The sequence below is a fragment of the Salmo trutta genome, chromosome 7, assembly GCF_901001165.1.
Source record: "Salmo trutta chromosome 7, fSalTru1.1, whole genome shotgun sequence".
Lineage (NCBI taxonomy): Eukaryota > Metazoa > Chordata > Actinopteri > Salmoniformes > Salmonidae > Salmo > Salmo trutta.
The window spans coordinates 1,247,070-1,391,248 of record NC_042963.1 but is presented as its reverse complement, the minus strand read 5'-3'; the positions used below and the strand labels follow the sequence as shown (position 1 = coordinate 1,391,248).

Here is a 144,179-nt window from a genome sequence, read left to right as displayed (position 1 = left end):
AGTTCCACCGGTGTGCACACTAACGTGTGGCAATAAATTAGTAAAACCAATAGCTTACCTTGACTTGAGTTCCAGTGTTGTGTTGGATAGTCATAACCAGCTAGCTAACATAGCTGTTTGAGCCAGGTGCTTGAGTAGGCTAAACCTAGCTAGCTGCATTTGTTAGCTAATACAAAAAATATATGAAATATAGCTATCTTTCTCTCTCTCTCTCTCTCTCTCTCTCGCGCTTCTCCTTCATTTTTGATCAAAACTGTTCAACTACTGTCTGTCTCTCTCTTTGAGTCAACTACTCACCACATGTTATGCATTGCAGTGCTAGCTAGCTGTAGCTTATGCTTTCAGTACTAGATTCATTCTTTGATCCTTTGATTGGGTGGACAACATGTCAGTTCATGCTGCAAGAGCTCTGATAGGTTGGAGGACGTCCTCCGGAAGTTCTCATAATTATTGTTCAAGTCTATGGAAAGGGTTGAGAATGATGAGCCTCCTAGGTTTTGTATTGAAGGCAATGTACTCTGAGGAGGATGGAAACTAGCTGTCCTCTGGCTACACCATGGTGCTACCCTACAGAGTTCTATTGAGGCTACTGTAGACCTTCATTGTAAAACAGAGTGTTTTAATCAATTATTTGGTGACGTGAATATATTAGAAAGGATCACTTTTGAAATATTTCACTATTTTTATGAAATCCACTGAGGAGGATGGTCCTCCCCTTCCTCCTCTGAGGAGCCTCTACTGATGCATACAGTATGTAGTGAGATGGCTAATTAGCATCACACAATGAAATTGCCTTCCTGAGACCAAATGCCTTGTTCTTAATAGTGCTTTGTGGATGGAGTATGTACACAAGTTCAAATCCTGAGTAAGCCGTGAGAGGAATGGACTGTGTTACATGTGTCTGTTGAGTTCCTGTATGTCTCCTAGTAGACTCTGTGTGGATGAGGAACCTGTGGATGGCCATTATAAATGTACTGACCTTCTAACAGCGTTTCAGTCCTTGCTTTCAATTTCACACTCAATAGCTTCCATGTGCTGGAGCATAATTGGATCGCAGCATGAGGGAGTGTGTTTGTGTGTGTGTGTGTGTGTGTGCAAGTGTGTGTGGGACCCTGCTGCTTCACTGTCAATGAGACACTTAATAAAACCCAGTAATGCCTTCAGCGTCAGTTTGTTAAGAACAGCACTGTACTTCACCCTCTTAAACACACACTTCACCCTCTTAAACGCACACTTCACCCTCTTAAACGCACACTTCACCCTCTTAAACGCACACATCACCCTCTTAAACGCACACTTCACCATCTTAAACGCACACTTCACCCTCTTAAACACACACACTTCACCCTCTTAAACGCACACTTCACCCTCTTAAACGCACACTTCACCCTCTTAAACGCACACTTCACCCTCTTAAACGCACACTTCACCCTCTTAAACACACAACTCACCCTCTTAAACGCACACTTCACCCTCTTAAACGCACACTTCACCCTCTTAAACACACACTTCACCCTCTTAAACGCACACTTCACCCTCTTAAACGCACACTTCACCCTCTTAAAAACACACTTCACCCTCTTAAAAACACACTTCACCCTCTTAAACACACACTTCACCCTCTTAAACGCACACCTCACCCTCTTAAAAACACACTTCACCCTCTTAAACGCACACTTCACCCTCTTAAACGCACACTGCACCCTCTTAAACGCACACTTCACCCTCTTAAAAACACACTTCACCCTCTTAAACGCACACTTCACCCTCTTAAACGCACACTGCACCCTCTTAAACGCACACTGCACCCTCTTAAACGCACACTGCACCCTCTTAAACGCACACTTCACCCTCTTAAACGCACACTGCACCCTCTTAAACGCACACTTCACCCTCTTAAACGCACACATCACCCTCTTAAACGCACACTTCACCATCTTAAACGCACACTTCACCCTCTTAAACACACACACTTCACCCTCTTAAACGCACACTTCACCCTCTTAAACGCACACTTCACCCTCTTAAACGCACACTTCACCCTCTTAAACGCACACTTCACCCTCTTAAACACACAACTCACCCTCTTAAACGCACACTTCACCCTCTTAAACGCACACTTCACCCTCTTAAAACACACACTTCACCCTCTTAAACGCACACTTCACCCTCTTAAACGCACACTTCACCCTCTTAAAAACACACTTCACCCTCTTAAAAACACACTTCACCCTCTTAAACACACACTTCACCCTCTTAAACGCACACCTCACCCTCTTAAAAACACACTTCACCCTCTTAAACGCACACTTCACCCTCTTAAACGCACACTGCACCCTCTTAAACGCACACTTCACCCCTCTTAAAAACACACTTCACCCTCTTAAACGCACACTTCACCCTCTTAAACGCACACTGCACCCTCTTAAACGCACACTTCACCCTCTTAAAAACACACTTCACCCTCTTAAACGCACACTTCACCCTCTTAGACGCACACTGCACCCTCTTAAACGCACACTGCACCCTCTTAAACGCACACTGCACCCTCTTAAACGCACACTTCACCCTCTTAAACGCACACTTCACCCTCTTAAACGCACACTTCACCCTCTTAAATGCACACTTCACCCTCTTAAACACACACTTCACCCTCTTAAATGCACACTTCATCCTCTTAAACGCACACTTCACCCTCTTAAACGCACACTTCACCCTCTTAAACGCACACTTCACCCTCTTAAACGCACACTGCACCCTCTTAAACGCACACTTCACCCTCTTAAACGCACACTTCACCCTCTTAAACGCACACTTCACCCTCTTAAACGCACACTTCACCCTCTTAAAAACACACTTCACCCTCTTAAAAACACACTTCACCCTCTTAAACGCACACTTCACCCTCTTAAACGCACACTTCACCCTCTTAAACACACACTTCACCCTCTTAAACACACACTTCACCCTCTTAAACGCACACTTCACCCTCTTAAACGCACACTTCACCCTCTTAAATGCACACTTCACCCTCTTAAACACACACTTCACCCTCTTAAATGCACACTTCACCCTCTTAAACGCACACTTCACCCTCTTAAATGCACACTTCACCGCACACTTCACCCTCTTAAACGCACACCTCACCCTCTTAAAAACACACTTCACCCTCTTAAACGCACACTTCACCCTCTTAAACGCACACTGCACCCTCTTAAACGCACACTGCACCCTCTTAAACGCACACTGCACCCTCTTAAACGCACACTTCACCCTCTTAAACGCACACTTCACCCTCTTAAACGCACACTTCACCCTCTTAAATGCACACTTCACCCTCTTAAACACACACTTCACCCTCTTAAATGCACACTTCATCCTCTTAAACGCACACTTCACCCTCTTAAACGCACACTTCACCCTCTTAAACGCACACTTCACCCTCTTAAACGCACACTGCACCCTCTTAAACGCACACTTCACCCTCTTAAACGCACACTTCACCCTCTTAAACGCACACTTCACCCTCTTAAACGCACACTTCACCCTCTTAAAAACACACTTCACCCTCTTAAAAACACACTTCACCCTCTTAAACGCACACTTCACCCTCTTAAACGCACACTTCACCCTCTTAAACACACACTTCACCCTCTTAAACACACACTTCACCCTCTTAAACGCACACTTCACCCTCTTAAACGCACACTTCACCCTCTTAAATGCACACTTCACCCTCTTAAACACACACTTCACCCTCTTAAATGCACACTTCACCCTCTTAAACGCACACTTCACCCTCTTAAATGCACACTTCACCGCACACTTCACCCTCTTAAACGCACACTTCACCCTCTTAAATGCACACTTCACCCTCTTAAATAAACGCACACTTCACCCTCTTAAACGCACACTTCACCCTCTTAAATGCACACTTCACCCTCTTAAACGCACACTTCACCCTCTTAAACACACACTTCACCCTCTTAAACACACACTTCACCCTCTTAAATACACACTTCACCCTCTTAAACTCACACTTCACCTTCACAGCTTTGTATCATCTCCTAAAACAAATCTGACTTGAATAGCAGAAACCGCAGCACAGAGACAATTGAATTTCAAAACAACATCAGAACACTGTCAAGGCTGTGGTTTCGTCATTGAGTTATTGCTCCGATTAATTAATAAAAAAATAACCTCTGTTTTTTATAGATATGTAGTTTGCAGGCCTGATGCAATTCGGGCCTGTCTTTTACACCTACATATGCCCGACAGTCCCCACACAGTAGCGCACCCATAGCTGACATTCTCAAGACAAATTGGTCCTAATTGCCTACAGGTGTGTGAATGAGTGAGTGAGTGGGCATTGTAGAGTGTTTGAGAGACAATTGTGCCTTGGGTTCGAGAGAAGTAACAAACTGTGCTGTGGTTGTGAGTGGAGCTCTGCAGTTCAGAAGCCGGATAGTAGGGACTGGGGAAAGGGAGCCAGTCCAGGTGCATGTAACTGACGAAGCTTAGAAAGAGCTTGTACCAATCACTGCTCCCTCTACGATTTTTGTACTGTAGACATTTAGCCAATACCGTTTACGTGTATTAACAGTGCTTCCCAGATTGGAGTGCCAACCAAATAATTCCATTAGTCAGACCTCTTGTTCCTCTGCTTTAATCTTGTGGAAATGTCTGTGTCTCCCCCTCTAGTCGGCCACCGCCGCAGTTGATCCGGCACGCACTGTGTCCTGGGTGGGACTTCCCGCATTCCATTCACTGCTCCCATTTCGGTGTTCTGGTGGGGGCCATTTTCTCACCAGGTGTTTCTTTTGTGATATAATTTTGGACCACTCACTTTGGGCAAAATCTGATCTGAGTGTTTAGACAGAGGTCAAATATGGAGGATTGGATTCATATCCACATACGGAGGTGGTATAAATCGGAAGTCAAAAGTTCCATGTGTTTTTTTTTTCTGTTTACACATTAGGGAATTGATCTGAATGGTTTCAGATATACAGAAATTTAGCAAAATATCTGATCCTCTTGACTATATAGGTCACACAATACTGTCAGTCTCCCTCAATCAGTGGCAGAGAGCAACATCTCTGTCTCTGCCCATAAACAACTGGACTCACTCATATCTTTGGACTTGTGGGATGGTGTGCAGGCCCAAAATGAGTGGTCCTTCGAGCTGGATTTTTGACTTTGCTGACAGTATGGCGGCCCACGCCTGCCTACTATGCAGCATGGACACTATGGCCCCTCTCCTCCACCTTTGGGATCCTACTCAGAACCAGGTGTGGCTGCAGTAACACTTCAATGTGTGGACTGCCAGGGAGTCACAGTGCTGCATCCATCGTATGGGTTTCCCTTTTTCAGTGGAGTACAGGAAGCACGTATGGCTCATATGAAGCAGAATATAGAGTTTTCATCTTGAAACGGCAGATCAGATCCCCGGCTTCCTCCAGTCAGGGGAGCCCTCTCTGACAGGTTGCAGTGGAAGACAAGGGACAGTAGCATTGAGTTCACATGCTGTGGAGTCTGGGGGAACCCTCTCCTATGTCTTTGTAGTGAGACTATGTTGCTGAATGGTATTGATGGTGCTTTGCAGTGTCATTGTGATGTGGGGTTTTGTCACTGGTCGGCTGTTGTAGGTATGGAGATGTGGAGTGTTGTAGGATTTGGAATTATGTCTCTTTCCCAAGGATGGAAGTTATTCTAATATTATCCTTACAGGCCAGCTTGATGTGCTCTGAGTGGGTGATGAGGTGATGAGGTCACCACTTGTGATGTCCTTAAAGGCCGCACGGCAGAACACTCACGAAAGCACGGACACATACTCAACCTCATACGGCTGCTTTGATCTCTGTTTCAGAGTGACTGATATTTACATTTGCATTAATGAAAGCTGGGGACGTGAGGAACATGTTTAAATATACACACGCAATAGAGATGTAATATACACACAAACTGGGAGGATATAGTCTATGAAGAGGGGTTGCCAGGTGTCCAGGATTATAGAGAGAGAGAGTGCATAAACATTCAAGAATAACAGCTATGTATGGTGGAGCATCACAGAAGACTAAAACACTGTGTGCATGTGTTTTGTGTCACTCACTCTCACATCTAGTGATTGATCACCTCCCCACGGCATGCATTATCTCTCTCTCTCTCTCTCTCTCTCTCTCTCTCTCTCCCTCTTTCTCTCGACTTACCCTCTTTTTAATGTCATGCATCCTGTGAAGAGTGGTGTGATTAACACTGGGCCGAAGTCATCAGTTAACTGACTGTACTTCTAACAGACCAGACTGAAGTCTCCTGAGGCCACAGGTGGTCAGCGCCCGGGGGAGAGGCTGGGGGACAGAGATTGTGTTAGAGGGGACTGGGGGACAGAGATTGGGGAGAGAGAGGGATGTCTGGGGGAGCGAGATTGGGGTAGAGATGGAGAGGGCTGGGGGACAGAGGACTAGGGCACAGAGATTGGGGGAAAAGACTGGGGCACAAGAGATTGTGTCACGCCCTGACCATAGAGAGCCATTGTTTTTCTATGGTGAAGTAGGTCAGGGTGTGACTGGGGGGTATTCTAGTTTATTATTTCTATGTGGGGTTCTAGGCTATTATTTCTATGTTGGTAATTTATATGATTCCCAATTAGAGGCAGCTGGTAATCGTTGTCTCTAATTGGGGATCATATTTAAGCAGTTATTTTTCCCACCTGTGTTTGTGGGATCTTGTTTTGTGTAGGTGCCTATTTGCACTTCACTGCCTTCACGGTTCGTTTGTTCATTTATTGTTTTTGTATTTTGCTAAGTTTCACATTATAATAAAGATGTGGAACGCTACTCACGCTGCGCCTTGGTCCAATTATTACGACGATCGTGACAGATTGGGGTACACAGTGGGAGATGGCTGCTGGAGGAGAGGCAGACATTGTAAAACAGTCTAAGAATCCCAGACATAATGTAACATAAATATACAGATCCTGATCTAACGTAAATATATTGATTCTGAAGATACATATATTGATTATAATCTAAGACAAATATATTGATCCTTATTGGCCTCTAGGGATTCTCAGATGTCAGACATTGGAGGCTATTTCCCTTTTAAATAAACAAACATTGAAAATCTCCCTCTCTCCCTCTCTCTCTCTCTCTCTCTCTCTCTCTCTCTCTGTGTGCAATCAATAATTGGGGTTCTCCTGTTCTAACTACCATCTGGTATTAGTTTCTGTTTCACCCTAAACGCTGATCTAATTAACCATCCCAAGGAAAAATACTTTTAGATTTACATCAAGCTGCACAAATGAATGTAATGAATGAGATGGTGAAGCGTAGACTGAACCGTGTGAGTCTACGAGAGTCTACGAACCTCACACAGACACAACTAATGACCAGCCAAGGAAAATAAAGAGCAGAGACTGGATTTCATTTATCCAACTTTACTGTTGTCTCTCACTCTCTCTCTCTTTCTTTCTTTCTTTCTTTCTTTCTTTCTTTCTTTCTTTCTTTCTCTCTCTCACAGGTTAACCTGTGTGGTTATGTGTGTCAGAGAGTCAAGCTACAGACTGACCCAGACTCCCTAGGTGTCCAGAGCCATAGCCGTTAATAAGACATGTGTTCACAACCGTTGATAATAATAGATTACTGCATTCACCACCGGAGTGGATATGAAACATACAAACTTGACCACATGCAGGGATTACTCCATAACACTATAAAAATCTCTATTGTCCTCACATGTACCTCTCTGTACACCTGTATTCTTCTGAATAATCAGGCAGATCATGGTTTAGTATTGCTTTCCTTAGGCCTTGCTTTACAATATTATAGTTGTTTTGATGCACATAACCATTAGTGATTGCTGTTATGTACTGTAGCTACATTATCCAGTTAAAATGTCAGTTAATAAGTCATTGTTTTAGTCAAAGTATGATATATTTGGGCTTGAAGTGACAAATCCGAACTGCCCACTTCGTGCAAATCCGTGTGAATGCTGTGTCTTTTCCTATCATATACAATTTTGTTTCAGGGCTGGGTTTTATTTGAATGTTACCACCCACCAGCATGGCATTGTTTATTAATCAGAAAGAGCTGCAAATGTATCCTCTTCGTAACTGAGCCAAACAGCCTTGTGTCCATTTGACCACCTGAGCCATGGAGCAATTTTGTTTTACCAAAATGGTTTTGACCACTAAAGTTTTGCTTCACTACCCACTCCACTGCTTTGGTTGGTGAAATGTTAGGTACAAACTACAAGTGTCTATCCAGATAATGAAAAGGCAACCGCTAAAGAAAATTCAAGGAACTTTTAATTACATGTCATTTGCAGCGTGTATGATCCTGAGCAAAGTCATTGTAGCCTATCATTTCCCTTCCCCTGTGAGAACCGTGTGTCTTTAATGAGACACGTGATAATTGATCAAGTAAGTGCCAGGAAGAAACGAATACCAGCAGGACTGTTGAAGTTAAGTGAACACATTTACAACGAACAGTTGCGCAATACTGCTGTAATCAGTATTTTTTTATCAGTGATGTAATGACTCATTAGTGATCTTTACCACAGGCCCTCAGCAATTCAGAGGAAAAAGAGAAGTAGATATGGAGCTCGATAAAAAAGGTGGATCCCGAGCAGGTCTAGTTGTAGAATCTTATCTTAGGTTGTTTTTGCTGCACAGACCAAAAGTAATCTGTAATGAACATAAAAAATAGGTAGGTTCACACTCTTTGCAGTGAAATAAAGAAACAATTATTCCATATTTAATTAAAACCCGTAAGGTCTAAAGGGCCTGGGTTTATACTAAGCTAACATATGGAATTGTTTTATGATGGTCATATCAAGGATCATTTATCTATTTTATTTTACATTTTAGGACCCCTGTAGGTATAAAAAATATGTTAAGCAATTATTTGATGAAACATTGAATTTGGCCTTACTGCTATTAGCCCATAGTAATGCACTGAATTACAGATTCATACATAGGAAAACAGTTAGTCCAAAAATAAATCACAAGGAAGTATGTTTTGAAGTGTCTGTCCTTTAACTGAGAGATATAAGAAAGCTCAGAAAGACCTTTGAGTTGGAAAGGCCCCATTCACTTCCATAAATGTTTGGTTACCTTCAGATGAGTCCCATGACACTGGCGGGGATGGTAGAGTCAAATGGAGAACAGCATCGTGTTTGTGAGTCTCATCTTTCTATAGAGGTCATATTAGCAACTTGCTCTCACAGTCTCACGTCAGAATTAGACGTTCGTCCATGTTTCTCAAACGTCAAATTTCGAAGTTGTTGCAAAAGTCTAATTTTGAAGTATTTAAGGTTAAGTTTAGGCATAACTCCAAATATTTAATGTTAGCCTTAGGTTTAGGCATGTACTCCGAATTCTTAAGTTTAGGCATTAACTCTGAATGGTTGAGGTAAGGGATAGGCTTGGGACAAAAATATAAGAAACAACTTTCTATCGCTGGATTCAAACTTAAAATCTTTGGAATCAAATGGCATACATTTTCCTTCATTCATCTTTTTTCTATTCACAGATCATGCAAACAGAGGCAGCTGTTTGTCTGTGTGTGTTATGCTTTTTCTCCGAGTTGTAAAAACAAGCAGAGAAGAAACTGGCTACTCTTTAGTTGGCTGATGTAGCTGGCATGGTAACAGCTGTTTGACTTGACTGAAAAAATATATATAATTCCCAGTGCAGAGCTAGTAGTGTAACGGACATGTAATGTTAGTGAATGTTTCATCCCCTCTCAACTGAAGTTCTGTCTGATGTGAACTAGCTAGCTAGCTAGTAGCTACCACAGCCAGATCAGCTCTAGCCTCTAGCTATCTGTCAGGTAGCAGTATCTAACAGCTGGTGTGTGTATGTAAATGTTTTGTAGCCTTTGTTTTGTCTCGTTTTAACAGAAGTAAATTCACTTGGGTAGTTTTCGCCAGTTGATGTACCATAGAGCTAACCAAAAGTTGGCTAATATTAGATATTATTTTTTTTACTTAAATCACAGTCAGTAAAGCAATGTAACGTTATTGATTTGTCGGTTTCCCTAGCTAATTCCCTACTTTTCACACTGACACGGTACAAACAGCTCTACAGGCTTTACTGTCATGGTGTACAGTCAGTACACAACACTATGCAGCTGAGGTGTGGGAACATTGCCTGGTGCCGTCAGTGGCCTGCAGCTCCACTGTAGTCAGCCAGTTAGCTCTCTGGAAGAGGGAAGGAACACACAAGGGAAATTGGATAAATGGGATGCGATTAACGCTAGCTGGATCACACAGGAGGACCTCAGGTAAGTGGCATGTGAAAACAAACAGTAAATGACACTCACGCCAATAAAGAACTACAGAAAGAATTGTGGGCAAACTGGGATAGGGAGCGTGGGTTTGTCAGTATTGGATTTGGATTGGGTAAGAATCAGCAGTGGCAGCAGCGTTTCTTCGGAACTGAAACACACAGGAGGACCTCAGGTAAGTGGCTTGTGAACACTGCGACGTCCTGCCAATGCAGATAGATATCAGCCAATTCCAGGCCGCCAGGTGGGTAGTGCTGCCGCAATGCTACCGAGTCAGGACACCTGAATATAGCAAAACATAACAGCACACCCAGTGGATCACAGTAACAGTAACTCTGGAGCAGTATTCATTAACTCAGTAAAAAAGAAACGTCCTCTCACTGTCAACTACGTTTATTTTCAGCAAACTTAACATGTCTAAATATTTGTGGGGGGGACAAAATCAAAAGCAACAATCAGTATCTGTTGTGGCCACCAGCTGCATTAAGTACTGCAGTAAATCTCTTCCTCATGGACTGTACCAGATTTGCCAATTCTTGCTGTGAGATGTTACCCCACTCTTCCACCAAGGCACCTGCAAGTTCCCAGACATTTCTGGGGGGAATGGCCCTAGCCCTCTCCCTCCGATCCAACAGGTCCCAGACCTGCTCAATGGGATTGCGATCCGGGCTCTTCGCTGGCCATGGCAGAACACTGACATTCCTGTCTTGCTGGAAATCACGCACAGAACGAGCAGTATGGCTGGTGGAATTGTCATGCTGGAGGGTCATGTCAGGATGAGCCTGCAGGAAGGGTACCACATGAGGGAGGAGGACGTCTTCCCTGTAACGCACAGCGTTGAGATTGTCTGCAATGACAACAAGCTCAGTCCGATGATGCTGTGACACTCCACCTCCAAATCGATCCCGCTCCAGAGTACAGGCCTCGGTGTAACGCTCATTCCTTCAATGATAAACGCAAATCCGACCATCACCCCTGGTAAGACAAAACCGTGACTCGTCAGAGAAGGGCACTTTTTGCCAGTCCTGTCTGGTCCTGCGAGGTGGGTTTGTGCCCATGGCGACGTTGTTGCCGGCGATGTCTGGTGAGGACCTGCCTTACAACAGGCCTACAAGCCCTCAGTCCAGCCTCTCTCAGCCTATTGAGGACAGTCTGAGCACTGATGGAGCGATTGTGCATTCCTGGTGTAACTCGGGCAGTTGTTGTTGCCATCCTGTACCTGTCCCTCAGCTGTGATGTTCGGATGTACCGATCCTGTGCAGGTGTTGTTACACGTAGTCTCCCACTGCGAGGATGATCAGCTGTCTGTCCTGTCTCCCTGTAGCGCTGTCTTAGGCGTCTCACAGTACGGACATTGCAATTTATTGCCCTGGCCACATCTGCAGTCCTCATGCCTTCTTGCAGCATGCCTAAAGCACGTTCACGCAGATGAGCAGGGACCCTGGGCAGCTTTATTTTGGTGTTTTTCAGAGTCAGTAGAAAGGCCTCTTTAGTGTCCTAAGTTTTCATAACTGTAAGCTGTTAGCATCTTAACGACCGTTCCACAGGTGCATGTTCATTAATTGTTTATGGTTCACTGAACAATCATGGGAAACTGTGTTTAAACCCTTTACAATGAAGATCTGTGAAGTTATTTGGATTTTTACAAATTATCATTGAAAGGCAGGGTCCTTAAAAATGGACATTTCTTTTTTTGCTGAGTTTAGTTCAATGTTCGTAGTTCAATTCACAGTCATTGTCCAATAACAGTTATAATAATAGTTAGGTTGCAGCTGTGACAGCCAAAGCACCTGGATCCATAAAAGTCCTGCAGAAGGAAGAGAGGAAGGGTACACACACACACCAGTGGCGACTCCTAGAAAGCTCATGGTTCTCACCCCCTTCCATAGACTTACACAGTAATTATGGTACCTTCTGGAGGACGTCCTCCAACCTATCAGAGCTCTTGTAGCATGAACATGTTATCCACCCAATCAAAGAATCAGAGAATGAATCTAGTACTGAAAGCATAAGCTACAGCTAGCTAGCATTGCAGTGCATAACATGTGGTGAGTAGTTGACTCAAAGAGAGAGAAAGACAATAATTGAATAGTTTTGAACAAATTAATATCTTACAAAATTAAGGAGAAGCATCAGAAAGAGAGAAAGCGAGAGAGAGATCCAGCTATATTTATTTTTATGATTTTCACTTTCACTTTCACTTACTAAGCTAGCTAATGCAGCTAGCTAAAAGCCTAGTCAAACGTCTGGCTCAAACAGAGAGGAATGTTGTTTATGTTAGCTAGCTGGCTAAGGCTACCCACTACTGGAACTCTTCCAAATCAATGTAATCTTTCGGTTTTATAAATGTATTGCCAGTGGGGCCCGCCGGTGTAACTGCTAAACTGCTAGTTGTACACTGTACTGCGTGATTGTAGCGGGTTTACTAACGCATTAGTTCTACTAGCTATATTAACTATGAGGTTAGCTGATATTTTGACAATGATGTAGGCTGTGCATAGCGGTTAGCGGTTATGGTATGAAGAATTGGCTTGGAGAGGTTATTTTGCCTGGTCACAGACAGCTGGTGTGTTGTGCACTGAAGTACACAAGTGAAGGGAAAAGCTGAGAGGAGGAGAGCGCATAGATGCGAGAAGGAATTATACAACAAGGAAAGTGATGATGCTGTTTGTATGTGGCTGCTATGAAAGTGAACTGTGTGTGCGGGTGATCAGGGGGTATTCATTCTGCCGATTCTGCTGAAAAACTTTTCTTAAACGGAAGCAAACGGAACAGAATGGGGATAGACCTTTTTGAATTTGTCTAATGGAAACTCTTGTTTGGACTAATGATTACATCCTAGATCAGCTAGATGCAGGCAAGCGTGTGCAACGCTGTATTGAATGTGTCACTATCTGTCATCTTGATTTTTCCAATTTGTCTCTACATGTGCACCTACGTTGTAAACTGTCATTCATAGGCTAGGTTGTAGCAACATAACCCCATGTAATAGCATAAACCTATCAATGTTACATTGAGTTGGGTGAATAGGATATGAATGACAGTCATCCAATATGCTGTAATAAAATTAAGGCCATGCTCATAAAAATAAAAATGTGTCACCGACTACCACTGACAAACACAGATGGTTTTCTGAATGGCCTGTCTTGGTTTTGTCACGACTCCTACCAAAGGTAGCTCCCCTTCCTGCTCGGGTGGTGCTCGGCGGTCGTTGTCACCGGCCTACTAGCTGCCACTAATTCCTTTTCCCCCTTTCTGTTTATTGGTCTCACCTGTTTTGCTGATTAGTTGGGTTATTTTAGCCAGTAGGCCCGCCTGCTCTGTGTGCGGGATTATTTGTGTGTGGCTACTATGCACGCTTGTGTTTTTCGTGTGTTCGGTCATGGGCTTTTCTCCGGACTGTTTTAGTCCCCAGTGTTTGGGGCATTTGTTTTGTGTGCCTATTAAAGCACTACCTGGTACTCTCTGCTTCCTGCGCCTGACTTCGCACCCACTACACCCAGAGCCTTACAGGTTTAAAGCCCACTCACCACTTCAAGGTACAGGCCACGAGTGGGATGTTAATATGACAATACAAAGACGACATTAGTTAAGAGCATATTCACACTGAAAGCAAGCAGACAAACATCCTAGACGAGACAAGTCAAATAACAATGATGTAATAAAGGAGGAAAAAACTGCACCTCTACGTGTTAATTTTTACAGTTGTTGTTAAAGACAAAGGCTGTTTGTTTAGAAGCGTATTTACACTGAAATCACACACACACACACACACACACACACACACACACGCATACACACACCAAAGAAAACAATAATATAATTACAACAATGGTAGGACATTTTGTGAAAACCTGAACACGTGCTTAAACTCAAGTAGAAGATACACTATATAAACAAAAGTATGTGGACACCCCTTCATATTAGTGGATTCAGCTATTTCAGCCATACCCGTTGCTGACAGGTGTATAAAATCAAGCACACCGCCATGCAATCTCCATAGACAAACTTTGGCAGTAGAATGGCCTACTGAAGAGCTCAGTGACTTTCAACATGGCACCGTCATAGGATGCCACCTTTTCAACAAGTCAGTTTGTCAAATTTCTGCCCTGCTAGAGCTGCCCAGGTCAACTGTAAGTGTTATTATTGTGAAGTGGAAATGTCTAGGAGCAACAACGGCTCAGCCACGAAGTGGTAGGCCACACAAGCTCACAGAATAGATCATCATGCTCAGTGCCAAGTGTCGGCTGGAGTAGTGTGAAGCTCGCTGCAATTGGACTCTGGAGCAGTGAAATCACGTCCATCTGGCGGTCATACGGACAAATCTTGATTTGGCGGATGCCAGGAGAACACTTCCTGCCGAATGCATAGTGCCAACTGTAAAGTTTGGTGGAGGAGGAATAATGATAATGGTCTGGGGCTGTTTTTCATGGTTTGGGCTTCTTAATTAACGCTACAGCATACAATGCCATTCTAGACGATTCTGTGCTTCCAACTTTGTGGCAACAGTTTGCGGAAGACGCTTTCCTGTTTCATCATGACAATGCCCCCGTGCACAAAGCGAGGGCCATACAGAAATGGTTTGTCGACATTGGTGTGGAAGAACTTGAAGGCCTGTGCAGAGCCCTGACGTCAACCCCATCAAACACCTTTGGGATGAATTGGAACGCCGACTGCGAGCCAGTCCTAATCGCCCAACATCAGTGCCCAACCTCACTAATGCTCTTGTGGCTGAATGGAAGCAAGTCCCCGCAGCAACATCTAGCGGAAAAGCCTTCCCAGAAGAGTGGAGGCTGTTGTAGCAGCAAAGAGGGGGACCAACTCCATATTAATGTCCATGATTTTGGAATGAGAAGTTCGACGAGCAGGTGTCCACATACTTTAGGTCATGTAGTGCACCTTTTTACATAAAATTGGACCCTGGTTTGTCATAATCCAATTTTTAGTCAGTGACGTCTTGACACACCTTTACCATTGCACTCTACTTTCTCTACTCTGACACGTCAGACCCTCAGAGATTCACAGAAAACAGAGATGAGTAGATATGGAGCTGAACATCACAAGGCCATCATCATTGCAACATTGAGCTGTAAAATAAATGAGAGAGAACAGATATGACGCCAGTAGTTGAAATGTGTTACAACTAACACAAAAGCAGAGACCGAATTTGACCCACCAGCGGACAGAGATCTTGGATCTTCAATTCAATGGCTTTAGTCATAAAACTGAGCATTCTACTGGCTCTTCTAACACAGCTTACCAATGTAACAGGGTTATATTGGTGATTCCCCTTGCCACTTTATTGTTAAGCCAATGGGTTTTTGGTTCTATTTTTGCCTTGCCGTCACCTACTCAACATGGCATCTTATTGGCTGGTTTGCGTAGCTTGCTTACGAGGGAGGATGTTTCAGTTAGAATCGTCCCAGTGAACAAGCACCAAACCAGCGGTAGGTTGTTGGTTGCAAAGCACTGTACGTCAAAAGTGATTTTTATACTCCCAAGTGATGATTTAAATGTACAATTTATATCAATTTGTTTGTAAATGTTATTCGAACATCACACATGAGATGCAGCGTTTTTTGGTGAATATTTGTTGTCCATTTTGTTGTAGAGAATTCCAGCTAATACTAGCTAGCAACTTACTGTGTCTGGTGAGCCGTGCATTGCATGACGTGCAATTTTGTGCTGTTCCTATCAGAATAAAGCTCCACGACTGGTGTTACAAGTTGGAGTTCGTGTCGATGATTGATTGTACACAACGCAAGAAGAGTACTGTTACACCAACAATATGGCAATATTCTAACAGAAGGACTACTGTTTGATCTTCAGATCTGAAGCTGAAGAGAGCCTGCTGCTTTGGAGCACTTCTAACCTATCTCCTGAGAATTTCACACTGACTGCAAGCTTAAGGGATCGACTAAATGAGGGATCAACTTTTAAGGGATTGACTTTCCGGATCCTCAATGTCACTCAGTCAGACTCTGGGTGGTAAACGGTAAAGTTCTGGACGGCACTTGTTGAAATAGTATTTGTACTTTGATACTGTAATAGGCCTACTGTATGAGACAAAAAAAACACAATAGAGACCTGCAAGACCTGTAAGATACACAGTTGGATATAGTTTGATATACTCTTTTAGTTTATTCAACTTTTATTTCCAATAGTGCTGATTGCTCTGATTGTCCAACTTCTCTCTCTCTCTTTGTTTCTTTCTCTCCCTCTCTCTCCCTCCATCGCCCTCTCTTCTTGACTGACTGCAATTAAAATATACAACCATTAGGGCCGACACAGGAAACAATGATTAAAAGTGATTCATTTGGGGAATGTAGAAACGGACACACAATCTCCTTCTCCACTCTCCTTTCTCCTCTCCCTCTCCCGTTCTCCCCTCTCCCTCTCCCGTTCTCCCCTCTCCCTCTCTTCTTCTCTTCTCCACTCTCCTTCTCCACTCTCATTTCTCCTCTCCCTCTCCCGTTCTCCCCTCTCCCTCTCTTCTTCTCTTCTCCACTCTCCTTCTCCCCTCTCCTTTCTCCTCTCCCTCTCCCGTTCTCCCCTCTCCCTCTCTTCTTCTCTTCTCTTCTCCACTCTACCTCTACCCTCTCCTTTCTCCTCTCCCTCTCCCGTTCTCCCCTCTCCCTCTCTTCTTCTCTTCTCCACTCTACTTCTACCCTCTCCTTTCTCCTCTCCCTCTCCCGTTCTCCTCTCTCCCTCTCTTCTTCTCTTCTCCACTCTACTTCTACCCTCTCCTTTCTCCTCTCCCTCTCCCGTTCTCCCCTCTCCCTCTCTTCTTCTCTTCTCCACTCTACTTCTACCCTCTCCTTTCTCCTCTCCCTCTCCCGTTCTCCTCTCTCCCTCTCTTCTTCTCTTCTCCACTCTACTTCTACCCTCTCCTTTCTCCTCTGCCTCTCCCGTTCTCCCCTCTCCCTCTCTTCTTCTCTTCTCCACTCAACTTCTTGCCAGTCCATCTCCTTATCCCTCTCCTTCCCTCTCTGTAAGTTACTGGAGATGGTTGATAAGCTATGAGAAATACGCAGTGAGTTTAGTATGGTGAGGTCTAGGGACCACAGGCAGCGCTCCACAACCAGCTACACTAATGTATCTAGAGGGGAAACTCTGCCCCATAGCAGGGCTGATACAGATCAGAATGTCGACACTTACAAAGTATATTGGGGAGGATAGAGATAGAGGATGTGAGAGAGAGAAATATAAAGATGAAACATTAGTGAAATCTGATCTGTGTTTAGAGTGACGGAACCTTTCAGAGTACGATCTGAAAAGTCGACATATGCAACTTTAACCCTCCTTGGATAGAATCAGATGACGCTATACAGTGCATTCAGAAAGTATTCAGACCAGATTTTCCTCATTTTATGTTACAGCCTTATTGTAAAATGTAGTACATTGTTTTTCCCCTCATGAATCTACACACAATACCCCATAATGACAAAGCAAAAACAGGTTTTGAGAAATTTTAGCTAATTTATATATATTTTTTAATCTGAAATGTTGCATTTACATAAGTATTCAGACCCTTTACTCAGTACTTTGTTGAAGCACCATTGGCAGCAACTACAGTCTCGAGTATTCTTGGATATGGCACCACAAGCTGGGCAAACCTGCATTGTGGGAGTTTCCCCATTCTTCTCTGCAGATCCTATTTTCAGGTCTCTCCAGCGATCAGGTTCAAGTCCGGGCTCTGGCTGGGCCACTCAAGGACATTCAGAGACTTTCCAAAGCCACTCCTGCATTGTCTTGGCTGTGTGCTTTGCTTAGGGTCATTGTCCTGTTGGAAGGTGAACCTTCGCCCCAGTCTGAGGTCCTGAGCACTCTGGAGCAGGTTTTCATCAAGGATCTTTCTGTACTCTGCTCCATTTATCTTTCCCTCGATCCTGACTAGTCTCCCAGTTCCTGCCGCTGAAAAACATCCCCACAGAATGGTGCTGCCACCACCATGCTTCACCATAGGGATGGGGCCAGGTTTACTCCAGATATGACACATGGCATTCAGGCCAAAGAGTTCAATCTTGGTTTCATCAGACCAGAGAATATTGTTTCTCATGGTCTGAGAGTCCTTTAGGTGCCTTTTGGCAAACTCCAAGTGGGCTGTCATGTGACTTTTACTGAGGAGTGGCTTCCGTCTGGACACTCTACCCTAAAGCCCTGATTGGTGGAGTGCTGCAGAGATGGTTTTCCTTCTGGAATGTTTTCTTATCTCCACAGAGGAACTTTTGAGTGACCATCGGGTTCTTGGTCACCTCCCTGACCAAGGCCCTTCTCCCCCAATTGCTCAGTTTGGCCGGGCGGCCAGCTCTAGGAAGAGTTTTGGTGGTTCCAAACTTCTTCCATTTAAGAATGATGGAGGCCACTGCGTTCTTGGGGACCTTCAACGCTGCAGAAATGTGTTGGTACCCTTCCCCAGATCTGTGCCTCGACACAATCCTGTCTCAGAGCTCTACGGACAATTCCTTCGACCTCATGACTTGGTTTTTGCTCTGACATGCACTGTCAACTTTGGGACCTTATATAGACAGGTGTGTGCCTTCCCAAATCATGTCCAATCAATTACATTTTTCACAAGTAGACTCCAATAAAGTTGTGGAAACATCTCAAGGATGATCAATGGAAACAGGATGCACCTGAGCTAAATTTTGAGTCTCATAGCGTCTCAATTTTGAGTCCTCTCTGCCTCTAGACACTGTGCTGTAGGCTGTGGCAGTCCTCTCTGCCCCTAGGCACTGTGCTGTAGGCCAATCCAAGATGGCGTAGCAGTCAGACGTCTTTTGTCCTCGTCTTGTCATGTCCCGTGTATATATCTTTTCTGTATTTTTCTTCGCATATCTTAAAAAAATATTTTTCTTCTTAAAACTCTACTTCGAAACACTCTCCTGCAACCCGCCTCACCCAATGTGGTGCGGATCTGTTTTTTTCTGAAGTATTATTCACCTCGAATCCGAAATCACCAACAGAAGTTAGCCAGCTCACTAGCCACTAGCTAACATTAGTATTCCGCTAACGGACATCAGCTATCCTTTAGCTCGGAAAGCTCTCGCCAGTTTTGTACAACGCAACTCAAACCAGAGCATACCGGACCTATTTTCTCTCCATATCCCCGGATTCCTACCTCAATCTCTGGACATTTTCACCTGGATCTTGCAGCTAGCTAGCTACTATCCGAGTGACTATAGGCTAACGTCGGTCCCGGAGCAAGCACAAATTAGCCGGAGCTAGACCATGCTAGGCCCTTTCTCCTGGCTAGCTAAAGAGGCCCATCAGCCACTCCTGGGCTACAATACCTGGACCCCTTCTACTGCCGGTATGGGGCACGGAACCCCGCTGATCCATCAAGACTGGACTACGACATCCCCGAATTATTCCCACCGCAAGCTCTGTGCCTTTTCGCCTGGATCAGCGAGCTTGCTGCAATCCGAGTGTCTACTCCTGGCTAACATCTCTGCCCGAAGCTAGCACCAATTAGCCCGGAGCCAGCCCATGTTAGGCTGATTTTCCGGGCAAGCTGAAGAATTCCATCAGCCACTCCTGGGCTACAATCACCTATCCGGACCCGTTTTACTGCTGGTGCGGAGCCCCACCGGGCCTTCACGACTGGACTACCGACATTATCTGCCCGAGGGGGTATACAACTGGCCCCTCCATCGCGACGTAACCTGAACACCCATCTGCTAACTGCGGCCCGCTGTAAAAGAGGCTAGAGCATATTGGCTGCTAGCTGAATAGGTCCATCGGACAATTTTCTTGGGCCACCATAACTATAACTATTTTGCCAATTGGATTGGTCCCCCTCTACCACACGGAACCCCACTAATCTACCAACGGAAACGCACGAGGAGGCTATAAACAGACCTCCTCCGTTTTCTGCTAGCTTGCTACCCCTGGCCCGGGTAGCTGTCTGAATCACCATGTCCCCAACCAACCTCACTACTCACTGGACCCTTATGATCACTCGGCTAAGCATGCCTCTCCTTAATGTCAATATGCCTTGTCCACTGCTGGTCTGGTTAGTGTTTATTGTCTTATTTCACTGTAGAGCCTCTAGCCCTGCTCAATATACCTTATCCAACCCTTCAGTTCCACCACCCACACATGCGATGACATCACCTGGTTTCAATGATGTTTCTAGAGACAATATCTCTCTCATCATCACTCAATGCCTAGGTTTACCTCCACTGTATTCACATCTTACCATACCTTTGTCTGTACATTATGCCTTGAATCTATTTTATCGCCCCCAGAAACCTGCTCCTTTTACTCTCTGTTCCGGATGTCCTAGACTACCAGCACTTATAGCTTTTAGCCGTACCCTTATCCTACTCCTCCTCTGTTCCTCTGGCGATGTAGAGGTTAATCCAGGCCCTGCAGTGCCTAGCTCCACTCCTATTCCCCAGGCGCTCTCTTTTGATGACTTCTGTAACTGTAAAAGCCTTGGATTCATGCATGTTAATATTAGAAGCCCCCTCCCTAAGTGTGTTTTATTCACTGCTTTAGCACACTCCGCCAACCCGATGTCCTTGCTGTGTCTGAATCCTGGCTTAGGAAGACCATCAAAAACCCTGAAATCTCCATCCCTAACTACAACATTTTCAGAAAAGATAGAACGGCAAAAGGGGACGGTGTTGCAATAAACTGCAGAGATAGCCTGCAGAGTTCTGTTCTACTATCCAGGTCTGTACCCAAACAATTTGAACTTCTACTTTTAAAAATCCACCTTTCTAGAAACAAGTCTTTCACCGTTGTCGCTTGCTATAGACCCCCCTGCCTCATTGCTTGCATCCGTAATGGGTCTGTGGTCAAACGACCTCCCCTCATCACTGTCAAATGCTCCCTGAAACACTTCAGCAAGCAGGCCTTTCTAATCGACCTTGCCCGGGTATCCTGGAAGGATATTGACCTCATCCCGTCAGTAGAGGATGCCTGGTTATTCTTTAAAAATGCCTTCCTCACCATCTTAAATAAGCATGCCCCATTCAAAAAATGTAGAACCAAGAACAGATATAGCCCTTGGTTCTCTCCAGACCTGACTGCCCTTGACCAGCACAAAAATATTCTGTGCCATTCTGCATTAGCATCGAACAGCCCCCGTGATATGCAACTTTTCAGGGAAGTTAGGAACCATTATGCACAGGCAGTTAGAAAAGCCAAGGCTAGCTTTTTCAAACAGAAATTTGCTTCCTGCAACACAAACTCAAAAACTTCTGGGACACTGTAAAGTCCATGGAGAATAAGAACACCTCCTCCCAGCTGCCCACTGCACTGAGGATAGGAAACTCTGTCACCACCAATAAATCCACTATAATTGAGAATTTCAATAAGCATTTTTCTACGGCTGGCCATGCTTTCCACCTGGCTACCCCTACCCCGAGCAACAGCCCTGCACCCCCCACAGCAACTCGCCCAAGACTCCCCCATTTCTCCTTCTCCCAAATCCAGATAGCTGATGTTCTGAAAGAGCTGAAAAATCTGGACCCCTACAAATCAGCCGGGCAAGACAATCTGGACCCTTTCTAAAATGATCTGCCAAAATTGTTGCAACCCCTATTTACTAGCCTGTTCAACCTCTCTTTCGTGTCGTCTGAGATTCCCAAAGATTGGAAAGCAGCTGCGGTCATCCCCCTCTTCAAAGGGGAGGACACTTGACCCAAACTGCTTCAGTCCTATATCTATCCTACCCTGCCTTTCTTCGAAAGCTAAGTTAACAAACCATTTCGAATCCCACCGTACCTTCTCCGCTATGCAATCTGGTTTCAGAGTTGGTCACGGGTGCACCTCAGCCACGCTCAAAGTCCTAAACGATATCATAACCGCCATCAAACAATACTTTGCAGCCGTTTTCATCGACCTGGCTAAGGCTTTCGACTCTGTCAATCACCACATCCTTATCGGCAGACTCAACAGCCTTGGTTTCTCAAATGATTGCCTCGCCTGGTTCACCAACTACTTCTCCGATAGAGTTCAGTGTGTCAAATCGGAGGGCCTGTTGTCCGGGCCTCTGGCAGTCTCTATGGGGGTGCCACAGGGTTCAGATTTTGGGCCGACTCTCTTCTCTGTATACATCAATGATGTCGCTCTTGCTGCTGGTGAGTCTCTGATCCACCTCTACGCAGACGACACCATTCTGTATACCTCTGGCCCTTCTTTGGACACCCTCCAGACGAGCTTCAATGCCATACAACTCTCCTTCCGTGGCCTCCAACTGCTCTTAAATACAAGTAAAACTAAATTCATACTCTTCAACAGATCGCTGCCCGCACCTGCCCACCCGTCCAGCATCACTACTCTGGACGGTTCTGACTTAGAATATGTGGACAACTACAAATACCTACTTGTCTGGTTAGACTGTAAACTCTCCTTCCAGACTCACATCAAACATCTCTAATCCAAAAGTAAATCTAGAATTGGCTTCCTATTTCGCAAACAAAGCATCCTTCACTCATGCTGCCAAATATACCTTCGTAAAACTGACCATCCTGATCCTCGACTTCGGCGATGTCATTTACAAAATAGCCTCCAACACTCTACTCAACAAATTGGATTCAGTCTATTACAGTCCCATCCGTTTTGTCACCAAAGCCCCATATACTACCCACCACTGCGACCTGTACGCTCTCGTTGGCTGGCCCTCGCTTTATACTCGTCGCCAAACCCACTGGCTTCAGGTCATCTACAAGACCCTGCTAGGTAAAGCCCCACCTTATCTCAGCTCGCTGGTCACCATAGCAGCACCCACCCGTAGAACGCTCTCCAGCAGGTTTATCTCACTGGTCACCCCCAAAGCAAATTCCTACTTTGGCCGCCTCTCCTTCCAGTTCTCTGCTGCCAATGACAGGAACAAACTACAAAAATCACTGAAACTGGAGACACTTATCTCCCTCACTAGCTTTAAGCACCAGCTGTCAGAGCAGCTCACAGATCATTGCACCTGTACATAGCCCATATGTAAATAGCCCAAACAACTACCTCATCCCATACTGTATTTATTTATTTATCTTGCCCCTTTGCACCCCAGTATTTCTACTTTGCTCATTCATCTACTGCACATCTACCATTCCAGTGTTTAATTGCTATATTGTATTTACTTCGCCACCATGGCCTATTTATTGCCTTACCTCCCTTATCCCACCTCATTTGCACACATTGTATATAGACTTGTTTTTCTACTGTATTATTGACTGTATGTTTGTTTACTCCATGTGTAACTCTGTGGTGTTGTATGTGCCGAACTGCTTTGCTTTATCTTGGTCAGGTCGCAGTTGTAAATGCAAACTTGTTCTCAACTTGCCTACCTGGTTAAATAAAGGAGGTGCTTTTATTCTCCATGGACTTTACAGTGTCCCAACACATTTTGGACTTAGAGCTACAGGATGCAAATTTCTGTTTGAAAAGGATAGTCTTTTGACCGCGGACCCATAGCGAATGCAGGCAATGAGGCAGTGATCGCTGAGATCCTGATTTAAACCAGCAGAGGTGTATTTGGTGGGCAAGTTGGTCAGGATAATATCTATGAGGGTGCCCATGTTTACGGATTTAGGGTTGTATTTGGTGGGTTCCTTGATAATTTGTGTGAGATTGAGGGCATCTAGCATAGATTGAAGGACTGCCGAGGTGTTAAGCATATCCCAGTTTAGGTCACCTGACGGAACGAACTCTGAAGATAGATTGGGACCATCAATTCACATATGGTATTTAGGGCACAGCTGGGAGCTGAAGGGGGTCTATAACAGGCGGCAACAGTGAGAGACTTATTTCCGGAGAGATTCATTTTTAAAATTAGAAGCTCGAACTGTTTGGGCATAGACCTGGAAAGTGTGACAGAACTTTGCAGGCTATCTCTGGAGTAGATTGCAACTCCTCCCCCTTTGGCAGTTCTATCTCGACGGAAAATGTTCTAGTTGGGTATGGAAATCTCAGAATTTTGGTGGCCTTCCTAAGCCAGGATTCAGACACAGCAAGGACATCAGGGTTGGTGGAGTGTGCTTAAGCAGTGAGTAAAACAAACTTAGAGAGGAGGCTTCTGATGCCAACATGCATGAAACCAAGGCTTTTTCTGTTACAGAAGTCAACAAATGAGAGTGCCTGGGGACACGCAGGGCCTGGGTTAACCTCCACATCACCCAAGGAACAGAGGAGGAGTAGGATGAGAGTACGGCTAAAGGCTATCAAAACTGGTTGCCGAGTACGTTGGGGACAGAGAATAAAAGGAGCAGATTTCTGGGCGTGGTAGAGTAGATTCAGGGCATAATGAACAGACAGGGGTATGGTGGGGTGCGGGTACAGTGGAGGTAAACCCAGGCACTGAGTGATGATAAGAGAGGTTGCACCTCTGGACGTGCTAGTTATGCTGGGTGAGGTCAAGGCATGTGTGGGAGGTGGGACAAAGGAGGTATCTGAGGCATGTTGAGTGGGACTAGGGGCTCCGCAGTAAACTAAAACAGTGATAACTATCCTAAACAACAGTATACAAGGCATATTGACATTTGAGAGAGACATAAAGCATTTGAGAGAGACAAAGTAAATAAGGTATTTCTGTTTTTTTATTTCTAATAAATTTGCTAAAATGTCTATAAACCTGTTTTGACATTGCCATTTGGGGGTATTGTGTGTAGATTGATCAGGATTTTATTTTTATTTTATCAATTTTAGGATAAGTCTGTAACGTAACAAAATGTGGGAAAGGGGAACAGAGTGGGATAGCGGTGCAAGGAAAAAGAAGAAGAGAAGGCAGAGAAAAGAGAGAGAAAGAGAGAGACATGGAGACTGTGGGAGAGGATGAAAGAGCATCTAGATGTCTAGATGTATTGTGCATTCGTCACAGTGTGGTACACTCACCACAGTGCTCTTTTGAGGGACATGGGCTGAGGGATGGTTTTAAGTTTATTTATATACTGAACAAAAATATATACACAACATGCAACAATTTCAGAGATTTATACTTAGTTATAGTTTATATAAGGAAATCAGTCAATTGAAATAAATTCATTAGGCCCTAATCTATGGATTTCACATGAATGGGCAAGGACACAGCCATGGGTAGGCCTGGGAGGGCATAGGCCCACCACTTGGGAGCCAGGCCCACCCACTGGGGAGCCAGGCCCTGCCATTCAGATTTAGTTTTTCCACAGAAAAAGGGCTTTATTACAGACAGAAATACTCCTCAGCACCACCTCATACGATCCTACAGTTGAAGAAGCCGGATCCCGCAGGTGAAGAAGCCGGATTCTCTGTCAACAGCTCTGGTGGACATTCCTGCAGTCAGCATGCCAATTCAAATCAAATCACATTTATTTGTCACATACACATGTTTAGCAGATGTTATTGCGGGTGTAGCGAAATGCTTGTTTCTAGCTACAACAGCACAGTAATATCTAAGAATTCACAGCAATACACACAATACACACGACCTAAAAGTAAAATAATTGAATTAAGGAATATATAAATATTAGGATGAGCAATGTCGGAGTGGTATAGACTAAATACAGTAGAATAGAATACAGTATACATATGAGATGAGAAAAGCCAATTTAAACATTATTAAGCAAATGTAAACCTTATTATTAAGCCGCCTGGTGATGGCCATTTAACAGTCTGACGGCCTTAAGACAGAAGCAGTTTTTCAGTCTCTCGGTCGCAGCTTTGATGCACCTGTACTGACCTCGCCTTCTGGATGATAGCGGGGTGAACAGGCAGTGGCATGGGTGGTTGTTGTCCTTGATGATCTTTTTAGTTGTTCTGTGACATCGGGTGCTGTATGAGTCCTGGAGGGCAGGTAGTTTGCCCCTGATGATGTCCTGGGCAGACCGCACCAACCTCTGGAGAGTCCTGCGGTTGCGGGTGGTGCAGTTGCATGCTCCCTCAAAACTTGAGACATCTGTGGCGTTGTGTTGTGTGACAAAACTGAACATTTTAGATTGGCCTTTTGATCATGCTGTTTAATCAGTTTATTGATATGCCACACCTGTCAGGTGGGTGGATTATCTTCGCAAAGGAGAAATTCTTACTAACAGTGATGTAAAAAAATGTGAGCACAATATTTGAGAGAAATAAGCTTTTTGTGCATATGGAACATTTCTGGGGTCGTTTATTTAATCTCATGAAACATGGAGCCAACATTTACATGTTGTGTTTATATTTTTGTTCAGTATAGATTATTGCTGATAGAGAACTGGAGTCAAATGCAAAAATACTTTCCATCTTTAACGCTAGAAGTCTTGAATCAGTTTATCAATGCTATGTTTTTCGTCTTAGGTTGATCTTTATGTAGTGTTGTCTCTCTTATCGTGATGTGTGTTTTGTCCTATATTTTTTTTCTTATATTTTTTTTCTTATCCCAGCCCCCATCTCCGCAGGAGGCCTTCTGCCTTTTGGTAGACCGTCATTGTAAATAAGAATTTGTTCTTAACTGACTTGCCTAGTTAAATAAATGTTAAATAAAAATCAAGGGAGGATAGATCTTTGTGATAACCTACTGTGGCAGCTGTGTCTTAACACGCATGCAGGCACACACACACACACACACACACACACACACACACACACACACACACACACACACACACACACACACACACACACACACACACACAAACACTCACACACACAGGGAGTGGGAGAGGATGTTCTTCTTAATTAGAGTTGAGTGTAACGCTAAACTGATTCCCTCCTTCATGGTTTTATCTTCCTCCTAGTAAAAGAATGAGAGAGAGAAAGACAGAGAGAGAGAGAGACAGATAACAATTGGATAATCAGATCATTTCAACAGATGTTTATGTCATTATGCAGTAATGTAACATTCATCAGGATTTGAAACAGAAGCAATGCCATAGAGTCCAGACTGTAAGAAAGAAATGCAAAGCATTTACAGTATGTGATTAAATGATATCAGACGTGAAGCTTCCATATGACTAAATTAATACTTGATTTGATTATGAAATGAGGAAACAGGACAGGAGGTTTTCTGGAGGATGGAAAGCCTGAGGACTGGCACCAGACTACTGCCAGCTGGATGACAAGACTCTTCAGACAGAAAGATTCTACTGAAACTATTTCCTAACATCTTCAACAGGTCAGGGCTACTGTAGATAATACTCATCCATTTCCCAGGACAGATACTCCCTTCCTTTCTCCCTCTCTCAGGCCCTTCCATTACTTTCTCCCTCAATCACCCTCTCCCTAATCATGCTCTTCCTCTCACTTGATCCCTCTTTTCCCCTCCCCTTCTGTCTTCTCCAATTCTATCTCTCTTCTCCATTCCTCTCTTCCTCTCTTCCCCTCCTCTAACTCCTCTTCCTTTCTTCCCTTAAAGTAGAGGAATGAAATGTTAAAGAGATAATGATACTGATATTGGCAGCTGATCCTGGAACAGTTATTGTAATAATAGTCAAGACACGTGTGGTTTCTGTGGTAATTTATCAAACAATGACTAGTCATTATAAAGCAACGAACACAATTGCATTTTAATAAATGGCAATTTGAATGGACAGAGATAACGTGACGATATCCTGAGGCCCATTGGCATGCCATTCATCTGCTACCATCACCTCATGGTTCAGCATGATAATGCACGGCCAATATCAAGCAACTTCGCACAACCATTGAAGAGGAGTGGGACAACATTCCACAGGCCAAAATCAACAGCCTGATCAACTCTATGCGAAGGAGATGTGTTACGCAGCATGAGGCAAATGGAGGTCACACTAGATACCGACTGGTTTTCTGATCCATGCCCCTACCTTCTTTTTAAAGGTATCAGTGGCCAACAGATGCATACAGTTGAAGTTGGAAGTTTACATGCACTTAGGTTGGAGTCATTAAAACTCATTTTTCAACCACTCCACAAATTTCTTGTTAACAAACTATAGTTTTGGCAAGTCGGTTATGACATCAACTTTGTCCATGACACAAGTAATTTTTCCAACAATTGTTTACAGACAGATTATTTCATTTATAATTCACTGTATCACAATTCCAGTGGGTCAGAAGTTTACATACACTAAGTTGACTGTGCCTTTAAACAGCTTGGAAAATTCCAGAAAATTATGTCATGGCTTTAGAAGCTTCTGATAGGCTAATTGACATCATTTGAGTCAATTGGAGGTGTACCTGTGGATGTATTTCAAGGCCTACCTTCAAACTCAGTGCCTCTATGCTTGACATCATCAGAAAATCAAAAGAAATCAGCCAAGACCTCAGAAAAAAAATTGTAGACCTCCACAAGTCTGGTTCATCCTTGGGAGCAAATATCCAAACGTCTGAAGGTACCATGTTCATCTGTGCAAACAATAGTACGCAAGTATGAACACCATGGGACCACACAGCCGTCATACTGCTCAGGAAGGAGCCGCGTTCTGTCTCCTAGAGATGAACGTACTTTGGTGCGAAAAGTGCAAATCAATCCCAGATCAACAGCAAAGGACCTTGTGAAGATGCTGGAGGAAACAGGTACAAAGTATCTATATCCACAGTAAAACAAGCCCTATATCGACATAACCTGAAAGGCCGCTCAGCAAGGATGAAGCCACTGCTCCAAAACTGCCATAAAAAAGCCAGACTATGGTTTGAAACTGCACATGGGGACAAAGATCGTACTTTTTGGAGAAATGTCCTCTGGTCTGATGAAACAAAAATAGAACTGTTTGGCCAGAATGACCATCGTTATGTTTGGAGGAAAAAGGGGGAGGCTTGCAAGCCGAAGGACACCATCCCAACCGTGAAGCACGGGGGTGGCAGCATCATGTTGTGGGTTTGCTTTGCTGCAGGAGGGACTGGTGTACTTCACAAAATAGATGGCATCATGAGGGAGGAAAATTATGTGGATATATTGAAGCAACATTTCAAGACATCAGTCAGGAAGTTAAAGCTTGGTTGCAAATGGGTCTTCCAAATGGACAATGACCCCAAGCATACTTCCAAAGTTGTGGCAAAATGGCTTAAGGACAACAAAGTCAAGGTATTGGAGTGGCCATCACAAAGCCATGACCTCAATCCTATAGGAAATGTGTGGGCAGAACCGAAAAAGCGTGTGCATACACCCAGTTACTACAAAGACACAGGCGTCCCTCCTAAATCAATTGTCGGAGAGGAAGGAAACCACTCATGGATTTCAACATGAGGCCAATGGTGACTTTAAAACAGTTACAGAGTGTTGTGATAGGAGAAAACTGAGGATGGATCAAGAACATTGTAGTTACTCCACAATACTAACCTAATTGAGAGACTGAAAAGAAGGAAGCCTGTACAGAATAAAAACATTCCAAAACATGCATCTTGTTTGCAACAAGACACTAAAGTAATACTGCAAAAAATGTGGCAAAGCAATTAACTTTTTGTCCTGAATACAACGTGTTATGTTTGGGGCAAATCCAAATCAACCCATTATTGAGTACCACTCTCCATATTTTCAAGTATAGTGGTGGCTGCATCATGTTATGGATATGGTTTTAATCATTAAGGACTGGGGAGTTTTTCAGGATAAAAAAAACTGAATGGAGCTAAGCACAGGCAAAATCCTAGAGGAAAACCTGGTTCAGTCTGCTTTCCACAAGACACTGGGAAATGAATTCACCTTTTTGCAGGACAATAATCTAAAACACAAGCCAAAATCTACTCTGGAGTTGCTTACCAAGAAGACAGTGAATGTTCCTGAGTGGCCAAATTACAGTTATTACTTAAATCTACTTGAAAATCTATGGCAAGACCTGAAAATGGTTGTCTAGTAATGATCAACTAACAATTTGACGAAGCTCTAAGAATTTTTTAAGAATAATGGGCAAATGTTGCACAATCCATTTGTGGAAAGCTCTTAGCGATTTACCCAGAAAGTAATCACTGCCAAAGGTGCTTCTACAAAGTATTGACTCAGGGGTGTGAATACTTATGTAAATTCAATATTTCTGTATTTAAATTTCAATATATTAGGAACAAATTATAGAAACATATTTTCACTTTGTCATTATGGGGTATAATGTGTAGATGGGTGATATTTTTATTTATTTAATCCATTTTGAATTCAGGCTGTAACACAACCAAATGTGGAATAAGGAGAATGATTATTTTCTGAAAGCACTGTAGCTTTGGGACCAAAACAGCAGAGAAGTTTCAACGCTCTTAGTTGTTGCAGAAATTGACCCTATCCTGCCATTTTGATGTGCATCTACGTCATCTCGCTGAGTCTGCTTTTAATTACTCTGTGTCAAGGAAACCGTCCCTTAGCGACTGAAAAGAGGGCTGGGATACAAAAACCAATATGTAAAAAACAAACAAACCAACAACCTGTTAAAGGACATGTCTGTTATGTTGGCTGTATCTACAGTGAGGGAAAAAAGTATTTGATCCCCTGCAGATTTTGTACGTTTGCCCACTGACAAAGAAATTATCAGTCTATAATTGTAATGGTAGGTTTATTGAACAGTGAGAGACAGAATAACAACAAAAAAATCCAGAAAAACGCATGTCCAAAATGTTATAAATTGATTTGCATTTTAATGAGGGAAATAAGTATTTGACCCCCTCTCAATCAGAAAGATTTCTGGCTCCCAGGTGTCTTTTATACAGGTAACGAGCTGAGATTAGGAGCACACTCTTAAAGGGAGTGGTCCTAATCTCAGTTTGTTACCTGTATAAAAGACACCTGTCCACAGAAGCAATCAATCAGATTCCAAACACTCCACCATGGCCAAGACCAAAGAGCTCTCCAAGGATGTCAGGGACAAGATTGTAGACCTACACAAGGCTGGAATGGGCTACAAGACCATCGCCAAGCAGCTTGGTGAGAAGGTGACAACAGTTGGTGCGATTATTCGCAAACGGAAGAAACAAAAGAACTGTCAATCTACCTCGGCCTGGGGCTCCATGCAAGATATCACCTCGGTGAGTTGCAATGATCATGAGAACGGTGAGGAATCAGTCCAGAACTACACGGGAGGATCTTGTCAATGATCTCAAGGCAGCTGGGACCATAGTCACCAAGAAAACAATTGGTAACACACTACGCCGTGAAGGACTGAAATCCTGCAGCGCCCGCAAGGTCCCCCTGCTCAAGAAAGCATATATACATGCCCGTCTGAAGTTTGCCAATGAACATCTGAATGATTCAGAGGACAACTGGGTGAAAGTGTTGTGGTCAGATGAGACCAAAATGGAGCTCTTTGGCATCAACTCAACTCGCTGTGTTTGGAGGAGGAGGAATGCTGCCAATGACCCCAAGAACACCATCCCCACCGTCAAACATGGAGGTGGAAACATTATGCTTTGGGGGTGTTTTTCTGCTAAGGGGACAGGACAACTTCACCGCATCAAAGGGACGATGGACGGGGCCATTTACCGTCAAATCTTGGGTGAGAACCTCCTTCCCTCAGCCAGGGCATTGAAAATGGGCCGTGGATGGGTATTCCAGCATGACAATGACCAAAAACACACAGCCAAGGCAACAAAGGAGTGGCTCAAGAAGAAGCACATTAAGGTCCTGAAGTGGCCTAGCCAGTCTCCAGACCTTAATCCCATAGATATCTGTGGAGGGAGCTGAAGGTTTGTGTTGCCAAATGTCAGCCTCGAAACCTTAATGACTTGGAGAAGATCTGCAAAGAGGAGTGGGACAAAATCCCTCCTGAGATGTGTGCAAACCTGGTGGCCAACTACAAGAAACGTCTGACCTCTGTGATTGCCAACAAGGGTTTTGCCACCAAGTACTGAGTCATGTTTTGCAGAGGGGTCAAGTACTTATTTCCCTCATTAAAATGCAAATCATTATATAACATTTTTGACATGCGGTTTTCTGGATTTTTTTGTTGTTCTGTCTCTCACTGTTCAAATAAACCTACCATTAAAATTATAGACTGATCATTTATTTGTCAGTGGGCAAACGTACAAAATCAGCAGGGGATCAAATACTTTTTTCCCTCACTGTATCAACCCACCTCTTCTCTGGTAGCCCCAGGCTACTGCCGGCGTAGCCCAACCAACCAGAGTGCCGTGTAAACTGCCCTACACAACCATCAAAGCACAGTGTAAACAACTGCCTGACCTGCTGGAAACAAATAAATAATCGTATGCTCAGACGCTCACCAATCTCTAACTAAACACATTCACAAATAAACTTCTCCCCCCGTCCCTCCCTCCCCCTCCCTCCCTCCCTCTCTCTCTGAATACATGTTCTTCATGGAGTGTGTGTGTGTTTTTTGTTTTTGTTGCTTTTACTATCCTTATGGGGACCAGAAGTGGGGACATTTCGCCGATCCCCACAAGGAAAATTGACATTTTTAGGCTTAGGGGTTAGGTTCATGTATAGGGTTAGAATTAGGGTTAGGGTTAGGGGTTAGGTTTATGTATAGGGTTAGAATTAGGGTTAGGATTTAGGTTTATGTATAGGGTTAGAATTAGGGTTAGGGTTAGGGGTTAGGTTTATGTATAGGGTTAGAATTAGGGTTAGGGTTTAGGTTTATGTATAGGGTTAGAATTAGGGTTAGGATTTAGGTTTATGTATAGGGTTAGAATTAGGGTTAGGGTTAGGGGTTAGGTTTATGTATAGGGTTAGAATTAGGGTTAGGGTTTAGGTTTATGTATAGGGTTAGAATTAGTGTTAGGGGTTAGGTTTATGTAGAGGGTTAGAATTAGGGTTAGGGTTTAGGTGTAGGTTTACTTTTAGGGTTAGGGAATAAATGTTTTGGTCCCCACAAGGATAGTAAAACAAACGTGTGTGCGTGCGTGTGTGTGTGTGTTGACCAGGCATAAGCACTATTACAGGAAAGCAATTGGTTAGACATCAACCCTAATAATAACTTGATAACCCATCTGGCTTTTGCTAAAACGTGAGTAAACGTTCCATTCTGCATGACCCACACAAAAGTTTCTGCCTTCGGATGTCTAGTTAGTATTGAAGTGCCAGTGACTTTCATATGTTTTATTGGTTGTCAGATCACAGCCAAGTCTTCATGTTATGCCACTTTACAGCCTTAGCCCTATCAGGCCCTCTTAAACAAAATCCCACATTCCCTTTTATCAAATCTTCATCTAATATAATGACTTGATTTTCCATTGGCCGATCAGAGTGGGTGGCGTGTGTTTGTATTTGTCTGGGTGCATGTGTGTGTGACTTGCGGCGCTCGTCAAAGTGTGTGTCCACACCGTCGGGTCCAGGGATGGAACACACCAGTCCGGCTTTGAGGAACGTCGTCCACTTATTAGCCAGAATCCTCAACCCTCCCACGTCCTTCTGAAACACAACCACAACACCATGTGTGTGTTCTACAGTACTCCAACATTCCCAAATGCTCTGGGGAGTCTCAACCAGCCCCTGGCACTGACTAGCTGAGACCTAATTATTAATCTTTATTCTAATCATTGATAAGAGATTATTATTGTGCTGCAGCTGTAGCAGAGCTCTGGGAGCCTGTTGACTTGTATGGTCTACTAATATCATGATTAACTATATAATTGTTCGTGTGTTAGTGATAATGTATTTCTCTTGGGTGGGTTGTGTGTTTGTGTATTTTTGTGTATGCGTGTGTGTGTGTGTGTGTGTGTCGTGTGTGGTAAGTGCTCTTTTTGGATGATGTTCTCCTTACACGGCAGATCTACTACACGATTAGTATAGAAGCAGAAATTACTCACAGATTTCACAACTTTTTAATTTAGCTCTCTCTCTTTCGGTGTGTGTGTGTTAGTTGTGTGTGTGTGTGTGTGTGTGTGTGTGTGTGTGTGTGTGTGTGTGTGTGTGTGTGTGTGTGTGTGTGTGTGTGTGTGTGTGTGTGTGTGTGTGTGTCTGTGTGTGTGTGTGTGTGTTTGTTCCACTGTCCCATAGGACAGGAATAAGCATTTACTGACTGGAATACAATCCAGGAAAACACACTCTCTCACTAACAGAACATTCCTGCTTGGTTCCATTTTGGGTCATGTGTCATCATCTCAACTGCTTTCATCTAACCATCTAACCATTCATCCTGTAGATCTATGATAAGTGAAAGGATAGGATCTAGGAATGGAAGAATAGGGGTGTCGTGTCTTTGGCTATGCCGGATTAAGTGATATGACATGCTAACTTATAAAATGATTTCTCTGTAATTAATATTACCTGATTAAGCTAATCATGTAAATGTAATTAACTAGAAAGTCGGGGCACCACGGAAGAACGTTTATAGAGCTGTTATCTTCCGAATAAACTCTTAAAATACTTAGTAATATTTTACATTGATAGCAGTCAATATTAACCCTTATCTTATTTTCAGTCTCATAATGAAAGTTGTAAATTCTTGGTTATCTTCACGAACCCTGGCTAACAAGTTGAATCAGCAATACAAAATTGGGTCTAATTATTTATTTACTAAATACCTAACTAATCACACAGAATTACAAATACACAGAATACCAATGATGTCATACTGAAAACGTCCCGGTGGACGGAACCTGGTTACACAAAGGAAAGGGGGTTGGGCTTGAATGAAATAGCGGGAAGACTTAGGAACCACAAACAGCAGCTATGCTATCGTAAATACATTATCTTATGCATTCTAAATTACCGCCCATTTGGAAAAGGAAAATGCAATAAATATTTACTCTGAGCTGCGCTTCGGTAGATTGGTCGTAGATGCTGGCCGGGTTGGCCAACAGATCTTCCTGTACTCGGAACAATGTCTCTGGTGGTAAATTGGATACGTGGTGGTATCTTCGTCTGTTTGTTAGACTGGATCCGTCGTCCGTCCTTTCCTAGCCCACGTCGACAGCGGCAGCTGCTAACTCAACGGCTAGGAAGTATCACTTCTGTAGTGAATAAGCTCAAAGTTCATACCAGTTCATACCATAGCTCACGCCGAGGTTGGCTTAGTTCTGTTCTTGACATGTGTCCTTCTAACGTAGAGGCTGCAGACCTCACGTACTGGAACCAACTGGTTATCTTTTCGTCCAAGGCTTATATAGTGGAGAGGGGGAAGGAGGTGTTTCATCGTTTATAACCCCTGTCTCTTCACAGGGTTGGGCCACTGATCAAGCAGGGCACTTTCCTTATGAAAACCCAAATCTCTCATTTGGAAGCTAAAATTACATTTAATCTCCTAACAAACAATTTCAATATCAAACATTTCAATTGCATAACAATTCCATGTTACTCTGATAACTAGAGGGTGTATACTTTCTCAGGTACAGTTTATGTCATCCTGTCATCAGTCATAATGTCTCAGATAACAATGAACTGACCTCCATACTCATTACGTTATCAAGCATATTTCAAACTGGTTTTATTACCAAAATATGGTTCCTTTCCCCATTTGTTTGATGTTCCCAGACTCTCTATATTTAACAGGACAGCAGTCCTTCAGTAGGGTCAGTAAGAGAGGGGAAGGGAGAAAGGTATTTATGGGGGGGGTCATAAACCTTACCCACAGGCCAACGTCATGACAGGGGATAAGGAACAAAATGGAACTCTGCCACTGATTTAGGTCACACTAGATCGCCCATGCCCATAGCATGTTAGTGATGAATACATGTTATTCCTATTCAAAATGCTCCTAATCCTACTGGTGGAGACCTGATATGGTATTGTTATATAGTATAAGCTACATGTGACTTAACAGTAATTAGGCAGCAAGTTTTCTAGGGTTTATTTTATAACTCCTTCATGTTGAAATGAAATCCCCACTATTTTGCCAGATCTTTTCTCTATTACTCAATGTGTGTGTGTGTGTTTCACCACTGTCATGTGAGTGTCATAACATCAATGACACACACATATGCACACACGCATCCCCGTAACCTAGGGAACCGTGATGATGTATGATGGGTTGACATGAGGAAGGGCAGGGGCTTACACACATCCTCCCCTAACACACATATGCACACAGCAGCACATACACACCCTTTCTGAAATTTCAGCGCCAGTGAGGGGAGGACACAGTTCTGACTCACCACACCTGTCTCTGACCCTAAAACAAATAACACACACCTCACTACCTCAAAACAAACCTTCTTCACATGGCAAGTTAAATCTAACCTCGCCACACCTCCCAAAAGCCTGCCACAGTATTGTGTGTGTGTGTGTGTGTGTGTATTTGTGAGACTATATCGACCAAATGTAAAACATTTAGTGTGTGTATCTGTGAGACCCAAAATATGCCTATGTGTGTGTTTGCCTGCACCACCCCTGCTGATGCCTGACAAAATATATACCTCAGTGTGTATGTCAAGTTACGGCACCCCAAGAAAACCCAGTGAACCAGGAAGACAGACAGGCCATTGACAGGCAACTGAGGATCTCCTCCCTAACACAGCTGTTATCTCTAACATACACCCCTAAGTGAGACAGGGAAGACTGCAGGAATACACTTTGTAGAATATGTGGCTGAGGAACATGCTAGAATAGATGAGACGATGTGGCTTGGCGCTGGCCATTCCATGAATTCATGTTCCCACTTTCCTTCCGTTATTGCTTTTATTTGATTGTCTACATGTTGCCGAATTTATGTCCACATATTTGCTATTAGGCCTATGCTGTAGAATTACCCCAGTAATTACCAAATAATTACCCCAGCATGTCTGTTCTTCCAGTGGAGGATTTGGACGGGATTAGCTTTACCAAACTGCACAGGTAATTGTTTTGTTTTTCTCATTCAAAATGGACCGTTATGATGGTAGCTTGTAGGCTCTTCTAGGCATGAAGATATTACAAATGTCTAGGCATAGCTTAATATTGGCATAATGGCCTTCAGTTCAGAAAAAGTCAAAATAATAAGGCATATCAGTAAGAAACATGAACTGTAACCTATGCACAAATGTAACTAACTGACGTGTTTGGCGAAAGAGAAATAAATAGGCACATGTTCTAACCCAAACTGGTTGCAGCACCTGTTCAATTCTGTAATTAAGCAATAAGGCCCGAGGAGGTGTGGTATATGGCCAATATACCACGGTTAAGGGCTGTTCTTATTAGAGGTCGACCGATTATGATTTTTCAACGTGTCACGTCCTGGCCAGTATAAGGGTTAATTGTCATTGTAGTTTGGTCAGGACGTGGCAGAGGGTATTTGTTTTATGTGGTTCGGGGTGGTGTTTTGGTAAAATGGCGTTTGATTTAGTATTTCCGAGTTTTTGGTTTATGGTCCATGTTTATGTATTTCTATGTGTAGTCTAGTGAGTGTGTTTCTATGATTGGTTAATTTGGGTTGGGACTCTCAATTGAAGGCAGGTGTTTTCCCTTTGCCTTTGATTGAGAGTCCCATATCTTAGGGTATGTTTGTGTTTGTCATTTGTGGGAGATTGTTTTTTGTTTAGTGTGTGTGAGCCTAACAGGACTGTCTAGTAAATCGTGAGTACGTTGTTTATTATTTCGTGTTCATTTTTTTAGTTAATAAACTTCAAGATGAGCAATCACAATTCTGCTGCATATTGGTACTCCTTTTCCGACGATGATTTCGCCATATCGTCTGACGACGACGAAATGCCTGACACAACGCCGATACCGATACCGATTATTGGAGGGCCCAAAAAGCCGATACCGATTAATCGGCCGATTTTTTACATTTTTTTTATTCATTTGTAATAATGACAATTACAACAATACTGAATGAACACTTATTTTAACTTAATATAATACATCAATAAAATCTATTTAGCCTCAAATAAATCATGAAACATGTTCAATTTGGTTTAAATAATGCAAAAACAAAGTGTTGGAGAAGAAAGTAAAAGTGCAATATGTGCCATGTAAGAAAGCTAACGTTTAAGTGCCTTGCTCAGAACATGGGAACATATGAAAGCTGGTGGTTCCTTTTAACATGAGTCTTCAATATTCCCAGGTAAGAAGTTTTAGGTTGTAGTTATTATAGGAATTATAGGACTATTTCTCTCTATACGTTTTGTATTTCATTTACCTTTGACTATTGGATGTTCTTATAGGCACTTTAGTATTGCCAGTATAACAGTATAGCTTCCGTCCCTCTCCTCGCTCCTACCTGGGCTCAAACCAGGAACACATCGACAACAGCCACCCTCGAAGCAGCGTTACCCATGCAGAGCAAGGGGAACAACCACTCCCAAGTCTCAGAGCGAGTGACGTTTGAAACGCTATTAGCGCGCACCCGCTAACTAGCTAGCCATTTCACATCGGTTACACCAGCCTAATCTTGGGAGTTGACAGGTTTGAAGTCATAAACAGTGCAATGCATTGCGAAAGCTGCTGGCAAAACGCACGAAAGTGCTGTTTGAATGAATGATTACGAGCCTGCTGGTGCCTACCACCGTTCAGTCAGACTGCTCTATCAAATACAAAGACTTAATATCAAAGACTTAATTATAATATAATAACACACAGAAATACGAGCCTTAGGTCATTAATATGGTTGAATCCGGAAACTATCATCTCAAAAACAAAACGTTTTTCCTTTCAGTGAAATACGGAACCGTTCCGTATTTTATCTAACGGGTGGCATCCCTAAGTCTAAATATTCCTGTTACATTGCACAACCTTCAATGTTATGTCATAATTATGTAAAATTCAGGCAAATTAGTTCGCAACGAGCCAGGCAATGAACGCAAGAGCAGTGACACAATTTCATGTTAGCAGGCAATAGTAACTAAATATGCAGGTTTAAAAATATATACTTGTGTATTGATTTTAAAGAAAGGCATTGATGTTTATGGTTAGGCACATTGGTGCAAAGACAGTGCTTTTTTCGCAAATGCGCTTGTTAAATCATTACCCGTTTGTCGAAGTAGGCTGTGATTCGATGAGAAATGAACAGGCACCGCATCGATTATATGCACCGCAGGACACGTTAGATAAACTAGTAATATCATCAACCATGTGTAGTTAACTAGTGTTTATGTTAAGATTGATAGTTTTTTATAAGATAAGTTTAATGCTAGCTAGCAACTTACCTTGGCTTCTTGCTGCCCTCACGTAACAGGTAGTCACTCGTGGAGTGCAATGTAGGCAGGTGGTTAGAGCGTTGGACTAGTAACCAGAAAGTTGCAAAAACGAATCCCCTAATCCCCCCTGAACAAGGCAGTTAACCCCTGTTCCTAGGCCGTCATTGAAAATAAGAATGTGTTCTTAATCTGACTTGCCTAGTTAAATAAAGGTACAATAAATAAATAAATAAATAATTGGCAAACCGGTGGCCTAAAATACCAATTACCGATTGTTATGAAAACTTGAAATCGGCCTTAATTAATTGGCCATTCTGATTAATCGGTTGACCTCTAGTTCTTATGCACGACAGAACGCGGAGTGCCTGGATACAGCACTTAGCTGTGGTATATTGGCCATATACCACAAACCTCCCGAGGTGCCTTATTGCAATTATTAACTGGTTACCAACATAATTAGAACAGTAAAAATAAATGTTTTGTCATACATGTGTTATACGGTCTGATATACCAGCAAATCAGCATTCAGGGCTCGAACCACCCAGTTTATAATATCCCTCAAAACATAGGGATGACGATTCATACGGGCTAAATATTATCAGAGGACCTGTTGGGAGTTCGACAAAAAACTGTAGGTTTTTAAGGATGGGATAATAACCTTCCTGCTAAGTAAAAATGACCCACATGGCAGATTCGGACGGGACTAAAATGACGGATGTGGTGATTTGTGCTTGTGCACATAATTACATTACTTGAGCTCCCCCAGTGAAATGTATCCCATCCGAATAGGGCTTTTGTGTAGACTACTTAACTTAATCCTCATGCCCCCTTTGGTTGCATTATACTACTAGGGCGTCCACCATGGCTCTCCACCTACTGTTTTTCATGCGAGGGTTTTTCCTCTTGCTGGGAGAACCATGCTTTACTCAGTTCCTGTAGAGTGGTGTCTCCAGTTGGTTTTTAACCTTTCCTGCTTTCTCTTCCCTAGTGGGTTGTAGTCCAGTGCCTGTCTTGTCATTTTCTAACTTGATCAGACGCTATGTGGTTGGAGATATGCGCAGCTCCATTTACCTTGCTTCTGTTTGTTAAGTTATACAGTCGTGTCAATAATCGCTCTCACACATGCATCTATTTATGAAACTTTAGTCAATACTTAGTTTACGTGGTCCACTAATTATACTGTATTTTGCAGTTATTAAAAGTAATAAATCACTCACTTCAGAAATATTAATCGTCAGCTCAATGCTTTATTGCCACGTTACCGACATGCACTTTCTGATTCTACATCTTGGTCAACTGCCAAAATGGTGCCCATTCATACTTGTAGAGGTGACAATTCTGGCACAGGCCGTTTTTAGTTTCTCATTGTATGTTGTTTTGAGAATATATGAGTTCTTCTTTATTTTGAGTTGAATCATATGGGTGTTTTATTCTGATTAATGTATGAAGGTCATTCCACACATTATGAGTGTAATACTGTGATGTATTGTAGAAAGATAATGTTGTCACCTCTCTGGAGATGTGTGTTCCCACCGGGCACACACTGGTTGAATCAATGTTGTTTCCACGTTATTTCAATTAAATGAAGTTGAACCAACGTGGAATAGACGGTTTCAGACTTGGTCTGGTCTGACCTAACTTTCCGTCGGACGTGTATGCTGCATTCATAATCAAGTGGGAAGGCGGTAATTACAAGTTTTGATGTAAATGCCAGTTGGATGCATTCAGGTGCTTTGAACTCTCTGAGAAACAATTGGATAATGGCAAACAAGCTGCGTCAACAATACCCAAAAAGTACAGCTGTCATGCTTGTAAACAAATGATAGTGTTCAACAAATATATGAATAGATAGCTTTTTATAATTCATGTTTTGCTGTTCAATTTAACTACCAAAAATGCTGTTATCAAGGTCATTTCCTCAGTAGGTGACATCAGAGATCAACATGTGGGAGAAGTCGGAGCTCAGGGACGATAGACAAGTATCCCACTCAGGGGCGTTCAGGCGGATTTTTCCAAATCATATGTGATAAATACCACCTTGCCACTTTATTATGAACGAAGCATTTTTCGAGACACTTGTTGTGAGACATCCAAGTGCAGCTCATTGGTAAATAGCTTATTTGTTGGATCCATTTGTATAAATTCATTCAAGTCAACTGCTGAGGGCTGAACACTAAACACCTTGCTGTAAATAAATCACTTGATCTCCCGCCATCTCCCTTGACCCTGAGACACATAGACCAAACTTTCTCACAGAGGAACACAATGGTGCTTCGTGTGAGATGTGATACAGTTGTTATCTTGAGTAGCTACTTCTTATTTGTAGTAGGCTTGTTACAAATGCTAAATGGTAGTTTAATACAAGATGTACAGAGAATTCAATAAATGATATACCTATGGGTGCTGGTTTGCATAGAACAAGTGGCACAAGAATACTACAATATCATTCATTCCTGCAACAAGGTCTTACTCTGCTGCAAACCGGTTAAGGGAGAGATGACTGTTTAAAAATGGATTCAAACAACATACTGTATACTGAGGCTATTAGGATTTAAGTATGTTTAAATACTGTAGGAAGTTCAGGGAGTAGCTGTGGCCGGGACTGGAATCCAGGTCCTGAGGTTGTCAAGCCAACACTTTAACCATTATGCCAAGAGGTCCAAACCTCTTGACAAGGTTTCCAGTTGTTGTGTTAACATCACTACAATATATACAAATCAATGTGGTTTTCAATCTATTTGGATGGAGGTTATACAGCAGTGTTATGCAGTTTATAAACTGCATATCTTTCATCTTTTTAGAGGGGCAATGAGTGGGGGTTTGCCATCCCTACTTCCCTCCCTCGAGGCAAGATGCCACATTTCCAACTCATCCCTCTCCATCCATGTAGCACGTGCAAGTGGAGTGCATAGCTAGTTCTTCGCGGAAGACGGGGACTTGAGCTTGCGTCAAACTGCTCAGAAGTGAATAAATGAAGCGCAGGGATATATTGGGGCGATTTCGTTTGAGCAACTTGTATCGCTGCTGTACATGCCAGCTAGCCCTTGCCAGGTGTATTGTAAGGTTTCGTGAATGTGTTGTTAAGCTCTGTGTGTGAGTTCAGCTCTGGTCATCATTACGCACGGGAGGAATCCCGCTCCAGCAGCGACAAGACAACGTTGAGAACAGGTACATTGCGAAGTAAGGATGGTTTCGTTTATTGTACATATTACGAACAAATACGTAAAATACACATACATGTTACATTTGTGTAGAATATGACCATACATCATGCAAATAGTTAATCTGGTAAAAAAAAGTTTTCAGTGAATAGCCAAATGTGTTGCATTAGAAATTTTGTTGGGTAAATATTTAGTTGGGTATTGGTGTTTTACGCAATGTTTTTCTCTAAGGGGAATGATTTGATGTCTTCATAGCCTTGTCAGTTTGCCAAAGGCTCTTATGATCTGCGTTTTGAATTGTGACTACTGACTACTGGCACAGTTAGGGCACCTCTAAGTATTTCTTAAAAAACAATAGGTCTACAAGAATAGTACACAAACAGTGGATTGACAAGGTTTACATTGGTTTACTAATAAGTGGTCTACTTCAAAGCTACAGAAGTGTAGGAGAAAGCTTTTTGATTTGATCTGTGGAGCTCAAATATAAGAGGTGGATAGTTCACATTATACAGATTATCATGAGCCAGGAGTTGATAAATGGATAAGCCTCATACAGTATACACATTTTTCTCTGGATATGATTTACAGTGTTGTCTTTACCTCTCCCAGACCATAAATACTACATACAATGTGGATGATTATATATATCCCGCCGGTATGTGAGGAGTATTTCATAGAGACAGAGACAAAATGTTTAAGATGAGTTTGGTATGAGGACATTCTGACAGTCTTCTGACAGTAGTAAACTCTCCTCCTCTCTTCTGCACTTCTTCTCACCTCAATGCTAATAGTCTGGGTTCTGTGTGTGTGTGCCTGTGTGTGTGTGTATTTGTGTGTGGTACTGTCTGTTCACTGTGTTGACTCAGTGGCTTAATACCCTTCAGTCACAATCTGAAGTAGTGCAGATTTTTTCTCTGTAAAATAAATGCTCAAGGGGGCAGCATGACAGAAGATTGACTAAGAAATAATAGAATTGTTAATACAATTTTACAGCATAATAATTCATAGTGAAACATGTCCGCTTTTCTTTGGTTATGTGTGTGCGTGTTTGTGTTTGGTAACAGCTTTAATAATGTGGCAGACGCACACGCGCACACACACACACACACACACACACACACACACACACACACACACACACACACACACACACACACACACACACACACACACACACACACACACTGTTCAGGGTGTCATAGCAAAACTCAGTCTGATACCCTGTGGTTTAACTGTACCAGTCTGTGTAATGGGAAGGGCAGGAGAAAGACTCAGTCATGAACTGCTACCGTTATTCTAGCCACCCCAGCCTGCTCCCAGCTATTCAGCTCTACTTCAGCTCTACTTCAGCTCTACTTCAGCTCTGCTAAAGGTTTACCTAACACCCTACCAGGAGCCAGTGTGTAGGCCAGAGAGAGAGAGAGAGAGAGAGAGAGATAATGTGGATGGTGATATGTGTGGCAGTCGTCCAGTAGTGCCAGTCAGGGTGACGTGAGTAAATAAATGCTGGCTAATTTTCTGCCGTCTCACCTCAGAAAGACAACAGAGGAAAAAACTCCTGTGATTGGACTCTTTAAACAGCAGCCAATCATTACCTCACTGCCCATGCCCTGTCAGACATGCTTAGGACTGATTAGTGTATGTACAGGCACGGGCGTAGACACACGCATAGTGGCATGGACAGTGCGCAAACAAATGGCTGGAGGTTGATTCTGACACAGAAATCTATGTTTGAAAATATTTCGCTTTTGGAAGAGTTAAAATGGATAGCAATTAAGAGGCCGTATCACACCTGCTGTTGTGAAATAAAACAGAATCAATGCTATATCGTAGTGTACAGGCTCTAGTATGCATCAATATTCTGCTGTGTTTACAATGGTCCTCAGGTCCATTCCTGAGCTGTGTGACAGCATTATGTGATTAATGCCTGCACGTTTTCCTGGACTGGGCTGAAAGCATTCCCTCTCTCTCAGAACTGCCCTTGTCTGGTTGTGTATGAGTTTGCATGCTTGTTTGTGTAATTACTATAGAATATTTACTGACGTTTTATCAATAGCATTTCAGGATTTTGGGATGCTGAGCAAATGGAACTGTAGTCTGTTATGTTTTGTGTCAGACAGTATTTTGTTTGATTTGAATCGTGTCCATAGGAGGTTAGAAGACCTAGAATCACCTCAGCAGTTGGACGTTTTCTGACTGGATCGCCAGGCTCCCCTGCCTCAATCGATCTGTCAGGTTCCCGTGCCCCAGCTGACACGACAGGTTCCCGTGCCTCAGCTGGCATGAAAGGTTCTCGCACATTAGCAGGGTTGGCCGGTCAGCAGGGGGTACTGTCACGTATACTCCCTCTCCGGCCTCTAGGTCATCAGGCTGCTGATTATCCCGCACACCAGTCACCATTGTCTCGCACACCTGCGCCTCATGACACTCACCTGGACTCCATCACCTCCTTGATTATCTTCTCGATACAGTGAGGGGAAAAAGTATTTGATCCCCTGCTGATTTTGTACGTTTGCCCACTGACAAAGAAATCATCAGTCTATAATTTTAATGGTAGGTTTATTTGAACAGTGAGAGACAGAATAACAATTGAAAAATCCAGAAAAACGCATGTCAAAAATGGCTCCCAGGTGTCTTTTATACAGGTAACGAGCTGAGATTAGGAGCACACTCTTAAAGGGAGTGCTCCTAATCTCAGCTTGTTACCTGTATAAAAGACACCTGTCCACAGAAGCAATCAATCAATCAGATTCCAAACTCTCCACCATGGCCAAGACCAAAGAGCTCTCCAAGGATGTCAGGGACAAGATTGTAGACCTACACAAGGCTGGAATGGGCTACAAGACCATCGCCAAGCAGCTTGGTGAGAAGGTGACAACAGTTGGTGCGATTATTCGGAAATGCAAGAAACACAAAATAACTGTCAATCTCCCTCGGCCTGGGGCTCCATGCAAGATATCACCTTGTGGAGTTGCAATGATCATGAGAACGGTGAGGAATCAGCCCAGAACTACACAGGAGGATCTTGTCAATGATCTCAAGGCAGCTGGGACCATAGTCACCAAGAAAACAATTGGTAACACACTACGCCGCGAAGGACTGAAATCCTGCAGTGCCCGCAAGGTCCCCCTGCTCAAGAATACATATACATGCCCGTCTAAAGTTTGCCAATGAACATCTGAATGATTCAGAGGACAACTGGGTGAAAGTGTTGTGGTCAGATGAGACCAAAATGGAGCTCTTTGGCATCAACTCAACTCGCTGTGTTTGGAGGAGGAGGAATGCTGCCTATGACCCCAAGAACACAAGAAACATCTGACCCCTGTGATTGCCAACAAGGGTTTTGTCACCAAGTACTAAGTCATGTTTTGCAGAGGGGTCAAATTCTTTTTTCCCTAATTAAAATGCAAGTCAATTTATAACATTTTTGACATGCGTTTTCTGGATTTTTTTGTTATTCTGTCTCTCACTGTTCAAATAAACCTACCATTAAAATTATAGACTGACCATTTCTTTGTCAGTGGGCAAACGTACAAAATCAGCAGGGGATCAATTACTTTCTTCCCTCACTGTATCTGTCACTCCCCTTGGTTCTTTCCTCAGGTGTTATTGACTCTGTTTCATGTCGGTGCTTTGTTTGTGTTTCGTGGTCATTGTTTATTTTATTTATTAAAACACTCCCTGAACTTGCTTCCCGACTCTCAGCACACTCATTACAGTATGTGTGCTATGGTGAAGGATATGTCAAGATGTCATGCTCAATGTTTTTATGCTGTATTTTTTTATTTGTTTGTTTGTGGAAAAAATAAATACAACTTTAATATAAAAAAAAATGTACCTACTGTTTTACCCAACTTCATATGTATATAATGTATTCTAGTAAAGGCTCATCCTATATAACTTCTGCTGTACACACCTTTCCTATTCATATACTGTCCATAATGTCTATACACACCATCATATACATATTTATGTTCCGGACACTGTCATTGCTCATTCTAATATTTCTATATTTCTTAATTCCTTTCTTTACATTTTGGGATTCGCGTTTATTGTTTTACGGCACTGTTGGAGCTAGGAACATACGCATTTCGCTACACATGCAAAATATGTATAGGTGACCAATAACATTTGATTTGATGCTGTATCGTTGTTTACTATAGCCTTTATTGTTGTGCAATGAAACACATTTCACCCCTTTCTCTATAACCCAGGGAGGTCTCGCTTTGTGTGTGTATGTGTGAAACACAACAGTTCACTTATGGTAGTACAGGGAGGTCTCGTCCGGAGTGAGATTGGGTGAGTGAGGCGATAGAGAGAAGGGGCACTAATATTAGTGGAAATATTTGAAAACCAATATTATAGGAGAATTTATGAACAGTATTACACAGACATCAATTCAGAGTTCTGTTAGTGTAAGTCCATGGAAGCTTTTATGAATGGAGAAACAACAAACTACCACAGTGACCAACACATTACAGCACCAACACTGACTGTGAGAAATCCTGCTTCAAGTTGATATAGGTCTTTCTGAGCTCTGTTTTATTATAGTTCTCTCAACACTGTTTTGTTATAGTTCTCTCAACACTGTTTTATTATAGTTCTCTCAACACTGTTTTATTATAGTTCTCTCAACACTGTTTTATTATAGTTCTCTCAACACTGTTTTATTATAGTTCTCTCTTAACAATGTTTTATTATAGTTCTCTCAACACTGTTTTAATTATAGTTCTCTCAACACTGTTTTGTGATAGTTCTCTTAACACTGTTTTATTATAGTTCTCTAAACACTGTTTTATTATAGTTCTCTCAGCACTGTTTTATTATAGTTCTCTCAACACTGTTTTATTATAGTTATCTCAACACTGTTTTGTTATAGTTCTCTCAACACTGTTTTATTATAGTTCTCTCAACACTGTTTTATTATAGTTCTCTCAACACTGTTTTGTTATAGTTCTCTCAACACTGTTTTATTATAGTTCTCTCAACACTGTTTTGTTATAGTTCTCTCAACACTGTTTTATTATAGTTCTCTCAACACTGTTTTATTATAGTTCTCTCAACACTGTTTTATGATAGTTCTCTCAACACTGTTTTATTATAGTTCTCTCAACACTGTTTTATTATAGTTCTCTCAACACTGTTTTATTATAGTTCTCTCAACACTGTTTTATTATAGTTCTCTTAACACTGTTTTATTATAGTTCTCTCAACACTGTTTTATTATAGTTCTCTCAACACTGTTTTATTATAGTTCTCTCTTAACACTGTTTTATTATAGTTCTCTCAACACTGTTTTATTATAGTTCTCTCAACACTGTTTTATTATAGTTCTCTCAACACTGTTTTATTATAGTTCTCTCAACACTGTTTTATTATAGTTCTCTCAACACTGTTTTATTATAGTTCTCTTAACACTGTTTTATTATAGTTCTCTCAACACTGTTTTATTATAGTTCTCTCAACACTGTTTTATTATAGTTCTCTCTTAACACTGTTTTATCATAGTTCTCTCAACACTGTTTTAATTATAGTTCTCTCAACACTGTTTTATTATAGTTCTCTCAACACTGTTTTGTTATAGTTCTCTTAACACTGTTTTATTATAGTTCTCTAAACACTGTTTTATTATAGTTCTCTCAACACTGTTTTATTATAGTTCTCTCAGCACTGTTTTATTATAGTTCTCTCAACACTGTTTTATTATAGTTCTCTCAACACTGTTTTGTTATAGTTCTCTCAACACTGTTTTATTATAGTTCTCTCAACACTGTTTTATTATAGTTCTCTCAACACTGTTTTATTATAGATCTCTCAACACTGTTTTATTATAGTTCTCTCAACACTGTTTTGTTATAGTTCTCTCAACACTGTTTTATTATAGTTCTCTCAACACTGTTTTATTATAGTTCTCTCAACACTGTTTTATTATAGTTCTCTCAACACTGTTTTATTATAGTTCTCTCAACACTGTTTTATTATAGTTCTCTCTTAACAATGTTTTATTATAGTTCTCTCAACACTGTTTTAATTATAGTTCTCTCAACACTGTTTTGTTATAGTTCTCTTAACACTGTTTTATTATAGTTCTCTAAACACTGTTTTATTATAGTTCTCTCAACACTGTTTTATTATAGTTCTCTCAGCACTGTTTTATTATAGTTCTCTCAACACTGTTTTGTTATAGTTCTCTCAACACTGTTTTATTATAGTTCTCTCAACACTGTTTTATTATAGTTCTCTCAACACTGTTTTATTATAGTTCTCTCAACACTGTTTTATTATAGTTCTCTCTTAACAATGTTTTATTATAGTTCTCTCAACACTGTTTTAATTATAGTTCTCTCAACACTGTTTTGTTATAGTTCTCTTAACACTGTTTTATTATAGTTCTCTAAACACTGTTTTATTATAGTTCTCTCAACACTGTTTTATTATAGTTCTCTCAGCACTGTTTTATTATAGTTCTCTCAACACTGTTTTATTATAGTTCTCTCAACACTGTTTTGTTATAGTTCTCTCAACACTGTTTTATTATAGTTCTCTCAACACTGTTTTATTATAGTTCTCTCAACACTGTTTTATTATAGATCTCTCAACACTGTTTTATTATAGTTCTCTCAACACTGTTTTGTTATAGTTCTCTCAACACTGTTTTATTATAGTTCTCTCAACACTGTTTTATTATAGTTCTCTCAACACTGTTTTATTATAGTTCTCTCAACACTGTTTTATTATAGTTCTCTCAACACTGTTTTATTATAGTTCTCTCAACACTGTTTTATTATAGTTCTCTCAACACTGTTTTATTATAGTTCTCTCAACACTGTTTTATTATAGTTCTCTCAACACTGTTTTATTATAGTTCTCTCAACACTGTTTTATTACTAGAGTTAATAGCTAATAGAGATAATTTAAATGTTGCTGGTGTATTTTATGTTGTGTATTGTTTCAACATAACATAGCGTCAGTCGTGTATTTAGCCTAGTAGACATACTCACATAGAACCACATGGGGGTTAGCAACATGCTTTCTTAAACTGTAGAAGAAAACATGATTGACTGTTGCCAAGAAAAACAGTTCAAGTCCTGAGAGCTAAAACCAATTACCTCTGTTATTACGCCAAGTATGTGTCACTGGTCAGGGAATACTGTGTGTGTGTGTGTGTGTGTGTGTGTGTGTGTGTGTGTGTGTGTGTGTGTGTGTGTGTGTGTGTGTGTGTGTGTAATCTAGAGTAATAGGAAGTCTAATACACTTTGTCCTTGACAGATGTGATAATGGCTTACTTACTGGCTACAACATTGGTAGATAATGTTTTACCAAGGGTGGTCTATCCTTGTCTCACTCTCTTTCCATCTCCCTCACAGACCGCTAAATGCTTTACTTAGGGTAGTCTTCGGAGGGAAGTGCTCCGGGCAGAGAGAGAGAGAGAGAGAGAGAGAGAGAACAATTTGAGGGAACATTCCTCTGGTACTGTATATGAGTCTCATCAGAAAGACACAACAAATGGGGTTCCATTATAATGATTCCCAAATGATTTGCTGGGGACTCTGGTACGTCGGTCATGACCAGTCCTTGTTGGGTCATGGCTGGTACTTCAGAAACAGGATTTTGTATATTTTAGTGACATGCTTTTGGGTTGGGTGTGTCACGGTTCAGAACATTTTGGCAAAAACAGTTTAGTAATTCAAAGAGGAATGCTGTAATTTTGATGAGACATCATTTTGTAGGGCTGAACACCACACACTGTAACTGAACTTAACACCATCCAGACTCTCCATGGTGTGTGTGTGTGTGTGTGTGTGTGTGTGTGTGTGTGTGTGTGTGTGTGTGTGTGTGTGTGTGTGTGTGTGTGTGTGTGTGTGTGTGTGTGTGTGTGTGTATAGAACTATTAGCTTTGGATCTGTCACTATCATAACCATTTCCCATTGGCCCCTTCACCGTGTGCCTCCCACCCTGCCAAATATAATAGTTACTGTTGGTCCGCCAGGAAACACACACACAGACGAACACACACGCTCACACACCTAATGTAGCCTGCCAGGAAACAGGGATGTTAGCTTAACCTGCATGGCACTGGCTGGGCAACCAACTCTCTCACTTCTTCCATCTTTACTTCTCTGCCTTTCTCTCTCTCTCTCTCCCTCTCATGTGCTCTATCTAGATGAATGGTGCCTTCAGTATTAGAGTGTCTAGTGTAAAGTAGAGCCATAGTTACATATTCTCCAGAGACAGTTAGTAGGTCTGAGGTCAAAGCCTCCATTGACTGACATACCAAACCAAACCCCACCCAACTGCACAAACTGCACACGCGTGCACGAGCACACACACACACACACACACACACACACACACACACATACACACACATACACATACACATACACACACACACATACACACACACACACACACACACACACACACACACACACACACACACACACACACACACACACACACACACACTCTCTCTCTCTCTCGCTCTCTCTCGCTCTCTCTCTCTATTTCTATCATGGCACATACATGATCTGACCTGACGTTTTTCTAATACTTTAATGGGGCTGTACCTCTCTCTGACATTCTAACTCACTCTCTCCAATAGTGTTTAGTAGAGCTAAGCCCACTGCCTCCTTCCTCATATCTATAATCTCTATCAGAGCTGGCTGAGAGGGTTGTTGATCTCATAACACTTGAGCTTCCCTCTCTGTTAACACTGCATTCTTCAACACAGATTCTGCAGAGGCACTGATAGAATGCTTTGTGTGTGTGTGTGTGCCTGCGTGCGTGCGGGCGTGTGTGTGTGTAATATGGGTGTTCAAGCGTGAACTTTACTTGCCTGGTCTAGATCTTGTCATCACCCCCTGATGTGAGGGAGGAAGATCCCCCACAACGACTAAATGTCTTACACATAAACACACACACCCTGATACATTATCTAGAGGCTGAGACGCTTCATCCAAATAAACATCAGTCTGTTTTATCAATCCCTAATCGTCTTCAGTACTAGTCTTGAAAACCCGACCCTAGGCAACACAGTGAGTACGAACAAATTGCAAGGCAGACATGCCAGAACGTTGGGATTCAAAACCAAAGTTTGCAGGCAAAACCTTGCAAGCTATCTATCCCCTTGCGAAATGCACTCAGAGAGAAATAACCTCCCTGATCGCCATCTTGCTCGCTACTATTTAGTATTTTATTCAAGCTGATAAAGTAATGATGTAGGCAGTGACGTAGTTCTTCTGCCAAAGGAATCCATCATTGAAACCAGACCCTAGTCTTTGTTTTGCCCAGTGCCAGATTTTCGAGACTACTTCAGTACAGGGCTATAGAGAGATGGGTGTGTGTTGTGGATGGATTCATGCCCAGCCAGGTCACCTGTAAAACAAGTCAGTATTCGACGTCCATCCATATCTGAGGTTGTCGGGAGATGACCGGCCACTAGGGGCAACAGTGAGCACTGTTATCTTCATGTAGGTTTCAGTTTTGCTAGGCGTTGTGGACGGTGATGGCAGATGGGTGTAAGGATCTGCCTCTGGTGCCAAAGGTCTCATGTGAGCAGAGTTGAGCTGTTGGAAATCCTGCTCCTCCCTTTATCAACTCCATGTCCTTTCCAACCGCTCTGCGCTCACAGGAAAAAACACTGCCTCTCCAAATTCGCTCTTTTATTTAAAATCACAATTTAACCAAGACCCATCTATTTTTCTGATTACCTGGACCTACCATTTGGTTTTGAAATATTGAAAACAAGCTTTATGAATTTGAATTTGATGTATTTGAATAAACATGGAAAGTTGAATTAACAAGCGCACATCATTTCAAATAGGCTACATGTCATATTAAACAGCATATAAACATTCTAAATAGGTCAGGAGCCAGACAGGGCTTTCAATTATTTCAAGGCTCTAGCCTACAAAGAAATACATTGTGAAGCATTTGCGAGTGCGACTCAAAAGGCTGGTAGGGACATACCTTTGAAATCATTTTTTAGAATTCATGTTAAGAAACATGAGTTTCGCCCATCTGTGGCTTCAGGCTCAAGTGATGGTGCCTGGAGAGCAGGCCAGCAGCTGAGAATATCCTCTCTTCACTTGCAGAGCCGCTGGGGATGATAAACATCTTTTTGGAGACTATTTTTCCAGGCTGGGCAGAGAGGCACAGTTAAAAAATAATAATATTCTATAGGTAGGCCTAAATGTTTTTAAGCAAAATAATTCAATCAAAATTACATTTTCTTTGAGCATGGGAATATGCCAGGCCTATTGGGCCAAAATCAATTATGGCATATTGTATAGATAATCAATAATGTATGCACTCGCTCTGGATAAGGGCGTCTGCTAAATTAGAAACATTTAAAAAAATGTAGAATAAAAATGAATCAAATGTTTAAGAGATCAGATTTTTATTTTATAAATATTTTGCTACAATGACATACTTAGTTATTGACCCACCTCGTTCCTTTCTTTTAGCAAGTGCACGCAGTAAGTACCCATCATGCTTTCGGTATACATGTGTTTTCAGATTCTACAATGATTCTTTAGTTGTGGACACTACATCACCACACTCCCTCTCTTGCTCGTGGTCCTCATCTTTCTAAGTCACCTTGATTTAGCACCTGTGTGTTTTATCAGTTTCTTTATGAATTTATTTAGCGAACTCCATGACATTAGCTAAAGCAGGGGTGCTATTGCAGCACACAAGTAGACTACAAATGCATGCTGGGCCGGGCATGCCCTGAGCTTGTGAAGTGAGTGCTACTGGAGCGAAATTGGTGCGGGTGAAAAGGCCAACTCTCCAGCCTTTGAGAATCTGGCTCCGCACTCCAGTCAAATCAGGCACACTCCGAACCTCGCTCCGGTCCAGCTCTGCTCCGCTCACATACTCTGGTTCCCATCCAGCGATAGAAAGTTGTTTCTACCCCAAACCTTAACCCTTACCTTAACCATTCGCAGTTAATGACGAACCTTAAGACTTCTGAGTTAATGCCTAAACTTAACCCTAACCTTAAAAGTTTCTAGTTAATGCCTGAACTTAACCATAAACACTTTTGAAATTTGACGTTTGGAACTACTTCAAAATGTGACGTTTGAGAAACATCGATTCTGACTTGAGACTGTGAGAGCTAGTTGTACTGCCTCAGCTCTGATTCCTGTTTGTCTAAACAGGGGTGATATGGTGTATCTCTGCCAATTTGGGGATACATTCCACATAACTCTCTTTCTCTTTTGCTTTCTATCTAACTTGGCAACTTGGATAAATGTTTTCTGTTGTAGAATGTGTATGTAGAATGAATCACATTCATTCATTTAGTCTGACATTATTTATGTTCAACCTAGACAGGTTGATGTATGTTATCTGTGTGTGGGGGGGCAGAGAGAGAGGGAGAGAGGGAGGAGAGAGAGGGAGGTAGTGAAAGAGAGATGGTGAGAGAGGGGAGGATCTGCATTCTGAACCTTCATTTGTGATTGGTTAGTTAATCATTAACAAGATGGAATATGTGGGATGTGTTGGGATGTATCACTGCAAGGAAATACCGAACGTTATGAGAGTTCAGGACACTGCAGTGTTATTAGTTACTCAACCCTACAGGTCTCTCCCCTTGTCACCCTTAGTCTCACCCCTAGTGTCACCTCTGAACCTCTACTGACTAAACAATAACCAATAAGTCAATGTCCTCTCACTGTAGGCTGCCCCTAAACACTTTGCTGTACTCTCTATCCATCTGTCTTGTCTAACGGCAGTATTATTGGTATAAACTTGGTCTTAACAGCTCTCTGATGTAGCGTTAAGAGACAGACATGACTTAGAACATTTATAACAGAAGATAAACCTTCAGGCTCTGATCAGGCCCTACACCCAAACAAGGGCACTGCGTTCATCCACCTCTGGCCTGCTCGCCTCCCTACCTCTGAGGAAGCACAGATCCCGCTCAGCCCAGTCAAAACTGTTCGCTGCTCTGGCACCCCAATGGTGGAACAAGCTCCCTCACGACGCCAGGACAGCGGAGTCAATCACCACCTTCCGGAGACACCTGAAACCCCACCTCTTTAAGGAATACCTGGGATAGGATAAAGTAATCCTTCTTAACCCCCCCCCAAAAGATTTAGATGCACTATTGTAAAGTGGTTGTTCCACTGGATATCTTAAGGTGAATGCACCAATTTGTAAGTCGCTCTGTATAAGAGCGTCTGCTAAATGACTTAAATGTAAATGTAAAGGAATTGTTGATACTGGGTCATCAGCCTAATGCAGAACCATGGGCTAGAATCATTTTGGCATTTAGGTACAGATACCAGATCTTCATTTGATCATAATGTCGTTGCAGGAATTTTAATGCAAACTTGTAGTGTATTTGAAGTTTTAAAAGGCTTCTAAATGTTGTAATTTTCATAAAGAATTTTTGACATTTATCAACCCCTACAAATAAGGTTGATTAATTATAATCCACATAATAATTCACATTTCCTGTTGCTGCAGTATTATTTTCCTGCTGTTGCAAACTGGCTCAAATTTAGGCCCTACATCTATACATAATGAAATGAGTTTAGCATGAGAAAGAAAGAGACAGATAGAGAAGGAGAGTGGGAGAGAAGCGAGGAGAGAGAGACTTTAGAAAGAAGGATGGATGTGTGAAAGACGACGGCTGTTTTTGTTGACCTTTTGTTTTGGTTAAACAGATTTAGATGGACACAAAAGAAGAGGCAGGGACAGGCAACAGCTGATGTAGGCCTGGTTCAGAGAACAGCATGCTTTTAGGGTACCATGTAGAAACAGCTGAATACTCACACACACACACACACACACACACACACACACACACACACACACACACAGGGATAGACAGGAATAGAGAGAGGAAGCGAGAGGGAGAAAGAGAGGAAGAGAGAGGGAGAGAGAGAGAGAGAGAGAGAGAGAGAGAGAAGAGAGAGACCTCCCTTAACTCTTTAACTCCTGACATTGCTTTCCTCCTCCTTTCAGGATGGTTGAGGAACAGTAGCAGAAGAGAGAAGAAAACCTCTACTCTCTCATCATGAAGACTAGAGGAACAAATCCTGATCCTTGGGAGAGGAGCCAGGGTGAGAGGCTGTCCGGGAGCTCCGCTGGAAGTCAGGGGAGGATTAGGCTGTCTCTAGCCCACCCAGGGCTGCTGCTTCTGGGGATAGTACTGCTGGTCCTCCTGCCCTCTGGAGAAAGTGTCAAACAGAATGTACCCAGAGTCAAACTCAGTTACAAAGGTAAGAGACTAGGATATATGGTACAATAATGAAATGCTGATGCACAGATGGCCGAGTGATGGCTATTATTTAGGACAAATTAAAGAATCATGTTTAATATGTGACTTAACCACATTAATTTGCTTCTACTAGTTTTAATAGATGTTTTAGCTGGGAGGATGAACTAGCTATGACCCACAAGTAGGTCCTCAACCAACATTTTGGGTACCAGCGGTCTAAATTTAGGTTGGCATGGGTTGTTGGTAGCATGCATTAACCAGGAAATGACCGCCACATCTACACAGAGAGAATATGATATCTACAACAGAGGTAGAACATAATACTGTACATGTAGCAGTGCAACACACACAACAGCTATTTCTCTATCATCGTGCCAGCTACTTCAACTACTCCTCTATGTTAACACCAGCTACCTGCAGTATTTTCTATTCTCAGCTGCGGTGAATTACCCATAAATGAGCCGTTCTCTGGCCCACTGTCCAGAGGATTGTTCTGACTTCTAGCTCTCTCTTCTTCCCTCTCTTTTCGATTGTTTTACTTTTGTCTTTCTTCACTTTTCTTTTCGGCTCCTGTGAGTTCGACCATAGGGATCCTAACTGTTATCAGAACACACATACACACATACAACATGTAAAAGCTCCCTTGGTCACTGTGTTAATAGATATGAGGCGTAAAAGATCACTTGAAAACAGAGAGAGTGATGTCGGGGGTCCATGCTGTTGGGTTGTGTTTATCATGTTATACAACTACCATAACTCTACATGCAGTCTTTTTAGCCTCCACAGTATTGGCAATTTTAGTCTCTACTGTAAGGTAAATGTAATTTCCACCCTGTTAACATGTTAAATCTCTGAAGCATTTATAGTGAAAGATGATGAATATGCAAACATTTAATTTGTTTTAAATACACATGTACTTTATAGAGTTCTATATTTATACAGAAATAAAGAATTAGTATGCGTATATCATGAAGTTCTTCATTGAAGTATGCAGCTCAGCTGGGCCTGGGTCTGGGGTAGCTGTGGTCCTCTGTGTGTGTCAGTGTGTTTAGTGTTGGGTAAACTAGAGACTGTGTTTGTTTTGAGCCCCAAAAGGGAAGCTATGGCTCCTTAAAAATCCATTTTAGCTACAAAGCAAAAATAACATTTGAACTTTAACAAAACCCCTACAGTAACGCAAACTCCTAAACCACTCATACAACCTCATTACAAGCTTTACTCTAACGCCCTGATGTCTGTGCAACCCCACTGCAACCCCACTGTAACCCGTACTTCAACCCCACTGCAACCCCTACTTCAACCCCACTGCAACCCCTACTTCAACCCCACTGCAACTCCTACTTCAACCCCACTGCAACCCCTACTTCAACCCCACTGCATTCCCATTGCAACCCCACTGCAACCCCACTGCAACCCCTACTTCAACCCCACTGCAACCCCTACTTCAACCCCACTGCAACCCCTACTTCAACCCCACTGCATTCCCATTGCAACCCCACTGCAACCCCACTGCAACCCCAACTTCAACCCCACGGCAACCCCTACTTCAACCCCACTGCAACCCCACTGCAACCCCACTGCAACCCCTACTTCAACCCCACTGCAACCCCTACTTCAACCCCACTGCATTCCCATTGCAACCCCACTGTAACCCCAACTTCAACCCCACTGCAACCCCTACTTCAACCCAGACCACCAAACCCTGATCTAACTCATAACCCCTAAACCCCCAACACAAATTCATCACTCACTAGTTCACATTCACTACTCTAACCCCTATACAAACCCCCTCACCCCAATTCCAACTCTCACTCCCTAACCCTAACCTCCTGCCCTGGCCGAGTCTATTACAAACCCAGCATGGCTGAAAATATACGCTCCTTTACATGTTGATCATTTCCAACATAATTACATTGTAGTACATAAATTGAGTAGGAATAATAACTGCCTTAAACACTGTTTATTTAGCAAATTGGCCTGTAGAAATATGAATGTTCAGCTCTGCAGCTTGTGTTGTTTCATGCCAGTTGAAAACATGCCATATTTTTATTTAACTAGGCAAGTCAGTTAAGAACAAATTCTTATTTACAATGACGTCCTAGGAACAGTGGGTTAACTGCCTGTTCAGGCACAGAACAACAGATTTTTACCTTGTCAGCTCGGGGAATTCGATCTAGCAACCTTTCGGTTACTGGCCCAACGCTCTAACCACTAAGCTACCTGCCACCCCATATAATTCAGCAAAACGAATACATTACAGTCATTTGTTTATTGGACCAAAATGCTCACGTTAAATCCATTTATGATTATCATGAAGCCTCACTTGTGTGTCCCAATCTTCATATTACTTTGGCTTTGGTCTTCCAACAACATGTGGGAGGAAACAGCCCAATAGCTGCTCTAACTGCTGTGTGAATAGTATATATTCAGTAGCCGGTATCACCGTTATAGCCCCTGTCTGCCCTAATAATCAGATGCGCTCATAAATGTGCTGATAGTAACGGAATGGTTTAGAGATCTCAAGTTATGACGCTGCGTGCATTTCATCAAATGCTAAATAATGCGCGACTCTGGTTATTTTCCTATGTTTGGTCCGGACTGTGTTCTCACCAGCAGCGAACCGCACCATGGTACGAATTGAATCGGACCGAGACCACCCTTTTTGAGCGAACCACGGTGTGTTGCTTTAGTGTGCTCCCGAGTGAGGATAGAATGTTCATACCAGTCCAAACGAACAGAACTAATGGGGTAAATGCACCAGGGTTCGGAAAACCGCACCTGAAAGCCCTCTGCGAGTGTATTAACTTCTCTGCCCCCAGGCTTTGGGGTGTCAGTACAGCTCCATGTTAGGTTGCCTCTGTCAAGTGGAGTGAAGGATGAAATCCATCAAAGCAAAATCATTCCTGATTGAACTCACACTTCAAAAACAACATCACCCCCTCTCTAAAAACACTGTTGGTGAAGTCAAATTCCATCAAAGTCAATCATATCCGTTTGAATGCACTCCTCCAAAGCATCGTCATCCCTTTATGATCACACGCTTCAAGCACACACATCATCCCTGGCTTAATGAACTGGATTTCAGAAAGCTGATTCTCAGTGAACTTTCCTCTCAATAACCATCAGCCAATGTTTCACCTCTACTCTAACAGAGGTGAAAGAGTTCAGGATTTTCTAAGAGGGAGAACAATCATTCAAGGTCTTCTGATATGCCAGCCCTAGCTCTAGCCCTAGCTCTAGCTCTAGCCCGAGCTCTAGCCCTAGCTCTAGCCCTAGCCCTAGCCCTAGCTCTAGCCCTAGCTCTAGCCCGAGCTCTAGCCCTAGCTCTAGCCCTAGCTCTAGCTCTAGCCCTAGCTCTAGCCCTAGCTCTAGCCTTAGCCCTAGCCCTAGCTCTAGCCCTAGCTCTAGCTCTAGCCCTAGCTCTAGCCTTAGCTCTAGCCCTAGCTCTAGCCCTAGCCCTAGCTCTAGCCCTAGCTCTAGCCCTAGCTCTAGTGCTCTGAAACCACTCTCTCAGTGTCTGTGCGGATCCATCATAAAAATATACTGTATGGCTACAGTACGGCTCCCGTCCAATGACACACAGCAAAATGATCCAAACAATCTTATCACAGCAGACTTTGTTATGACATGAGCTGTGACGACAGAATGAGGGTAAATGTGCTACTGTCATACTAGTGGCTCCTTGCCAATGTACAATAGGGACAGTTTGGCTATAATGTAACATTATAATAGGATAATGTATTAGGACAGTTTAGTTTATGAAATAATATGAGCATATATTCTACAGAGTTAATCTGACTGGCCCTCTCTCTATTAACTCATGTCAATCAGTTGTTCCATAACCCACATTCTGACCCAGATCAGGACAAGCACTTTTCTTTATAGCTAGGAATTCTATGAAACTGTAAAGCCACGTTCTCCATCTCTCTTTGCTAGAGGAACACTTCCATGTGTGGAAATGTCTGAGCCACGCTTTAGCTAATTCCTTTCTCTTGCATAGTTTGATGGGTCGATGGCTCTCTGATATTTTCACAGTGTTCCTATACAGTATAGCGGGAGTGTTAACCCTTACGCTAGTGAAGACATTCCTATCTGTCACAAGTGTATAGAGGATGAGTGTCACATCGTTCGTCGGAAGGAGCGGACCAAAGTGCAGCTTGTGCATCGTTCCACATATTTTATTTTCACTGTGAAACTATGCAAGATACACAAATAAACTAAAGAACAAAAACAACAAACCGTGACGAAGAGGTGCAACATACACTAACTCAAAAACAATCTCCCACAAACCCAGGTGGGAAAAACAACTACTTAAGTATGATCTCCAATTAGAGACAACGATGACCAGCTGCCTCTAATTGGAGATCATCCCCCCCCAAAAAAACATAGAAATACAAAAACTAGAACATAACAACATAGAAAATCTAAATTAGAAAACCCCCCTGTCACGCCCTGACCTACTCTACCATAGAAAATAACAGCTTTCTATGGTTAGGACGTGACAATGAGACAGTCGCAGGTTTAGAACTACTGAATTTATTAAAGCACAAAATATATATATAAGCGGGACGAAACCCAAAGTGCAAAATAATAAAGTACTCAGGAAAACAAGCAACATTTACAATGACCGACAAAGACAAATGACAGGGAGTATATATACAGTGATAGAGTGGGGATTGGAACCAGGTGTGTGTAATGATGACGAGACAAGTCCGGGGTTGATGAGAGAAGGGCGTTTGCCAGCAGCAGGTTCGGCAGCAGCTAGAAGGCCGGCGTCGCTGGTCGCCTGAGCTGGATAGAAGTGGGAGCCAAAGCGAAGGCTGGTGTGACACTATCTAAAAATAATGTTTAACATGGCATTGATTTAGTTTTACTGAAGATCACAAGGTTTTAACGCCATGATCTAATTAACTTCAGATTCTCTACAGACTATCTACAGACTATAAGTAAGATTTAAACTAACTATTTGCTAACCTTAACCCTTATCCTTAACCCTTATTCTAACCCTTGCCTTAACCCTTAGTTAACCCTTATTCTTAACCTAACCCTAACCTTAGCAAGCAGTTACTTATCAACATATAGTTTGTTGATAGTATGACCATCTCTAGACATCTACAGATGGATCATCCGGCCTCTCCAAATAAAGTGTGACCAAACTATAATGGATTTCCCTTCAGGATATCCATATGTCTATCATAAGCAGACACATCTTTGTTTCTGTCACTGTTGATTCCCATCCTCAGAAAACTGGATAGGGAGGAGAGGAAAGGAAGACTTTTAGTCACCATAGTTACCACACCCTGGGCTGTGGCACTGTAGCTGTCACACACACACACACACACACACACACACACACACACACACACACACACACACACACACACACACACACACACACACACACACACAAACACACAGTCCATCAGTGGGGTTATTTTAAGGCCTGATGCTAGCCGCTGGCCAGCGTGATATGCTATCTAACTCAAATAAACCAGTAGATCAGAGCTCCATGGGGATAATCAGGGGCTGCTGAATGGGGCTGAGGGCTCACCTCCCTGGGGAGTGACTGCAGAGAGAGGGGGGGCATGACTGGAGCCCAGAGCACTAAGCTAAGTGCTAACAATGATGCTAAGCAGGGTCTATCCCTGGGTTCCCATTGCTGCGTGTTTACAGTGCAGATTACAGAGTTAACCAAGGGCTAGCACGGCCGACCTCTAGGTTTAGTGTGGAGAGGGCATAGGGGCTCTGCATGCATGTGTGTGTGTGTGTTTGTGAGAAATAGAGAGAAAGAGATAAATGAGTGTGTGAGTGTGTGAGTGTGTAGGAGGAGGTATTAGGGGTTGAGGGAGGGGGTCTTAAACTTTAAATATTGGTTGTGAGTAACCCCCCCCCACACACACTGAGATCTCTGGAGTCACCAGCCTTCATTCACCCAGCATAGAAACAAAGTCAACATCACCTCAATGTGGGGGAGTCAGGGGTGAGGTAGGGTGTGTGTGTGTGTGTGTGTGTGTGTGTGTGTGTGTGTGTGTGTGTGTGTGTGCGCGCGAGCGTATGTGCTTGAGTCTGGGTCAGGTAAGAGAAGTAAAGTACCATGTTACCTACGGTGGTTTTAGGAAACTCACCCAAATCAATTACTCTGGACAAGAAAAGTACTCTCCTCCCAAACTTGATTTCTTGAAATATTTAGTCAATGTATGTGCTGCATAAAATAACGTTTGCATCAGCATTTGACCTATGGAGAGATTAGAATAGGTTAGACAGGTGAATGGATATGAAAACATGCATAAATACCTCTTACTGATCTGTCGTTGACACTCAGCCCTCATTTTATTTATGTTATTGTTTTTCACTTTAGAAAAAGTATTAATGGATGAGCAAGAGATATTCAAGGTTGACTTAGGGGTGGGGGGCAGGCGCTGAGGTGTAAGGATTACGCCACGTGCACACAGGTTATTACCGTACTGTACATTTTACGTGGTCTTCACAATCCATGGGCTGCATCACAACAAAATGAATCAGGCTGCACGTTAGCAACTTCTTCGGTGGTTTACTACTGGTACCACACAGCAACACACAAGTAAAAAAAATCCAACGCATGCGGCACACTGCACGCTAGTCCGGCAGATGAGTCGCAGCAGTGCAGATTGCCTCCCAATGAAATAAATGGATTTATGCCGCAGCGCATACAGTTTGACACAACCGGTGTGCACGAGGGATTAGTGTATGGAATTATTGGAGCTATTCCCCCCGTTACTCAAACTGTATCATTGATCATTGTTCAATCTGATGCTAGTCTTGACAGATATGTGACATCAGTTCAACAGTCAGATTTAACCATCTGGAGGTTGAGTGAAGATGTCAGGGATCTATGACAATGGTGATAGTGGGTTATTGATGATGATGCGTGTGTACACACACACACACGCATGCACGCACGCATGCACACACACACACACACACACACACACACACACACACACACACACACACACACACACCATGCATTAGAAGGATTTTCCATCTCTCCATCCAGTTAAGGTGTTGAATCGTGAGACAAGAGATTAGAACAGTTCATGCCAATACACACATTACTTTGCACTACCAGGTTCGGTAAACCATGTGTATTTTATGAATTCTAGACGTACCGGACCAAACTTTTTCCATGCATCAGAATGTGTGTATCTAAGTCTGCTGTGTGTCTTTCTCTACTGCTCACTCTCTCTCTCTCTCTCGCTCGCTCGCTCTCTCTCTCTCTCTCTCTCTCGCTCTCTCTCTCACTTTCATTCTCGCTCTCTCTCTCTCTCTCTCTCGCTCTCGCTCTCGCTCTCTCTCTCGCGCTCTCTCTCTCTCTCTCTCTCTCTCTCTCTCTCTCTCTCTCTCTCTCTCTCTCTCTCTCTCTCTCTCAATTCAAGGGACTACATTGACATGAGAAACATATGTTTACATTGCCAAAGCAAGTGAAATGGATAAATAAAAGTGAAATAAACAGTAAATATTACACTCACACAAGTCCCAAAAGAATAAAGACGTTTCAAATCTCTCTCTCCAAAGCTAATAGTTCACACACACACACACACACACCATGGAGAGTCTGGATGGTGTTAAGTTCAGTTACAGTGTGTGGTGTTCAGCCCTACAAAATGATGTCTCATCAAAATTACAGCATTCCTCTTTGAATTACTAAACTGTTTTTGCCAAAATGTTCTGAACCGTGACACACCCAACCCAAAAGCATGTCACTAAAATATACAAAATCCTGTTTCTGAAGGACCAGCCATGACCCAACAAGGACTGGTCATGACCGACGTACCAGAGTCCCCAGCAAATCATTTGGGAATCATTATAATGGAACCCCATTTGTTGTGTCTTTCTGATGAGACTCGTATACAGTACCAGAGGAACGTTCCCTCAAATTGTTCTCTCTCTTTCTCTCTAACTCTCTCTCTCAGAGCTGATCCAGGGTGGTAGTGTGTCAGTGTTCCTGAGTCCTACTGATGGTCTCCATTCCCACTCTGTGTTGTTGGATGAGGAGAGAGGCCGGCTGTTGCTGGGAGCCAAAGACTCAGTCTACCTACTGGACCCTGACAACCTCAGCAGAGCCCCCAGGAAGGTCTGCTTAAGCTACACCAGCAACACTCCTGGAGAACCATTGACTTTATTATGCAGGGAGTTTGGGGGAGCTATCTTTATCCAAATAGTTTAATAAAGTACATGGAATTGTGTGGGGATGGACAATCGAGAGCTTGGGACTATAAGGTTCTATCTGCAAAAAGATGATTCTGAGATAATTGGCTTTAAAGTTCCAAACCCTCGTTAGTTTGAATCGTGTCAGCAATTTTTATCTTGCATTCTTTTGAACTTAACAACATGAGTTTGGGTATTTCGAGTACTATATAGGTAGAGAACAATAAACAGAACAAGGCTGTGTCAATAACTCAATATTGGCAAAAATGTAGATAGAAATATGAAAAGAACATATGTAAGCCAGCACAGTATAATTTGGACGGGAATGTGAAAAAGGTATGAGCTGCACATATAGGAAACAGCCTTAGAATCTCTCCCTAGCAGAAAAGCCCTGGGCAGAACTCAAGTGTTAACAGCTGACTAGCTATTACCGTCTGCAGACACAAACTGCCACATCTCAGACCTGCCACACCTCAGACACTCATGGAATTACCCAACAATTACCCGCTTTCCGATAAGCTCACATACGTATGTTCCATGGAATCATTACTAGATACTAGATTTAGTTTCCCATCATTATATCTGTCATTTAAACAGTCATTTAAACAACTAGCCAACCTGACTGTGCTTGTGCTGCATATTTTCCACCTGACTATTGACACAGCTATGTGGAGTGGATCTGGGAGGAATGCAGCCTAATCAGTGATGTATTGTAGTCGTGGGAAGAGTTTGTAGAGTGGATGGAATTATCAACAGTCAAGTGCACTATGCTGTCTATCAGACTGTATAACTACTGAGCTTGACTTTGACCTAAAATAAGACCACACACATGCACGCGCGCGCACACACACACACACACACACACACACACACACACACACACACACACAGCTGCAGTTGGTAGAGCCATACATCAGAGGTTGTAGAAGTGAGTGTGTTTATGCAGCTGTGGTTGATCCCTGCGCCAGACATTTGAGTTTATTTGATCTTAATCTCGTTGATGTACTGTAAGTCTGAGTGCTGCTCTCTAAATGTTGCCTTTCTGGTTATTGATACTGATGCTGACTAGATAGTTAGACTAGAGTCTTCTGTGTGTAGAGCTGTGTGGATACAGTGAGGGAAAAAAGTATTTGATCCCCTGCTGATTTTGTACGTTTGAACACTGACAAAGAAATGATCAGTCTATAATCTTAATGGTAGGTTTATTTGAACAGTGAGAGACGGAATAACAACAAAATGTAAAAAAAAAAAACGCATGTGAAAAATGTTATAAATTGATTTGCATTTTAATGAGGGAAATAAGTATTTGATCCCTCTGCAAAACATGACTTAGTACTTGGTGGCAAAACCTTTGTTGGCAATCACAGAGGTCAGACGTTTCTTGTAATTGGCCACCAGGTTTGCACACATCTCAGGAGGGATTTTGTCCCACTCCTCTTTGCAGATCTTCTCCAAGTCATTAAGGTTTCGAGGCTGACCTTTGGCAACTCGAACCTTCAGCTCCCTCCACAGATTTTCTATGGGATTAAGGTCTGGAGACTGGCTAGGCCACTCCAGGACCTTAATGTGCTTCTTCTTGAGCCACTCCTTTGTTGCCTTGGCCGTGTGTTTTGGGTCATTGTCATGCTGGAATACCCATCCACGACCCATTTTCAATGCCCTGGCTGAGGGAAGGAGGTTCTCACCCAAGATTTGACGGTACATGGCCCCGTCCATCGTCCCTTTGATGCGGTGAAGTTGTCCTGTCCCCTTAGCAGAAAAAAACCCCAAAGCATAATGTTTCCACCTCCATGTTTGACGGTGGGGATGTGGTTCTTGGGTTCATAGGCAGCATTCCTCCTCCTCCAAACATGGCGAGTTGAGTTGATGCCAAAGAGCTCCATTTTGGTCTCATCTGACCACAACACTTTCACCCAGTTGTCCTCTGAATCATTCAGATGTTCATTGGCAAACTTTAGACGGGCATGTATATGTGCTTTCTTGAGCAGGGGGACCTTGCGGGCGCTGCAGGATTTCAGTCCTTCACGGCATAGTGTGTTACCAATTGTTTTCTTGGTGACTATGGTCCCAGCTGCCTTGAGATCATTGACAAGATCCTCTCGTGTAGTTCTGGGCTGGTTCCTCACCATTCTCATGATCATTGCAACTCCACAAGGTGAGATCTTGCATGGATCCCCAGGCCGAGGGAGATTGACAGTTCTTCTGTGTTTCTCCCATTTGCGAATAATCGCACCAACTGTTGTCACCTTCTCACCAAGCTGCTTGGCGATGGTCTTGTAGCCCATTCCAGCCTTGTGTAGGTCTACAATCCTGTCCCTGACATCCTTGGAGAGCTCTTTGGTCTTGGCCATGGTGGAGAGTTTGGAATCTGATTGATTGATTGCTTCTGTGGACAGGTGTCTTTTATACAGGTAACAAGCTGAGAGCCAGCTTTCTGGCTCCACATGCTGGGAGCCAGAATTCTTTCTGATTGAGAGGGGTCAAATACTTATTTCCCTCATTAAAATGCAAATCAATTTATAATATTTTTGACATGCGTTTTTCTGGATTTTTTTGTTGTTATTCTGTCTCTCACTGTTCAAATAAAACTACCATTAAAATGATAAACTGATCATTTCTTTGTCAGTGGGCAAACGTACAAAATCAGCAGGGTATCAAATACTTTTTTCCCTCACTGTATAACCATGCATAAGATAAATAGACAGAAATTAGACACACTCAGATAGACAAATGGAGTGCACATTCATAGGTGTATCTCATTTTCTTGAGTCTGTAACACATTATCTTACTGTCCTATTTCAGCTGGTAAAAATATGATATTTACAACTTTGGCTACATTGACATTTTACCATGGGTACCATGGAACTCAACATCATCTTTACTTACCTGATATAAAATGGTACCTGTTGCAAAAATGTTACTTATTTCAATGAATCCCAAACAAAACAAGTAATCACATGATATGCCAAGTTCTAAGTAAATTCCAGGTACATTTCAGATTGTGAGATCAGGCGTGACCCAGTACTCCTGTTGTGAAACCAATGCATTCATTGATTGGTGCTATAGGATTTATGTTTATGGGTTTCTCAAATCCAGCTCATGCCAAAATCTTCTCACGTGCCCAGACCTGTACTGTACTATACTGTACTGTAATGTACTGTGTACTCAGTATGTCAAATCATAAGACATAAGACTTGTTGTATGAATTCCATTCTGCTGGGCAATAGTATGGAATCTTAATACACTGATGTGCGTGTATGCATGTGTGGAGTCTGTGTAACCCCAGCGATAGCTCTCCTTGGTAGTGGGTTGGGGTGAACACGCTCAGAATATAAGCCAGTTATAACATGTGTGACCATCGGGTAGCCTACATACAAAGGACACAGAACATTATCCCCCTTTCCACATTAAGATCACTGTTAAGACAGGCTAATTCCTGTCTAGGTTTTAATAGCAGGAACCGTCACCGAGATTTACCGGGATATCCTCCCCAAACCCATTCTCTTTCCTGAGCTAACTAATGGCAAGAAACCAGTCAATTATAATAGATTATTTATATGAAATATGCAGCAGAGGTAACTCTGGGTCTTCCATTCCTGTGGTGGTCCTCATGAGAGCCAGTTTCATCATAGTGCTTGATGGTTTTTGCGACTGCCTTTGAAGAAATGTTTAAAGGTTTTGACATTTTCCATATTGACTGACCTTCATGTCTTAAAGAAATGACGGACTGTCGTATCTCTTTGCTTATCTGAGCTGTTCTTGCCATAATATGGACTTGGTCTTTTACCAAATAGGGCTATCTTCTGTAATTTCCCCATACCTTGTTAAAATACAACTGATTGGCTCAAACACATTAAGGAAAGAAATTCCACAAATTAACTTTTAAGAAGGCACACCTGTTAACTGAAATGCAATCCAGGTGACTACCTCATGAAGCTGTTTGAGAGACATTTACATTTTAGTCATTTAGCAGACGCTCTTATCCAGAGCAACTTACAGTAGCAAAGCCATACATTTCATTTCATGCATTTTTTTTTACTGGCCCCCCATGAGAATCAAACCCACAACCCTGGCGTTGCAAACGCCATGCTCTACCAACTGAGCCATAGGGAATGCCTAGAGTGTGCAAAGCTGTCATCAAGGCAAAGGGTGGCTTTTTGAAGAATCTCAAATATAAAATATATTTTGATTTGTTTAACTATTTTTGGTTACTACAAGATTCCATGTGTTATTTCATAGTTTTGATATCTTCACTATTATTCTACAATGTCGAAAATAGTAAAAATAAAGAAAAACCCTTGAAGGTGTTCTAAAACCTTTGACCGGTAGTGTATATCTAAAGAAATAAGACTGAACCTGCTGTTAAGGCTGTGTAAGGGAGGCGAAGTCAGGTGCAGGAGAGTAGAGAGTAGAGTAAATAGGCACGCTTTTATTTCGTTCAACAATAGGCACAAAAAATGGCATAAGTGCCCAAAAACACGGAACATAAACTATAAAAGTATCGCGCGTTAGCATACACCATTAACAATGAACAATTACACACAAAGACATGATGGGGAACAAAGGACTAAATACATGTAGATTGATTGGGGAATGAAAACCAGGTGTGTATGGAACAAGACAAAACAAATGGACATATGAAAAATAGAGCGGCGATGGCTAGAAAGCCGGTGACGTCGATCGCCGAACGCCGCCCGAACAAGGAGAGGAGCCGACTTCGGCGGAGTAGTGACAGTACCCCCCCTTGATGCGCGGCCCCAGCGGCGTGCCGACACAGGCCTCGGGGACGACCCGGAGGGCAAAGCGCAGGGCGAACCGGCCGGCGATGGTGAAACTCCCGCAGCAGTTTGGGATCCAAAACATCCGCAACCGGAACCCATCACCTCTCCTCCGGTCATAACCCTCCCGCTCCACGATGAACTGAAGGCACCCTGCCCGACGCCTCGAATCCAGAATGGAACGAACGATGTACGCCGGGGCCCCCTCGATGTCCAAAGGGGGCAGAGGGACCTACCGCACCTCAGATTCCTGGAGCGGACCAGCCACCACCGGCCTGAGGATAGACACATGGAACGAGGGGTTAATACGATAATCAGTGGGAAGCTGTAACCTATAACATACCTCGTTCACCCTCCTCAGGACTTTGAAGGGCCCCACAAACCGCAGACCCAGCTTCCGGCAGGGCAGGCGGAGGGGCAGGTTTCGGGTCAGAGCCAGACCCGGTCCCCCAGTGCGAACACCGGGGTCTCACTGCGGTGACGGTCCTCGCTGGTTTTCTGGCAAAGCGCGGCTCGCTGGAGGTGTACACGGGCGGCCTCCCATGTCTCCTCCGCGCGCCTGAACCAGTCGTCCACCACAGGAGCCTCGATCTGACCCTGATGCCACGGCGCCAGAACCGGCTGGTACTCCAATACACACTGAAAGGGGGAGAGGTCAGTGGAGGAGTGGCGAAGCAAGTACTGTGCCATCTCGACCCAGGGCACGAACGCCGCCCACTCCCCCGGCCGGTCCTGGCAATAGGACCGCAGAAACCTGCCCACATCCTGGTTGACTCTCTCTACCTACCCGTTACTCTCGGGGTGAAAATCCGAGGTAAGGCTGATCGAGACCCCCAGACGTTCCATGAACGCCCTCCAGACTCTCGATGTGAACTGGGGACCCCGATCAGACACTATATCCTCAGGCACCCCGTAGTGCCGGAAGACGTGAGTAAACAGGGCTTCCGCAGTCTGTAGGGCGGTAGGAAGACCGGGCAGAGGGAGGAGACGACAGGACTTAGACAAACAATCCACAATGACCAGGATCATAGTGTTTCCCTGTGAAAGAGGTAGATCAGTTAAAAAATCCACAGACAGGTGTGACCACGGTCGTTGTGAAACGGGTAAGGGGTGTAGCTTACCTCTGGGCAGGTGTCTCGGAGCCTTACTCTGGGCACACATCGAGCAGGAGGAAACATAGGTCCTCACGTTCTTAGCCAAGTTGGGCCAGCAGTACTTCCCAGTCAGACAGCGCACCGTCCGACCGATCCCCGGATGACCAGAGGAGGGTGACGTGTGGGCCCAATAGATCAACTGGTCACGGACAGCAGACGAAACGTACATACGCCCGACCGGACACTGGAGGGGAGCGGGTTCTGTACGCAACGCCTGCTCAATGTCCGCATCCAACTCCCACATGACTGGCGCTACCAGGCAAGAGGCCGGGAGCATGGGAGTCTGATCCATGGGCCGCTCCTCTGTGTCATACTGCCGGGACAATGCATCTGCCTTCGTATTCTGGGAACCTGGTCTGAAGGACAGGGTAAATACAAAACGGGTAAAGAACATGGCCCACCTTGCCTGACGAGGATTCAGTCTCCTCGCTGCCCGGATGTACTCCAGGTTGCGGTGGTCAGTCCAGATGAGAAAAGGGTGTTTAGCCCCCTCAAGCCAATGTCTCCATCTCTTCAACGCTTTAACCACAGCCAACAGCTCTCGGTCCCCAACATCTTAGTTACGCTCCGCTGGGTTGAGCTTCTTCGAGAAGAAAGCACAGGGGCGGAGTTTTGGTGGCGTATCCGAGTGCTGTAAGAGCACGGCTCCTATTCCAGCCTCGGATGCGTCCACCTCCACTATGAACGCCAGAGAGGGATCTGGATGGGCCAGCACGGGAGCCGAAGTAAACAGAGCTCTTAGCTGCCCAAAAGCCCTGTCCGCCTCAGCCGACCACTGCAACCGTACGGGACCCCCCTTCAGCAGTGAGGTAATGGGAGCAGCCACCTGGCCAAAACCCCGGATACATCTCCGGTAGTAATTGGCAAACCCTAAAAATCGCTGCACCTCCTTTACCGTGGTGGGAGTCGGCCAATTACGCACGGCTGCAATGCGGTCACTCCATCTCCACCCCTGATGTTGAATTGCGATACCCTAGGAAGGAGACGGCCTGCTGAAAGAACAGGCATTTCTCAGCCTTGACGTACATGTCATGCTCCAACAGTCGTCCAAGTACCTTGCGTACCAAGGACACATGCTCGGCACGTGTAGCGGAGTATATCAGAATGTCATTGATAAACACCACTACACCCTGCCCGTGCAGGTCGCTAAAAATCTCGTCTACAAAGGATTGGAAAACTGATGGAGCATTCATCAACCCGCACGCATGACTAAGTACTCATAATGCCCTGAGGTGGTACTAAATGTTGTCTTCCACTCGTCTCTCTCCCGGATACGCACCAGGTTATACGCACTCTTGAGATCCAGTTTCGTGAAGAAGCGCGCCGCATGCATTGAATCAATCGCCGTGGCGATAAGAGGTAGCGGGTAACTGTACCTCACCGGGATTTGATTGAGACCTCTATAGTCAATGCACGGGCATAGACCTCCATCCTTCTTCTTCACAAAAAAGAAACTCGAGGAGGTGGGTGAAGTGGAGGACCGAATGTACCCCTGACGCAGGGATTCAGAAACATATGTCTCCATAGCCACCGTTTCCACTTGCGACATGGGATACACGTGACTCCTGGGAAGCGCAGCATCTGCCAGGAGATTTATCGCACAATCCCCCCGTCAATGAGGTTGTAATTGAGTCGCCTTCTTTTTACAGAAGGTGAGAACCAAATCGGCATATTCTGGGGGGGATGCACACGGTGGAGACCTGGTCTGGACTTTCCACCGTGGTAGCACCAACGGAAACGCCTACACACCTCCCCGAGCACTCTCGCGACGATCCCGTGAGAGCCCTCTGTTGCCAGGAAATAGTGGGGTTATGAAGAGCTAACCAGGGAAGGCCTAGTACCACGGGAAACGCAGGACAGTCAATGAGAAAGAGACTGATTTTCTCCGTGTGACCCCCCTGCGTCTCCATGGTCAGGGAAATTGTGGCTTCCCTGATTAGCCCGGACCCTAATGGTCGACTATCCAGAGCGTGAACCGGGAAAGGTCTAACTACATGAATAACGGGGATCCCTAAACTGAGGGCTAATGCTCTGTCATTAAAATTCCCAGCTGCGCCTTATGCTGGGAATGCGGGGAAAAATCAGGGAAACAAACAGATACAAACAGGTGATCAAGAGAGGACTCTGGATGAGTGTGGTGCGAACTCACCTGAGGTGACGCCAGAGTGCCCTGCCTGTTGCCTCGACTCCCAGAGGAACCAACACGGCACTGACCGGCGGTGTGCCCTCTGCGTCCACAGATGGTGCACGTGATGGCTCCTCTTCCAGTCTCCCTACGAGCAGCCCCTCCCAACTCCATGGGCACCAGAGCGGGGACGCTGGAAGATGGCACCAACAGAGCCGCCTCTGGACGTCCGCAGGTGACCAGCAGGTTATCCAACTGGATGGACAAATCCACCAGTTGGTCAAAGGAGATGGTGGCATCCCTGCAGGCCAGCTCACGTCGGACGTCCTCACACAGGCGGAACCGATAGTGGTCGATGAGGGCCCTGTCGTTCCAGCCTTCTCCGGCGGCCAAGGTCCGGAATTCCAGGGCAAAATGCTGGGCGCTCTTCGTCCCCTGCCTTAAATGGAAGAGCCGTTCCCCTGCCGCTCTACCCTCGGGCAGTATGGTCGAAGACGGCCCAGAAGTGACGGGTGAACTCCTCGAAGTGGTCCAACGCCACGCCTCCTTCTCCCCACACGGCGTTTGCCCACTCCAGAGCTCTACCTGAGAGACATGAGACGAGGGCAGAAACTCTCTCCCTTCCCGAGGGAGCTGGGTGCACAGTGGCCAGGTAGAGGTCCAGTTGTAATAGGAATCCCTGGGAGAGGCGAGAGGAAGGGAGAGGCGTATCCTTCTGGGACTGGTTCCGGACGGGACGGGTAGAGGTAACCCCGGTTGCGCTGGTCGAGGCACTGGGGAGACCTCCTGTCTCTCCCAGCGGTCCATAGTCTGGACAACGCGATCCTTCATGGCACCAAGATGATTTAACATAGCTGAATATTCCTGGACGCGCTCCTCGACTCCTCTAACCGGGGTACCTGCTCCTGCTGACTCCATTGTTGGTGTGTAATTCTGTTAAGGCTGTGTAAGGGAGGTGAAGTCAGGTGCAGGAGAGCAGAGTAGAGTAAACAGGCACACTTTTATTCCATTCAACAATAGGCACAAAAAATGATATAAGTGCCCAAAAACACGGAACATAAACTATAAAAGTATCACGCGTGAACATACACCATTAACAATGAACAATTACACACAAAGACATGATGGGGAACAAAGGACTAAATACATGTAGATTGATTGGGGAATGAAAACCAGGTGTGTATGGAACAAGACAAAACAAATGGACATATGAAAAATAGAGCGGCGATGGCTAGAAAGCCGGTGACGTCGATCGCCAAACGCCACCCGAACAAGGAGAGGAGCCGACTTCGGCGGAAGTCGTGACACCTGCTTCTGTTTGAGTGTCAAATGGCCTACTGAGCATTAAACCATAGGCAACCACAACATGTCGAATAAACAATTTCACACATTCTGCTGTTTTTAATCTTTGCTCTGCTGTAAAAAAGACTTTACACTTTTTTTGTTAGACCAGCCTCTGGTATTATTTATAATTTATTTAGTATTGTTTACACTGTTCCAAATTGTCAGAGATTGTATTTATAATAATAATAACCCTTGATCTCTTTCTTATTGTTATTATTACTGTTATTATTATGATCATCAGTATAATAAGTCATGTAGTTATCCTTAGTAGGCTTAGTATAGTAGCCTTGTATAACCACCATCGAGCTGTAGGCCTGAGAGCGCATTCTGTTTAGTCTTAATACCATAACTTACATAGGCCTATATTTCAATACTTATATAGGCTACTGTATCAATCAATCATTCATTACTTGATTTGAAAGGAAATCAAGCTTTTACTTTTTTTATAATAAAGCGACTCTTGAATAATTAGCATAAACAATTCCATTTCGGAAATTGCATTCATGAATGAATGTGACTGTTTTTAGTCTTTACTGTAATAAAGGCTTTACAAAACAGTAACTCGCTGTCGCTTTTTTTTAACACAGCGCAGCAATTCAGAGTACAATCAAATCAATTGTGGTTGTATTCGCTCTAGTCATTTGTGTGTCTTTATTATTTAATTAAACAGTGCACTTAAAGTATCAGAAAATCTCAGTGCATATAGTTGATTTGATTAAAACACATAGAATGTGTCTATATATGGAAAAATACACGTTTCAAAATGTTGACCAATTAATTGCTCAAAACAACAGATGACTTTCGGTCGTCCGGGGCCAGCCCTAGATAGGCTTAAAACAAAAATCTCAAAAACAACCTTATATTGCTGGATTCGTACATGCAACCTTTGGCACCAAGGCAGATTCTTATGCCCATCTGCCATCACTGCCCACAACACCCACAATGTGCTAGCAAAATCTAAACATACTTGAAGTTAACAGCGCTCACTGTTGCTCCTAGTGGCCAGTTTCCACGTAATCTCCCAATGTCCTCAGTCATGGCTGCATGTTGAATACTGACTTGTATCACGGGTGACCTGGCTGCACAATAAGTGGGTTATGTAACGAGGGGTTATGCATTCTATGGAAAATAATGAACAACGTGGAAGGTGTGTTCCACGACACACTAGCGGACCTTCCACAGAGTTGCATTATTTTCCAGAGAACGCATAGAGCACCGAGTTGATTATCCCTTTTATTCCATGGCCATAATTTAACACGTTTGCCACCAGAAACGTGTTCATTGGACACTAGAAATGTGTTCATTTGCCATTTGAAATGTGTTCATTTGACACTAGAAATGTGTTCATTGGACACTAGAAATGTGTTCATTGGCCAGTAGAAATGTGTTCATTTGACACTAGAAATGTGTTCATTGGACACTAGAAATGTGTTCATTTGCTAGTAGAAATGTGTTCATTTGACACTAGAAATGTGTTCATTTGCTAGTAGAAATGTGTTCATTTGCTAGAAGAAATGTGTTCATTTGCTAGTAGAAATGTGTTCATTTGCTAGAAGAAATGTGTTCATTTGCTAGTAAAAATGTGTTCATTTGCTAGAAGAAATGTGTTCATTTGCTAATAGAAATGTGTTCATTTGCTAGTAGAAATGTGTTCATTTGACACTAGAAATGTGTTCATTTGACACTAGAAATGTGTTCATTTGACACTAGAAATGTGTTCAACATCCACTGAAGTAGCAAGCAACTTTACTAGATAGCTACAGTAGTTTCCTTGGTAACCAAACAAACAGACCTGCTAGTTTAGCTAATCAAACCACCAGTCCTAGCTTGCTATTATGAAAATCGAATTCAACAATGCCAATAATATTTTCAATTGGACTTTTGCTTTCAAAAGCAGCTCAAACATAGAACATATAAGAATTAATTATAGCCATTTAAATGTACTGTGGTGATATACCATGCATTATAGGGAATTATACAATGGTTGGGTCTAATCCTGAGTGCTGATTGGTTAAAAGCGCATTCCAGCAGTGCCTATTCCACAAATTACCACCAGCTAAATCTATGACATTAAATGCCTATTTGCTCTGTTCCATCTGACTGTGCAATCCACTGTCTCATCAACCCAGCCAGGCAAATTATAAACTTAATCTCCACTATAAAAAGCATCTAGACATTATCTCAAATTTCTTTTAGACTAAGGTTTAGTTTTCAAAAGCGAAGATTTGTATAAACCTTACTGTCTGTTTCTCCAAGATTTGCAACATTGTTTCAATATTCAAAGTCGATCTCTACCTGTCCCACAGTAATGAACGTGTAGGAGTCGGGACAAGACAGACAGGCAGGCAGCGTTTCTCAGCCAGAGATCATGAACCAGACGGAATAATTTGTATAGGTATATACAAAGAAATGTAAAGGTAAAGGTAAAAGGAAACGAAGTGCAGCTAGTTTCCACTCTTTACAGCTTGTTGGAAGTAATTGTGTTAGCTGTGTTGTTGGCTAGCTCCTCTGAACAACAGTGTCCTGACTAGAGAGCACATTTTCTTTGCCAGGTGAATTCGCGCCTCATTAGCTCATTGTTATGGATGTATCCAAATAAATACAAATGCAACATCTGTTGTTATTCTGTCTGCACTGTTTGACGTGACTGTAAATTAGCCATAGTTGGCTAGCTAGCAAGCAAGGGATACAAACCTTGCTAGCCAGTATGGCAATGGAACATTTAAAGCGAACGACAGGGTCACGTCCATAGATACAGAACAAAAAGACTGAACGACTGGGTCACGTCTCTAGCATCTGAACCAATAGAACGAACGACCAGCCAGTTTGGGTAGCAACCCTAGATTTGTGTCAGGGCTATATCTTGTGGAAGGATGAAATAGTTTGAGTCAATTCATCAAAATATGTCAATCATTATTTTAATATGTTTGTATCAAAGTGATAATGCCCTCGAAGTCGGTGTTTGGAGGATATATTGGCACAACACCTTTGCTAATACGAATGTCATTTTCACTACTGTAATAACCTCATAATATTTTACCAGTCGGCCAGCAATGCTTCATAGGCATTCGTTAAAACGGCTACATCAATTAAATAGTGTGGTGACTTTGAGATAACTTTGAGTTGATTAAATTGCAGCGAATACAACAAGAATCTGTTAAATTAATTTGTATATTTTTCCATTTACAGTGGTATAATCATATGCAATTTATCCATTGGTTTTATATGCTTTTAAATAGCTCTTCTGGTTTTAACCAGAATACCAGGATTCCCGGTAATTTCTTGACATTTTCTCAGGAAGAACAATTTGTAAATTCTCTGGGAAAAAAATCTGATTTAAGTAAATTTTCTTCTCTGAGGGTTTTGTGCAGTATGCTTTGTTCTTATGTGTTGTGTGACATGGTTTTGGTAGCATCTGTTGTAGGATCAGGGTTATTATTTGAAGTGTGTTGTCTCTTACGTAAACCTCCCTGTCTATCTGTTCCCAGATCAGCTGGCCATCCTCCAGAGACACAGTTGAGATGTGTAAACTGGCAGGCAAGAATGCTCAAGTGAGTACAACCTGGAAAATGTCTGGCCTGACAGTAAAATCTCTATTCAGAGCACTAATTAAAATATAGTTTGTTTCTGTCTGTGTCTTATTGGTTCTTCTCCTCTGCTTCTCTCTCTCAGTTGGAGTGTGCCAACTTTGTGCGTGTGCTCCATAACTTTAACCATACCCATGTGTATGCCTGTGGGACAGGAGCCTTCCACCCGATATGTGCCTTCATTGTGATCTCAGGACGCAGAGTGGTAGGGTCAGGGAGAATTATACATGCATGGACGTACACATTCATACACGTACACACACATAGACACCCATAAACCAACCACACACATATACACACACACAGACAGACAGACAATACAGACACAACACACACACATACACACAGACACAAACTGCATTCCTTACTGCTTACACAGTCTCTCTCTGTCGCTCTCTCCAGGAGGGTGTGTTCCAGTTGTTGTCTGGTACAGTGGAGTCCGGGAGGTTGAAATGCCCTTACGACCCCTGGCAACCTTTCACGTCTGTCCTCACAGGTCAGACCACACCCCTACCATCTGACAGTTGATCTGCCCCACCCTGACTCCATCCTACTACAACCACATGCAGCCCTACATCCCACTCTCTCCTCTCCTGGTGATCAAAGCCCCTGTACACCACTCATGTACTCTCACACTCTAGGGCCCGACTCTCTGTTTTGAATATCAAAAAAAAAAGCTAAGCACTCTTGTCCAAATCAGCGTCTCTTGCAGGGATAATTATTTGTTAATGTAATAAACTAACGTACTTGGCATGAAACTATAAACACTCAGACTCAGAGTGTGTGTTTCTGTGACCCCCTGTCTCCCTCATGATGCTCTCTGCTATCCCAAAGGGGTGTGTGTGTGTGTGTGTGTGTGTGTGTGTGTGTGTGTGTGTGTGTGCGTGCGCGCGCGCGCGCGCGTGTGTGTGCGTGCGTGTAGGTGTACATGTTCATGTGTGTGCTTGTGTGCATGTTGTTTTGAAGAAGTAAGACAGATTGAATTCTGCAAGAAATTGTCATCTAAGCCAACTCCTAAATTGTCTGAAACATTGTTGTCAAGGCTAGATTCATGGAGACATGTTTGCTCTGCCTATCTTCTTACAGAAAAGTGATTACAGAAACATCATCTCATGCCAAAGAATGTCATATTACTGAAAGTATGAGGCACAGCTTAAAGACAGATTGTCTGATTGTGTTTGTTCAGGTTTGTTGTCTTGTTTTTATCAGAATTGGGTTTGTTACTCTATTTGGTTCACATTCACAGTTGTACTTGACGCTCATTCTCATTGGTCCAGGTCTAACCCTCCTTGTCTCTGATTGGTTGCAGACCAGTTCATGTATGCTGGCACGGCATCAGACTTCCTGGGTAAAGACACAACGTTCACCCGCTCCTTGGGCCCACCCCCCGACCAGCACTACATACGTACTGACACCTCAGAGGACTCCTGGATCAACGGTACACACACACACACACACACACTACGCACACACACACACACACACACACACACACACACACACACACACACACACACACACACACACACACACACACACACATGTACAGACACACACGTACAGACAGACACACACACACACACACAGGCAAACGACACACACAAACATACACACGTATTGTAGAGCTATGAGTTATTAGCGTGTAGAGCCATTCATAATGACATGACATTATTTCTCACTAACTGTTGGCCTGGTTCTTTTGACTACATCCTTCCTCTCGGTACACAAAGATTGTTTGAAGCAGGTGAGTTCATTCATAACCTAGTTTTGTCATTAAGTGTTTCACTTCCCAGTCTTTACATTGATACAAAGAGCTGCTTTGTGTTCTCAGGGTGCGATAGATGGAGGTTATTGTCAATCCTTCCACAAAAGAAACAGTACAGTTATTCATGTTTGACTTTTACAAGACACCACACTTACTGTAGAGCTACAGCACACACACTTACTGTGGAATTGACAGTGTGTCACACAGTTCACAGGGCACTAGTCTACACAGACAGTACACAGGGCCCTAGTCGACACAGACAGTACACAGGGCCCTAGTCTACACAGACAGTTCACAGGGCCCTAGTCTACACAGACAGTACACAGGGCCCTAGTCTACACAGACAGTTCACAGGGCCCTAGTCTACACAGACAGTTCCCAGGGCCCTAGTCTACACAGACAGTACACAGGGCCCTAGTCTACACAGACAGTACACAGGGCCCTAGTCTACACAGACAGTACAAGCACTATTCTATGATGCTCTCTCCTCTATGTACAGTGGGGAGAACAAGTATTTGAAACACTGCTGATTTTGCAGGTTTTCCTACTTACAAAGCATGTAGAGGTCTGTAATTTTTATCATAGGTACACTTCAACTGTGAGAGACGGAATCTAAAACAAAAATCCAGAAAATCACATTGTATGTTTTTTAAGTAATTAATTTGCATACAATGTGATTTTCTGGATTTTCGTTTTATATTCCGTCTGTCACAGTTGAAGTGTACCTATGATACAAATTACAGACCTCTACATGCTTTGTAAGTAGGAAAACCTGCAAAATCGGCAGTGTATCAAATACTTGTTCTCCCCACTGTATGTCATGGATCATCAAGTTGCCACCAGTTTACTCCTCTCACACACCACCCACATTTCACAGCCAGAAGTGGGGTGTGTGTGAGATCTCTGGAGTGATGCTGTGTGTGTGTGTGTGTGTGTGTGTGTCAGGGGTTCTGGAACATCTTACCTAGCGTACAGTAACAGTGACTCTGTGTAATATGTTGTGAGAGTGTGTGTGTGTGTGTGTGTGTGTGTGTGTGTGTGTGTGTGTGTGTGTGTGTGTGTGTGTGTGTGTGTGTGTGTGTGTGTGTGTGTACACAGGCCTACATTAGCCTATTCTAAGGAATCCTCGAAGAGGCTTTGGTTAATTTCCTCAGTGCACAGCCACATACTTTCTTCTCCCTCTGTCTCATTCCTTTCCTCTGTTCCTTTGTCTGGAGTTATTTTAATATTCATAACTCAGGGTAGTCAGAGGAGACAAAAGAAGAATAAAATAAAAGACACTCTGCTGTATCCACAGGGTCAGGCTGTAAGTATGAACCATGTTGCACTTACAACCCCCTCTCTCTCTCTCTAGAGGCCAGGTTTGTATCAGCCCATCCTGTGTCAGACACCTACAACCCAGACGATGACAAGATCTACTTCTTCTTCCGCGAGTCATCACGTGACGGCAACGATAAGAGTGTCCTGTCCCGCGTGGCACGCGTCTGCAAGGTGAGATGGGGGAGAGGTGTAGAATGGTGACGGAAGGTGAGTGAGGGATGTTTTGAGAAGAAGTCAGGGAAGAGACGAGGAGGAGGACAGATATCTAACAGGACGAGTGTATGCTGATAGATCTATTTCCTCTGCTACAGAGCTGGCCTCTCCACAGATGTGCTTAAATCCCCCTGGGACAATACCTCCTAGTACATTCCTCTTGTGTAGTCTGCCGACAGAGGAACGGCCCACTTTGTGTTTTACTGACAGGGCAGTCTAAGGTCTGGTCCCAAGACAGTGTAGGAGTTGGTCCAGTACCATTTGAGTCCTGCTCCACCACTACTCCTTCTTCATGCTCTACCTCTAGTTCTTAGCCCCTTCCTGTAGCCCAAACCCCCATATTTAACTCCTTCCATTTTCACAGTTCTTTAAATTCCTTAAATTAAGCAAAGCAGACTGCACAATTGTCTTGTTTTTTTTATTTATGGATAGCACACTCCAACACTCAGACATAATTTACAAATTCATTATTTGTGTTTAGTGAGTCCGCCAGATTAGAGGCAGTAGGGATAACCAGAGATGTTATCTTGATAAGTGTGCGAATTAGACCATTTTCTGTCCTGCTAAGCATTAAAATTGTAACGATTACTTTTGTGTGTCAGGTAAAATGTATGGAGTAAAAAGTACATTATTTTCTTTAGGAATGTAGTGGAGTAAAAGTAAAACTTGTCAAAAATATAAATAGTAAAGTAAAGTACAGATACCCACAAAACGACTTAAGTAGTACTTTAAAGTATCTTTACTTACACCACTGGATCCCAGGTACGTGGGATTTGGTATTTTCTGGTAGTAGGGAGGCTGTCCCTGGAGTCTTCCCACTATAAAAATTCCAAGCTCTATTGCAACATTCCCAGTTACACACACTTGGAGTGTTTACGACTTGGGAGTAAGCTGTAAGGTCGATGAGGCAGGAGAGGGATTCCTTGTCCTGTGTCTATAGCAGACCATAGAGGGGTTCCTCTCTGGATAAATGGAATAACAGAGTTTGTCATCTTTGAAGATAATCCCATTTAGAAAACGCTAAAGCCATTACCCCCGCCTTTTCTATAATTGCATGTCTATAGCGATAGGTTAGGCTGCGGTCCAAGTTCAATAGGGAGGTTAGTCTAGGGCCCTTGTGCTGGATAAAGGGGCCCTGTACTTTATATGTATATTTTAGTACTCCTACCCTAACCCTGAGAAGGGCATTGCTTTATTGAGTAGAGCACTCAGCCAGGGGTATACATATGCTAATTAGAAAACATTCATAATTAACGAGCTTGCTAGTTTACCATCAATTCTTCCTCCCTCATCTTTCTACTTCTTTAGATTTTCTCCCCCTTTCTCTGGCTTCAATTCTTCCTTCATACTGCTATTCTTGTCCTACTAAATCCTTCTAACCTATTCTCTCCTCCTTGTCAGTAATTTTCCTCTTCAGTTGTCTCGCCCTTCTTTGTCAGCTCATTCCGACTACCATCATCATTACTGTCAGTCCTCTGCCAGTCAAATAATCAGAGTTTGGTCTTTATCTTGGTTTATTTAAACTGGTCTCAAACAGGAGTTTACGATTTCAAGGTCTGTCAAATTGTTTGCAGTTGTGTTGTACTTGATATGTCAGATCTGTGGACTAGATTGTGGTTGTTTCATGGTTTTAAACCTGCAAAACTGATTTCAGTTGTATTTGTGTGTCAGACTATGGTTGTGCAATGGTTGTGTTATGGTTGTGTTGTGGTTGTGTTGTGGTTGTGTTTCAGAATGACGTGGGAGGGTTGAGGAGTCTGACCAATAAGTGGACGACGTTCCTCAAAGCCAGACTGGTGTGTTCCATCCCTGGACCCGACGGAGTGGACACACACTTTGACGAGCTCCGTAAGTCACACACACGCACACATTGCATCCTTCCATATTTACAGGCACACACCACGTACGCACTAAATGCCACATTCTTACCTTTTATGTGTGTGTCTGTTGTAGAGGACATATTCCTGCTCCCCACCAGAGATGAGAAGAACCCTGTTGTGTATGGAGTCTTCACCACATCCAGGTAAAACACTTAGTACACCATACCATACAAGGCATGAGTAATCAAGGATTATGGTGTAAATAACTCCCGACGAGGGCCGGAGTCGAAGCCAAGGGCCAGGAAAACAGCACTTAGGAAGTTGTTAATCACAATCATGTCCAGGTTTGAGATCCTTATTACTTTTATAAAACGATTGCCAACACGTAAAACGTTATTTTAATGAGTACAAAACAGTCCGGGCAAAAGACAGTCGTTAGTTCTGAGATTCTGAAGTTTCTAGCCAAATGGGCTGGTCGTTCATTATATCCATTTTATTTGCAATGGTTGGTATGCTAAGCAAATAATTGACATGTAGCTATGCAGGCTAGCTACTTCTCCTTTGCTAGCTAGCCAACTAAAGCTAACACACAGTCGCATAAAGCAGCTGAAATGACAACATTTTTTTCTGTGCATCTTCGTTTGTTTAACCTTTGTTTCTATTGCCATTTCTTTTGATATACCCATTATAAGGATCCTGATAAATGAATTTGCCAGGCTCAGAGAAGCTGTCAGTCTTGTCACGTTCATAAGCATGGCACAGTGGAGATCACAAAAAAATAACTGCTACATTGTTCCACGGGTTGGAGAGGCAGACAGCTAGACTAGTAGCATGGGGAGATTTGTCTAGATGCTTTTTTTCCAGGGGAGATAAAGTGTATTGATTGCCTGGCTGGGCTGTGTGGGACCGTGGATACACATTGACAGTTTAAATGGAACTGTTTAAAGGCACTCCATCCTATTAACCAATCAGCAGCATCCAGGATCCAAACAACCTGTTATATAACGAGACATCTCTCTACGGTACTTCTCAGGTTATTCTTCCCACTATACCTATTAGACTGTGTTTCTCCCCCAGCTCTGTGTTCCGTGGCTCGGCGGTGTGTGTGTACAGCATGGCTGACATACGAGCTGTGTTCAACGGACCCTACGCTCACAAGGAAGGACCTGACCATCGCTGGGTAGAATATGAGGGGAGAATACCTTACCCTCGCCCTGGAACGGTACGGTAACACACACACACACACACACACACACACACACACACACACACACACACACACGCATCTCTCCTAGCCCTACCCCCCTCCATTTCCCTCCTCGGCGTAAGTAGGGAAACAAGATGACTGCATAATGTTTCTGTACAGGATTATTTAGAAAGACCCCCCTCTCCTCCACTTAAATTACTTACAGTATATCACCCAATCCTGGTACATGACACAGTCCTGATGAACAATAATAAACACCCATCTACTATGTGTGCCTGTACGCATAATGCATCTCTGTGAGAGTGTGACAGAAGTCAAAGTTTGTGTGTGTGTGACTGTGTGTGTGTGTGCATGTGTGTGCGTGTGTGTGTGTGTGTGTGTGTACGCGTGCGTGCGTGTGTGTGTGATATATGACCTAGTCTCAGTGCTGATGAACAATAATAAACTGCAGTCTGGGCGGCAGCTTTGTTGATGTCACTAAGTCGTCACGGTGATCACTGTCGTATGTTTCCTTTCCTGCTGTGTTTGTGGAACTGATTAACATGAGGGACTATGACTGGTGTGTGTGTACAGCGCATTTGGAAAGTATTCAGACCCCTTGACTTTTTCCACATTTTGTTACGTTACAGCCTTATTCTAAAATGGATGAACTAAAATAAAATCCTTATCAGTCTACACACAATACCCCATAACGACAAGGTGAAAACAGTTATTTTTTACAAATAAAAAACAGAAATACCTTATTTCCATAAGTATTCAGACCCTTTGCTATGAGACTCGAAATTGAGCTCAGGTGCATCCTGTTTCCATTGGTCATCCTTGAGATGTTTCTACAACTTGATTGGAGTCCATTTGTGGTAAATTCAATTGATTGAACATGATTTGGAAAGGCACACACCTGTCTATATAAGGTCCCACAGTTGACCCAGCCGTGAGGTCAAAGGAATTGTCCGTAGAGCTCCGAGACAGGATTGTGTCGAGGCACAGATCTGGGGAAGGTCAACAAAACATTTCTGCAGCATTGAAGGTCCCCAAGAACACAGTGGCATGGAACCACCAAGACTCTTCCTAGAGCTGGCAGCCCAGGGCAAACTGAGCAATCGGTGAAGAAGGTCCTTGGTCAGGGAGGTGACCAAGAACCTGATGGTCACTCTGACAGAGCTCCAGTTTCTCTGTTGAGATGGGAGAACCTTCCAGAAGGACAACCATCTCTGCAGCACTCCACCAACATCTCTAGAGAGACCTCAAAATAGCAGGACAGTGACACTCCCCATCCAATTTGATAGAGCTTGAGAGGATCTGCAGAGAAGAATGGGAGAAACTCCCCAAATACAGGTTTTCCAAGCTTGTAGCGTCATAGCCAAGAAAACTTAAGGATGTAATCACTGCCAAAGGTCCTTCAACAAAGTACCGAGTTAAGGGGTTGAATACTTATGTAAATGTGATATTTCCATTTCTTATTTTTTATACATTTGCTTTGTCATTATGGGGTATTGTGTGTAGATTGATGAGGGGGGGGGACAATTTAATCCATTATAGAGTAAGGCTGTAACGTAACAAAATGTGGAAAAAGTCAAGAGGTCTGAATACTTTCTGAATGCACTGTATGTGTCGGTACATTTGTGTATATGCGTGTATATGTGTGTATATGCGTGCATGTGTGTGTATATGTGTGTATATGCGTGCATGTGCGTGTATATGTGTGTATATGTGTGTATATGCGTGCGTGTGTGTGTATATGTGTGTATATGTGTGCGTGCATGTGTGTGTATATGTGTGTATATGCGGGCATGTGTGTGTATATGTGTGTATATGTGTGTATGTGTGTATATGTGTGTATATGCGTGCATGTGTGTGTATATGTGTGTATATGTGTGTATATGTGTGTATGTGTGTGCATGTGCGTGCATGTGCGTGTATATGTGTGTATATGTGTGTATATGTGTGTATATGTGTGTATATGCGTGCATGGGTGTGTATATGTGTGTATATGTGTGTATATGCGGGCATGTGTGTGTATATGTGTGTATATGTGTGTATATGTGTGCATGTGTGTGTATATGTGTGTATATGTGTGTATATGTGTGTATATGTGTGTATGTGCGTGCATGTGCGTGCATGTGCGTGTATATGTGTGTATATGTGTGTATATGTGTGTATATGTGTATATGTGTGTATATGTGTGTACATGTGTGTACATGCGTGCATGTGTGTGTATATGTGTGTTCGGGGATATGCATAGCGCCATCGAGAGATGATTTTTAACTGTATAATAGGAGGAACAGACGGGGTAGAAGGGATGTGAACTCCAGAAGTAGCGGAATGTACCTGAATCTGTGGAGTACTTCAGCTCACCACCAGATGGAGACAAGTTTTAAAAAATAGTTCAAAAACAGCTGAAGTCAGTCTTTAATGACAGGGAATCCTAAATTAGTCCTTAAGGTACTTAGCTAGATGACTATCTGCTTTCTAGGTAGGCTTTCATACTGTCTAAACATTATTGTTTATCCCCTCTCCCCAGTGTCCCAGTAAGACGTATGACCCCAGGATAAGGACCACTAAAGACTTCTCAGATGAGGTGGTCAGTTTCATCCGCTTCCACCCCCTCATGTTCCGCTCCGTCTACCCCCTGACCAGCCGACCCGTATTCACGCGTGTACGTGTCGACTACACACTGACACAGATAGTGGTGGACCGCGTCATGGCTGAGGACGGACAGTATGAAGTCATGTTCCTGGGGACAGGTGAGAGATGGACACACACACACACACACTTTTCACTAACCCTAACATTCTATTCTCAGCCTTCCTCTTTAACCTGAAAATGTTAAGACTGTTTGAATGTTAGATGTTGTCTTAATTCCATCCTGCAGTACTGTTGATACTCTGTGTATGAGCTCCATATGAAATCCCATGTCCCCTATCATATTTGAGTGAGAAAATGACATTCATATGATAGGTAAGATATATAAAACCTTACAGAAAGCCTATCCAACTATCAATCTCTTAGAAAAAAATAAAAACTATTGGAAACAAGACTTAAAAAGAACTGATATTGGCACAAGATGGAGGGAAACTTGAAACATACAGTGCCTTCAGAAAGTCTTCACACCCCTTTACTTATTCCACATTTTGTTGTGTTACAGCCTGAATTTAAAATTGATTTAAATTGAGATTGAGATAAATTTTGTTACTGGCCTACACACAATACAGCATAACTTCAAAGTGGAATTATGTTTTTAGACATTTTTACAAATTAATTAAAAAAATTAAATCTGAAATGTCTTGAGTCAATGGGTATTCAACTCCTTTGTTATGACAAGTCTAAATAAATTCAGGAGCAAACATTTGCTTAACAAGTCACAAAATAAGTTGCATGGACTCACTTTGCAATAACAGTTTTTAACATGATTTTTTGATGACTACCTCATCTCTGTACCCTACACATACAATTATCTGTAAGGTCCCTCAGTCGAGAAGTGCATTTCAAACACAAATTCAACCACAAAGACCAGGGAGGTTTTCCAATACCTTGCAAAGAAGCTCACCTATTGATAGATGGGTAAAAAAAAATGACATTGATTATCTCTTTGATCATGGTGAAGTTATTAATTACACTTTGGATGGTGTATCAATACACCCAGTCACTACAAAGATACAGGCGTCCTTCCTAACTCAGTTGCCAAAGAGGCAGGAAGCTCAGGGATTTCAATTTTGACTTTAAAACCGTTACAGAGTTTAGTGGGCGTGATAGGAGAAAACTGAGGATGGATCAATAACATTGTAGTTACTCCACAATGCTGACCTAAATGACAGTACAGAGTATTTTGTGTAGATTGTTGACAAAAACGGACATTTAAATCCATTTTAATCTCAACTTCTAAAACAACAAAATAAGTGCGAAGTCAAGGGGTGTGAATACTTCCTGAAGGCACTGTAACTAACAACATTACAGTTAACGAAAATGTACGCTTAATCCAGTATAAACTAATGTATAGAATGTATTATACAAGAGACACAATTCACAAATTCTACAGCACAAGGGCAGAGTAATGTCTTAAATCTAAACTAACAGTGACTCAATAATCCATGGCTTCTGGGAACGCTATAAAGTCCAAAAGTTATGGCCGTAGTTAGAAAGTTGGCTGTCAGAATTATTATTACAATGTAAATGTACTTTTAATCCTTCTGTCTGCAAATTTCAAGACATGGGATATGAGGATGCAGTGAGGTACCTGATGGGTCGGACTATACTTTTCACGTAAATCATCTTGAAAAACATATTCTTAAAAATGTCAAATCAACTGGGCAGGTGTGATGTCATTGATGTTTGTGTGTGTCTGTATGCTGTTGTTTGTATGTTTTATGTTTTTTGTATTGTTTAAATAAAAAAAAACGTTTAAAAAAAAATGAAATCCCGTCTTTGGTGTCATGCTCAGACTGACCAGCAGAGAGCGCTACAACATCATAGTCTGTTTAGAGCCAATCAGTGCCATTTCAGTAGATATCTCTCACTAGAAAGCTAGTGAAAGAGAAGGACTATGTGCATGTATTTCATAAGCATGTGAAAATATAAACATGTGTGTGTTGTCCAGATGCTGGGTCAGTCCTGAAGGTGGTGAGCATTACTCAGGAGAACTGGTCTACTGAGGAGGTGATTCTGGAGGAGCTCTCGTTGTTCCAGGTAATACACACACACACACACACACACACACACACACACACACACACACGCACACACACACACACACACACACACACACACACACACACACACACCTTTAAATATTGTCTTCATTCACATAGGGTTTGAATACGTCTACACCAGATCTGTCAGACGTATACCACTCTGATGCAGATAACTGACTTTTTCTAAGTCATATTATCTCTGCTGCAGGCAGAAAAGGATATCTGCATGTAGCTACTCATACTACTAAAAAAACGAATATCCTGAATTTCCTTCTGTCCTGGAATTCAAGGTGATTTGTCAATTAATATTAATCAACCAACATTTTCATTTAGCAATGACATTAGCTCTTGATTGAAGGGTTGTCAACTCTTTAAACAGCAGTAATATATGAATACCTTTCTATTCTAAACACACAGCAGGAGTTCCGGGGGTATAGAGAGGAGAGTTAGTGTGTTTCTCTAGTTTATTCACTCTCGTTGATTCACACACTCCTTGGTTGAACTCCCTAACCTGAGGCCATCTCCGTAGCTGCAAAATGAGCTTGGTTTTTCTCAAGCATAACTAATTAGCTAACTACTTTATGTATTAAGTAGAAAGTACGAGTCAGTGTGTATGTGTGTATAGTGGAGATAATGTGTGTTTTCTCCTCTAGGCTCCCACTCCCATCCTGAGTATGGAGATCTCTTCTAAACAGGTAAGAACTCCCCTCTTCTCTCTATCCCTCCTTTCCATCTCTATGGCCCCCTACATTTCTCATTTACTGTAGCTTCAAGGGTACTAACTGCACCATCCACAGCCACCTTCCCTCTTTCCTTTCCTTCTGCCCCTCTCTTTTTCCCCTCCCCTCTCTTCCTCCCCTCTCCTCCTCCCCTCCTCCTCCCCTCTCTTCCTCGCCTCCTCCCTCGCTATCTTAGGGTCAGGGATGTCAGCAGACCGTTCAACTCCAATCACAGCCTCCCTTCATCTGCCACAGCCTCTGTGTGTGTGTGTGTGTGTGTGTGTGTGTGTGTGTGTGTGTGTGTGCGTGCGTGCGTGCGTGCGTGCGTGTGTGTGTGTGTACATTTCCAGTGTTTTTCTTGCCATACTTTATTTACTCTGCCACCATGGCATTTTTTTGCCTTTACCTCCATTATCTCACATCATTTGCTCACATTGTATATAGTCTTATTTTTTTTTTTCTAGTGCATCATTGATTGTATGTTGTTTTACTCCATGTGTAACTCTGTGTTTTTGTATGTTGTCGAACTGCTTTGCTTTATCTTGGCCAGGTCGCAATTGTAAATGAGATCTTGTTCTCAACTTGCCTACCGGTTAAATAAAGGTGAAAAAAAAACAAACAAAAAAAACATGCATGCGTGCGTGCGTGCGTGTGTGTGTGTGTGTGTGTACATGCGTGCGTGCGTGCGTGCGTGCGTGCGTGTGTGTGTGTGTTCATCTCATCCCAACCCATCCCCCAGTGTTTTGCATGTTTCCGTTCAGTGCTTGTTTTGGAATCCCTGGTTCAGACGAGTCCAGGCAGATCCATACAAAACACCTTTCTCTCTCTCTCTCTCTTGTTGTTGAAGGATTTGTTGTTTAAACCACCTTTAGAGTTATTTAAAAAAAAAAATATTTCACCTTTATTTAACCAGGTAGGCAAGTTGAGAACAAGTTCTCATTTACATTTGCGACCTGGCCAAGATAAAGCAAAGCAGTTCGACACATACAACAACACAGAGTTGCACATGGAGTAAAACAAACATACAGTCAATAATACAGTAGAAAAATAAGTCTATATACAATGTGAGCAAATGAGGTGAGATAAGGGAGGTAAAGGCAAAAAAGGCCATGGTGGCAAAGTAAATACAATATAGCAAGTAAAACACTGGAATGGTAGATTTGTAGTGGAAGAAAGTGCAAAGTAGACATAGAAATAATGGGGTGCAAAGGAGCAAAAATAAATAAATAAATACAGTAGGGGAAGAGGTAGTTTTATGGGCTAAATTATAGATGGGCTATGTACAGGTGCAGTGATCTGTGAGCTGCTCTGACAGCTGGTGCTTAAAGCTAGTGAAGGAGATAAGTGTTTCCAGTTTCAGATTTAGGGGGACTGACTTCCAGTAATAATAATATTGGAGGTGAGAACCTTGAGGATACACTCTTCAAAAAAAGGGTTCCAAAAATGTTATTCGGCTGTCCCCGTAGGAAAACCCTTTTTGGTTCAAGGTAGAACTCTTTTGGATTCCATGTAGAACCCTCTGTGGAAAGGGTTCTACCTGGAATCAAAAAGGGTTCTTCAAAGGTTTTTCCTATGGGGAGAGCCAAAGAACCCTTTTTTCCCACGAGTGTACTGTACTATATGCTGCTGGACATGTGGGTGTACTAAATCACATATGTGAACTCACATGGATGCGCACGCATGGACACACACACAAACAATGAAAAAAACAGAGATCGGAAAAACACAGGTCTCTTTCTCACAATGAACCATGTTATAGTGTAAACAGCAACAACATATAGCAAGGTGATTAGTTGAGACAAGTGTGCTAGACTGAACCCTTCCCTGAGGTAGTTTGGTCTCTCCATCTCTGTTTCCATAGCAACAGCTGTATGTGGGTTCGGGGGCTGGGCTAGCCCAGGTGTCCCTGAGCAGATGTCACCTGTATGGTCAGGTGTGTGCAGAGTGTTGCCTTGCCAGAGATCCTTACTGCGCCTGGGACGGACACACCTGCTCACGATACGTCCCAGCATCCAAGAGGTAGAACACACACACACACACATTTTTTCAGGTGTATGGTGCAGAAAATGTCCCATATGCTCCTGTATAGTTTATATAACATGTTGTAACCTTAAGAACATATAAACTATACAGGAGCATATAAAACAGCTGTCACATTGTTACTCCTTTCATCTGAGGTATCTGAAACATAGTAGGCCTTAGGACCCATAGATTACCTCTTAGTTATCCATGAAATGAAGTACATTTGTCATTTACTCTGACACGTTCATTCTTCCTTGTCAGATCAGGTATGTGTAGACGTCCACTAGCGTGATTTAATGAATCCGTAGAAGAGAGAAAGTTTCTCTCATACCTGACGTCCTATTTTTCAGGGCTCCAGGGACTGTCATAGAGAATTCTGATATTTTCTCTAAATATGTTTTTGGTGGGCTTTTGTTTCTTCAGCGTTTCTCTCTGCCACAGGGTATTAAACCCACTTTTCTTTCTCTCTCTCGCGCGCTCTCTCTCTCTCACTCTCTCTCTCTCTGATTAGAAACTCTCTGATGGGCTAATTATTAATGTACTGTCATTCTCCTTCTGTCTGTTGTCCTCTTTGTTTATGTGGAGTGTGTGTGTATGTGTGTGTATGTGTTTGTGTGTTGTCCAGAGTAAGTGGCCTAGTCAGACTATACATTTTGGGGTCACACTATTGCATTATGGGGGAGGAGGGGTCATGTTATTGCATTGTGGGGTACAGAGGGGGTGGTTGGTTGGTGCCTGGTTGTACTTTGAAAACTGATCTGATGTCACAGATTATGTCGTGGTGTTGCAGGGAAGACCAAAATGCAGCAGAGTTGTGGATACTCATTCTTTTAATTCACAAAAACAAGAGTAAAGCATCCACAGAAAAAACCAAAACAATAAACGATACTCACGACACCAACAGTTTTGCAGGCTATACTAATGCAGTGCAAAAACAATTCCCCACAAACACACAGACAAACACACCCAACTAATATAGGACTTCCAATCAAAGGCAACACCAAACAGCTGCCTTCAATTGGAAGTCCACCCCAATTAACTCTACATAGAAACACCCAACCTAGACAGAACATAGAAAACACAACTTCTTCTGCCACGCCCTGACCAAAACTATACACCTACTCCACCTGCTGGTCAGGACGTGACATTACCCCCCCCCCTAAAGGTGCAGACCCCGAATGCACCTTCCAAAATAAAAAACACAGAACACCCAAAACAACCTGAAAAAATCCCCCTAACTACAGGGAGGGAAGGGAGGGTGGCTGCCGTCAATGACGGCACTGTGCTACACCCCCCCTCCCCAACCCACCTATATCTGGAGGTGGCTCCGATTCTGGCAGTTCCGGGCAGACGGGCCACCCCGGCAGCTCCGGGCAGACGGGCCACTCGGACTGGGCCGGAGGACAGTCGGGCCACTCTGGCAGACCCGGAGGGCAGTCGGGCCACTCTGGCGACCCGGAGGGCAGTCGGGCCACTCTGGCAGACCCGGAGGGCAGTCGGGCCACTCTGGCAGACCCGGAGGGCAGTCTGGCCACTCTGGCATCTCCTGGCAGTCTGGCCACTCTGGCATCTCCTGGCAGTCTGGCCACTCTGGCATCTCCTGGCAGTCTGGCCTCTCTGGCGGCTCCTGACTAGTGGGTGGCTCTGGCGGCTCCTGACTGGCGGGCGGCTCTGGCGACTCCTGACTGGCGGGCGGCTCTGGCGACTCCTGACTGGCGGGCGGCTCTGGCGACTCATGACTGGCGGGCGGCTCTGGCGACTCATGACTGGAGCCAAAACTGCCCTTGTGCCCCCCCCAAAAAAATTATTGGGGCTGCCTCTCGAGTTTCCTAAACTCCTCCATAGCCCTGGAAACGCTCAACCTTATTTCTGTCCATGTCCATCCTTCCTCCTCGTTCCTCTGCTGCTTGGTCTTGTGTTGGTGGTGGGGAATTCTGTCATTGTTGTCGTTTGGTTAAGGAGGACCAAAATGCCGCAGGTATGTGTATGCTTATCTTGACTTTTAATAAATTCCAAAATGAACACCAAAATAACAAAAAGAGAACGAACGATCAACAAACAGTCTGGCAAGGCACAAGGCTAAACACAGAACAATCTCGAAACTAATATAGGACTTCCAATCAAAGGCAACACCACACAGCTGCCTTCAATTGGAAGTCCACCCCAATTAACTCTACATAGAAACACCCAACCTAGACAGAACATAGAAAACACAACTTCTTCTGCCACGCCCTGACCAAAACTATACACCTACTCCAGTAGTGTGTTCTTTACGTATCTGTGGTTGTCAGTTGTTGGGTTCATCCATATATGGTTGTTGTCATTATGTTCAGCATGTTAGACAGATGTAACAGGTTTATCAGGACAGACAGAGCAGCTTCAATCACTGCCTGAAGTAACTCCTGTTACCGGTAATAGAAAGCCCCTGGAAAAACACTGATCAGGACTCACAGACACACACACACACACACACACACACACACACACACACACACACACACACACACACACACACACACACACACACAGAGAGAGAGAGAAAACCTTTTGTGTGTTAAGAAGAGTAAAACATTGCCTTGACAGCAGGACGTGACCTTTCACCCCTAACCCTGCAGCGTGTGTGTGTGTTTATGTATGTGTTTTGTGTTGACAGGAGAGCCAGAAGACAAGACATCAAACATGGAGACCCATCCAGCCAATGTTGGGATACAGAGGACAGTAAGTAACACCACTGCTTCTCTGACTCCCTCTATATGGTGTGTGTGACCGTGCGCACGTGTAAATGTGTTGCTTAGACAATCACAATATAACACGTTAACACTTTAAGGATATATTTCTGTGTTCTCAGCTCTGCATGGAGGCAGGGTGGAGGAGAGGATAATGTTTGGGGTGGAGAATAACTCAACCTTCCTAGAGTGTCTCCCCAAATCACAACAGACCACCACACGCTGGTTCATACACAGACCTGGAGCTGAACACAGAGAGGAGGTGAGACAGAACACACACGCCAACGCATGTATGCACACACACACACGCATGCACACACACACACACACACACACACACACACACACACACACACTGTAGAGAGGGGTCAAAGAAGTAGTAAGTATTGTGTTATCAGAGGCTTACAGTGCTAGCATTACTAGAGAGGTTATAAGTCATCACATCCCATGTCTGATACACAGACACTTTACCTGCCTAAAACAGATGCTCTATCTCTGTTACATCATATACCCTTACAGCATAACAACACACCCAAACAAAACAACCTGGAGGAGTGCTTAGATGTTCTAGATGGTTTATGTGCTCCTTTCGCTTGTGCTGTTTGACATTGCCCCCAAATACAAAGATAATATTCTGCTAATGGCTGGGGAAACAAAGGATTACGGAAAGAGAAAGTCTCTACTGCGAGGAAACATCAACCCTTGGGTGAAACGTCAGTCCAAAAGTGGGACGAACGGATATGCTGGCCATTTTGACTAGGATTTAGTCTTGTTTTCGTACGGTCACTATGTCTTGCACCTTCCCTCCTTTCTTCCTTGGAGTGATCTTGATCTGTCACAACTGAATAGGTGAGCTGTTTCACTACAAAGCTTTCACCAATCCACTTCATATCAAATGATGTCTACACAGTGATATGTTGTTACAGTGTTCTAACAGAGTCTTAACGTTACCAGTCAGTCAGCCATTTTAAGGTTCAATATTTGAAGTGTTGTACCTGAGTGCGATGTTGCCCTCTGACCGGAAGCTGAGCTAGTTTTTCACTCTAGTTTTTAGCAGAATGATCCGTTTGACTTTGGAACTCCCGGGGTTACTGTCGAAAGAGGAAGAAGAGGAAGAGGAGAGGAGGGGGAGAGGAGGAGGTCAAGAGAAGGGTAATATGTAACAGTAGATGCATCAGGCATTCTTTGATGTTTAATGAGTAACCTTGTCTGAGACCTACACAGTCAACTGTCAACTCTCACCTTTGTAGAACAAAGAGCTGATGACCAGCGGTCAATCACTAGTGGCTTCCAGATGGAGATCACTGATAGTGATTCACAAGCACAGTCCATCCATCACTCTCTTTCTCTTTTATTCTCTCTCTCTTCCTTACTCTATTCTCCTATTCCTCATCCTCCTCCTATCTCGTCCTCGCTCCCTGAACTCATACTGGTCGTTATGAGTTGAATTAACCTTCTAAAACCTCTGGTCGAGGTGGTGACTGACTGAGACCAGACACGGGAAGAGAGAGAGGGAGAATTTAGAGGGAAAGGGAGAGGGAGAGGGACAGAGAGAGGGACAAAGAGAGGGAGACTGGGAGATAAATGTGTTTGTATTGGAGGAGTGAGACCAGTAGGTGAAGTGAGGAGAAGGGAGGGGAGGGGACAGGGAGGGGACAGGGAGGGGAGGGGACAGGGAGGGGTGGGGACAGGGAGGGGAGGGGAGGTTTTGTTGTTTTGGTAAGGGGAGGTGAGGAGAGAGAGAGGTTTTTTGTGGGAAAGGGAAGGTGAGGAGAGAGAGACAGGTTTTTTGTGGGAAAGGGGAGGTGAGGAGAGAGAGACAGGTTTATTGTGGGAAAGGGGAGGTGAGGAGAGAGAGACAGGTTTATTGTGGGAAAGGGGAGGTAAGAAGAGAGAGACTGTCACACCCTGACCTTAGAGAGCCTTTTTATTTCTCTATTTGGTTAGGTCAGGGTGTGATTTGGGTGGGCATTCTGGTTTTTCTATTTCTTTGTTTGCCGGGTATGGTTCCCAATCAGAGGCAGCTGTCTATCGTTGTCTCTGATTGGGGATCATACTTAGGCAGCCTTTTTCCCACCTTAGTTTGTGTGATCTTGTTTTTGTATAGTTGCTGTGTAGCCTGCAGAACGTTAGTTTTGTATTTTGTTGTTTTGTCGGTGTTCATTTTAAATAAAAGTAAAATGTTCGCCTACCACGCTGCACCTTGGTCCAATCTTTACGACGAGCGTAACAGAGACAGGTTTTTTTGTGGGAAAGGGGAGGTGAGAAGAGAGAGGCAGGTTTTTTGTGGGAAAGGGGAGGTGAGAAGAGAGAGGCAGGTTTTTTTGTGGGAAAGGGGAGGTGAGAAGAAAGAGGCAGGTTTTTTTGTGGGAAAGGGGAGGTGAGAAGAAAGAGGCAGGTTTTTTTTGTGGGAAAGGGGAGGTGAGAAGAGAGAGGCAGGTTTTTTTGTGGGAAAGGGGAGGTGAGAAGAGAGAGACACGTTTTTTGTGGGAAAGGGGAGGTGAGAAGAGAGAGACAGCTTTTTTGTGGGAAAGGGGAGGTGAGAAGAGAGAGACAGGTTTTTTGTGGGAAAGGGGAGGTGAGAAGAGAGAGACACGTTTTTTGTGGGAAAGGGGAGGTGAGGAAAGCAGCTCATTGAGATTGACACTGATCTCCTGAACCAGACCATTGAGATTGGTGTGTGTGTGTGTGTGTGTGTGTGTGTGTGTGTGTGTGTGTGTGTGTGTGTGTGTGTGTGTGTGTGTGTGTGTGTGTGTGTGTGTGTGTGTGTGTGTGTGTGTGTACTTGTTTTCCTACATTATCAGGACCCCAAAAGTCCTAACATATCTTAATGTCCTGAAAAGGTAGGAAAACAATAACATTTTTGAAAAGTCAGGATTTTTTTCAGGTCCTGAATTAGTTCAAATTCTATTTTAAGTTTAAAGGTTTAGGGTTAGTGTTTTGGGGGTTAGAGTTAGGTTTAGGGTTATGGTTATTGGTTAATGAAAATAGGATTTTTAATGGTGAAAAAATGTTACACTCCAAAAAGTCCTGAAATTTTACGAAAACAGGTGTGTGTGTGTTTTTTTGAGTGTGTGTGAGTGTATGAGTGCTTGCAACCGCTTTCCCCCACATGGGAAACCATAGCCCAGGCAAGGCAATGTGTTTGTGAGTTAGAAACACAATGGGAAGGAGGTTTGAAGGATTGGATGCAGGAGTTCTCGCTCTGGAATAGTTTGACCCTGACTATGTTGAATGGTGTGGATACTGATGCTTACATTTTCTTCTTAATTTTCAAACAAAGGAGAAGTCCCAGATACATACTACTGGTGTAATGACCTTTAGAGGAACCTTTATTATATAGTGTGTGTGTGGTCTTACAGCTGGACTTTAATATAGGAGCAGGTGATGTCTGTTTTATTTCACTTTCCGTCCTATTTTTTATTGAATCATTTCAGACTCCTCCCATCAGCCTTTTCCCTTCTTCCCTCTGTCCTCCGTCTCATTCCACCTGCTCCCGACCTCTCCTCAATCCCTTTCTCCCTTCCAACATCTTCACCCTATGTTTCATCTGTTTCTTTCTTCTCCCCCTTCTCCTCTCTCCCTCTCTCTCACCATAATCAGAATCATGTCAGAATTATGTGAAAAATACATTCCACTCTACAAACTACATTCAGATTCCTCCTGAAACCTCCTGACACTTTTGTAGAGGATGTATGTGTAATAGCACTGTGGTAAATACTAGTGTGTAACCTCTTTATATGGGCTTACCATGTTTACTTCTGAATCCAGACTCATCATATCACAGCTGTAGTAGAGTTGTACACATCATCAATGTCAAGATGGAGAGATACTCTACTGACACACACACACTAGCTGGCCTTAATGCGTGGGACATGAATGATCTCTTCCACATCAAAGCACCCCAATCTATATCTCCAGGAGTGATACCAATATTTATTTCTGCTTTAAGTCTGTCTTCCCAGTAGCCTACTTGGTGTGTGAACTGCTAACTGCTCATAACTTGTTGTTGTTTTGGTAGTCAGGGGCTCTATAGGAGGGGGAGTGGTTTCACTGCTTTTCTGAGTATATAACCAGCTTCCCACGCGCCATCTCAGTGTGCTTCATTCTATAGCTAGAGGACTCCTGATATCTCCAGGAGTGATAAGTATAATTGATGTCTTCATCTGTTGTTGTCTAGGACTGCCTTCTTGCTAGCTACTGTCATCTACTTTAAGTGCTGTCTGTCCTCCCAATAGCTACTTGGTGTGTGAACTGCTGACTGCTCATAACCTGCAGCTGATTGTTGACACCAACCAGGATTAAGGGGCAGGGCAATTTGTGACTGCTGTTGTTTTGATAATCAATGGCTGTATTGGAGGGGGAGTGGTTTCTCCTCTCCTAGGCAGTCAGCATTTAGTACTGGGAACTGCGCACTTCACCTCCAGTAGGAAATTAGTGTTAGTACTACTACAGTCTAATATAATAAACCATATAGGAGAGGCTTTTATCCAAAGCAACTTACAGTCATGCATGCATACATTTTAAGTACAGATGGTCCTGGGAATCAAACCCACTATCCTGGCATTACAAGGCGCCATACTCTACCAATTGAGCTACAGAGGACCTCAGAGGACCAGTCTCCGCTGTAAGTGGCGGTTGTGTCAACGGTGGTCTCGTCGCCAAAACAAAGACAGTTCTGCGGAGTTGTTCGAGGGAGGAAAGAGAGGAAGGCTCCACACCACTCTCTCATTTGAGTATATTGCCTAGTTATTTTCAGATCTCATAGAGTTCTTTTGTAGTTCAGCCAACTGTGTGTCTTTTCTATACCTGTTAGCTTTACAGATGCTCCCCACCCCTTGGCTGCTACCCTTCTAATTTATTGTACCCTGCACGAACAACCCATGTGGAATTCCTGGTCCCCGGCAGGGGTTGGAACTGCCGATCTGCGGTCAAGAACGTCTTAGCCTATGCTGACTTTTTGGCCCTTACGTAAAGATGAATCACCCCAGTGATGCTCTCTGAGGTGATTCCAGAGATGCTCTCTGGGGTGATTCCGAGAGCATCTGGTCACCGCGGCAGTGGCACAGGGCAACTTATTTCACCTAAATGCAGACATGGATTTTCTCTTTTGTCTCTCACTCACCTGTCCATCTCCTAATTTGAATTCCATGCTGTCACTGTCACATGTCCACTCAAGATTCACATTGTTGTCATCTATCACCCATCAGGTGCCTTTAGCTAGTTCCTCAATTGAGCTTGGCACCTTGATAAGCTAATTTCCTGACCGATGGCTCACCACTCTTCGTACTGGCTGACTTCAACCTCCCGATGTCTGCCTTCGATTAATTTCTTTCCAACTCTTTGATTCCCCTCCTTGCCTATTTTTACCTCACCCATTCCCAGTCCCCTCCCACTCACAAGGCAGGCAATATGCTTGACTTCATCTTTACTAGAGGCTGTTTGCCTACTGACCTCACTGAAACCCCCCTTCAAGTCTCGGATCACAATCTTTTTCCCCCCTCTCCTTAAATCCTATCCACTCAGCCCCTACCCAGATGGTCATGTGCCATCCCAATCCTCTCTCTCTCTCTTCCACTACTCTCTCTTCTTCTATCCTATCATCTCTCTCTTCTGCTAAATCCATCTACCTCCTATCTCCTGGTTCTGCCTCATCGGGCAGCTAAGTGAAAATGGAGGTAAACTAAACATCCGGAGTACCTATTGTATGTTCACTCCCTCCTCTCTACTTTATCTTCCTCTGTATCCACTGCTAAAGCTACTTTCTACCACTCTACATTTCAAGCTTCTTCCTCTAACCCTAGGAAACTCTTTTCCACCTTATCCTCCCTCCTTAATCCTCTGACAATCCCCCTCCCTCCTCTCTCTGCGGACGACTTTGTCAACAACTTTGAAAAGAAGGTTAACGACATTCTCTCCTCATTCACTCAGCCTAATGAGTCCACTGGTCTCACTCACACAACTACCCTATGCCTTGATCTCTTTCTCCCCTCTCTCTCCAGATGAGAAACTAGTGAGGTCCGGCCGCACGACAACCTGTCCGCTCGACCCCATCTCTTCCTCCCTTCTCCAGACCATCTCTGGAGACCTTCTCCAATTCCTCACTTCCCTCATCAACTCATCCCTGACCACTGGCTGCGTCCCTTCTGACTTCAAAATGGCCAGTGTTGCTTCCCTCCTCAAGAAACCAACTCTCTCTGACGTAAAAAACTACAGACCGGTATCCCTTCTTTCTTTTATTTCCAAAACCGTTGACCATGCTATCTTTGACCAACACTCTCGCTATCTCTCTCAGAACAATCTTCTTGATCCTAACCAGTCAGTCTTCAAGACGGGTCTCTCAACCGAGACTGCTCTTCTCTGTGTCATGGAGGCTCTCCACACTACCAAAGCTGACTCCCTCTTCTGTTCTCATCCTCTGAGATCAATCTGATGCCTTTGACTCCATGAACCATCAGATCCTCCTCTCCACACTCTCAGGGCTGGTCGTCTCAGTCTCTGCACACTCTTGGATTGCATCCTACCTGGCAGGACGGTCCTACTAGGAGACATGGAGAGGATCTGTGTCTGCATCATGTACTTTCACTACTGGTGTCCACCAGGTTTCGGTTCTAGGCCCTCTCCTCTTCTCTCTATACACCAAGTCACTCGGCTCCGTCATATCCTCACATGGTCTCTCCTATCTTAGCTATGCTGATGACACTCAACTACTTTTCTCCTTCCCCCCTTCTGACATCCAGGTGGCGACAGGCATCTATGTGTACCTGGCATATATCTCAGTTTGGATGTCGGCCCACCACCTGAAGCTCAACATCAACAAATGGAGCGGCTCTTCCTACCAGGGAAGGCCTGCCCGCTTAAGACCTCTCCATCACAGTTTACGTCTCCACGGTGTCCCTTTCCCAGAGTGCAAATAACCTTGGCCTTACCCTGGACAACACCCTGTCGTTCTCTGCAAACATCAAAGCAGTGACTCGCTCCTGCAGGTTCATGCTCTTCAACATCCACACAGGAAGTGGCGCAGGTCCTAATCCAGAAACTTGTCAATTCCCATCTAGACTACTGAAACTCGCTGTTGGCTGGGCTCCCAACTTATCCAGAACTCTGCAGCCCGCCTGGTGTTCCACCTTCCCAAGTTCTCCCGTGTCACCTCGCTCCTCTGCACACTCCACTGGCTTCCAGACAAAGCTCGCATCCACTACAAGACCATGGTGTTTGCCTACAGAGGAGCAAGAGGAACTGCCTCTCCCTACCTTCAGGCTATACTCAAACCCTACACCCCAACCTGAGTACTCCGTTCTGCCACCTCTGGTCTCTTGGCCCTCCCACCCCTACGGGAGGGCAGCTTCAGCTCAGCTCAGTCAAAGCTTTTCTCTGTCTTGGCACCACAATGATGGAACCAGCTTTAACCTGAAGCTAAGACAGCGGAGTCTCTTCCCATCTTCCAAAAGCATCTGTAACCCTACCTCTTCAAATAATATCTTAAATAATCTCACAGCACCCTCCGTCACACCCCCTCCTCAGCCCCCCCCGCCCCCAAAAAGCCTTTCGTGAACTAACACTCACACTTGACTTTTTTTTCCCTCTTACTAGCTCTGACTCTGCTGATAGCTACGTTATTATTTAAAAAAAATGTACTTACTCTGACTGAGATACGTGGTTGTCCCACCTACAATTTTTTAAATGAAATGTAAGTCACTCTGGATAAGAGTGTCTGCTAAATGACTAAAATGTAAAACTGTCCGTGTTTTCAGTTTATTAACCTCTGGCAGGTGGTAAGAGAGCAGACTGAGGGGGGAAGTATGTGTTGAAGCACTCCCGCTCGCTTCCTCTTTATCTCAGTCTTCACACACACACACACAGCCCAGCTGTCGGGCTGTTGTTTTAGGCCATGCCACCTGATGATTCATGGTGGATGTTAGTGAGCATGAAGAAAGGATCGTTATCACTCTGATATGCTAGCACCACTGACCCTGACACTGACACACACACACACTCCTCTGACCCCATCAGTCAACACACACCGCATCCAAACCCCTTAATGTGCATCCTGTTCCAAGGGTCATTACCGTGCTTAAAACACCTTGGGTACAAATTAGCCGTGTGTTTGTGAGCACTGTGGGAGGTATTGGCGTGTGTGACGTGTTGTTGAAGGGCTACAATCTGGTGTTGATAGGTCTGGTATCCCTGTTAGGCCAGAGATCATACATTCCACATGTTTCATACCTATCATATAGGTTTGTTAATGTTGTCTTGCTTATCGCCCTGCTTATTTTTTCCTGGGTGAGTTAGGCTTAAAGTCTGTCCAATGTTTAATTCCTATTCTAGATGGTTCCCAGCAAACCAAAATTGGTTCTGTGAAAGTTCCCAGAACATTCGTTAGGTCGCAGCAAATGCTCTCAAAACACAAAAACTGTCCAGTCATTTTTATTTTACCTTTATTTAACTCGGCAAGTCAGTTAAGAACAAATTCTTATTTACAATGACGGCCTACACCGGCCAAACCCGGACGACACTGGGCCAATTCTGCGGCACCCTATGGGTCTCCCAATCACGTCCGGTTGCGATACAGCCTCAGTTTGAACCAGGGTCTGTAGTGACGCCTATGAGATGCAGTGCCTTAGACTGCTGTGCCACTCGGAAGCCCACTAGTCATGCTGATGATTATAGAATGTTTGTTTAAAACATGTGCCTGATGTTGCAAGAACATTCCTAGAACACATTCAATCTATTCTTTAAATGTTCCCAGAACATTTCATTAGGTTGTGGAACCGTCTGGTGGGAACATTGTGGGGACATCACAAAAGATGTTTCCAAAACCCAAAAATGGTCCAATTATGCAGATGATTCCACAATGTTTCTTTTAGGGTGTTAAAAACCATTCACCTGATATTGCAAGAACGTTCTTAGAACACATTTAATCTGTTTTTTAAAGGTTCTCAGAATGTTTTTTTAGGTTGTGGGAACATTGTGTGGCTATGACAAAAGATAGTTTCCCAAAACACAAAAAATGTCCAGTTGTGCTGACATTCCGATAATGTTTGTATTGGGGTGCACTAAACATTCCTTTGATGTTGTAAGAATGTTGACAGAACAGACTTTCTGAGTTCTTTAAAGGTTCCCAGAACATTTAATTATGTTGTGGTAACAGTGTGGATACAAGAGATAGATTCCCAAAGCACAAAATATGCTCAGTTGTGATGACATTCATACAATGTTTAAGTTAGGTTGAACAGGACATTCCTATAATGTTGTAAGAATGTTGCCAGAACACCTGGTCTAAGTTCTTTAAAGGGTCCCAAAACATTTCATTAAATTATGGGCGCTGTCTGGGATGTTGCAAGAATATGCACAGAACATTCCCACAATGTTGTACAATGTTCCACATTTTCCAAATAAGTCAGTTATGAAATTCATAGCAAATTCATTCATACACTGTGTTATTATACCTGGAAACCTAATGAGAACTTTTGGGGAATGTTCTGTGGTGGTTGTTTTATACCGCATTCTTTGAATGTTTTTGCGATGTTATCATACTAATGTTAGATAAAACCCTAACTACAACTGGGAATTTTAGCTAATGTTTTGGAAATGTTCCCGGTTTGCTACGTTGCCTCTGTAGAGTACTATATGAATGTTTATAGCTAATATTCTGTCATCTCACCCCCTCTCCCAGGTGAGGCCAGATGATAGAGTGGTCCATACAGACCAAGGTCTCCTTATTCGATCTCTCCATCCTGCCGATGCCGGCATGTACGTGTGTATGGCACAGGAGCACACACACTTCACACACACTCTGCTCCGCCTCACGCTGCGCCTCATTTCCTACGGGCATCTTGACAGGCGGCCAAAGCCCAGCAAGGACCCCAGTGCTGAGGTTCGCCACGGGGTAGAGTCTCGTCAGCGCTATAAGGACTACCTGCGTGTGATGAGTTCTCCCATTGGCTCGCTGGAGGAGTACTGTGATTCGCTGTGGCTGGAGAAGAGGCCGGCCAATAGGAGAGGTGGAAGAGGGCAAGGGGTGGGGAAATGGAAACATATCCAGGAGCTGAAGAAAAGCAGGAACAGACGGCACCACGGAGAGAGGGATGGAGAGAGGGATAAAGAGATGGATGGAGAGAGGGTAGTGTGGCGGAGGAGAGGAGGAGCTGGTGAGGATACCAAAGAGGAGGAGTGAGAACAGCAGTCAAAAAGTGTCATTAGGGGAAACCATCAATGTTTATAGTGGTAAATGGGGGCCATGGGTAAGATGATCAAATAAGTAGTTAGACTTGAGGGAAAATTATAATGTCATTAGACCACAATACAATCTTAGAAAAAAAGGGTTCCAATGGGGTTCTTTGGCTGTCACCATTGGAGAGCCCTTTCTGGTTCCAGGTATAACCCTTTTTGGTTCCAGCTAGAACCTTTTTGGGTTCCATGTAGGACCCTCTGTAGAAAGAGTTGTACCTTGAACCAAAATGGTTCTACCTGCAACCAAAAAGCGTTCATTGAGGGTGTAGACTGCTAAGAGCAGACTGCTGTCACAGGTATGATCTTATTTTATACCAGTCAAACACTCATAGGACTTACATAGGTCTGGCTTTTCAAACTACACTACCCATGATCCCTCTGGCTGTGCCTCAGTCCAGGGTTGTGTCTCAATATTGTATCAGTGCTTTTACTGTTTTATGGTTGTGGCTAGAAGGGATGCAGCTAATGTAAAAAGTGATTTCAAACTCCCGTGAGAGTTTGGAATTTGTCTGCCAAAGTTGGGACTGCCAAAGTTGGGAGAGTGTTCAGAATCAGTCTGTTTAGATCTGAGAAAATCACTGCAATTACTGTGCCTTAGCTGTCGCACTGATATTGGTTACGCTAACTAGCTAATGTACAGTACCAGTCAAAAGTTTGGATACACCTAATCATTCAAGGGTTTTTCACCCTTTTTACTATTTTCTATATGTTAGAATAATAGTGAAGACATCAAAACTATGAAATAACACATATGGAATCATGTAGTAATCAAAAAAGTGTGAACTGGATCGGTATCCCGTCCACGGGACGGTTGAGGTAACATAGGCTAATGCAATTAGCATGAGGTTGTAAATAACAATAATATTTCCGAGGACATAGACATATCTGATATTGGCAGAAAGCTTAAATTCTTGTTAAACCTCTTAAGGATCCGCACCTTTTTAAAATTTTTGCCGAAAAATGACATACCCGAATCTAACTGCATGTAACTTAGGCCCTGAAGCAAGGAAATGCATATTCTTGGTACCATTTGAAGAAACACTTTGAAGTTTGTGGAAATGTGAAAGGAATGTAGGAGAATATAACACAATAGATCTGGTAAAAGATAATACAAAGAAAAAAACAGCCGTTCTTTTGTATTTTTTTGTACAATCATCTTTGAAATGCAAGAGAAAGGCCATAATGTATTATTCCAGCCCAGTTGCAATTTAGATATTGGCCAATAGATCACAGCAGTGTATGTGCAAAGTTTTAGACTGATCCAATGAACCATTGCATTTCTGTTCAAAATGTTGTATCAAGACTGCCTAAATGTGCCTAATTTGTTTATTAATAACTTTCATGTTCAAAACTGTGCACTCGCCTCAAACAATAGCATGGTATTAATTCACTGTAATAGCTACTGTAAATTGGACAGTGCAGTTAGATTAAACAAATCAAAATATATTTTATATTAAAGGTTCTTCAAAGTAGGCACCCTTTGCCTTGATGACAGCTTTGCACAATCTTAGCATTCTCTCAACCAGCTTCATGAGTTAGTCACCTGGAATGCATTTCAATTAACAGTTAAAAGTTAATTTGTGGAACTTAATGCGTTTGAGTCAATCAGTTGTGTTGTGACAAGGAAGTTTTGGTTTACAGAAGATAGCCCTATTTGGTAAAATACCAAGTCCGTATTATGGCAAGAACAGCTGAAACAAGCAAAGAGAAATGACAGTCCATCATCACTTTAAGAAATTCATGTCAGTCAATCTGGAACATTTCAAGAACTTTCTTCAAGTGCTGTCGCAAAAACCATCAAGCGCTATGATGAAACTGGCTCTCATGAGGACCACCACAGGAAAGGAAGACCCAGAGTTACCTCTTCTGCAGAGGATAAGTTCATTAGAGTTACCAGCCTCAGAAATCGGCAATTAACTGCACTTCAGATTGCACCTCACAGAGTTTAAGTAACAAACACATCTCAACATCAACTGTTCAGAGGAGACTGCATGAATCAGGCATTCATGGTTGAATTTCTGCAAGGAAACCACTACTAAAGGACACCAATAAGAAGAAGATACTTGCTTGGGCCAAGGAACACAAGCAATGGACATTAGACCGATGGAAATCTGTCCTTTGGTCTGATGAGTCCAAATTTGAGTTTTTTGTTCCAACCACCGTGTCTTTGTGAGACGCAGAGTAGGTGAACGGATGATCTCCGCATGTGTGGTTCCCACCATCAAGCATGGAGGAGGAGGTGTGACGGTATGGGGGTGCTTTGCTGGTGACACTGTCAGTGATTTATTTAGAATTCAAGGCACACTTAACCAGCATTGCTGCCACAGCATTCTGCAGCGGTACGCCATCCCATCTGGTTTGTGTTTAGTGGGACTGTAATTTGTTTTTCAACAGCACAATGACCCAAAACACACCTTCAGGCTGTGTAAAAGCTATTTGACCAAGAAGGAGAGTGATGGAGTGCTGCATCAGATGACCTGTTCTCCACAATCACCCGACCTCAAACCAGTTGAGATGGTTTGGGATGAATGGACAGCAGAGTGAAGGAAAAGCAGCCAAAAAGTGCTCAGCATATGTGGGAACTTCTTCAAGACTGTAGGAAAAGCATTCAAGGTCCTCTTGAAGCAAGTTGAGAGAATGCAAAGTGGTCATCAAGACAAAGGGTGGCTACTTTGAAGAATCTAAAATCTAAATTATATTTTGATTTGTTTAGCACTTTTTTGGTTACTACATGATTCCATATGTATTTTTTCATAGTTTTGATGTCTTCACTATTATTCTGCCCTGTAGAAAATAGTAAAAATAGCAAAAACCCTTGAATGAATAGGTGTGTCCAAACTTTTGATTGGTACTGTACTTTCCTCACCATTCTGCGGGACAGCAGTGCTTGGCAAACAGGAGCGAAGAGCACCATGTTCCATCCCCGTTCATTAAACTGTATCACTGTGACATCCAGAGGGTGACCAATACTACAAGTTATTCCTCCTTCGCCCATCAACATAAACATAATTTTCTTTGACAATTTAACCAGCGCCCTGCTGATGTTTCTAGCCCACCAGCTCTCACGGACTCATGTCAGAATTAAATGTTCATCCATTTCTCACAAACATAACATTTTTTAATTGTTCCAAACATCAGATTTCTAAGTGTTTAAGGTTAAGTTTAGGTATTAACTCCGATAATACCGATAAATGTTTAAGTTCAGGCATTAACTCCAAATTCTTAAGGCTGGTCATTAACTCTGAATGGTTAAGGTAAGGGTTAAGGTTTTTGGATAGGCTTAAAACAAAAATTACTTTCTATTGCTAGATTTGAACTTTCAATCTGAGGCAGATGCTTATCCACCATTTCCGTCCACAACACCCTAGCAAAACCAGTGTTCACTGTTGTCCCTAGTGGCCGGTTTCCACATCATCTCCCGTCGTCTTCAGACATGGATGGACATTGAATACTGACTTGTATCACGGATGACATGGCTAAGCCAGTATGGTCTGAGTTCACAACAAGAGTGTGATGTCACTGAATTTAGCTGCATCCCTTCTAGCCATGACCCTATTTGATCCTATTGAGACGTGGCCCATAGGTCAGTAATGTGTGTGTTAATCAGATGCATTCATGTTGAGTGACTGTAAATACTTCTATAACATGTACAGGAGAAACTGCATGCTCTAGATAAGCTTAGCTACGACCTATTCTACTGCTACTATAATAATCATGTATTATGTGTGGAATGAACAAAGAATCATATTTTTGTACAAAGTGAATGTTTCTGTTTTTGTAGGTATATTTTGGTATTGTCTAAAAGTTATTTAAATAAACTCTTGCCTTATAATCCTGAATGAGTATGGAGAGGGAGAGAGAATGAGACAGAGAAATAAAAAGTGCGTCATAAGTGTATTTTTGTACCGCAGTGAACTTTTTCAGCTCAGCTGGTCCAGTCCTGATATAACAGCAGCCTTGCGCACACACACACACACACACACACACACACACACACACACACACACACACACACACACACACACACACACACACACACACACACACACACACACACACACACACAAGCACACACGCATGCACGCACACACAGACACGCACACACAGACACACACACACTGCATGGAGATGTCAGGATGATTCAGTTCCAGCTGGCCGTAGATGCTGTAGGGCAGAACTGTGTGTGTCTGGGAGATACAGCTGATGTGCAGGATATATTGGTTTGTCAGTATTGGGCTGATAGGACAGACTATAACAGCATAAAGCCTAAGGGGTTTCTGGTTCTGAAAAGGTCTTGTGGTATTGCGATGTGGTGTTATATAACCTCTGGATTCTGAATAGATAGTTAGTGTTGTATTATTGACTATATTGCTCTGGCAACATTGACATTAGTCTGACAATGTAATTCACTGTGTATCACCTCATGACTGTCCTTAATTACCATCATGAGTTTACTTAGATATGATTGGTTAAAGTAATGCAATTCCTCAAATATGATTAGTTTAGATGGCATCTCCTTTGTTAGCGCTGACTGGTATGAGTAGACAGTTGTAGATCAACCTTAGATAAGAGTCTAGATTTGATTGACCTTGTTACCCTGACATGCTCCCTAAGGCTTGATTCCATTTGGGTCCCTATCCCTTCACCTACGTGCTGTATGTTTTCCTTGACCTATGCAGTAGCGCCTCCCCCTTTCCCCTGCTTTCCTTGTTAGTGATGTTCCTTGTAGCCCTACAATAGACTTAAAGATGCACTCTGGGATCTTAAGCACCATTTTTTTTACACTTATTGCACAAATTGGATTTGTAAAATATCATACAAATTGCAAAATGTGTAAAATATCACACAATTGGATGATGTAGTACACAAAAACTGGGACTCGTTTTGGCTTGTGAGCACAACTTTTAACTGCTGGCTGAAATTATACAAACGTTTTGAGAGTGCATTTTTAATATAGCTTCAGCCATGTTAATTTCTCCTATCTATAGACATAACTGAAGCACACAGGAAGGACACACAATTTTGGAAATTGCTTTAAATATTATTGCAGTTGTTGTATGGCATTGAAAAACACTGCTTGGTGTAAAAGGTTGTTTCTCTCGCATCATTTGATGCTAGAACATATACATTTTCCTTCTCCTCCCCGCAGCGATTTCCCTCTCTGTCCCATAACAATGATGATTAATATTTCAGCTTGACTGTGCGTTGCATTGAGGAGCTCTTCTATCTCGGCCTATTGCTTATTTATCAGTAAGAGGAACAGAACACAGAGGATCTCTCTCTCTCACTCTCTCTGAAAGGAAACAGGAGACCAGAGGGAGCAGAGGAGCCAAACAAAGCACAGCCTTATGATTTAACCTCCATCAGAGAGCAGAGAGAAGCCTGAAACAACAGCCTTAATCTGCCCATTATAATGCTCACGCACAATGTTAACGATTTTAATGTTCACACAACAGTAATCGCATTACCACAATATTTCATTGTCAGTGTAATCTCTGTTTCGTGGTTGTTTTCTTATGCTTTGTGAGGTTGTCAGAAGACCACAGGAATCACTGGGGGAAATCCTGCATTTGTTTCTAAATGTTTTATACTCTCTGATGGTCTCACATATCCATTAGTGTGGGATTGTGTTCCAGTCATACCCTTGGCCCCACTTCTGCCCCTTTCACCAAACTCCCACTGTCTCACAGACAGTTAGCCCACTCCATAGGGAGAGAGGGAAAGACGAGGAAAGAGAAAGACAGAGGAGAAAGGTGAGGAGAGGGGTTATATGAGTAGGAATGGACAGCATCAGAAGGGCACTGAAGGGAGAGGATGAAGTGTGGTTAAGGCTGGAGGCTTGATGGGTTGCATCAAGAGGTGAGAAGAATGGGTGAGAGGTCTGAGAGAGAGAGAGGGTGGACTAGAACAGAGAGCAGTAGACGGAGAAAGAGTTCTCTACAGGGGTAGAGGAGGGGGACAGGGAGGGGTAGAGGGCATTGGCAGGGCACAGTCAGAGGAGCAGGGGTCTACAGAACTGGACAAGCAGAAAACAGCCTGCTAGTTAGACTCCCCAGGACCCAGACACCAGACAGACATTACCAGATCCCATGTTAACCCCCACTGCTAAGCACTGCTCTGTGACCATATTTACATATTAAAGCTAGAATGTAACTGTTCTCAAATTCATAGACAAAACAATGGATGCAAGGACTGTCCATCCATGATATGGAAATTATGGTTTTAACCATGTTTTGAGGCTATACAGTGTTGTTTACATGTATGTTGTTTACAAACATTGAAGTAAAGCAAACCTTATATTTTTTATGATCTGATGGGGTACGGCAGTTGAACTAAGCTAACAAGTTATATTCTTCAAGAATCAATGGGTATAATTTATAAATCCAAAAATGTATGTAGCAATTGCTGATTCTAGTTTTAAAGTTGCAGGGATTTTGTAACACACCCATTTTTTTCGTTCAGATATAAAATGAGAGTAATGGCAAGGGAAATTGTTTATTGCCGCTTCTGCTGTGGAATTGCAATGTGAAACTTCAGGGTTTCATGGGCTATGCACAGAATGTCCACCAGTGTTGCCCATGTGCTCTCTTCACCAGATCCACCCATAGCGCTTGGGATTGACTGAGTGCCACCTCTGTGGCTCAGTATACTGTTTGATCAAGGACTACTAGTAGGTCTCTGCTTTTGTCACATTCTTTTATTTCCTCACGATGAAACACACTGATGTGAGTTTGTTTGTGTGTTATGTCTTAGCCCTCTCTAGAGGGAACCAGTGGATCAGTCAGGGTGCCTCTGCGTGTCTCTACGCGTGACTAAAACACAACCCAGTCTGTCTGTCTGTCTGAGTGCTCATTGGATAAGAGGGGTCAGTAGGTCAGGCTAACTGCCCCAGACAGACAGACAGACAGACAGACAGACAGACAGACAGACAGACAGACAGACAGACAGACAGACAGACAGACAGACAGACAGACAGACAGACAGACAGACAGACAGACAGACAGACATGAGAGGGGAAGTGGAAGACAAAGAGAAAGAGAGTGTGTGAGTTGATGTGATTGGTGTAATGAGTGAGAGAGTCTGCTGTAAACCCTGCTATGAGAGGTGAGAAGAGACACAAATAAACGCTTGAGGCTTTCAGTAGGCCTATGTTATTGTTTAAGGTGTGGTCAAAATGGCCTTATAGTATTTCCATACAGATAATGGAATCCATACAGAATTATTGTAATGCTACAGCAAACCTAATAGTATAACAGTCCAGTGACCTGAAACATCATTGATTTCCACGATCTTGATGTCAGTAAGTATAGGTTTGCATGTGAGTTAGCTTATTCACAGTGGTGTAAAGTACTTAAGTAAAAATACTTAGTAGTAGTTTTTTGGGGTATCTGTACTTTACTATTCATATTTTTGACTACTTTTACTTTTACTTCACTACATTCCTAAAGAAAATAAGGTACTTTTTACTCCATACATTTTCCCTGACACCCAAAAGTACTTGTTACATTTTGAATGCTGAGCTGGACAGAAAATGGTTCAATTCACAAACTTATCGAGAGAACATTCCTGGTTATCCCTACTGCCTCTGATCTGATGGACTCACTAAACACAAATCCTTTGTTTGTAAATGATGTCTGAGTGTTGGTGTGACCCTGGCAATCCGTAAATGTAAAAAACAAGAAAATGATGCCGTCTGGTTTGCTTAATATAAGGATTTTTTAATTATTCATACTTTTACTTTTGATACTTAAGTATATTTTAGCAACTATATTTACTTTTGATACTTAAGTATATTTAAACCAAATACTTTTAGACTTTTACTCAAGTAGAATTTTACTGGGTGACTTTCACTTTCACTTGAGTCATTCTCTATTAAGGTATCTTTACCTTCACTCAAGTATGACAATTGGGTACTTTTTCCACCACTGCTTATTCAGATGTGCTGTAGTGGTGGAATGCAAAGCAAAGGTGTTTTTCTGTAAGCACGCCGACATCAAAAGCCTTCCTGCTAAAATCAAGATATCAAACCCCTGACAGGAAGAGGAAAGAGGAAAAAATTATGCTGAATTGAGATGTAAGCAAGGTGTTTCAGCACATACAGTATATTATGAGTATTTACCAAGGTGCAGATGTCTCTGTTACTCAGAGTTGACAGTCAACTTCTGCTGGGCTGTCCTGGAAACACGGAGGTGTGTGTTTGTACTGTATGTGTGCCATGTGCTTGCTTGCATGCTTGCATGGAGTGTATGTGTTTAGAGTAGTATTGATGGCAGCCTGTGTAGAGTAATACTGATGTTAGCCTGTGTAGAGTAGTACTGATGGCAGCCTGTGTAGAGTAGTACTGATGGCTGCCTGTGTAGAGTAGTATTGATGGCTGCCTGTGTAGAGTAGTACTGATGGCAGTCTGTGTAGAGTAGTACTGATGGCAGTCTGTGTAGAGTAGTACTGATGGCAGCCTGTGTAGAGTAGTACTGGTGACAGCCTGTGTAGAATAGTACTGATGGCAGCCTGTGTAGAGTAGTACTGATGGCAGCCTGTGTAGAGTAGTACTGATGGCAGCCTGTGTAGAGTAGTACTGATGGCAGCCTGTGTAGAGTAGTACTGATGGCTGCCTGTGTAGAGTAGTATTGATGGCTTCCTGTGTAGAGTAGTACTGATGGCAGCCTGTGTAGAGTAGTATTGATGGCTGCCTGTGTGGAGTAGTACTGATGGCAGCCTGTGTAGAGTAGTATCGATGGCAGCCTGTGTAGAGTAGTACTGATGGCTGCCTGTGTAGAGTAGTATTGATGGCTGCCTGTGTAGAGTAGTACTGATGGCAGTCTGTGTAGAGTAGTACTGATGGCAGCCTGTGTAGAGTAGTACTGATGGCTGCCTGTGTAGAGTAGTATTGATGGCTGCCTGTGTAGAGTAGTATTGATGGCTGCCTGTGTAGAGTAGTACTGATGGCTGCCTGTGTAGAGTAGTACTGATGGCAGCCTGTGTAGAGTAGTATTGATGGCTGCCTGTGTAGAGTAGTATTGATGGCTGCCTGTGTAGAGTAGTACTGATGGCTGCCTGTGTAGAGTAGTACTGATGGCTGCCTGTGTAGAGTAGTATTGATGGCTGCCTATCTAGAATAGTACTGATGGCAGCCTGTGTAGAGTAGTATTGATGGCTGCCTGTGTAGAGTAGTATTGATGGCTGCCTGTGTAGAGTAGTACTGATGGCAGCCTGTGTAGATTAGTTTTGATGGCTGCTTGTGTAGAGTAGTATTTTGGGGGAATGGGCATGGAGCAGCTTGGGGGAATGGGCCTGGAGGTATGTGTGTACTTAGCAGCAGGTATGTGTGTGTGATGGAGAAACAGTTAGCTGTGAGCAGCTAATAACTACCTGTGGTCTATACAGGGGATTTAGTAATGTACAGCCTCTCTCCTCGCTGCAGAGTGTGTGCCGGGACACACACACCTTTAAATATTGTTTTCATTCACATAGGGTTTGGAGAAGTTGAATACGTCTACACCAGATCTGTCAGACGTATACCACTCTGATGCAGATAACTGACTTTTTCTAAGTCATATTATCTCTACTGCAGGCAGAGGATATCTGCATGTAGCTACTCATACTACTAAAAAACTAATATCCTGAATTTCCTTCTGTCCTGGAATTCAAGGTGATTTCTCTCTCTCCCCCCTCTTTTCCTCTCTCTCCCTCCCTCCCTGTACTGTTTTGTGTCTCTTTGTGAGGGGTTCAATGAAGAGCAGTTGAAAGTCCATAGTCTTTCTCTCTTTCTGCAGTGGTATGTATTTGAGCTGACCGCCTACCCACCACCTCTCTCTTTCTGCAGTGGTATGTATTTGAGCTGACTGCCTACCCACCACCTCTCTCTTTCTGCAGTGGTATGTATTTGAGCTGACTGCCTACCCACCACCTCTCTCTTTCTGCAGTGGTATGTATTTGAGCTGACTGCCTACCCACCACCTCTCTCTTTCTGCAGTGGTATGTATTTGAGCTGACTGCCTACCCACCACCTCTCTCTGTGGGGTCATGATGGGAGACACCGTTTCATGGGGTGTCGTGGAGCGGAGTGTGTCCAAGCATATCCTGTTTCCCTGAGATTCTGATCATGGCCATGTTCCACTTATCAGGGGTCAGAGGGTACAGAGAGGATGGGGGGTAGAGCTCAGATGTCTTTAATATCAAAGCTGTGTCTGAATGCCTGGGGGGACAGCATCACACACCATCATATCATTAACCTATGGAACTCATAGGAAATACTATAGACCTTGTTAGACACTACCTAAATGGAAAGAGATTGTGTGTGTGTGCGCGTGTGTGTGTGTGTGTGTGTGTGTGTGTGTGTGTGTGTGTGTGTGTGTGTGTGTGTGTGTGTGTGTGTGTGTGTGTGTGTGTGTGTGTGTGTGTGTGTGTGTGTGTGTGTGGGTGTGCGCATGTGTGTGTGTGTGAGGGTGTGTGTGTGTGTGTGTGCGCATGTGTGTGTGGGTGTGTGTGTGCGCGTGTTTGTCTGCTCTCATTCAGTTCTGATCACATGCCTGATTGCTTTTTGACATGACCCCATCAATCTTGACAATCACAAACATGACCTCGTCACTCTCTACCATTCATAAACAGTCTCTGTGACCTCTGACCCCTGCTCCCAGGAAGTAGAAAGGTCTTGGCAGAAGAATCCTTCCTTCTTGGTTTTTGAAACACAGAATCAAGTGCTGTTTCATTATCTCCATTTACACAGCCTGTGTTCAGCATGGGGGATTGTTGAGGGAGACGAGATGTGTCTTTGTGTGTGTGTGTGTTTATGTGCGTCCGTGCATGCGTGCGTGTGTTTGCACTTGTGCATGGTCATTCGTCAATACATATGAAAGTGTCTGTCATCATGGTATGTAGAAATGACACAAGCTCCTGAGATAAATGCAGGGAATCATCCTGCAAATTGACTTCATTAACTTGTCAGTCATTCAGACAGTGTAATGGTTAATCTAGTCTATCACCTACACACAACCATTACCCATTCTGTCTCACAGTGACTGGAAGGCATTCAATCTGGGTCAAACTGAAAAAGATGGGGGGGAAACCCTGTTTCCACATGGCAAGGACATGGGAATCTCAGTCACACAGAAAGGCATTGACAGGATTTCACAGCAGCCAAAGCCACCTTATACCCAGTACTGACTGTGTGGTCTGGACTGGAGGCTCCACTGGCATCCTGAAAGATTTACACATTCTGTCAGAGTTTAATGACTTTCCTCTCTCTCCGTCTTTAAACAGGAAGGGAGGGGTCAAATAATCAAAAAGGAGAAATGTCAAAGTTGTCCATCACTAAGCACAGCTTGATGTTTTCAACCAGCTCAATAGGTCCTAACATTTTATGAGAAAAAAAGGGTGATTCTATATTTTACAGCCACTCAGTTTGACTGAACTTAGAAACGCTGTGCAACACTGTGAAATTGTTAGTTACATAATTACTTTAGATCTATTTCAATCTCATTGAAAGAAGCACCACTGGAACCACTTGCAACCAATTTACAGCTGTGTTGAATTATGTAACTTAGTAACTACCATTACAACCTTATAATTTATCATTGAATACCAAATACCATCTATAGCTGAGGACCTCTACACAAACTAAGACCAACATGAAGAATTCATTGGGTAAGGGTCGGTGACTATCCAATAACTGAAGCTTGTTTGTCATAATGCATTTTGGAGGAAAATCACTGTATATGCATCATAATGTCAGAGCAAATATTGTTTTAACCCTTACAGAGTTACCCTTACAGAGGGTAAATATTGTTTTAACCCTTACAGAGTTACCCTTACAGAGGGTAAATATTGTTTTAAGCCTTACAGAGTTACCCTTACAGAGGGTAAATATTGTTTTAACCCTTACAGAGTTACCCTTACAGAGGGTAAATATTGTTTTAACTTGTATAGCAGTGTTTTTCAAAGGAGCCTAAGTAATCTCTGATCGTGGTTACCGGAAGATTCACGTCCCCTTTGTTTTCAGAGCTACCTACCCTTTCTTAACCTTGTCGTTACAATACATCTCCAATTTAGAAACTCTACAAAGAGAAACAAACACAGATGGGTATTGAGTATCAAGTAAACACAGTTCAAAAGGATTGTTTTGGTTCTGGAACCTATAAAATGTATGGATTGTTTGGTTGTGGTCTCATGACATAGGAAGCTACAGTATAGAGCTTAGAGCTGTTCCTCTTTGACTTCATCATATCTGTACAATCATCAAGCCAAGGCCCCTGGTAGCGAGGTACAGAAATACTGTAGATTTTACTTTATTTAGGTTTATTTTATCCACCACATCCTCATTCTTATGATCACCTCATCTGTGCAGGTTCCCAGTAGTCTATTTTTGACAGAATGGGGATGTGGGTGAGGATAAGGGGGATCTGTGGGGGAGAAAGGTGGAGGATATATGGAAGCCCATGTGGGCCATCGCTAAGGTCTACTGACTGTTAACGTTCCACATATGAATTCCTCTCTTTCTGAACCAGAATGTGTGTTATTCTAGAGCTGCTTTTGTTCCACACAGAAACCTCTCCCCTCTCCTTCAGGTTGTTTTTACAGGGTGGTCATGTTTGTCTTTTCTGATTTCCACAAGTAGAAAGGTCTGTTAGTGTTTCTGGTCCTGGTCTGTGATTGGTGGATCGCTGGGTGTCCTGGGCAGGTCATGAAAGGGCTCCATCTCTCCAGGGATCGGTGAGGGGGGGGGGGGGGTAGGACAGGGGTGAGGGCAGGGGGAGGGTGAACAAGTGTGGGTAAGGTGTTTCGGGTAATTGGCAAATCTCATGTACGCTGCTTCTGTTTTTGTTCAGTCTCTGTAAACCTGCTCCATTTACCTCCCTCCCCAAATCTTAGGAAAATAGGAGAGAAACACTTGTCATAATTCAACTTAAACTCTGGTGTGGATCCAGGCTTAGCTCTCATTTAAAAATTTTATTTTATCCAAAAATATTTTAAAAAAATCATAGTTCCTGAAAACGCATTTTTGGATTGTTCCTGGAATGTGTCTCAATACCAACAACTGTGACGTGGACAAGTTAGTTCAGATTTCTATCACATCAACAGTGTAAGCAAAACAATTTTATTAGTGCACACTGAATAAGTGGCATGGTAACCATATATGTTTCTTGGAGCTCGTTTTCATTCAGGTATACATTCTTGCCTGACCCCAGAGTAAGACACTATAGTCCACTTCTAGGTTAGACTACTGCAATGCTCTACTTTCCGGCTACCCGGATAAAGCACTACATTAACTTCAGTTAGTGCTAAACACGGCTGCTAGAATCTTGACTAGAACCAATTTTTTTATCATATTACTCCAGAGCTAGCCTCTCTACACTGGCTTCCTGTTAAGGCTAGGGCTGATTTCAAGGTTTTACTGCTAACCTACAAAGCATTACATGGGCTTGCTCCTACCTATCTTTCCGATTTGGTCCTGCCGTACATACCTACATGTACGCTACGGTCACAAGACGCAGGCCTCCTTACTGTCCCTAGAATTTCTAAACAAACAGCTGGAGGCAGGGCTTTCTCCTATAGAGCTCCATTTTTATGGAATGGTCTGCCTACCCATGTGAGAGACGCAGACTCGGTCTCAACCTTTAAGTCTTTATTGAAGACTCATCTCTTCAGTAGGTCCTATGATTGAGTGCAGTCTGGCCCAGGAGTGTGAAGGTGAACGATAAGGCACTGGAGCAACGAACCGCCGTTGTTGTCTCTGCCTGGCCGGTTCCCCTCTCTCCACTGGGATTCTCTGCCTCTAACCCTATTACAGGGGCTGAGTCACTGGCTTACTGGTGCTCTTCCATGCCGTCCCGGGGGGGGGGGGGGATGCGTCACTTGAGTGGGTTGAGTCATTGACGTGATCTTCCTGTCTGGGTTGGCTCCCCCCCTTGGGTTTTGCCGTGGCGGAGATCTTTGTCGGCTATACTCGGCCATGGGTGGGGTTATATCCTGCCTGTTTGGCCCTGTCCGGGGGTATCGTCGGATGGGGCCACGGTGTCTTCTGACCCCTCCTGTCTCAGCCTCCAGTATTTATGCTGCAGTAGTTTATTAGGGTTAGGGCCAGTCTGGGCCAGTCAATAGGGTTAGGGCCAGTCTGTTATATCTGGAGTATTTCTCCTGTCTTATCCGGTGTCCTGTGTGAATTTAAGTGCTACAGGGCCTTCAGTTGGTAGAGCATGGTGTTTGCAACACCAGGGTTGTGGGTTCGATTCCCACAGGGGGCCAGCACAGAAAAAATTACAATTAATTTTTTTTTTTAAATGTATGTATGCATTCACTACTGTAAGTCGCTCTGCATAAGAGTGTCTGCTAAATGACTAAAATGTAAGTGTGCTCTCTCTAACTCTATCTTTCGTTCTTTCTTTCTTTCTCTCTCTCGGAGGACCTGAGCCCTAGGACCATGCCTCATGACTCCTTGCTGTCCCCAGTCCACCTGGCCGTGCTGCTGCTCCAGTTTCAACTGTTCTGTTCTGCCTGTTCTGCCTATGGAATCCTGACCCGTTCACCGGACGTGCTACCTGTCCCAGACCTGCTGTTTTCAACTCTCTAGAGACAGCAGGAGCGGTAGAGATACTCTGAATGATCGGCTATGAAAAGCCAACTGACATTTACTCCTGAGGTGCTGACCTCGACATCCACTGTGATTATTATTATTTGACCCTGCTGGTCACCTATGAACATTTGACACATCTTGGCCATGTTCTGTTATAATCTCCACCCGGCACAGCCAGAAGAGGACTGGCCATCCCTCAGAGCCTGGTTCCTCTCTAGGTTTCTTCCTAGGTTCTGGCCTTTCTAGGGAGTTTTTCCTAGCCACCGTGCTTCTACACCTGCTTTGCTTGCTGTTTGGGGTTTTAGGCTGCGTTTCTGTACAGCACTTTGAGATATCAGCTGATGTAAGAAGGGCTTTATAAATACATTTGATTTGATTTGAAATTTGATATGTTCTCTAACCCAGGGCCCTCCTACCCTGTTCCTGGAGAGCTACCCTCCTGTAGGTTTTTGCTCCAACCCCAGTTGTAACTGACATGAATCAGTTTATCAACCAGATAATTATTAGAATTAGGTGTACTAGATTAGGGTTGGAGCAAAAACCTACAGGATGATAGCTCTCCAGGAACAGGGTTGGAGAGCCCTGTGGAGAGCCCTGCTCTAACTCATTCCTGGCTGTGTGTTTCCAGGCAGTGTGAGGTGAACCATGGTTAGCGCTGGGTTCATACCCAGGCCTGTAAATAAAGTCAGGATTAGATCAGAGACAATGGTCCTTTCACACTGGATTCAGTTTGACCCTAAAAACAAATGTCTGGATGACTGTCTTTCCACATGTTGGAATGTAGTTTATGTAAGCATGTACAGTATATGGATTTCATTTTACATGGATTGTGAGCTGTGTTCTGTGAACCAGCTTGTATTCATCTCACCATTTGTATTTGATTTCAATTGTGTGCAATTGGATAGGCCTTTTTAAGAACACTTGAGAGGCATTTGAGGTCATACTCTTATGATCCCCACCAGTGAAATGTGTCAGACAGCCCATTCTCCTACGGAATAAGTCAGGAGGTGCCGATTCTGCAGGTACCAGATTACGTCTGGATTTGCCGAAATATGGAAGCTATGTCGTCCACTAGGGGCAATGTGAGCTCCTATTACCTTCTAGCAGGCTGGCGGCTTGCTGGGGTGTTGTGGATGGGGGATGGTCGTGTAAGCCGTAGACTCCGGCTCTGAAGGTTGTGTGTTCAATCCTAGCCTTAACCCTAACCTTAACCATTCGGAATGAATGCCTAAACATACGTTATAGGTTTAATTTTGCATAGTATGACAGACAGCTAAGATACAGTACCAAATGGCGTAATTAAAGCATCAAGCCATGACTTCCTTCTGTGACAGTAAAACATGGCAACTCCCCGCCATGGCATAATACTGTTACTGCAGTTACGTCATGGGTTGGCGTTTTATTTGGAGATTGGGTCGCAGATTGTGTGTCTGTGTGTGTGTGTGTGTGTGTGTGTGTGTGTGTGTGTGTGTGTGTCTGTCTGTGTCTGTGTGTGTGTGTGTGTGTGTGTGTGTGTGTGTGTGTGTGTGTGTGTGTGTGTGCGTGTGTGTGTGCGTGTGCGTGTGCGTGTGCCTGTGCGTGTGTGCGCGTGTGTGTGTGTGTTAGAGGTTGACATGGGAACAGGACTCACATGGGTCTTGCGGGTCGTTCGGGATTTCGTCAGGAATGGGAGTCAAGTTCTAGAGTCAGGACGGGAAAGGATCGACAGTCCACAGGAACGGGCAGTACAGGAATAGTTATAAACTGAGTGTTTTTTGGGGTGGGGGGTTAGAAATATGTAATGTATGGAGGATTTCAGAAAAAAACAGTGTAGGCCATTTCCACCCTCCCCTGGCTCACTCTCACTCCACACTCCAGTTGCAGCCAGTCACTACTTAGCTATGGAGCAAGTTATTTCTGACTTCTGCACGTAAAAACTAGCACGGGACAGGATGGGAGGGAATTTTATTGGGACGGGACAGGAAAGTTATTTGGTTTTAGAACTGTTGCGGAATCAGGACAGTACGGGGAAAACAATTTCAAGACAGGAGGGGACAGCAATGAATTTTCACTCCCGTGTCAACCTCTAGTGTGTGTGTGTGTGTGTGTATGTGTGTGTGTGTGTGTGTGTGTGTGTGTGTGTGTGTGTGTGTGTGTGTGTGTGTGTGTGTGTGTGTGTGTGTGTGTGTGTGTAGTCTCATGTTGCTGCTGGCGTCCTTGTTTTTCCCTTGGGAGTAGCAGTGTGTGTACAGTATGTCTGGGTAACTGATACTCCATTCTCAACAGTTTGGTGCCACACTTCATTGACCTTTAGCCTGTTAATCAGTTTTCCAATTGGTCACATGTACTAATACTACACAGCAACACAGCTGAACATTTTTCTATAATTTATGCTGGAAAGTACAGTAATAGATGGAAAGATTATTAGCTAGCTAGATAATTAGCTATACAGGCAGACACACATACTTATCTGGATACATTGCTATTGTAAAGTCAATGGCTTCTCTGTGCTGTAATGTGTGTGGTGTATATGGGTGTGTTGTTGGCCTTTAGATGTTGGCACAGTGACTAAGATAGCCATGAAGAACCCTCCCCACCAGGCAGAGATTAGAGCCTCAGATGCCTCCATCTGTCCCCCTGTCTCTACCATGCTTCTGCCCAGCCAGGGACAGCCTCGGGTGGGCCACGTAGATGGGCTGGGGCCCTGGAGGTCTGGACGACCAGAGTGGAGTGGCAGGGGGGCAGAGAGGCAGGGGGCATAGAGGGGGCCATGGGGTGGGCTGGAGGCACTCAATGACTTTTGACTCTGTCAGTTAAACTGTCTTCAAACTTTTGAAACAGAGAGTGAGAGAGAAAGAACACATAGGATACATTGAACAGAAAAAAAGAGAGAAAGGAAAATCAGGGAAGAGAGAGCGAGTGGTATTGATCAGTGAGGTATATATTTCCAGTCGTTGGGACTGAGTGGAACACATGGAGAGTGGTGAGAGGTATCAGAGGGATCAGATGTTGGATGGAAGGAGAGGGGAAAGGAAGAGCAGAAAGGAGGTGAGGAAAGGCAAAGAGGAGTGGAGGATTGGTATGGTTCTACAGCGTTGTAGCATGTGTCTGGAAACCTCTGCAGAGGTGCTGTCAGATCATATATCACTGAATATTTGCCCGCTCTGTCTCTCCCTGTCTCCATCCCCATCTCTCTATCCCTCTTATTCTGTCTCTCCCTGTCTCCATCCCCATCTCTCTATCCCTCTCATTCTGTCTCTCCCTATCTCCGTCCCCATCTCTCTATCCCTCTCATTCTCTGTCTCTCTGTCTGTTTGTCTCTCCCTATCTCCGTCCCCATCTCTCTATCCCTCTCATTCTCTGTCTCTCTGTCTGTTTGTCTCTCCCTATCTCCGTCCCCATCTCTCTATCCCTCTCATTCTGTCTCTCCCTATCTTCGTCCCCATCTCTCTATCCCTCTCATTCTGTCTCTCCCTATCTTCATCCCCATCTCTCTATCCCTATCATTCTCTCTCTCCTTATCTCCGTCCCCATCTCTCTATCCCTCTCATTCTCTGTCTCTCCATATCTCGGTCCCCATCTCTCTATCCCTATCATTCTCTCTCTCCCTATCTCGGTCCCCATCTCTCTATCCCTCTCATTCTCTGTCTCTCCCTATCTCTATCCCCATCTCTCTATCCCTATCATTCTCTCTCTCCCTATCTCCGTCCCCATCTCTCTATCCCTCTCATTCTCTGTCTCTCCCTATCTCGGTCCCCATCTCTCTATCTCTCTCATTTTCTGTCTCTCCCTATCTCCATCCCCATCTCCCTATCCCTCTCATTCTCTGTCTCTCTGTCTGTCTGTCTCTCCCTATCTCCATCCCCATCTCTCTACCCCTCTCATTCTCTGTCTCTCTGTCTCTCTGTCTCTCTGTCTCTCTGTCTGTCTGTCTGTCTGCCTGCCTGTCTGTCTGCCTGTCTGCCTGTCTGCCTGTCTGCCTGTCTGCCTGTCCCTATCTCCGCCCCATCTCTCTATCCCTCTCATTCTCTGTCTCTCCCTATCTCCGTCCCCATCTCTCTATCCCTCTCATTCTCTCTCTCCCTATCTCCGTCCCCATCTCTCTATCCCTCTCATTCTCTGTCTCTCCTATCTCCGTCCCCATCTCTCTATCCTTCTCATTCTCTGTTTCTTTGTCTGTCTGTCTCTTCTTCAGTCCGTCCATCTGTTTGTTTGCTCATCTCTCTCTCTCTCTCTCTCTCTCTCTCTCTCTCTCTCTCTCTCTCTCTCTCACTCACTCTCTCTCACTCTTTCTAGCTCTTTTTCTGTTCATCCATTTTATTAAAGTGTCTCTGCCCGGTCAAGTGGATATCCAAACTGCTACAGCTGTCATAGTGACAACCGGTCCTTTTAATCCTTTGATCTCAGACTGCTGGCCACTCACCAAGACCACACTCCCCGAAAATACTTAGGACACCCACACACACTCACACACGCACACACACATACTCCCCTGAAAATACTTAGGGCACCCACCCACCCACCCACCCACACACACACACACACACACACACACACACACACACACACACACACACACACACACACACACACACACACAAACTCCCCTGAAAACAATTAGGACAGTCTGTCTCTAGCCTACACACCTCCCTTACTAATGTGTTAAATGTGATACCTCTCCTGGCATGGACCAGCAAGCTGTGTGCTGATCATGTGATTTACACTTAAGACATATCCAGACCTTGAAGTAGAATGCAAAAAATATATATATACTCGTCACTTACAATGTTACTGCACAGAGATCAGTATTTTATGAGTGGAACTAGTCCTCAGGTTATTGAAGATTGGAGGTACCAGTTCAGTTAGCCACCCCTCCAGACAGATCAGAACCGGGCCACCATGGTTGTTGTGTAAACAATGTGTTGTTGTTCTGCATGCTGAAACACATTGTTCGGTTCTGTAGTTCCAAACAGAGCAGAGCTGAGGCAGTTTGAACTGGGCATAATATTGGGTCAAGTCTGCTTACATGGCAGACTGGGAGAGAATATTACGCAAGTTTGGGACTATGACTGAACAGCACATAGTGAACAACACCACTGCCAGATGAGAAGATGAAAGATTTGTGCAAATATATTAACGGCACCATGTTTGCATGTTTGAAGGTTTAGGTCTTCAGATCAGCTATACATGAAAGACAAACACATACACACTCGCACATATTGGTGAGCACAATTTGTTTTTTAAATGGTCCATAGATTGTCGGTTTACTAGCTAAGGAAGTCAGTCTGTCAGATTCTGTCAGATTCCAACATGACAATAACTGGAGTTATTTACCAGACCAGCCATTAACCCCACCCACTGGGCACGAACTGGTTAAATCAATCTTGTATCAGCATAGGTCTTTTTGTCAATAACAGCTGGTGCACGATGTCTAATATTAAAGAAGTCTCAAGGTATTGGTGGCCTCAGGTAGAGTACCTTATGATAAGCTGTAGACCACCCTATCTACCAAGACAGTTCTCATCTATATTATTTGTAGCCGTCTATTTACCACCACAGACCGATGCTGGCACTAAGAGCACGCTCAACCAACTCTATAAGGCAATAAGCAAACAAGAAAATGCTCACCCAGAAGCGGTGCTCCTAGTGACCGGGGACTTTAATGCAGACAAACTTAAATCAGTTTTACCTAACTTTTACCAGCATGCCACATGTGCAACCAGAGGGAAAAAAACTCTAGACCACCTTTACTCCACACACAGAGATGCATGCAAAGCTCTCCCTCGCCCTCCATTTGGCAAATCCGACCATAATTATATCCTCCTGATTCCTGCTTACAAGCAAAAACTAAAGCAGGAAGTATCAGTAACTCGCTCAATACGGAAGTCGTCAGATGGCACGGATGCTACGCTACAGGACTGTTTTGCTAGCACAGAGTGGAATATGTTCCGGGATTCATCCAATGGCATTGAGGAGTATGCCACCAAGTATGTATGCCACAAAGCGGCGAGGCCAGATGGACTACTAGGACTCAAAGCATGCACGGACCAACTGGCAAATATCTTCACTGACATTTTTAACCTCTCCCTAACTCTGTAATACTTACATGTTTCAAGCAGACCACCGTAGTCCCTGTGCCCAAGGACACGAAGGTAACCTGCCTAAATGATTACCGCCCCATGGCACTTATATCGGTAGCCATGAAGTGCTTTGAAAGGCTGGTCATGGCTTACATCAACAGAATTCTCCTGGATACCCTAGACCCACTCCAATTCACATACTGCCCCAACAGATCCACAGATGATTCAATCTCAATCACACTCCACACTGCCCTTTCCCACCTGGACAAAAGGAACACCTATGTGAGAATGCTATTCACTGACTCCAGCTCAGCGTTCAACACCATAGTGCCCACGAAGCTCCTCACTAAGCTAAGGACCCTGGGACTAAACACCTCCTTCTGCAACTGGATCCTGGACTTCCTGACTGGCCGCCCCCAGGTGGTAAGGGTAGGCAACAACTTGTCTGCCACGCTGATCCTCAACACTGAGGCCCCTCAGGGGTGTGTACTTAGTCCCCTCCTGTACTCCCTGTTCGCCCACGACTGCATGGCCAAACACAACACCAACACCATCATTAAGTTTGCTGATGACACAGTGGTAGGCCTGATCACCGACAACGATGAGACAGCCTATAGGGAGGAGGTCAGAGAACTGGCAGTGTGATGCCAGGACAACAACCTCTCCCTCAATGTGATCAAGACAAAGGAGCTGATTGTGGACTACAGGAAAAGGTGGGCCGAACAGGCCCCCTTTAACATCAACGGAACTGTAGTAGAGCGGGTCGAGAGTTTCAAGTTCCTTGGCAACTGCTCGACATCTGACCATAAGGCGCTACAGAGGGTAGTGCGTACGGCCCAGTACATCACTGGGGGCAAGCTTCCTGCAATCCAAGTCCTATATAATAGGCTGTGTCAGAGGAAAACACATAAAATTGTCAGAGACTCCAGTCAGTCAAGTCACAGACTGTTTTCTCTGCTACTGCACGGCTAGTCGTACCAGAGCGCCAAGTCTAGGACCAAAAGGCTCCTTAACAGCTTCTAACCCCAAGCCATAAGACTGCTGAACAAGTAATCACAGTGACCCCCCCCCCCCTCCATTTTTTTTGTACACTGCTGCTACTCTCTGTTTATTATCAATGCATAGTCACTTCACCCCTACCTACATGTACAAATTATCTCTAACCTGTACCTCCGCACACTGACTTGGTACCACTACCCCCTGTATATAGCCTCGTTATTGTTATGTTATTTTGTTACTATTTATTATTTTTTACTTTAGTTTATTTGGTAAATATTTTCTAGAATCCTCTTGAACTGCATTGTTGGTGAAGGGCTTGTAAGTAAGCATTTCACGGTAAGGTCTACACTTGTTTTATAGCCTTTAGCCGTACCCTCATCCTACTGTATTTAAAGGGCAAGTTGGTCAGGATGATATCTATGAGGTAGCCCATGTTTACGGATTTGGGGTTGTTCCATGTAGGTTCCTAGATAATTTGTGTGAGATTGAGGGCATCTAGTTTAGATTGTATGATGGCCAGGGTGTTAAGCATATCCCAGTTTAGGTCGCCTAACAGTACGAACTCTGATGTTAGATGGGGGGCAATCAATTCACATGTGGTGTCCAGGGCACAACTGGGAGCTGAGGGGGTCCCTAACAAGCGGAAACAGTGAGGGACTTATTTCTGGCGAGATGGATTTTTAAAAGTAGAAGCTCGAACTGTTTGGGCATAGACCTGGATATTATGACAGGACTCTACAGTAGATTGCAAATTCCGCCCCCTTTAGCAGTTCTATCTTGATGGAAAATGTTGTAATTGGGGATGGACATTTCTGAATTTTTGGTGGCCTTCCTAAGCCAGGATTCAGACATGGCTAGGACATCCGGGTTGGCGGAGTGTGCTAAAGCAGTGAATAAAGCTAACTTAGGGAGGAGGCTTCTGATGTTAACATGCATGAACCCAAGGCTTTTATGGTTACAGAAGTCAACAAATGAGAGCGCTCGGGGACACACAGGGCCTGGGTTAACCTCTACATCACCAGAGGAACAGAGCAGGAGTAGGATGAGGGTACGGCTAAAGGCTATAAGAACTGGTCGTCTGGTGCGTTGGGAACAGAGAATAAAAGGAGCAGATTTCTGGGCGTGGTAGATATAGATTCAGGGCATAATGTACAGACAAGGGTATGGTAGGGTGCAAGTGCAGTGGAGGTAAACCTAGGCATTGAGTGACGATGAGAGAGGTTGCATGTCTGGAGGCGCCAGTTAAGCTAGGTGTTGTCTCCGCGTGTTTGGGGCGTGGGACAACGGAGCTATCTGAGGCATGTTGAGTTGGATTAGGGGCTCCGCAGGAAAATAAAACAATGAGAGCTACCCTAAACAACAGTAAACAAGGCATATTGACATTAGGGAGAGGCATAAAGCAATCACAGGTATTGATTGGGAGAGCTAAGACAACAACGGGTAAACAGCTAAGACAACAACAACGGGTAAATGGTGATGAATGGGCAGAGAGGGTCAGTTAGCTACACACAGGGCCTGAGTTCGAGGCTGGGCCCGACAGATAAAAAAAAAATGAAGTACCGTGTTAATGAACAGTCCAGCAGGCATCAGCTGTATAGTCGAGTGATCATAGATATAAAACATGTCGTATAAAACATGTTGAATTTGTACCTTTGAAACAATGTCAGATCTTCAACATAATCTCCACTATAAAACAAAGTAACTGTAGGCTGGGCAGCACCTCTTTCTAGAGAGAGGATCTTTCTACAGCTATGCCTTTGGTCTCTCATGCAGGGTTTAAACCAATACCATTCCTGCTCAGCTTTGATATTTGTCACTGACTGTTACCAATGTTCTATTGTGAGAATGATGATTGAGAAGTCTCCACTTAATAAATTCGCTGCTGCTTTCAATGTCATTCCAAAGGGGAGGTTTAACAGAGCAAATGAATTGGAACCATATATCATCAACAATGCTATTCAGGTCTGTATAGCATTTGGGAAGTCATAAATGGCTATTGTTTAAATTCAAACCAGGATTCAACAAAAAAATACATATATGCCTAGAGTTTCAAGCTTTGTGTAACGGAGACGCTGGCAGTCGAGAAGCAGGTGTAGGTGGTGACTTTAATAATGCAATGAACATCTAACGATACCAAACAAGAGTAACATCTGGACATGAAACACATAACCAATACTGCTTGGGGAATGAAACTAAGGGAGTGATAAATACAGGGGAGGTAATCAGTGACGTGATGGAGTCCAGATCTGTCTCATGATGAGGCACCGGTGCGAGTAACGATGGTGCCAGTTGTGCGTAATGAAGGTTGTCAGAGCCAGTGATTAGTAAACCATCTGCCATACAGGACAAGTTGCTGGCCAGTCTGGATGGCAAAGGTGGAAATCACAGATGATGTTGGGATCCTAAATGTCCATCACCGGAACCCAGCACCACTCCTCTGGACCGTACCCCTCCCAGTCCACCAGGTACTGGAGCTGACCCCCATGAAGTCGGGAGTCCAGTAGGAATCTGACGGCATAGGGGAGGCGGAGGGCTGTCGTGGGGACAGCCTCAACCAGGGGAGCATGAACCAACGGCATGAGACGGGAGACATGAAATGAAGGTGAGATACGGTAGTCACTGGGGAGCTGTAATCTATAAGTCACCTTGTTGACCCTCCAGAAAACCTTGAACAGCCCCACAAACTGGGGGCTCAGCTTCTTGCAGGGCAGGCGGAGTGGAAGGTTCCTGGTGGAGAGCCAGACACGATCAGCAGGATGGAACATGGGAGCCTCCCTGCGGTAACGATCCTCTTGCTCTTTCTGATGGTGGACGGCGCACTGGAGTCTCACATGGGCATCGCTGCACACTTCTTCTGTGCACCTGAACCACTCATCCACCGCAACAGCTTCAGTCTGGCCTTGGGTCCACGGAGCCAGGACCGGCTGATAACCCAGAACACACTAGAAGGGAGTCAGCCTGGTGGAGGAGTGACGTAACGAATTCTGGGCATACTCCGCCCAGGGAAGGAATCGGGCCCACTCCCTCTGCCGGTCTTGTCAGTGGCTCCTCAGGAACCTCCCCAGCTTCTGGTCCATCCTCTCCACCTACCCAGAAGTGAGGCTGACCGTAACCCAGAGCTTCTCCATGAAGGCTCTCCATACCGTGAAGTGAATTGGGGTCCACGGTCAGAGACGATGTCCTCCGGATAGTAGTAATGCCGGAAGACCTGCTGGAACAGTGCCTCAGCGACCTGGAGAGCAGTAGGGATACCAGAGAGAGGGATAAAATGACAGGATTTGGAGAATCTATCCACAACCACCAAAATAGTGGAGAAATCATCAGAGGGGAGATCAGTGACAAAATCAATGGATAGATGACAATAGGGACCCTGAGGCACGGGAAAGGGAAGGAGGTTCCCTGCTGGAGCGTGCTGGGGGGATTTATTTTGGGCACATACGGAACAGGAGTTGATGTAGCGAATAACGTGCTGCGCCAACCTGGGCCTCCAGTAATTCTCGGAGATAGATTGAGTAGTACGTGTAATACTAAGCTACGATATGGAATTGTTTTAAGATGGTCATACCATGGGTCTTTTAGCTATATGACGGGACCCCTATAGGTATAAATATATATATATATATATACTGCTCAAAAAAATAAAGGGAACACTTAAACAACACAATGTAACTCCAAGTCAATCACACTTCTGTGAAATCAAACTGTCCACTTAGGAAGCAACACTAATTGACAATAAATTTCACATGCTGTTGTGCAAATGGAATAGACAACAGGTGGAAATTATAGGCAATTAGCAAGACACCCCCAATAAAGGAGTGGTTCTGCAGGTGGGGACCACAGACCACTTCTCAGTTCCTGTGCTTCCTGGCTGATGTTTTGGTCACTTTTGAATGCTGGCGGCGCTTTCACTCTAGTGGTAGCATGAGACGGAGTCTACAACCCACACAAGTGGCTCAGGTAGTGCAGCTCATTCAGGATGGCACATCAATGCGAGCTGTGGCAAGAAGGTTTGCTGTGTCTGTCAGCGTAGTGTCCAGAGCATGGAGGCGCTACCAGGAGACAGGCCAGTACATCAGGAGACGTGGAGGAGGCCGTAGGAGGGCAACAACCCAGCAGCAGGACTGCTACCTCCGCCTTTGTGCAAGGAGGAGCAGCAGGAGCACTGCCAGAGCCCTGCAAAATGACCTCCAGCAGGCCACAAATGTGCATGTGTCTGCTCAAACGGTCAGAAACAGACTCCGTGAGGCAGTATGAGGGCCCGACGTCCACAGGTGGGGGTTGTGCTTACAGCCCAACACCGTGCAGGACGTTTGGCATTTGCCAGAGAACACCAAGATTGGCAAATTCGCCACTGTCGCCCTGTGCTCTTCACAGATTAAAGCAGGTTCACACTGAGCACATGTGACAGATGTGACAGTCTGGAGACGCCGTGGAGAACGTTCTGCTGCCTGCAACATCCTCCAGCATGACCGGTTTGGCGGTGGGTCAGTCATGGTGTGGGGTGGCATTTCTTTGGGGGGCCGCACAGCCCTCCATGTGCTCGCCAGAGGTAGCCTGACTGCCATTAGGTACCGAGATGAGATCCTCAGACCCCTTGTGAGACCATATGCTGGTGCGGTTGGCCCTGGGTTTCTCCTAATGCAAGACAATGCTCGACCTCATGTGGCTGGAGTGTGTCAGCAGTTCCTGCAAGAGGAAGGCGTTGATGCTATGGACTGGCCCGCCCGTTCACCAGACCTGAATCCAATTGAGCACATCTGGGACATCATGTCTCGCTCCATCCACCAACGCCACGTTGCACCACAGACTGTCCAGGAGTTGGCGGATGCTTTAGTCCAGGTCTGGGAGGAGATCCCTCAGGAGACCATCCACCACCTTATCAGGAGCATGCCCAGGCATTGTAGGGAGGTCATACAGGCACGTGGAGGCCACACACACTACTGAGCCTCATTTTGACTTGTTTTAAGGACATTACATCAAAGTTGGATCAGCCTGTAGTGTGGTTTTCCACTTTAATTTTGAGTGTAACTCCAAATCCAGACCTCCATGGGTTGATAAATTGGATTTCCATTGATTATTTTTGTGTGATTTTTTGTTGTCAGCACATTCAACTATGTAAAGAAAAAAGTATTTAATAAGATTATTTCTTTCATTCAGATCTAGGATGTGTTGTTTAAGTGTTCCCTTTATTTTTTGAGCAGTGTATATATATATATATATATAAACAAATATATATATATACAGTACTTAGGCTCCCGAGTGGCGCAGTGGTCTGCGTCACTAGAGACCCTGGTTTGATTCCAGGCTGTATCACAACTGTCCGTGATTGGGAGTCCCATAGGGCGGCGCACAATTGGCCCAGCATCATTAGGGTTTGGCCGGGGTAGGCCGCTATTTGAAATAAGAATTTGTTCTTAACTGACATATCTAGTTAAATAAAATAAATAAAAAGTCAAAAGTTTGGACACACCTACTCATTCCAGGGTTTTTCTTTATTTTTACTGATCTGTACATTGTAGAATAATAGTGAAGACATCAAAACTATGAAACAGCACATATGGAATCATGTATTAACCAAAAAAGTGTTAAACAAATCAAATGTATATTTGAAATTCTTCAAAGATGCCACCCTTTGCCTTGATGACAGCTTTGCACGCTCTTGGCATTCTCTCAACCAGCTTCATGAGGTAGTCACCTGGGATGCATTTCAATTAACAGCTCCCCTAAACCAGGCGACGCTGGGCCGATTGTGCGCCGCCCCATGGGTCTCCCAGTCACGGCCAGCTGCGACAGAGCTTGGACATGAACCAGGTGTACAGGTAGCACTGTGATGCAGTGCCTTAGACCACAGCGCCACTCTGGATGCCTGATTTGTAGACTCTTAAAGATTTTAACAAACTATATGTTGGATTCACGTTTCAATCTCTACCAAAAAGAAAAGTTAAAGAATAGGATTAAGCTAGTGGCTCAGATGAAACTATCCAAGCAGTAGATGCATCTCCTTTGTCAACCAAACACAATTCAGTATTACGTTTGTAATATAGTAAATAGCCTAAAGTTAAGGCTATCTTACAAACTAACGTAACAGTATTTATTCAACGTTAAAATGAGTAACACATCCATGGTTACTGTAACAATAAATGTCTTATTATGTAATCATAGAAATCGTGCATCTTCAAGATAGCATGCAAAGGTCTGAGGTCTGTGCAGATCTTCACAATTGCTATAATAATCTGTGCAGAATCTCAAACAACATTGATCACTTGCACCATGTACTTTAATAATCTCAATTGCGATCCAGGTAATTTGGTTGTGCTATTAGAGGAAGCACAGTGACTGATAACACATTAAGTTGTTGTATAAATAAACAAAATGTCTGACATTGTATTGCCATTTTAACTTTGTTGTGCTTTTAAATGGTTGATAGCGTAGCGATAACACATTGGGAATTCAACAAAGTTTTGGTTGTCTTTTTGAATGGCTGAAAATAGGTTGTAATCTCATTGATCAACATATCAACCAAATATTACCCAACGAGGATCACATCTCTGCTGGGCAGGTACGTGAACTCTTGGAGAAGCAGAACGTTTTCTATGAAGAAATGATAGTTCAGCAGGAAAATAACTTTAAAAGCTTCATATAAATGATCATGGAGTCCACCAACAAACAGCTGGACGACCTGATTGAATATGTACATAGCATTAAAACAAGCCTTCAGTTCTCACTGAATGTATTGAAGACCCCACAGGATACACTTTCCAGAAACTGTTCCTCTATGCGGAATGGAATCACCACAGTCAGGGAGGGCCTCCAGAACATGTCTGGGAAGGCTGATTACCTGGATGGACAATCCAGGAGAAATAATCTTGTAATAGATTGTATCCAGGAGAGCCAAAGTGAGACATGGGCTGAATCTGAGGACAAAATTTGAAAGCTGTCTTCTGAGGAGCTACAATTGGATCAACAGGTTGAGCTGGAACGTGCTCACCGGTCTGGGAAACCAGGGGACACTGGCGGTGCCAATGGTGGTGCCAATGGAACCAGACCCAGGCCAATTGTAGTGAAATTCCTCAGGTTCAAGGATAAGCTTCCAGTCCTTGAAAAAGCCAAACGCCTTAAAGGGTCCTTCATCTTCATCAATGAGGGTTTCTCAGCTGCAGTCCGTCAAAGAAGAAAGGAACTAATACCAGCTATGAAGGCTGCAAGAGAACGAGGTGACATAGCATATCTGAGGTATGACAAACTGATTGTTCACCATCCCTCCCTCCCAAGGAGTTAGGAGGAGCGACAGACACAATTAATTCCAGCCCCACACACACACATACACACACACGCTGACTGACTATCTCTCTCTCAGATTCCAACTGCTGATTTGTGTTTGGACTTCTAAATACTGTAAATCTACCAAATAAAGGTCTGTTAATTGCTCACTTGAATATATGCAGTTTAAGGAACAAAATTCATGAAATATGCTGTCTAGCGCAGTCAAACAATATTCATGTATTTGCAATATCGGAGACTTACTTGGACTCTTCTTTTGAGGATGCTGAGATCTCTATACATAGATATAATTTGTTCACGAGGAACAGAAATAGATAAGGGTAGAAATAGATAATAGTTGCAGTTTACATCCAGAGTCATATTCCAGCAAACAACGTAATTGTAACGGCCGTCGTCAGAAAGAGACCAAGGTGCAGCGGAGGATGTGTTCATCATAAAGGATTTAATGAATCGCATGAACACTACAAAATAAACAAAACGACCAGCAACAGTTCTGTCCGGTTACACACTAAACAGAAAACAATCCCCCACAAACCCCAAAGGAAAAACAGGCTGCCTATGTATGACACCCAATCAGCAACAACAAACTACAGCTGTTCCTGATTGAGAGCCACACACGGCCAACCAAAGAAACAAACCAACATAGAATAATAAACATAGAACGCCCACCCATGTAACACTCTGGCCTAACCAAAATAGAGAACTAAAAACCCCTCTCTATGGCCATGGCGTTACAGTACCCCCCCCCCCCCAAAGGTGCGGACTCCGGCCGCAAAACCTGACACTAAAGGGGAGAGTCCAGGTGGGCTTTCCTATGGTGGCGGCTCTGGTGCGGGCCGTGGACCCCGCTCCACCCTCGGCTTAGCTCACTTAGGTGGCGCCCCTTGCTGCGCCGGAGGACTGGCAGGCGACCCCGGCTGCACCCGGCTGGCGGAGCGCAGGCATAGGCCGAACTGAGCCCTCCCAGCGCCCCGGAGACACAGTGCGCAGCGCCGGTGCAGGATAGCCTGGACCGAGACAGCGCACCGGAGACCAGATGCGCTGAGCTGGAACACTCCGACCTGGCTCGATGCCCACTCTCGCATGGCACTTGCGGGGGGCTGGCCTATAGCGCACCGGGCTATGAACGCGCACTGGAGACACCATGCGCTTCACAGCATAACACGGTGCCTGACCAGTACCACGCTGCTTCCGGTAAGCACGGGGAGTTGGCCCAGAATTCCATCCTGGCTCTGCCACATTCCCGTGTGCCCCCCCATAAACATTTTTTGGGGCTGCCTCTTGTGCCTGTTGCTCTCCCTTGCCTCATACCAGCGCCTCTCAGCTATCGCTGCCTCAATCTCCCACTGCGGGTGGCGATACTCCCCAGCTTGAGCCCATGGTCCTTTTCCGTCCAGTAATTCCTCCCACTTCCAGGAATCCTGAATGCTCTTCTCCTGGTGCTGCTCCTTCCTCTGCTGCTTGGTCCGTTGTTGGTGGGTGATTCTGTAACGGCCGTCGTCAGAAAGAGACCAAGGTGCAGCGGAGGATGTGTTCATCATAAAGGATTTAACCTCTACGGGCTAGGGGGCAGCATTGAGAATTTTGGAAAAAATATGTGCCCATTTTTAACTGCCTCCTACACCAACTCAGAAGCTAGAATATGCATATTATTGTTCAGGTTTGGATAGAAAACACGCTAAAGTTTCTAAAACTGTTTGAATGGTGTCTGTGAGTATAACAGAACTCCTATGGCAGGCAAAAACCTGAGAAGGTTTCATGCAGGAAGTACCCTGTCTGACAAGGTGTTGTTGTTCTTGCTTCTGTTTATTGAAGAGTCAGGATCTTAGCTGTAACGTGACAATTCCTAGGGCTCCAATAGGCTCTCAGAACCCGGGAAAAACCTGAACGATGACGAGGCAGCCTCAGGCTGAAACACAGAATCCCCTTTTCCAAGTGTCGCATCAGAGGACAATAGAATTAGGCGCGTGCACGATTCGACCCCGTGGAGTATTTACCTTCGGCTGTTTAGCTAATTGCAGATTCCCGGTCGGAATATTATCGCTTTTCTACGAGATAAATTGCATAAAAATTGATTTTAAACAGTGGTTGACATGCTTCGAAGTACGGTAATGGAATATTTAGAATTTTTTTGTCACGTTCTGCGCCATGCTCACGACCGTGATTTAGCATTCTGATAGTGTCTAGAACGCACGAACAAAACGCCGCTGTTTGGATATAACGATGGATTATTTGGGACCAAACCTACATTTGTTATTGAAGTAGAAGTCCTGGGAGTGCATTCTGACGAAGAACAGGAAAGGTAAGACCATTTTTCTTATAGGAAATGTGATTTTGGTGAAGGCTAAACTTGCCGGGTGTCTAAATAGCTAGCCCGTGATGGCTGGGCTATGTACTTAGAATATTGCAAAATGTGCTTCATCCGAAAAGCTATTTTAAAATCGGACATATCGAGTGCATAGAGGAGTAATGTATCTATAATTCTTAAAATAATTGTTATGCTTTTTGTGAACGTTTATCGTGAGTAATTTAGCAAATTGTTAGTAAATTCCCCGGAAGTTTGCGGGGGGTATGCTTTTTCTGAACGTCACATGCTAATGTAAAAAGCTGGTTTTTGATATAAATATGAACTTGATTGAACAGACATGCATGTATTGTATAACATAATGTCCTAGGTGTGTCATCTGATGAAGATCATAAAAGGTTAGTGCTGCATTTAGCTGTGGTTTTGGTTTTTGTGACATTATATGCTAGCTTGAAAAATGGGTGTCTGATTATTTCTGGCTGGGCACTCTCCTGACATAATCTAATGTTTTGCTTTCGTTGTAGCAGCAGAGCGGGGGTTACGCCCCGAACCGGAGCCACCTCCTCTCCTGGAGGATCCGTGGGATGAGAAGGTTCTGCACCAGAGCCGCCATAGACATTAGTCACCCTCCCTAACCCTCCCTTTTTTTGTTGTCTTTTTTTTTAGGTGCGTTCGGAGTCCGCACCTTTGGGGGGGTACTGTGACGTCCTGACCATAGTAAGCTGTTATTTTCTATGGTAGAGTAGGTCAGGGCGTGACAGGGGGGGTTTCTAGTTTGTGGGAGTTTGATTTTGAGTTAGTGCATGTTTCACCTCTGCGTCACGGTTTGTTGTTTTTTTGTTCTTTAGTTATGTGCATGTATTGCATAGTTTCACAGTGAAAATAAAATGTGGAACGACACACACGCTGCACTTTGGTCCACTTCATTCTTCGACAACCGTGACAATACCAAAGTCAATCATGACTAATTTGTGGATGAGATTAAGAATGTGCAATGGGTAGAAGTGTGTAGTAAGGATGATCCTAAAATGTCACTAAGTTTGTTTATGAAATTATTCATGACTATAGCTGATATGCATGCCCCTTTAAGAAAATGCACTGTGAGGTCAAACGGTGCCCCATGGACTGATGATGAGCTGAGAAATGTAATGATTCAATTAAATAAAGCCAAAAAAGTAGCAGATAAATCTGGCACTCTGTTTTATAAGTAAAGTTATTGTAAATTAAGAAATATTGTGACCAAGCTAAACAAATCAAATCCACTTTTACTAGTCACATGCGCCGAATACAACAGGTGTAGACCTGTAAATAAATAAATATGACAAAATGACAGCCATAACAAAATTGGACAAAGTCCAAATAAAAATAAATAAGTATAAATGCTTACTTACAAGCCCCTAACCAACAACGCAGTTAAAAAAATATGAATAAGAATAAGAAATAAAAGGAACAACTAATGAAAGAGCAGCAGTAAAATAACAATAGCGAGACTGTTTACAGGGGGTACCAGTACAGAGTCAATGTGCTGGGGCACCTGTTAGTTGAGGTAATTGAGGTAATATGTACATGTAGGTAGAGTTATTGAAGTACCTATGCATGGGTAATAACAGAGAGTAGCAGCGGCGTTAAAGGGGGGAGGGGGGCAATGCAAATAGTCAAATAGTAGCCATTTGATTAGATGTTTAGGAGTCTTATGGCTTGGGGGTAGAAGCTGTTTAGAATCATCTTGGGTAGCTGGAATCTCTAACAATTTTTAGGGCCTTCCTCTGACACTGCCTGGTATAGAGGTCCTGGATGGCAGGATGCTTGGCCCCAGTGATATACTGGGCCGTACGCACTACCCTCTGTAGTGTCTTGTGGTTGGAGGCCGAGCAGTTGCCATACCAGGCAGTGATGCAATCAGTCAGGATGATCTTGATGGTGCAGCTGTAGAATCTTTTGAGCATCTGAGGACCCATGCCAAATCTTTTCAGTCTCCTGAGGGGGAATAGGTTTTGTCATCCCCTCTTCACGACTGTCTTGGTTTACTTGGACCATGTTAGTTTGTTGGTGATGTGGACACCAAGGAACTTCTAGCTCTCAACCTGCTCCACCACAGCCCCGTCGATGAGAATGGGGGCGTGCTCGGTCCTCCTTTTCCTGTAGTCCACAATCATCTCCTTTGTCTAGATCACTTTGAGGGAGAGGTTGTTGTCCTGGTACCACACAGCCAGTCCTCTGACCTCCTCCCTATAGCCTATCTCGTCATTGTCTGTGATCAGGCCTACTGTTGTGTCATCTGCAAACTTAATGATGGTGTTGGAGGCATGCCTGGCTGTGCAGTCATGAGTGAACAGGGAGTACAGGAGGGGACAGAGAAATGATTCTATCATGATTCCAACTGATGGCTCCATGTCATATACCCTCATAAAAGATTGTATCATGAAGGAGAGGCAATGCATGTTTCATCAAGTAGAAAGGGAAGAGGTAGAAAGGATGCTGTTGTCGCTTTCGGATGACAAGTCAACTGGTACCGATAATCTTGACACCATATTGCTTAGTGTTACAGCTAACCAAATATCTACATCAATCTCTCATATTTTCAATAAGTGCTTGATGTATGGGATGTGCCCAGAAGTCTGGAAAGAGTCAAAGGTAATTCCACTACCTAAGGATAACAAATCTGCATTCACTGGTCCTAATAGTCATCCTATAAACTGTGTTAAGTAGATTATTGGAAAATTTGTATCTGTATAAATCAAGCATTATTTCTCATGTAATGGTCTGATAATGGGTTTCCAGCATGCATACAAAGAAGGGTATTCTACGAGTACGGCCTTAGCACAAATTACAGATGATTGGTTAAAGAGTATGGATGACAGGAAGTTAGTTGGTGCACTTGCTAGATTTCAGTGCTGCTTTTGATGTAAATGATCATGAACTGTTACTAGCTCAACTCAAAAGTTATGGTTTTAAGTCTGCTGCTCTATCCTGGATGGAAAGCTATCTATCCAGGAGAAGGAAAAAGTGTTCTTTAATGGTATTTTTTCAAACAGTAATAATATACACTGTGGTGTTCCTCAAGGAAGTTGCCTAGGTCTACTTCTCTACTTTATCTTTACTAATGAACAAAGCAAGAGTGGTCATGTATGCTAATGACTCTACAATTTATAGCGCAACATCAGAATTTAACTAGGCAAGTCAGTTAAGAACAAGTGGGTTAATATGAACAAATTGGTGTTGAACATTTCTAAAACTAAATGTAATGTATTTGGTTCAAGAAATATGCTTGCTGATGATCCCCAATTGAATTTGTCGATGAATAGAACGCATGTAGAGCAAGTGAAAAAAACGAAACTACTAGGTGTCATGTTGGATGCAGTTTTATCATGGTCAGAACACATAGATAATATTGTTATTAAGATGGGATAGGGAATTGCTGTCACAAGAAAATGTTCAGAGCATGTAACATCTAGCACACTGAATCAGGTGATTCAATTCCTGGTCCTATCACACTTAGAGTACTGTCCAGTTATATGGTCATCTGCAGCAAAGAAAGATATAAAAAAGCTCCAAATCGTTCAGGACAGGGCTGCCAGATTAGCTCTTCATTTCTCGATCTGTTTGAATATTATCCAATATTATCAGAATCTCTCATGGCTTCACGATAAAAACAAATTACTATACAGTCTTCTGATTTTCTTATGGAAAGTTCTATTTTTTTTTTAAGTAGTATTTTTCAGGCCAGTTAGTACTTACTAGCAACATGCATAACCACCAAACCAGACAGACAAATTCAGAGCAGCTAAGACAACCCAAGCCAAGGACAAATTGCCTTAAATCTATAGTTTAATATAGAGCCATAGCTGAATGGAACTCTTTACCAATCCATAATTCTCAGGCAAAAAGTAAATCCACCTTCAAGAAAAAAATGTAAGAACATATAATGCGATAGACCATATGACTGGACAGGAAATAGAAAGCATCAACTGAATGTTAAATGTATTTCATGTCAGGTATTTGAATTGTCTGTACTGTTTACTTGTTGAATGTTTGTGAAGTCTTGATTTGTTGTTGTTTGTAATGTCTTGTTAATTGGTGTTGGACCCCAGGAAGATTAGCTAGCGTTACGTGGAACCTAATAAGCTAATGTGGAACCTAAGCTAATGTGGAACCTAATAAAACCTAATAAAAATTACAAATATTACTAGTGATGAATGTCTCTCATCATAAGAGGAGCTTGCCTGTTCTCTTCAGCTCATTAGAAAGCCGTCATTGTACATAATAACTTACCTAGTTAAATAAAGGTTAGATAAATATATATTTTTTAAATTATAATAATAAAAATACAAAATAACCATGACATCATTTAGCAGAGAGTGCTTTTTTAGCATATAGAAAGAAGCCCTAAGCTACAAACTCATCAGCCAATAAAGTCTTCATTATCCTATTGCCTGATGCTTGGGGTTATTGTAGATTTCAAGCCACTTACATTGAAACCACCGCTTGTTTCACTGTGATAAGCCTCTTTGACTCTCTTATTTATCCCTAATTGATTCTGAGTTAATAAACTAATTAACTTCCTTAATCTTTATCTAGCATAAGGTAATTATATTGTCCTCTGTGGCTCTCCCTCTCCCTCTCTCTCTTTCTCTTTCTCACTGCGGTGCCGACTCCTCTCGTCATGGTAACCTGACCCATATGGCAGTTTGTTTGATGTGGTGCCCAGCAGTCATGTTTCCATTGGTCATCATGGCACCTTGCAGTGGTCACATTCCTGTCCTCCACGTGAGCGCATCTAAAACACACGCAGAGAAGACACACGCGCACACATACAATCAGAAGAGCAGGGGAATGCTGTCATTACTACATCCTCTCAGTAGCATGGGAGTGAAAGATGACCACACTCACTCTTACTTTATAGCCCTCCACTTGAGCTTTAAAGCTGAAATATGGAAAGGAATAATCTCAGAATATATTTCACATTGGACACAGTGTCACGTCAGAAATCATTCAGAAATGGGATACATTTTATTCATGCAAGTGGAATGTTTCACAGATGTCAAGAAGCAGAGACACAGAGAGAGAGAGAGAGACTGAGAGAGAGAGAGAGCGAGAGGTAGACAGAGAGAGAGAGAGAGAGAGAGAGAGAAAGAGAGAGAGAGAGAGAGGTAGACAGAGAGAGAGAGAGAGAGAGAGAGGGGTAGACAGAGAGGTAGACAGAGAGAGAGACAGACAGAGAGAGAGACAGAGAGAGAGACACAGAGAGAGAGAGAGAGAGAGAGAGAGAGAGAGAGAGGAAGGGAAAGAGAGGGGGTGAAATAAAAGTCAGAATGCTTGCTGAATGGTAAAACACATTTTCAGACCATTTCATGTGATCCATGGGACACAGTCTCTCCAGTTCACACTCCAGACTCCCAATTTGACTTTCCCTGAGGAAGTTCACTGATATTCAGATAAAGTCACTGGAGACATTGCATTACGTATACAATAGACTATTCATTTTTTTAAGGTATGAAATATGAAAGAAGACTGTATAATGGGTAACAGTTTCTGGGAAGGTACAACCAATTTAAAAGATTAAATGTACTAATAAAATATTGTTTTGACATTGTAATGATGCATATTTTATGTCAGTCAGTAATGGCAGAGGGTTCATTCAATACTGGGAACAGGATCATATTTCACTGCTATGGATTATGTATCTCCTCCTCGTATATGCTAACTGTATGCTAATGGCTTATGATCCTATCTGTGTGTGTGTGCGTGCAGGTGTGTGAGGAGAGATTGACTGTTAGATCAGAGTGATGGGAGTAATTATGGAAATGAGCAGGTTAAGTAGGGTTGGATGTACAGTATATCTCTGTGTCATTGAGCTCATAATAAGTCTCTATTCCCCTACTGATCCACCATTAACCACCTATCTCTGTCTCTGTCACACTCATTCTCTCTCTCTCTCTCTCTCTCTCTCTCTCTCTCTCTCTCAATTCAATTCAATTCAATTCGCTTTATTGGCATGACGTAACAATGTACATATTGCCAAAGCTTACTTTGGATATTTACAATATAAAAATAAATAAAAATGAGAATCAAAAATTGTCAACGGGACAACAGTAACAACAATAACCAACGGTCAATATAACCATACATTCAACAATAACAATAATCATAGAGTTGAGGACATGTGCAGGTTTATTGGTCTGTCAGACACTGTCCCTCAACTTATGGCAGGCAGCAATGTAGTGCGCTGCCAATCCACAGCTCTCTGCGTCCTCCCCCAACAGGATGGGTAGCCTATCCTCATCAGAGAGGTCTTTGAAACCTTGAATAAGGGTTTCAAATTTGGGGAAATGACACTCTCTAATTGTTTTATATTTTTGACATTTTGTCAGGAAATGCAGCTCCGTCTCAGGTTCTGCTGTTGTGCAGTGGTTGCACAGCCTTTCCTCTACAGGGAGCCAGGTTTTCCTGTGTCTACCCTTCTCAATGGCAAGGCTGTGCTCACTGAGCCTGTACTTTGTCACTCTCTCTCTCTCTCTCTCTCTCGCTCTCTCTCATGTGACTAGTTAAACAGTAGAGAGTGGGGGTACTATGGGAAGGGTGCAATGAGTGTGACAGGGCTGAGTGGGACGATTGATGGCCAGAGATGAGTAAGGCCTATCGCTCAGGATGCAGGTGGTGTGTGTGTGAGGATGTTTAGTGTCCATTTGTTACCTCCCTCACCTTCTGGGTGAAGAGAAGGGAGGATGCTTGGAGGGCGGAAAGGATAATGAAAGAGCCTAATAGAGCCGTTTCCGTTCACCACGCACACACAAACCTGATCAATCACCACTTCACCACGCACACACAAACCTGATCAATCACCACTTCACCACGCACACACAAACCTGATCAATCACCACTTCACCATGCACACACAAATCTGATCAATCACCACTTCACCACGCACACACAAACCTGATCAATCACCACTTCACCACGCACACACAAACCTGATCAATCACCACTTCACCACGCACACACAAACCTGATCAATCACCATTTCACTATGCACACACAAATGCACGCACACACGCACACACACACAAACACACACAAACACACACACACACACACACACACACACACACACACACACACACACACACACACACGATAATGTGTCTGTCTGAAAGGTGTAGAAGTCTCTCAGGCAATCAGGTAATCATGTTGTTGAGGAAGCTGTCGAGCAGTAGATTACATTATCGATGGTATTAGAGATGGCACCACATTTACCCAATTACTCCCGATGAGATGTTATTATCAGATACAAATCAAATCAAATCAAACCAAATGTATTTATATAGCCCTTCGTACATCAGCTGATATCTCAAAGTGTTGTACAGAAACCCAGCCAAAACCCCCAAACAGCAAGCAATGCAGGTGTAGAAGCACGGTGGCTAGGAAAAACTCCCTAGAAAGGCCAAAACCTAGGAAGAAACCTAGAGAGGAACCAGGCTATGAGGGGTGGCCAGTCCTCTTCTGGCTGTGCCGGGTGGAGATTATAACAGAAAATGGCCAAGATTTTCAAAATGTATACACACATTATCTGCTCTCTGTCTTCCACTACAGTTATTCATATCCCTGGTATATACCTCTCAACACACACATACACACACACACAATTGTAGGTTTGGGGATTGCGTAATAGCTCATGACAGCAACAGAATTAACCTCTATATCAGTCTTTTTGATTATTCCATTATCCAGTGTTTCCATTTGGAAATAGTTGACAACCATTGTGGTTTCCTGAACACAGCCATGGTGTTGGGTGGCAGAGGAAATAGAGTTGTTAGGGACAGGTCATAACCTCAACTCTGCACAGGAGTGTGTTTGCATGTGTGCATGTCCACTGATGCTGTTTTTCTAAGTACCCTCTCCAGCCAGTCTCCACCCATTCATGTTCAGGTTCAGTCTCTTTGACATGGCTAAAGTCTGTAATCCATGGAATACAATAGATATCGGAATTTTAGGAGGAAAGAAGTAAATGTACAGTACTGTGAGGGCTACAAACAGGACGTCTTAACTTCAGGATCTTGAATGAAGTTTGAGATATACAGTATAAGGGACTTCAGATCCACAGTTGTAAATATGGGGCTCTAAGCCATATCCTGTTTTTAGTTGTAATACCCTTTTACTGGGATGTAACCAGCCCCCTAGACCACTCCCTCTCTGACAACCACTTAAAAATGATCCTGCCTACTAGTGCTTTATCATTCTTCTCTTCCACCATTCTATCCATCCCCTTCACCCCTCCATCCACCCCCTCCATGCCAGACGTGTGAGGACGGACATTTTACTCTGTCAAAAAAAAGGTGTAGGCCACTAAACACAGTAACCCCAGAGCTAGAGAGGGCTAGAGATGGAATGGCCATCAGGAGACTGGGTCAGGTTATGAAGATGCCCAAACCAGGGTGAGGGCAGTCTGTTACTGGCTCTATCTCTCTTTTACCTCTCTCTCTCTCTCTCTCTCTCTCCCCGAGGAGAGATCTGTGGTGGTTTATTCTTAGCCCCAGTGTCAGGTCAGTCTGTGGAGTGGAATGGAGAGAAGCTGTAGCAGGGTCTTCATTACATGCTCCTATATCCTCCACCAACCATGATCTCTTGACCCTACAACACAGCAACTGTTCAATATATGGTTTACGTTATGTTTGTGTAGATATAGTATGATTCCTTTTTGGAATGCATGTTGTTGTTCTTATGTATATGAAGTTTTCTACAACTACTAGGGTGACACCTCCCAAGATGCCTCAATCTGCACTCTAAAAAATGCTGGGTTAAAAGCAACCCAACGCTGGGTAAATAGTGGACAGAACACACGTTGGGTTATTTTTGACCTGGGAGTTGGGTCACTAAATTGGGTTATTGAGCTATGACCAGATGGCCAGTACTTCTGTTACATGTATTTCAAATACCTATTTTAATTACTTCAGAGTATTTTGTATTACACTGGGCTGAACTACAGATTTTTTTTTTAAAGAATTTTAATTACAGCTTTCGAAAATATCTTGTCACAAAATTCATTGGAGTGTAGTTTAGCCATTTGTAATACAACATACCAAACCAAAAGTAATTAAAATATGTATTTCAAATGCATGCAAAATAAATACTGCACATCTCTGATCTTAGCTCAATGACCCAGCGTCAACAACCCAACCTGACTCTGGCAATGGGTTGATGAGTGACCCAACTGCTGGCTCAAAATAACCCAATGTCTTCTGTCTAATATTTACCCAAATGTAATTGTTTTTAAGCCAGCATTTTTTGCATGATCTTCATTAACCCTTGTAATGCTGACACTGACACTATGATCTCATGTTCACGTAAAACTGACAACTCTATTAATTGAGTGGCAGGCATATCCATTACCGGGTCTGGGTAGAGACGTTACTCTAGCTTCTCTCATTACCAATATCACACTGCCTGCACATGCTGCTGAAATATTGTACTGTATGTTTTTACCCAGAGAGTTTTCAGCTGTTTTGGATAGCCTACTAAATAGTTGGCCAACTATCCTACAGC

At 43.5% G+C, this 144,179-nt stretch overlaps 1 protein-coding gene across 2 annotated transcripts; it reads left to right on the top strand.

Moving 5' to 3' along the window:
• The first annotated feature begins 41,953 nt into the window (after positions 1-41,953).
• Positions 41,954-103,515, top strand: LOC115196712 (semaphorin-3D-like). Of its 2 annotated transcripts, none has more exons than XM_029757562.1 (18): positions 41,954-42,311; positions 55,283-55,539; positions 63,491-63,651; positions 76,615-76,677; positions 76,799-76,918; positions 77,116-77,209; positions 78,023-78,151; positions 79,833-79,969; positions 81,745-81,859; positions 81,965-82,034; positions 82,909-83,053; positions 85,560-85,782; positions 87,633-87,721; positions 88,380-88,421; positions 90,307-90,464; positions 93,121-93,185; positions 93,316-93,455; positions 102,870-103,515. In XM_029757562.1, the coding sequence occupies exons 2-18, from the start codon at positions 55,335-55,337 to the stop codon at positions 103,368-103,370; spliced, it is 2,457 nt and encodes an 818-aa protein (XP_029613422.1). In that variant the 5' UTR covers positions 41,954-42,311; positions 55,283-55,334; the 3' UTR covers positions 103,371-103,515. The 2 variants fall into 2 exon arrangements, with proteins under 2 accessions (XP_029613422.1, XP_029613421.1); XM_029757561.1 differs by having other exon boundaries at positions 41,954-42,323.
• The last annotated feature ends 40,664 nt before the right edge of the window (positions 103,516-144,179 follow it).

Bases quoted from the DNA above. Each gene is read 5' to 3' on its own strand.
- LOC115196712 (XM_029757562.1), top strand. From the start codon at position 55,335: ATGAAGACTAGAGGAACAAATCCTGATCCTTGGGAGAGGAGCCAGGGT. The intron at 63,652-76,614 runs GTCTGCTTAAGC...ATCTGTTCCCAG, and splicing joins TCAGCAGAGCCCCCAGGAAG to ATCAGCTGGCCATCCTCCAG. The intron at 93,456-102,869 runs GTGAGACAGAAC...CCCCTCTCCCAG, and splicing joins GAGCTGAACACAGAGAGGAG to GTGAGGCCAGATGATAGAGT.